The following is a 143812-nucleotide window of genomic DNA, read 5'->3' as shown; positions in this document are numbered from 1 at the left end:
AATGTCACTTTCCAACCTGGCTTACAGCCAGGGGACTATAGCACACACTCCTTCCGCATAGGCGCAGCAACCGAGGCAGCAAGGGCCGGCTTCTCGAACGAGGAGATACAGCGGATAGGGCGTTGGAAATCAGACTGTTTCTTCCGCTATATTAGGCCAGATCTAATTTAACCCCCCGAGCGGACAGAGTTCCCCCCGCGCGCCCCTCCCCGAGCGGACAGAGTTCCCCCCGCGCGCCCTCCCGAGCGGACAGAGTTCCCCCCGCGCGCCCCTCCCGAGCGGACAGAGTTCCCCCCGCGCGCCCCTCCCGAGCGGACAGAGTTCCCCCCGCGCGCCCTCCCGAGCGGGACAGAGTTCCCCCCGCGCGCCCTCCCGAGCGGACAGAGTTCCCCCCCGCGCGCCCTCCCGAGCGGACAGAGTTCCCCCCGCGCGCCCCTCCCGAGCGGACAGAGTTCCCCCCGCGCGCCCTCCCGAGCGGACAGAGTTCCCCCCCGCGCGCCCTCCCGAGAGGACAGAGTTCCCCCCGCGCGCCCTCCCGAGCGGACAGAGTTCCCCCGCGCGCCCTCCCGAGCGGACAGAGTTCCCCCCGCGCGCCCCTCCCGAGCGGACAGAGTTCCCCCCGCGCGCCCTCCCGAGCGGACAGAGTTCCCCCCGCGCGCCCTCCCGCGCGGACAGAGTTCCCCCCGCGCGCCCTCCCGAGCGGACAGAGTTCCCCCCGCGCGCCCTCTCCGAGCGGACAGAGTTCCCCCCCGCGCGCCCTCCCGAGCGGACAGAGTTCCCCCCGCGCGCCCTCCGAGCGGACAGAGTTCCCCCCGCGCGCCCTCCCGAGCGGACAGAGTTCCCCCCGCGCGCCCTCCCGAGCGGACAGAGTTCCCCCACGCGCGCCCTCCCCGAGCGGACAGAGTTCCCCCCGCGCGCCCTCCCGAAGCGGACAGAGTTCCCCCCGCGCGCCCTCCCGAGCGGACAGAGTTCCCCCCGCGCGCCCCTCCCGAGCGGGACAGAGTTCCCCCCGCGCGCCCTCCCGAGCGACAGAGTTCCCCCCGCGCGGCCCTCCCGAGCGGGACAGAGTTCCCCCCGCGCGCCCTCCCGAGCGGACAGAGTTCCCCCCGCGCGCCCTCCCGAGCGGACAGAGTTCCCCCGCGCGCCCTCCCGATCGGACAGAGTTCCCCCCCGCCCGCCCTCCCGAGCGGACAGAGTTCCCCCCCGCGCGCCCTCCCGAGCGGACAGAGTTCCCCCCCGCCCGCCCTCCCCGAGCGGACAGAGTTCCCCCGCGCGCCCTCCCGAGGGGGCAGATTTCCCCCGCGCGCCCTCCCGAGGGGGCAGATTTCCCCCCGCGCGCGCCCTCCCAAGGGGGCAGAGTTCCCCCCGCGCGCTTTTTCAAGGGGGCATAGTTCCCCCTGTGCACCCTCCCAAGGGGCAGATGTCCCCCCTGCATGCCCTCCCAAGGGGGCAGAGTTACCCCCGTGCGCCTTCCTAATGGGGGCAGAGTTCCCCATGGGGACAGAGTTCCCCCGCGCGCTGCTCCCTCCCGAAGGGACAGAGTTCCCCCCGCCGCCCTCCCAAGGGGGCAGAGTTTCCCCCCGCCCGCCCTCCCAAGGGGGCAGAGTTCCCCCCGCGCGCCCTCCAGAGGGGGCAGATTTCCCCCTGCGTGCCCTCCCAAGGGGGCAGAGTTCCCCCGCGCGCTTCTTTCAAGGGGGCATAGTTCCCCCTGTGCACCCTCCCAAGGGGGCAGATGTCCCCCTGCATGCCCTCCCATAGGGGGCAGAGTTACCCCCCGTGCGCCTTCCTAATGGGGGCAGAGTTCCCCATGGGGGACAGAGTTCCCCCCCGCGCGCCCTCCCGAGGGGACAGAGTTCCCCCCCCGCGCGCCCCCCGAGGGGACAGAGTTCCCCCGCGCGCGCCCTCCCGAGGGGACAGAGTTCCCCCGCGCGCGCCCTCCCGAAGGGACAGAGTTCCCCCCGCCCGCCCTCCCAAGGGGGCAGAGTTTCCCCCGCCCGCCCTCCCAAGGGGGCAGAGTTCCCCCCACGCGCCCTCCCAAGGGGGCAGAGTTGCAACTGCGCGAGCCATCCCAAGGGGGCAGAGTTCCAACTGCGCGAGCCATCCCAAGGGGGCAGAGTTCCCCCCGCGCGCCCTCCCGAGGGGACAGAGTTACCCCCGCGCGCTTTGCCGAGGGGACAGAGTTGCCCCCGCGCGCCCTGCCGAGGGGACAGAGTTGCCCCCGCGCGCCCTGCCGAGGGGACAGAGTTGCCCCCGCGCGCCCTCTTTTGAGGACAGAGTTGCCCCCGCGCGCCCTACCGAGGGTACAGAGTTGCCCCCGCGCGCCCTTCAGAGGGGACAGAGTTTCCCCCTGCGCACCCTCCCGAGGGGACAGAGTTCCCCCCGCACGCCCTCCCGAGGGGGCAGAGTTCACCCCGCGCGCTTTCCCGAGGGGGCAGAGTTCACCCCGCCCGCCCTCCCAAGGAGTCAGAGTTCCCCCCGCCCGCCCTCCCAAGGGGGCAGAGTTCCCCCCGACCGCACTCCCAAGGGTGCAGAGTTCCCCCCGCGCACCCTCCCAAGGGGGCAGAGTTCCCCCTGCGCGAGCCCTCCCAAGGGGGCAGAGTTCCCCCCGCGTGCCCTCCAAAGGGGGCAGAGTTCCCCCGCGCGCTTTCCCAAGGGGGCAGAGTTCCCCCCGCGCGCCCTCCCAAGGGGGCAGAGTTCCCCATGGGGACAGAGTTCCCCCCACGCGCCCTCCCGAGGGGACAGAGTTGCCCCCGAGCGCCCTGCCGAGGGGACAGAGTTGCCCCCGCGCACCCTCCCGAGGGGACAGAGTTGCCCCCGCGCGCCCTCCCGAGGGGATAGAGTTGCCCCCGCGTGCCCTCCCGAGGGGACAGAGTTGCCCCTGCGCGCCCTCCCGAGGGGACAGAGTTGCCCCCGTGCGCCCTCCCGAGGGGACAGAGTTGCCCACGTGCGCCCTCCCAAGGGGACAGAGTTGCCCCCCGCGCGCCCTCCCGAGGGGACAGAATTTCCCCCGCGCGCCCTCCCGAGGGGAGAGTTGCCCCCGCGCGCCCTACCGAGGGTACAGAGTTGCCCCCGCGCGCCCTTCAGAGGGGACAGAGTTTCCCCCTGCGCACCCTCCCGAGGGGACAGAGTTGCCCCCCGCCCGCCCTCCCAAAGGGGCAGAGTTCCCCCCGCACGCCCTCCCGAGGGGGCAGAGTTCACCCCGCGCGCCCCTTCCGAGGGGGCAGAGTTCACCCCGCCCGCCCTCCCAAGGGGACAGAGTTCCCCCCGACCGCCCTCCCAAGGGTGCAGAGTTCTCCCGCGCGCCCTCCCAAGGGCGCAGAGTTCCCCCTGCGCGAGCCCTCCCAAGGGGGCAGAGTTCCCCCCGCGTGCCCTCCAAAGGGGGCAGAGTTCCTCCCGCGCGCCCTCCCAAGGGGGCAGATTTCCCCCGCGCGCCCTCCCAAGGGGGCAGAGTTCCTCCCGCGCGCCCTCCCGAGGGGGCAGAGTTCCCCCTGCCCGCCCTCCCAAGGGGACAGAGTTCCCCCCCGCGCGCCCTCCCGAGGGGACAAAGTTCCCCCCCGCGCGCCCCCCGAGGGGACAGAGTTCCCCTTCGCGCGCCCCCCGAGGGGACAGTGTTCCCCCCGCGCGCCCTCCCAAGGGGGCAGAGTTCCCCCCGCGCGCCCTACCAAGGGGGCAAAGTTCTCCCCCGCACGCCCTCCCAAGGAGGCAGAGTTCCCCCGCGCGCTTTCCCAAGGGGGCACAGTTCCCACCCGCGCGCCCTCCCACGGAGGCAGAGTTCCCAATGGGGACAGATTTGCCCCCGAGCGCCCTCTCAAGGGGGCAGAGTTCCCCCGCGTGCTTTCCCAAGGGGGCAGAGTTCCCCCCGCGCGCCCTCCCAAGGGGGCAGAGTTCCCCAGGGGGACAGAGTTCCCCCCACGCGCCCTGCCGAGGGGACAAAGTTGCCCCCGCGCGCCCTCCCGAGGGGACAGAGTTGCGCCCGCGCGCCCTCCCGAGGGGACAGAGTTGCCCCCGCGCGCCCTCTCGAGGGTACAGAGTTGCCCCCGTGCGCCCTTCAGAGGGGACAGAATTTCCCCCTGCGCACCCTCCCAAGGGGACAGAGTTCCCCCCCACGCGCCCCCCCCGAGGGGACAGAGTTCCCCTTCGCGCGCCCCCCCTAGGGGACAGAGTTGCCCTCGCGCGCCCTTCAGAGGGGACAGAATTTCCCCCTGCGCGCCCTCCCGAGGGGACAGAGTTCCCCCTGCGTGCCCTCCCGAGGGGACAGAGTTCCCCCCGCGCCCCCTCCCAAGGGGGCAGAGTGCGCCCCCAAGGGGACAGAGTTCCCATTCGCGCGCCCCCCCGAGGGGACAGAGTTCCCCCCCGCACGCCCCCCCGAGGGGACAGAGTTCCTCCGCGCGCGCCCTCCCGAGGGGACAGAGTTCCCCCCCCGAGCGCCCTCCCGAGGGGACAGAGTTCCCCCCCCCCACGCGCCATCACGAGGGGACAGAGTTCCCCCCCGCGCGCCCCCCCTAGGGGACAGAGTTTCCCCCGCGTGCCCTTCAGAGGGGACAGAGTTTCCCCCTGCGCGCCCTCCCGAGGGGACAGAGTACCCCCCGCGTGCCCTCCCGAGGGGACAGAGTTCCCCCCGCGCCCCCTCCCAAGGGGGCAGAGTTCCCCCCGCCCCGCCCTCCCAAGGGGGCAGAGTTCCCCCCGCCCGCCCTCCCAAAGGGGCAGAGTTCCCCCCGTGCACCCTTCCGAGGGGGCAGAGTTCACCCCGCCCGCCCTCCCAAGGGGGCAGAGTTCCCCCCGCCCGCCCTCCCAAGGGGGCAGAGTCCCCCCGCCCGCACTCCCAAGGGGGCAGAGTTCCCCCCCGCCCGCCCTCCCAAGGGGGCAGAGTTCCCCCCACCCGCCCTCTCAAAGGGGCAGAGTTCTCCCCGCCCGCACTCCCAAGGGGGCAGAGTTCCCCCCGCCCGCACTCCCAAGGGGGCAGAGTTCCCCCTGCGCGAGCCCTCCCAAAAGGGCAGAGTTCCCCCCGCGCGCCCTCCCAAGGGGGTTGAGTTCCTCCCGTGCGCCCTACCAAGGGGTCAGATTTCCCCCTGCGCGCCCTCCCAAGGAGGCAGAATTCCCCCCACGCGCCCTCCTAAGGGGGCAGAGTTCCCCATGGGGACAGAGTTCCCCCCCGCGCGCCCTCCCGAGGGGACGAAGTTCCCCCCCACGCGCCCCCCCGAGGGGACAGAGTTCCCCTTCGCGCGCCCCCCCTAGGGGACAGAGTTGCCCCCGCGCGCCCTTCAGAGGGGACAGAGTTTCCCCCTGCGCGCCCTCCCGAGGGGACAGAGTTCCCCCCGCGCCCCCTCCCAAGGGGGCAGAGTGCGCCCCCAAGGGGACAGAGTTCCCCTTCGCGCGCCCCCCCGAGGGGACAGAGTTCCCCCCCGCACGCCCCCCCGAGGGGACAGAGTTCCTCCGCGCGCGCCCTCCCGAGGGGACAGAGTTCCCCCCCCGAGCGCCCTCCCGAGGGGACAGAGTTCCCCTCCCACGCGCCATCACGAGGGGACAGAGTTCCCCCCCGCGCGCCCCCCCTAGGGGACAGAGTTTCCCCCGCGCGCCCTTCAGAGGGGACAGAGTTTCCCCCTGCGCGCCCTCCCGAGGGGACAGAGTTCCCCCCGCGTGCCCTCCCGAGGGGACAGAGTTCCCCCCGCGCCCCCTCCCAAGGGGGCAGAGTTCCCCCCGCCCGCCCTCCCAAGGGGGCAGAGTTCCCCCCGCCCGCCCTCCCAAAGGGGCAGAGTTCCCCCCGTGCACCCTTCCGAGGGGGCAGAGTTCACCCCGCCCGCCCTCCCAAGGGGGCAGAGTTCCCCCCGCCCGCCCTCCCAAGGGGGCAGAGTCCCCCCGCCCACCCTCCCAAGGGGGCAGAGTCCCCCCGCCCACCCTCCCAAGGGGGCAGAGTTCCCCCCGCCCGCACTCCCAAGGGGGCAGAGTTCCCCCCGCCCGCACTCCCAAGGGGGCAGAGTTCCCCCCGCCCGCACTCCCAAGGGGGCAGAGTTCCCCCCGCCCGCACTTCCAAGGGGGCAGAGTTCCCCTTGCACGAGCCCTCCCAAGGGGGCAGAGTTCCCCTGCCGCCCGCCCTCCCAAGGGGGCAGAGTTCCCCATGCGCGCCCTTTCAAGGGGGCAGAGTTCCCCCCCGCGCGCCCTCCAAAGGGGGCAGAGTTCCCTCCGCGCGCCCTCCAAAGGGGGCAGAGTTCCCTCCGCGCGCCCTCCAAAGGGGGCAGAGTTCCCCCTGCGCTCCCTCCCAAGGGGGCAGAGTTCCCACCGCGCGCCCTCTTAAGGGGCAGAGTTCCCCCCGTGCGCCCTCCCAAGGGGGCAGAGTTCCCCCAGCGCGCCCTCCCAAGGGGGCAGAGTTCCCCCCACGCGCTCTCCCAAGGGGGCAGATTTTCCCCCACGCGCCCTCCCGAGGGGACAGAGTTCCCCCCCGCGCGCCCCCCCGAGGGGACAGAGTTCCCCCCCGCGCGCCCCCCCAGGGGACAGAGTTCCTATCCGCGTGCCCCCCCGAGGGGAGAGAGTTCCCCCACGCATGCCCTGCCGAGGGGACAGAGTTCCCCCCCACGCGCCCTCCCGAGGGGACAGAGTTCCCCCCCCGCGCGCCCTTCCGAGATGACAGAGTTCCCCCCACCCGCCCTCCCAAGGGGGCAGAGTTCCCCCCGCCCGCCCTACCAAGGGGGAAGAGTTCCCCCCGCGCGCCCTCCCAAGGGGGCAGAGTTCCAACTGCGCGAGCCCTCCCAAGGGGGCAGAGTTCCAACTGCGCGAGCCCTCCCAAGGGGGCAGAGTTCCCCCCGCGCGCCTCCCCAAGGGGGCAGAGTTCCCCCCGCGCGCCCTCCCAAGGGGGCAAATTTCCCCCCGTGCGCCCTCCCAAGGGGGCAGAGTTCCCCCCGTGCGCCCTCCCAAGGGGGCAGAGTTCCCCCCCGCGCGCCCTCCCAAGGGGGGCAGAGTTCCCCCCGCGCGCCCTCCCAAGAGGGCAGAGTTCCCCCATCGCGCCCTCCGAAAAGGGCAGAGTTCCCTCAGCGCACCCTTCCAAGAGGGAAGAATTCGCTTCGCGCGCCCTCCCAAGGGGGCAGAGTTCCCCCCGCACGCCCTCCCAAGGGGGAAGAGTTCCCCCCGCGCGCCCTCCCAAGGGGGCAGAGTTCCCCCCGCGTGCCCTCCCAAGGGGGCAAAGTTCCCCCCCGCGCGCCCTCCCAAGGGGGCAGAGTTCCCCCCCCGCGCGCCCTCCCAAGGGGGCAGAGTTCCCCCGCGCGCCCTCCCAAGGGGGCAGAGTTCCCCCGCGCGCCCTCCCAAGGGGGCAGAGTTCCCCCGCGCGCCCTCCCAAGGGGGCAGAGTTCCCCCCGCGCGCCCTCCCAAGGGGGCAGAGTTCCCCCCGCGCGCCCTCCCAAGGGGGCAGAGTTCCCACCGCGCGCTCTCCCAAGGGGGCAGAGTTCCCCCCTCCCGCCCTTTCAAGGGAGAAGAGTTCCCCCCGCCCGCCCTCCCAAGGGGGCAGAGTTCCCCTCGCGCGCCCTCCTAAGGGGGCAGAGTTCCCCCCACGCGCCCTCCCAAGGGGGCAGAGTTCCCCCCGCGTGAGCCCTCCCAAGGGGGCAGAGTTCCCCCCACCCGCCCTCCCAAGGGGGCAGAGTTCCCCCCGCGCGCCCTCCCAAGGGGGCAGAGTTCCCCCGCGCGACCTTTCAAGGGGGCAGAGTTCCCCCCGCGCGCTCTCCCAAGGTGGCAGAGTTTCCCCCGCGCGCCCTCCCAAGGTGGCAGAGTTCCCCCCGCGCGCCCTCCCAAGGGGGCAGAGTTCCCCCCGCGCGCCCTCCCAAGGGGGCAGAGTTCCCCCGCGCGCTTTCCCAAGGGGGCAGATTTCCCCCCGCGTGCCCTCCTAAGGGGGCAGAGTTCCCCCTGTGCACCCTCCCAAGAGGGCAGAGTTCCCCCCGCGCGCCCTCCCAAGGGGGCAGAGTTCACCCCGCGCGCCCTCCCAAGGGGGCAGAGTTCTCCCCGCGCGCCCTCCCAAGGGGGCAGAGTTCCACCCGCGCGCCCTCCCAAAGGGGCAGAGTTCCCCCCGCGCGCTCTCCCAAGGGGGCAGAGTTCCCCCCGCGCGCCCTCCCAAAGGGGCAGCGTTCCCCCCGCGCGCTCTCCCAAGGGGGCAGAGTTCCCCATGGGGACAGAGTTCCCCCCGCGCGCTCTCCCGAGGGGACAGAGTTTCCCCCCGCGCGCCCTCTCGAGGGGACAGAGTTCCCCCCGCGCGCCCTCTCGAGGGGGCAGAGTTCCCCCCGCGTCCCCTCCCAAGGGGGCAGAGTTCCCCCCGCGCCCCCTCCCAAGGGGGCAGAGTTCCCTCTGCGCGACCTCTCAGGGGGACAGAGTTCCCCCTGCGTGACCTCCAAGGGGGACAGAGTTCCCCCTGCGCAACCTCCAAGGGGGACAGCGTTCCCCCTGTGCGACCTCCAAGGGGGACAGAGTTCCCCCTGCGCGACCTCCAAGGGGGATAGAGTTCCCCCTGCGCGACCTCCAAGGGGGACAGAGTTCCCCCTGCGCGACCTCCAAGGGGGACAGAGTGCCCCCTGGGCGATTTCCAAGGGGGACAGAGTTCCCCCTGCGCGACCTCCAAGGGGGACAGAGTTCCCCCTGCGCGCTCTCCCAGGGGGACAGAGTTCCCCCTGCGCGCTCTCCCAGGGGGACAGAGTTTCCTCTACGCGCTCTCCCAGGGGGACAGAGTTCCCCCTGCGCGCTCTCCCAGGGGGACAGAGTTCCCCCTGCGCGCTCTCCCAGGGGGACAGAGTTCCCCCTGCGCGCTCTCCCAGGGGGACAGAGTTCCCCCTTCGCGCTCTCCCAGGGGGACAGAGTTCCCCCTTCGCGCTCTCCCAGGGGGACAGAGTTCCCCCTGCGCGCCCTTTCAGGGGGACAGAGTTCCCCTCGCGCGCCTTCCCTCGGGGACAGAGTTCCCCCCGCGCGCCCTTCCTCGGGGACAGAGTTCCCCCCGCACGCCCTCCCTCGGGGACAGAGTTCCCCCCGCACGCCCTCCCTCGGGGACAGAGTTCCCCCCGCGCGCCCTCCCTCGGGGACAGAGTTCCACCCGCGCGCCCTCCCTCGGGGACAGAGTTCCCCTTGCGCGCCCTCCCAAGGGGACAGAGTTCCACCCGCGCGCCCTCCCCAAGGGGACAGAGTTCACCACCGGCTGCATGGATATAAGAAAGCAGTCATAGTGTAATCCCTGCAGTCTACTACTGGCAGCCGGCGGGAATCCGCGCACATGTCAGCTGGTTAGAACAACTGACGTGTGCCTCGCAGGCATGAGGGGACAATATGGGCACATTACTACAAGAGGACAATATGGGAACATTACTACAAGGGGACAATATGGGCACATTACTACAATGGAACAATATAGGCACATGACTACAAGGGGACAATATGGGAACATTACTACAAGAGGATAATATGGGCACATTACTACAAGGGGACAATATGGACACATTACTACAAAGGGACAATATGGGCACATTACTGCAAGAGAACAATATGGGCACATTACTACAAGGGATCAATATGGACACATTACTACAATAGGACAATATGGGCACATTACCACAGGATGGGGACATTACTAAAAGATGAGGACCAGGATGGAAATATTACTACAAAATGTTAGCCAAAATTACTATATGGTGGTAATTTTAAAACTATATTACTTACAAGAAGTGGATAAAATGTAAAACAAAATTCAAAATAAACGATTTTTTCCCATTAAAAATACTTTTTTATATATAAACTGAAATAAAAAAGTGTGCAATTGTTATAATAAATGAGCAAAAAATGTTCAAAAAACTTGATCCAAAGGTTTATAGAATAAAATATGCAATCACTAAAAATGTCACTGGGTCCAGCAAAGAATGCTGCCCCGCAAATATTTTTTTCTATCTATATGCGACTCTTATATTCAGCCAAGTTTGAGACCCCTGTGCTAACCTATTAGGCCCCTGTGCAGATAAACTGCATTAATGGTATGTGCGCCCCTAGAGTGAAGCGACACAATGTGAGGCCTTCCAAACTGACGCAGCCTTTTTTGGATGTTGATTTTTTTCCACTTAGTCTAGTGAAACTTCTCATTTATCAAAGCTTTGTGATTTAAAAAAAACCCTCTCCTAGTTATCCATAGAAACCAGTCAGGATTAATAAAAGCTGAGGCCTGACTGGTTGCTATCGGTAACAAGAACAGTTTTATTACTGTTATATAATCTCCATAACTTCTCACCTTTCTCGCCCACCAGGCCGATGTGACGGGGTCCTAGGTCTCTGGAAGATTTGCTGTATTTGCTCGTCCTCCATTTACATCTGGTGAGTCTTGTCATTGTTCGGTGAAGGTGCGCTAAGAAGCAGTTATCCTTTCTTTTTTCTTGTCTTTACCCTCCTTTCAGTGTCCATATTCTGCATTCAGTTTCTCTCTCCATGCTTTCCTTCTCATCCTTTGGTTTCCAAATCCTTTGTCTTCTTTGCTTTCCCACTGTGAGCGCTCACATGCATCTCCTCTCTCCTGCAGTGAGTGCACAGCACCTTAGCTGTGCGCGTGTGCTGCTACATTCTGGAATGGCGGCATTGTGATGTCATAATGCTGCCACATTCTCGCACCCGCCATTGTGATGTAATTGCTATGTCAATAAGTCTAGCTCCCAGCCATCATGGATCCTGATGGACTGTCCTGATTTTGAATGAATTATCTTGGTAGATAAAGACATTCTGCCACCATATGATATGTATTTAATGCTGCAGATATCTTAAAAATAAAACTTTTTACAATTTAAATGTATTAATTATGCAAGTTCCAAATAAAATGCAAAGCTTCACCGTGTAAGCATTAATCTTCAGACCGAGTTCTTATAGTAAAGGATTCCAGCCTAAAACCGTGACCACCGGCTACATGGATATAAGAAAGATAAAGTGAATCCCATGGATAAATTAAAATCCTTCAGCTTTTTTAACTAAATACATAATATAAAACCTCCATGATGGCAGAGGTAAGTCACTCAACGTTATACGCTCTTAGTCACATAGTTTGGAAATTGCATCATGGGACATTTGTGTAACCCCGTAACAACTGCGGGCAGTAATTTAAATCCTAATCAGTCATAGTGTAATCCCCGCCGTCTACTACTGGCAGCCGGCGGGAATCCGCGCACATGTCAGCTGATTTGAACAACTGACGTGTGCCTCGCAGGCATAAGGGGACAATATGGCCACATTACTACAGGAGGACAATATGGGCACATTACTTCAAGGGGACAATATGGGCACATTACTACAAGGGGACAATATGGGAACAGTACTACAAGGGGACAATATGGGAACAGTACTACAAGGGGATAATATGGGCACATAACTACAAGGGAACAATATGGACACATGACTACAAGGGGACAATATGGGAACATTACTACAAGAGGAAATTTCGGCACATTACTACAAGGGGACAATATGGCCACATTACTACAAGAGGACAATATGGCCACATTACTACAAGAGGACAATATGGGCACATTACTTCAAGGGGACATTATGGGCACATTACTACAAGGGAACAACATGGATACATTACTACAAGGGGACAATATGAGCACATTACTACAAGAGGACAATATGGGCACATTACTACAAGGGAACAATATAGGCACATTACTACAAGGGGACAATATGGGCACATTACTACAAGGGGACAATATGGGCACATTACTGCAAGGGAACAATATGGGCACATTACTACAAGGGATCAATATGGACACATTACCACAGGATGGGGACATTACTAAAACATGAGGACCAAGATGGAAATATTACTACAAAATGTTAGCCAAAATTACTATATGGTGGTAATTTTAAAACTATATTACTTACAAGAAGTGGATAAAATGTTAAAAAAAATCAAAATAAAAGATTTTTTTCCCATTAAAAATATTTTTTTATATATTACTGAAATAAAAAAAGTGCGCAATTGTTATAATAAATGAACAAAAAATGTTCAAAACACGGGATCCAAAGGTTTATAGAATAAAACATGCAATCACTAAAAATGTCATTGGGTCCAGAAAAGAATGCAGCCCTGCAAATATTTTTTTCTATCTATATGCGACTCTTATATTCAGCCAAGTTTTCGTCCCCAGTGCTAACCTATTAGGCCCCTGTGCAGATAAACTGCATTATTGGTATGTGCGCCCCTAGAGTGAAGCGACACAATGTGAGGCCTTCCAAACTGACGCAGCCTTTTTTGGATGTTGATTTTTTTTCCACTTAGTCTAGTGAAACTTCTCATTTATCAAAGCTTTGTGATTTAAAAAAAACCCCTCTCCTAGTTATCCATAGAAACCAGTCAGGATTAATAAACGCTGAGGCTTGACTGGTTGCTATCGGTAACAAGATCAGTTTTATTACTGTTATATAATCTCCATAACTTCTCACCTTTCTCGCCCACCAGGCCGACGTGACGGGGTCCTGGGTCTCTGGAAGATTTGCTGTAATTGCTCGTCCTCATTTACATCTGGTGAGTCTTGTCATTGCTCTGTGAAGGTGCGCTAAGAAGCAGTTATCCTTTCTTTTTTCTTGTCTTTACCCTCCTTTCAGTGTCCATATTCTGCATTCAGTTTCTCTCTCCATGCTTTCCTTCTCATCCTTTGGTTTCCAAATCCTTTGCTTTCCCCACTGTGCGCGCTCACATGCATCTCCTCTCTCCTGCAGTGAGTGCCCAGCACCTTAGCTGTGCGCCTGTGCTGCCACATTCTGGAATGGCGGCATTGTGATGTCATAATGCTGCCACATTCTCGCACCCGCCATTGTGATGTAATTGCTATGTCAATAAGTCTAGCTCCCAGCCATCATGGATCCTGCTGGACTGTCCTGATTTTGAATGAATTATCTTGGTAGATAAAGACATTCTGCCACCATATGATATGTATTTAATGCTGCAGATATCTTAAAAATAAAACTTTTTACAATTTAAATGTATTAATTATGCAAGTTCCAAATAAAATGCAAAGCTTCACCGTGTAAGCATTAATCTTCAGACCGAGTTCTTATAGTAAAGGATTCCAGCCTAAAGCCGTGACCACCGGCTACATGGATATAAGAAAGATAAAGTGAATGCCATGGATAAATTAAAATCCTTCAGCTTTTTTAACTAAATACATAATATAAAACCTCCATGATGGCAGAGGTAAGTCACTCAACGTTATACGCTCTTAGTCACATAGTTTGGAAATTGCATCATGGGACATTTGTGTAACCCCGTAACAACTGCGGGCAGTAATTTAAATCCTAATCAGTCATAGTGTAATCCCCGCCGTCTACTACTGGCAGCCGGCGGGAATCCGCGCACATGTCAGCTGATTTGAACAACTGACGTGTGCCTCGCAGGCATAAGGGGACAATATGGCCACATTACTACAGGAGGACAATATGGGCACATTACTTCAAGGGGACAATATGGGCACATTACTACAAGGGGACAATATGGGAACAGTACTACAAGGGGACAATATGGGCACATTACTACTAGGGGATAATATGGGCACATAACTACAAGGGAACAATATGGACACATGACTACAAGGGGACAATATGGGAACATTACTACAAGGGGACTATATGGCCACATTACTACAAGAGGACAATATGGGCACATTACTTCAAGGGGACATTATGGGCACATTACTACAAGGGAACAACATGGGTACATTACTACAAGGGGACAATATGAGCACATTACTACAAGAGGACAATATGGGCCCATTACTACAAGGGAACAATATAGGCACATGACTACAAGGGGACAATATGGGCACATTACTGCAAGGGAACAATATGGGCACATTACTACAAGGGATCAATATGGACACATTACCACAGGATGGGGACATTACTAAAAGATGAGGACCAAGATGGAAATATTACTACAAAATGTTAGCCAAAATTACTATATGGTGGTAATTTTAAAACTATATTACTTACAAGGAGTGGATAAAATGTTAAAAAAATCAAAATAAAAGATTTTTTTCCCATTAAAAATATTTTTTTATATATTACTGAAATAAAAAAAGTGCGCAATTGTTATAATAAATGAACAAAAAATGTTCAAAACACGGGATCCAAAGGTTTATAGAATAAAATATGCAATCCTTAAAAATGTCATTGAGTCCAGCAAAGAATGCTGCCCCGCAAAAAATTTTTTCTATCTATATGCGACTCTTATATTCAGCCAAGTTTTCGTCCCCTGTGCTAACCTATTAGGCCCCTGTGCAGATAAACTGCATTATTGGTATGTGCGCCCCTAGAGTGAAGCGACACAATGTGAGGCCTTCCAAACTGACGCAGCCTTTTTTGGATGTTGATTTTTTTTCCACTTAGTCTAGTGAAACTTCTCATTTATCAAAGCTTTGTGATTTAAAAAAAACCCCTCTCCTAGTTATCCATAGAAACCAGTCAGGATTAATAAACGCTGAGGCTTGACTGGTTGCTATCGGTAACAAGATCAGTTTTATTACTGTTATATAATCTCCATAACTTCTCACCTTTCTCGCCCACCAGGCCGATGTGACGGGGTCCTGGGTCTCTGGAAGATTTGCTGTAATTGCTCGTCCTCATTTACATCTGGTGAGTCTTGTCATTGCTCTGTGAAGGTGCGCTAAGAAGCAGTTATCCTTTCTTTTTTCTTGTCTTTACCCTCCTTTCAGTGTCCATATTCTGCATTCAGTTTCTCTCTCCACGCTTTCCTTCTCATCCTTTGGTTTCCAAATCCTTTGTCTCCTTTGCTTTCCCCACTGTGAGCGCTCACATGCGTCTCCTCTCTCCTGCAGTGAGTGAGTGCACAGCACCTTAGCTGTGCGCCTGTGCTGCTACATTCTGGAATGGCGGCATTGTGATGTCATAATGCTGCCACATTCTACCACCCGCCATTTTGATGTAATTGCTATGTCAATAAGTCTAGCTCCCAGCCATCATGGATCCTGCTGGACTGTGCTGATTTTGAATGAAATATTTTGGTAGATAAAGACATTCTGCCATCATATGATATGCATTTAATGCTGCAGTTATTTTAAAAATAAAACTTTTTTCAATTTAAATTTATTAATTATACAAGTTCCATGTAAAATGCAAAGCTTCACCGTGTAAGCATTAATCTTCAGACCGAGTTCTTATAGTAAAGGATTTCAGCCTAAAACCGTGACCACCGGGTACATGGATATAAGAAAGATAAAGTGAATCCCATGGATAAATTAAAATCCTTCAGCTTTTTTAACTAAATGCATAATATAAAACCTCCATGATGGCAGAGATAAGTCCCTCAACGTTATACGCTCTTAGTCACAGAGTTTGGAAATTGCATCATGGGACATTTGTGTAACCCCGTAACAACCGCGGGCAGTAAATTACATCCTAATCAGTCATAGTGTAATCCCCGCCGTCTACTACTGGCAGCCGGCGGGAATCCGCGCACATGTTAGCTGATTTGAACAACTGACGTGTGCCTCGCAGGCACGAGGGGACAATATGGGCACATTACTACAAGGGGACAATATGGGCACATTACTACAAGAGGACAATATGGCCACATTACTACAAGAGGACAATATGGCCACATTACTACAAGAGGACAATATGGGCACATTACTACAAGGAAACAATATGGGCACATTACTGCAAGGGAACAATATGGGCATATTACTACAAGGGTTCAATATGGGCACCTTACTACAAGAGGACAATATGGGCCCATTACTACAAGGGAATAATATAGGCACATGACTACAAGGGGACAATATGGGAACATTACTACAAGAGGATAATATGGGCCCATTACTACAAGGGAACAATATGGGCACATTACTGCAAGGGAACAATATGGGCACATTACTAAAAGGGATCAATCTGGATACATTACTACAAGAGGACAATATGGGCACATTACCACAGGATGGGGACATTACTAAAAGATGAGGACCAGGATGGAAATATTACTACAAAATGTTAGCCAAAATTACTATATGGTGGTAATTTTAAAACTATATTACTTACAAGAAGTGGATAAAATGTAAAAAAAAAATCAAAATAAAAGATTTTTTTTCCCATTAAAAATACTTTTTTTATATATAAACTGAAATAGAAAAAGTGCGCAATTGTTATAATAAATGAGCAAAAAATGTTTAAAAACGGGATCCAAAGGTTTATAGAATAAAATATGGAATCACTAAAAATGTCATTGGGTCCAGCAAAGAATTCAGCCCCGCAAATATTTTTTTTTCTATATGAGACTCTTATATTCAGCCAAGTTTGAGACCCCTGTGCTAACCTATTAGGCCCCTGTGCAGATAAACTGCATTAATGGTATGTGCGCCCCTAGAGTGAAGCGACACAATGTGAGGCCTTCCAAACTGACGCAGCCTTTTTTGGATGTTGATTTTTTTCCACTTAGTCTAGTGAAACTTCTCATTTATCAAAGCTTTGTAATTCAAATAAAAACAAAAAAACCCTCTCCTAGTTATCCATAGAAACCAGTCAGGATTAATAAAAGCTGAGGCCTGATTGGTTGCTATCGGTAACAAGAACAGTTTTATTACTGTTATATAATCTCCATAACTTCTCACCTTTCTCGCCCACCAGGCCGATGTGATGGGGTCCTGGGTCTCTGGAAGATTTGCTGTAATTGCTCGTCCTCCATTTACATCTGCTGAGTCTTGTCATTGCTCTGTGAAGGTGCGCTAAGAAGCAGTTATCCTTTCTTTTTTCTTGTCTTTACCCTCCTTTCAGTGTCCATATTCTGCATTCAGTTTCTCTCTCCACGCTTTCCTTCTCATCCTTTGGTTTCCAAATCCTTTGTCTCCTTTGCTTTCCCCACTGTGAGCGCTCACATGCGTCTCCTCTCTCCTGCCGTGAGTGAGTGCACAGCACCTTAGCTGTGCGCCTTTGCTGCTACATTCTGGAATGGCGGCATTGTGATGTCATAATGCTGCCACATTCTCGCACCCGCCATTGTGATGTAATTGCTATGTCAATAAGTCTAGCTCCCAGCCATCATGGATCCTGCTGGACTGTGCTGATTTTGAATGAAATATCTTGGTAGATAAAGACATTCTACTACCATATGATATGTATTTAATGCTGCAGATATCTTAAAAATAAAACTTTTTACAATTTAAATGTATTAATTATGCAAGTTCCAAAAAAAATGCAAAGCTTCACCATGTTAGCATTAATCTTCAGACCGAGTTCTTATAGTAAAGGATTCCAGCCTAAAACCGTGACCACCGGCTACATGGATATAAGAAAGATAAAGTGAATCCCATGGATAAATTAAAATCTTGCAGCTTTTTTAACAAAATGGATAATATATAAACTCCATGATTGTGAAGGTAAGTAACTCAACACATTTCTGGCGTTATACGCTCTTAGTCACAGAGTTTGGAAATTGCATCTTGGGAGATTTGTTTAACCCCTTAACGACGCCGGGCAGTAAAATTACGTCCTAAGCGGTTATGGTGTAATCCCTACCAGCTACTGCCGGCAGCCGGCGGGGATCCGCGTTTCACCCGTGCCTGCTAACCCCTAAATCTTCAGTTAACCGGCTTCATCAGAGTCGCAGTGACATGATCACTGTGTGCAGTTGGTTGTCATGGTAGCACAGGGTCATGTGATAACTCCTTTAGTTAGCATTAATCACTTCCTGTTTCACTCAGCCGGCTGCTGCCAGTGACAAGAGGTGAGTGTTTCTGGTGATCACAGCTGTGTAGCTGTGATCAACAGAAATAAATGAGCAATCAGACTGCTGATCCTTATAGTCCCCTAGGGGGACTAGTAAAATAAAAAAAGTAAAAGAAAAAAGTTTTAAAAAAATATAGTAAACCTAAAAGTTCAAATCACCCCCCTTTCACCCCATTGAAAATGAAAGGGTTAAAAAAATATACACATTTGGTATCGCCGCGTTCAGAAATGCATGATCTATCAAAATATAAAATCACATTATCTGATCAGTAAATCGCGTAGTGGCAAAAAGAATCCAAATGCCAAAATTAAGTTTTTTGGTTGCCACAAATTTTGCGCAAAACGTAATAACAGGTGATCAAAACATAGCATGTGTGCAAAAATGGTACCAATAAAATGTCAGCTTTAGACACAAAAACCAAGCCATCACTGAGAGTAATAGATCCCGAAAAATGAGAACACTACGGGTCAAGGAAAATGGCGCAAAAAGTGTGCTACTTTTTTTTGGACAAACTTTTGACTTTTTTTTAACCCCTTAGATAAAAGTAAACATATTTACACTCTGCCCCCCTCCTTTTACTTAACCCCTTACTTCCTAGAGGTGTCAGGAAAGAAGTAGGTGGCTCACCGTGCCACCTAGTGGCTATTTACCAAACTACACAGTACAGACTAATACATTTAATAAACCTTCCCGTGTAGCCTTGACCCCCCCCCCCATTACAGGTGCACGATGATCCCTCATTTGCATACAAAATAAAAGTTATTTCTTAAGTCAATATTAAGCTATACTTGTCTAGTATGATATAAATAGGGAATAGGTGCTCTACATAAATGTTTAGGCAGCTTTATTGCTATTTTGGTAACGAGAGACTCCATTTAAAGGGAATCTGGCACCATAAAATTTGCTGCAGTATGATGTAGGGGCAAAGACCCTGATTTCATTTATGTATCCCATACTGGGCTGCTTGCTGCAGGTTTGATAAAATCACAGTTTTATCTGCTGCAAATCCAACAGTTCCCTGAATACTGTGCTCTGTATAACCCCACCCACACCACTGATTAGCAGATTTCTGTGTGCACTGTGCATAGGCAGAAAGCTGCCAATCAGTGGTGGCGGCAGAGTTATACAGAGATCATGAATATGGAGGACTACATGGCAGTAGATTTACCTGTCCTCTACTGATAATCTCCTGCTGATAAAATTGACTTCATTAAAACTACAGGAAGCAGCCCAGTATTTGACACCAATGGAATCAGGGTATCCCCTTCTACATTATGCTGCTCTCAGATTTCAGGGTCTAGGTGTGCACTATGGTTTGTTTTCTTTATGTTAATGTGTGACATTCTTAATGATTTTACTAGGACTTATTGACAGTGGAAAGAAATGGCAGCATACTGATGATGTCCCCCCTGAGGAGACCACTGACCTGGAGAATAAAGCCGTGTTACAAGGACTGGAGGGCACGTGAGGAGCAAGAAAAATAAAGCCAAAAAATGAGGCATCGACCAGGCACCATATAGAAAGATATAGCAAGCAATTTTTTTATTGGTGTTTGCAAAAAGCACACAAACAGACACAAAGTGTCAAAAAAGGCCTTAAACAGTGAACACATACAATTAAAAACATTTAAAAAGCACACCTATGGACCACCAGAATGTCAATGCGTAAGCAACTAAGTATAATACAGGACTGGGTAATCAAAGTATCCATTTGGACAGATAATACATAGAATACAATGATATAATCAAATGATAATATATCCGTTGGCAAATATAGACATTTACCCACATAGGAAATTTAGAGCTTAAAATAGCAATTTGATGTTACCAATGTGAATGAACTAAGTCCTCAGACCCCATAAATCAGTTTATAACCACCTCATATTCAGTAAATTAAACAAAGAACATGGCTTTGCAAATACATAGATTGATGATCACTAGGAGTCCAGAGGAACAAAAAGAAATATCTCCCCAATGTGGTTAAATACCCTAGGACATTATTCCTGGGAGAAAGAAATCCAAATCAATACTTAGTGCTCCTGGTGGTCCAAGCCCCACGCGTATCATCACGCAGTGACTTCCTCAAGGGCAAAAAATAAAGAAGTGAAAGGTTCAGTGTAAGGCGGCTATTTAAACCCATGCTAATAGAGGCCGAAAACACACTTCCGCATAAAAAACGTACGTGTCTCACGTTCCGTTTTTCATGTCCGTGTTCCGTATTTGAGGGGCGTTTCTCCGGTACGTATGGCATCCGTGTGATGGCGTATGTGAGCCGTGTGTACGTGTGGGATGTCCGTATTGTCGATGGCTGCCCCGGATGCTGACGTCTGACATGAAAGCCACAGACTGGACATTTACCAGGAAATCCTCTCACGTTACGAGAATGAAGGTGACGCCTTTCTGCATTCAATTGTGACCGGAGATGAAGCTTGTGTACACCACTACGGACCGGGGCCGAAACGTCCGTCCATGGAATATCAGCGCAAAGGCTCGCCCCAGAAAAAGACATTCAAGACCCCGTCCTCAGCCGGGAAATCCTGGCCTCAGTGTTTGGGCGCAGATGGCGTTATCCATGGGGATTTCCTACAACGCGGAGAAACAATCACTTCAGAGCGTTACATCACAACACTGCCAACTGTGAAACCACGACTAACATACACTGAGGAGCTGATCATGTGACCCCTGACTCCTCCCCTCCATGTGACATCATCACAGGTCCTGTAAGCACAGAGCAGCCATATATCTAGTGTGCGGCTCTGCAGGTGGAGGTAGGTGCAGGGTATTATATATCTAGTGTGCGGCTCTGCAGGTGGAGGTAGGTGCAGGGTATTATATATCTAGTGTGCGGCTCTGCAGGAGGAGGTAGGTGCAGGTTATTATATATCTAGTGTGCGGCTCTGCAGGTGGAGGTAGGTGCAGGGTATTATATATCTAGTGTGCGGCTCTGCAGGTGGAGGTAGGTGCAGGGTATTATATATCTAGTGTGCGGCTCTGCAGGAGGAGGTAGGTGCAGGGTATTATATATCTAGTGTGCGGCTCTGCAGGTGGAGGTAGGTGCAGGGTATTATATATCTAGTGTGCGGCTCTGCAGGTGGAGGTAGGTGCAGGTTATTATATATCTAGTGTGCGGCTCTGCAGGTGGAGGTAGGTGCAGGGTATTATATATCTAGTGTGCGGCTCTGCAGGTGGAGGTAGGTGCAGGTTATTATATATCTAGTGTGCGGCTCTGCAGGTGGAGGTAGGTGCAGGGTATTATATATCTAGTGTGCGGCTCTGCAGGTGGAGGTAGGTGCAGGGTATTATATATCTAGTGTGCGGCTCTGCAGGTGGAGGTAGGTGCAGGGTATTATATATCTAGTGTGCGGCTCTGCAGGTGGAGGTAGGTGCAGGGTATTATATATCTAGTGTGCGGCTCTGCAGGTGGAGGTAGGTGCAGGTTATTATATATCTAGTGTGCGGCTCTGCAGGTGGAGGTAGGTGCAGGGTATTATATATCTAGTGTGCGGCTCTGCAGGTGGAGGTAGGTGCAGGTTATTATATATCTAGTGTGCGGCTCTGCAGGTGGAGGTAGGTGCAGGGTATTATATATCTAGTGTGCGGCTCTGCAGGTGGAGGTAGGTGCAGGGTATTATATATCTAGTGTGCGGCTCTGCAGGTGGAGGTAGGTGCAGGGTATTATATATCTAGTGTGCGGCTCTGCAGGTGGAGGTAGGTGCAGGGTATTATATATCTAGTGTGCGGCTCTGCAGGAGGAGGTAGGTGCAGGTTATTATATATCTAGTGTGCGGCTCTGCAGGTGGAGGTAGGTGCAGGGTATTATATATCTAGTGTGCGGCTCTGCAGGAGGAGGTAGGTGCAGGTTATTATATATCTAGTGTGCGGCTCTGCAGGTGGAGGTAGGTGCAGGGTATTATATATCTAGTGTGCGGCTCTGCAGGTGGAGGTAGGTGCAGGGTATTATATATCTAGTGTGCGGCTCTGCAGGTGGAGGTAGGTGCAGGGTATTATATATCTAGTGTGCGGCTCTGCAGGTGGAGGTAGGTGCAGGGTATTATATATCTAGTGTGCGGCTCTGCAGGTGGAGGTAGGTGCAGGGTATTATATATCTAGTGTGCGGCTCTGCAGGAGGAGGTAGGTGCAGGGTATTATATATCTAGTGTGCGGCTCTGCAGGAGGAGGTAGGTGCAGGTTATTATATATCTAGTGTGCGGCTCTGCAGGAGGAGGTAGGTGCAGGGTATTATATATCTAGTGTGCGACTCTGCAGGTGGAGGTAGGTGCAGGGTATTATATATCTAGTGTGCGGCTCTGCAGGTGGAGGTAGGTGCAGGTATTATATATCTAGTGTGCGGCTCTGCAGGTGGAGGTAGGTGCAGGGTATTATATATCTAGTGTGCGGCTCTGCAGGTGGAGGTATGTGCAGGGTATTATATATCTAGTGTGCGGCTCTGCAGGAGGAGGTAGGTGCAGGGTATTATATATCTAGTGTGTGGCTCTGCAGGTGGAGGTAGGTGCAGGGTATTATATATCTAGTGTGCGGCTCTGCAGGTGGAGGTAGGTGCAGGGTATTATATATCTAGTGTGCGGCTCTGCAGGAGGAGGTAGGTGCAGGGTATTATATATCTAGTGTGCGGCTCTGCAGGAGGAGGTAGGTGCAGGTTATTATATATCTAGTGTGCGGCTCTGCAGGAGGAGGTAGGTGCAGGTTATTATATATCTAGTGTGCGGCTCTGCAGGAGGAGGTAGGTGCAGGGTATTATATATCTAGTGTGCGGCTCTGCAGGTGGAGGTAGGTGCAGGGTATTATATATCCAGTGTGCGGCTCTGCAGGTGGAGGTAGGTGCAGGGTATTATATATCTAGTGTGCGGCTCTGCAGGTGGAGGTAGGTGCAGGGTATTATATATCTAGTGTGCGGCTCTGCAGGTGGAGGTAGGTGCAGGGTATTATATATCTAGTGTACGGCTCTGCAGGTGGAGGTAGGTGCAGGGTATTATATATCTAGTGTGCGGCTCTGCAGGTGGAGGTAGGTGCAGGGTATTATATATCTAGTGTGCGGCTCTGCAGGTGGAGGTAGGTGCAGGGTATTATATATCTAGTGTGCGGCTCTGCAGGAGGAGGTAGGTGCAGGGTATTATATATCTAGTGTGCGGCTCTGCAGGTGGAGGTAGGTGCAGGGTATTATATATCTAGTGTGCGGCTCTGCAGGAGGAGGTAGGTGCAGGGTATTATATATCTAGTGTGCGGCTCTGCAGGTGGAGGTAGGTGCAGGGTATTATATATCTAGTGTGCGGCTCTGCAGGTGGAGGTAGGTGCAGGGTATTATATATCTAGTGTACGGCTCTGCAGGTGGAGGTAGGTGCAGGGTATTATATATCTAGTGTGCGGCTCTGCAGGTGGAGGTAGGTGCAGGGTATTATATATCTAGTGTGCGGCTCTGCAGGTGGAGGTAGGTGCAGGGTATTATATATCTAGTGTGCGGCTCTGCAGGTGGAGGTAGGTGCAGGGTATTATATATCTAGTGTGCGGCTCTGCAGGTGGAGGTAGGTGCAGGGTATTATATATCTAGTGTGCGGCTCTGCAGGTGGAGGTAGGTGCAGGGTATTATATATCTAGTGTGCGGCTCTGCAGGTGGAGGTAGGTGCAGGGTATTATATATCTAGTGTGCGGCTCTGCAGGTGGAGGTAGGTGCAGGGTATTGTATATCTAGTGTGCGGCTCTGCAGGTGGAGGTAGGTGCAGGGTATTATATATCTAGTGTGCGGCTCTGCAGGTGGAGGTGTGTGGAGATTCCCCATTACTGGGGCAGGGGGCATTAACCCCTTCAGCTCTGAGACTATTTGGGGCGGGGGAGGTTCCTCTCTCTGCTCCTTAGATATAATGGCGGCGGCTCTATCTGTCTCTGTCACATACGTTTTGCTGATATTCCGGCCTCTGTACTGGGAAATGTCGTCTCCATCTTGTTATATTCTCAGGGTTTTCCCTATAGAGAGATTTCTTGTATCTCCAGTAATTGTATTATTACAGCGGATTCTTTATGATGTTACATCGTCATCTTCTCCCCATTCAGGTCCCTACAATATCGGATCTTCTCAGTGGAGATCTTCTATAGAAGAGAATTCTCCTGATTGCCCCGTGAAGGATGGATATGGACAGGGACAAGATGGCGGAGAAGATATTACACCTCACCCTAGAGATCCTCTTCCGGCTTACTGGAGAGGTGAGAGATTCTGATGACGTCACATTACATCATTCTTATCTATGGGAATAACAGATGGACAGAACTGGAGAGGTGAGGACTCTGGAAATGTCTGGAGTGAGATTTATTACTGTGTCTCTCCATAACCAGGATTACACAGTAGTGAAGAAGACCTCTAGTGAGCGCTGTCAGGCCCCTGTGTCTGAGGGATGGGGAAGACCCCTAAGCCCAATCACGGGGCCTCCACCTCACCCCCCGATACATGAGGACATCAATGACCAGAAGATCCTAGAAGTCACCTACAAGATGATTGAGCTGCTGACTGGAGAGGTGACACTGCTGGGAATGCTGGGACATTATACAGTAACGCTATGAAGGGATCGGGGGTGACGGTATCATTGTATGTGTCAGGTTCCTATAAGGTGTCAGGACGTCACCGTCTATTTCTCCATGGAGGAGTGGGAGTATTTAGAAGGACACAAAGATCTGTACAAGGACGTCATGATGGCGGTTCCTCAGCCCCTCACATCACCAGGTAATAGACAGGACTAAATACACACGGCCTATAATTATCTGTATGTAAGGAATGAATTCAGTCCCTGTATGTGTCTCCTCCAGGTCTATCCAGTAAGAGGACAACACCAGAGAGATGTCCCCGTCCTCTTCTCCCACAGGACTGTAAACAAGAAGACCCCGATGTTCCTCAGGATCATCAGGTAGATGGAGAGAAGGTGCCATGAAATCCCCCTATGATGTGTAGACGGCTGTGAAGGTCTTGTGCTCAGTCTTGTTTTATCCTCCAGTATTATATGTGATATACTTGTGTAATCAATTGAAATACTATGTCCCAAGAATGAGAAAAGTATTTTAAGGCTATGTGCGCACGTTGCGTAAATACATGCAGTTACGCTGCGCTTTGTAGCGCAGCGTAACTGCATGCGTCCTGCGTCCCCTGCACAGTCTATGGAGATTGTGCAGGGGCCGTGTGCACGTGGCGTTTTAGAGCGCAGCGCTTCGGCTGCTGCCGAAGCGCTGCGTAAAAAGAAGTGACATGTCACTTCTTCCGTGCGCTTTGCCGGCAGCTCCTGCTCTGTCTATGGGAGGAGCTGCAGGCAGAGCGCATGGAATCGGCTTTTTTTTTTTTTCACTACGGACATTTCTGCAGCGATTTAAAGTGCACGTGTGCTCTTCAGATCGCTGCAGAAATTTCTGCAGTAACTGTACGCAACGTGCCCACATAGCCTAAGAGTGATACCTTTATAGGCTAACCAGAAAAATTATATTAAGCAAGCTTTCAAAGCACAGAGGCTCCTTCTTCAGGCAAATTACAAATGAATTACTGAGACTAAACACAACATTTAAATGAATGTTACAACAGGACATGGGAAAGATGATGCCTCCTAAAGATAAGCCAAGGAAATCAAATTAAGTTTTTTCTTAGAAATGATTTGATTTCCTTGGCTTATCTTTAGGAGGCATCATCTTTCCCATGTCCTGTTGTAACATTCATTTAAATGTTGTGTTTAGTCTCAGTAATTCATTTGTAATTTGCCTGAAGAAGGAGCCTCTGTGCTCTGAATGCTTGCTTAATATCATTTTTCTGGTTAGCCTATAAAGGTATCACTCCTAAAATACTTTTGTCATTCTTGGGACATAATATTTCAATTGATTTTTCTGGCTAACACGGTACCACAATATTACCCTGTATTGCACATACTCGTGTAATGAGAGCGGTGGAGATGGCAGGATTAGAGCTGATCATAGATGGGACTTCTCCATCTGCCTGTGACTTTTACAATATTTGTTTCAGGGGGAAGATCTGCCCCATATTAATACTACAGAGACATATGTGAGGGGTGATGAGCGGAGTAAAGAGGAGATTCCTACAGATAACCGCCCAGGTGAGTAGTGACCACTAAATGCAGAGAAGTCACAGATTCTTCTCAGTCACCGGCTGTGGCTGCTTTATCAGCGTTGTAGTCCGGCCATATCAATGGTCACCATTCTGCTGCTAGACCACCACATGCTCCTCCACCCAAAACTGTCCCCATTATTTTGGGCATTGGACGCCCTTCTGTTGGAGTGAGATCTGTATCAGCCGGATCTTACAGGTAGGATCCATCCTATCCTCTGAAATTAGATTTTGACCCTTAGCTGCCCAATTCTCTAATCTGCAGAGCCAAATGACAGTGTACGTAGAATGTGCAGACAACTTTGAAAATCATGGGAAGAAGAATCTAATCAGTATGGTGGACCCCTAAGAGAAAGCGGAGGGTAATGATGCTGGTGACCTCCTAGATTCTTAGTTTGGTGCCGTGTTCTCCAGGTGAATAAAGATTGATTGCTCTCAGTGGGAGAAACAAAATATTAATCTTGTAGTTGATGAAGAGACCTCAGTAGTCTGGAAAGCTTGCTTTGTAACATAATTTATTTTTATCTTTATCCGCCATTAATAAGTATCATAACTACAAGATTCTTATTGTTTCTCCCACTGAGAGCGATGAATCCATCTTCCTAGAATCTCGGCCTCTTATTGATGGATCTTCCTTCTCTCCCTTCTGATGAATGTGCTGATAGGGGCGTTGTTATCCAAAGTTGGGCACAGGGTAAAGCTGGTGTCACACTAAACGACAGCGACAACGACGTCGCTGTTACGTCACCATTTTCGGTGACGTAACAGCGACCTTGTAAGTCGCTGTTATGATCGCTGCTTAGCTGTCAAACACAGCAGAAGCAGCGATCATAAGGTCGCTGTGCTACATGTTCAGAGAGCAGGGAGCCGCGCTTAGCGCTGGCTCTTTGCTCTCCTGCAGCACACATCGGGTTAATTAACCCGATGTGTGCTGCAGCTACATGTCACAGTGCAGAGAGCAAGGAGCCGCGCACACTGCTTAGCGCTGGCTCCTTGCTCTCCTTGCTACAGTATACATCGGGTTAATTACCCGATGCGTACTGCAGCCACATGTCACAGTGCAGGAGCCGGCACTGGCAGCAAGAGCGGAGGCTGGTAACCAGCGTAAACATCGGGTAACCAGGGAAAGGTCTTCCCTTGGTTACCCGATGTTTACGCTGGTTACAGCTTACCGCAGCTGCCAGTGCCGGCTCCTGATCGCTTCATTTCGTCGCTCTCTCGCTGTCACACACAGCGATGTGTGTGTCACAGCGGGAGAGTGACGACCAAAAAATGAAGCTGGACATTCAGCAACGACCGGCGACCTCACAGCAGGGGCCAGGTCGTTGCTGGATGTCACACACAGCGACAGCGACGGGACGTCGCTGCAACGTCACAGAAAATGGTGACGTAGCAGCGACGTCGTTGTCGTCGTCGTTATGTGTGACACCAGCTTAACTGTAACATATGAGGGAGGTTAGAATTACCCCACAGTGGGTACATGGAGGCCGGGCAGCCCACCCACAGGATTTCCAAAATGTAATTAGACAAAAAAGGAAAGTAATAACACAGAAAGTCCTGATATTTTTACCTTGAAGAGCCTGAAAGATATTTTCTCTGAATTCTACAAATGTCCATTATATAAGACCTTGTACTGGAGCCGTCCATTGTGGAGTCCGAGAGGCAGAAAGTAAATGTCTAATATTTCTTCAAGAAACTCATCTGACAGAAGATATTGGCCCCTACAATAGTTTGGATTGCCGAGAGCCCCCGAGCCACATACTGTAATTACTCCAGATGTGTCCCCTCTAGTTACTAAATCACTGACGGTGAAGGCTGTCGGGGGGAGGGCGGTCATTTTAGTAGATGTGTTATTGTCTATAGTCACAGTTTTCTCTATAGTAGTTAGTACCAAAGCCGCTCTTATTTCATGGCTTTCCACTGCAGCCAGTTTTCTGCTCCTATCCAGGCCCCATTTCTCCAATCTGACATCTGTCACTTTACATGATAACACCTTTGTAATGCTGAATCTGATCCCAGTGTTTCTGAGATTGTTTTCTGTGGCGTATTCTACTTTATCTTAGCTGTAATGTGAGGTTGATTTGTTTTCCATTTATTTAAACAAAAAAAATCCTGAAATTTACCAAAAATGTAAAAGAATTAGAAGTAAAGAAACATTGTATTTGGAAGCTCTTAAAACAAATAGTGATACCGCAACATATAGTCAATAGATAGCATTTACCATATTCTGCTTTATTAGCCTAAAGTAGTATTTTGACTCCACAGGCAGTCTCTGGAAATTTGCAAGAAGTGGATGTTGTAGAGCAAGGGTATCAAATATGCGGCTCCTCAGGCTGCTTCTGGCGGCCCTCAAGCCCGTGCCCCCCTTGATGATCACGGCTGGTGCAGGGGCCGCAGCCGTCAGTGATTTATTATTATAATTATTATTTATTATTATTTATTATTATAGTGCCATTAATTCCATGGCACCTTACAAGTGAAAAAGGGTACACATAAATACTAGTACAACAGTCATTAACAGTACAAAACAGACTGGTACAGGAGGAGAGAGGACCCTGCCTGTGAGGGCTCACAGTCTATAGGGAAAGGGTGAGGGTACAATAGGTGAGGACAGAGCTGGTTACGCAGTGGTGTACTCGACTGAGGGTTATTGTGGGTTGTAGGCTTGTCGGAAGTTATGGGTCTTCAGGTTCCTCTTGAAGCTTTTCACGGTAGGAGAGAGTCTGATATACTGGCGTAGAGTATTCCAGAGTATGGTGAAGGCATGGGAGAAATCTTGTATGCAATTGTGGGAAGAGGAGATAAGAGAGGAATAGAGAAGGAGATCTTGTGAGGATCTGAGATGTCGTACAGGTATGTACCGGGAGACTAGGTGACAGATGTAAGGGGGAGACTGATTGTGGATGGCTTTGTAGGTCATGGTTAATGTTTTGAACTGGAGTCTTTGGGCAATGGGAAGCCAGTGAAGGTATTGGCAGAGTGGTGAGGCTGGGGAATAGCGAGGGGAGAGGTGGATTAATCGGGCTGCAGATTTCAGGATAGATTGGAGGGGTGCAAGAGTGTTGGAAGGGAAGCCAGAGAGCAGGAGGTTGCAGTAGTCGAGGCAGTAGATGATGAGGGCATGTACAAATGTTTTTTGCTGATTCTTGGTTAAGGAAAGCACGAATCTGGGAGATATTTCTGAGTTAAAGTCTGCATGAGGTGAAGAGGGCTTGGATGTGTGGCTTGAAGGATAGAGCAGAGTCGAGGGTTACTCCAAGTCAACGAGACTGTGAGACTGGGGAGAGTGAGCAGCCATCAACTTTGATGGACAGGCTTGGTGGAGGAGTTGAATGAGGAGGAGGAAAGACAATGAATTCTGTTTTGTCCATGTTAAGCTTTCGGAATCGTGCAGAGAAGAAGGATGAAATAGCAGACAGACATTGTGGGATTATGGTTAGAAAAGAGGTTATGTCAGGTTCAGAAAGGTAGATCTGCGTATCCTCGGCATAGAGATGATACTGAAAGCCGTGGGACTCTATGAGCTGTCCCAGGCCGAAGTTGTAGATGGAGGACAGCAGGGGTCCAAGAACAGAACAGAACCTTGGGGGACACCAATGGATAGAGGGTGGGATGAGGTGGTGGTGTGAGAATGAGAGACGCTGAAAGTTCGATCAGTTAGGTATGAAGAGATCCAAGATAGGGCCAAGTCTGTGATGCCCAAAGAGGAGAGAATCTGTAAAAGGAGGGAGAGGTCTACTGTGTCGAAGGCAGAGGACAGGTCCAGGAGTAGGAGGACAGAGTAGTGTTACTTGGCTTTGGCAGTTAGTAGGTCATTAGTGAAGATAGTTAGGGCAGTTTCAGTGGAGTGATGCGGTCAGAAGCCAGATTGTAGCTGGTCAAAGACGGAGCAGGAGGAGAGGCCTGAGGACAGTTCAAGATGGATATGCTGTGCCAGTAGTTTTGAGGCATAGGGGAGAAGGGATATGGGGCGGTAGCTAGACACGGAGGATGGGTCAGGAGAGAGCTTTTTGATGATGGGTGTAATCGAAGCATGTTTAAAGGGAACCTGTCATCAGAAATTTCGCCCAAAAGCTAAAAGATTCCCCCTCTGCAGCTCCTGGGCTGCATTCTAGGAAGGTCCCTGTTATTATTGTGCCCCATGTGAGACCAAAATAAAGCCTTTATAAAGTTCTACCTTTTTGTATGCAGCTTCTGTAAATCTGTCATGGGGGCGGGCTCTCTGCCGTCCGTTATTTTGCCCCCTGGTCCTGTACGCCGCCCCCATCGCTCCTTTCCATATCTGATGCACCACCCACTGCTCCAGCCATCCCCACGCATGCCCAGTGCCAGTCTCACAGGACTGAGCAGTGTGACCGCTGGTGACGTGTGCGCAGGCAAGTGATTATGGACGGGACTGTGACTGTTATCAGCAAGTACCCGGCCATAATCTCGTGAGCGCGCAAACCTCTCCAGCATTCACACTGAGCTCAGTGTAGATGCTAGACTGTATGGGCTGCTTCCAGGGATGACGTCCCTTTGTCATGTGATAGGGGCGTGTTCGAAATACTATCACATGACAAAGGGACGTCATCCCTGGAAGCAGCCCATACAGTCTAGCATCTACACTGAGCTCAGTGTGAATGCTGGAGAGGTTTGCGCGCTCACGAGATTATGGCCGGGTACTTGCTGATAACAGTCACAGTCCCGTCCATAATCACTTGCCTGCGCACATGTCACCAGCGTTCACACTGCTCAGTCCTGTGAGACTGGCACTGGGCATGCGTGGGGATGGCTGGAGCAGTGGGTGGTGCATCAGATATGGAAAGGAGCGATGGGGGCGGCGTACAGGACCAGGGGGCAAAATAACGGACGGCAGAGAGCCCGCCCCCGTGACAGATTTACAGAAGCTGCATACAAAAAGGTAGAACTTTATAAAGGCTTTATTTTGGTCTCACATGGGGCACAATAATAACAGGGACCTTCCTAGAATGCAGCCCAGGAGCTGCAGAGGGGGAATCTTTTAGCTTTTGGGCGAAATTTCTGATGACAGGTTCCCTTTAAAGCATGAAGGGAATACACCAGTTGATAGTGATAGGTTGAAGAGATGGTTTAGGGCTGGGATGAGGACTGTGGTGATGTTGGGATTGAGGTGCGATGGGAGCGGGTAAAGTGAATAGGTGGTTAGATGTGATCTTGAGAGTAGAGTGGAAAGATCATCTTCTGTCATGGGGGAGAAGCTGGATTTGGAGGAAGAGGGCTGAGTAGCTATGAAAGGGGCTGTAGGGATTGTGGGCCAAAGCTTGCTCTAATGTTGTCAATCTTCTGCTTGAAGAAAGAGGCAAAGTCTTCAGCTGAGATGAGAGGAGAGGGAGGTGGTGCTGGGGGACGGAGGAGAGAATTGAAAGTGTTGAATAGCTGTTTAGGGTTGTGAGATAGAGAGGATATGAGGGATGAGAAGTAGGTTTGTTTTGCAGCAGTGAGTGCAGACTTGAAAGTGGTGATGGACTCTTTATATGCAGTGAAGTGCTCAGTGGAATAAGACGTCTTCAATTTGCGCTCAGCAATTCTTGAAGCCCGTCTCAGTTCTTTAGTCTGGCTCATGTGCCAAGGTTGCCTGTTGATTGTGCGAGTTTTGGTGTGTGTGAGGGGGACAGCCGATTCAAGAGCTGCAGAGATTGTAGTGTTACATGACGCAGATGCTGCAGCCTCTTTATATAAGGAAGCAATGTCTGCGAGAGGGAAAAGGCACTGAGAAAAGGAGTGTAAATCAAGATGATTGAGATTTCTGCGAGGGTGTGACTGTTTGTGGAGGGAGGGTTGTGTATTTGGAGAAGAGAGGGAAGAGAATGTGAGTAGGTTATCGTCAGACAGGGGGAGTGGTTAGTTAGAGAGGTTAGATGGGGAACAGAGGCGAGTGAAGATGAGGTCCAGCGTGTGGCCATCTTTGTGAGTAGCTACAGAGGAGCATTGGGTGAGGCCGAAGGAGGAAGTGAGTCTTAGAAGTTTAGAGACAGCTGAGTGAGAGGTGTCGGTGGAAATGTTGAAATCACCCATGATGATGGTGGGAATGTCGGTGAAAAGGAAATGTAGTAGCCAGGTGGTGAAGTGGTCAAAAAAGGGGGTGGCTGGCCCTGGAGGACGATAAATGACAGCCAGTTGGAGGTTGGAAGGGGAGTAGATGCGGACGGAGTGCACCTCAAAAGAGGGGAGAGTAGCAGAGAATGGCAGTGGAATTAATGTAAAGGAGCATTTGTCAGACAGGAGCAATAAAACTGCTCCATTATGCTTCTTACTGGGGCAGGGGGTGTGAGACAGATGGAGACCACCATAAGAAAGTGCAGCAGGAGAGGCTGCGTCAGAGGGGGTAGCCAGGTTTCTGTGATGCTGAGGAAGTAAAGTTTATTAGTGATGAAAAGATCATGGATGTCGGAAAGTTTGTTGCAGACAGAGCGAGTGTTCCATTGAGCTCCTGTTAGAGGGACTGGGGGAGCGGGGGCTGGGTGAATGGGTATGAGGTTAGAAGGGTTGTGAAAATATGTCATAGACCGTGGATGAGGGTTCGAAGAGACAATGGGGATGTGCTGAGGAGGACCAGGATTAGGAGAGATATCACCAGTAGTGAGGAGAAGCAGAGAGAGTGTTAGTAGGTGGGAGCAGGAGAGGCCATGAGGAGGCCATGAGGTGGTCGTGTGTGTCTGGTGACACAGGGTGTAATGTGGAGGAAAAGATCTGAGGAGGAGGTGAGGTGGGTGGGGAGGATGGAGGGAGAGATGACCAGGTCATTACTGAGTGTAGAGATCAGAGGCGTAAGGAAAATATGAAGTGTTATAGGGGTGAAAGTGAAGAGAAACACAAACATTGTTTCTAGAGACTTTGTCCCTGATGAAGCCTATTGGCGATACACGTGGGGCGTATCCCAGGGTCTCCACCTTTTGGAGTTGTTACTGTTAGATGGGTTCACCATTGGTTAGTATACACCTTGGCTAGGGCTACCTTAACTGTTTAGCTATCTCTCTCACAGTTGAGATGTACTTTGATTACTATTGTAAGAGAACTAATCTAATTGCCTGGTATAATATATAAGATGGTGACCCATACGCCAGTGTTGTCACATATATTTATTGGGGTACTGTGACTTATGTTACTGCACAATTGTCTAATTCTAGTGTGTAGTTTGCACATCATTGTGATTTGTGGAGATACCCTGGTGTGGGTTTTATGGTTTTTAATGTGTTTTAATTCCTTTCTCGCCTTTTCATTGGGGGACACAGACAGTGGATATAATGGTGTCTCCAGGGGAGGCGTGACACTAGATTGAAAAAATGTTATCTCCTCCTCCCACAGCATATACCCTAGCTAGATAGGAAACTAGCTCAGTTTTTTCTAGTGTTAGCAGGGAGGCTGACCTGTCTGGCCTGAGCCCCAGGCCAGCTTATTTTTATTTATTTATTTATTTATTTTTCATTTTGTTCCTATTTTGGATTATGGGGCAATACCAGGGTGCCTTGCTACTCCCGTTTCCCCCATGTACGGGCAGAGGAAACCTGGCGTGCATAAGCCGTCAGTCTTCCCTCGCGCCCAAGTGGTCGGGTCTGCGTACCCCTCCAGGCTCCAGCCGAGGACCTGCTTCAGCCTTGAGCCGAAGATGCGTCCCTGAGATCCCCGCATCCATCACCGACGCGTCTTCAGACGGAGCCAGGAGCAGGTAGGGAGATGACGAGTCATCTGTCCCCTGCATCCAAACCACCGCCTGGAAAGGCGCCGGTGGGCCGATGCAGACCGTGATCCCGGGGAGCATCATTAATTTAGCCCCCGGCTTCAGCCTGCATTCTAGCAACGCCCTCTCTCACTGCTCTGGAAGCCGCTCCCTCACTCAGGACCAGCTCCTTTCCAATTGGCAGTCACGCTTAGTCCCAGCCCTGGGACCAATCAGCCTCCGGGGGCCGTCTCTCTCCTCCAGGCTGCCAGGAACACTGGACGCCATTTTCCACATGGGGAGCAGACACGGGTGAGATCGCCTCCTTGGCTCTGCACTTCTGCAGCACTATATACCGCTCTGCTCAGCGGTATATCGCTGTCTCTCTAGCGGTGTGCGCCTGCTGGCTAGCGGTGTATATCAGCTACTAGCGGTATATACTGGCTCTGCCTGCAGGTATATGCCGACTGTTTGACAGTATATGCCATTTTGCTATCGGTATATACCGGCTCTACATAGCAGTCACTTTATAATACTGCTAGTGGCTCCTCACTCATAGTAACAGCGGCATATCCCTATATGGGGCTGTAGGACTCTGTTGCTGACATGTGTACCCACAAGGGTGATAAAGCTTCCCAGGCATCCTCTACGGACCTGTACTATACTTGTACCACCTGTGGACGCTCGTTTTCTAATGGCCGAAGCTATCCACTATGCCGGGGCTGCGATGCCCCTACTACCGTGTCACAACAGACCCAGTTGCCGGACCAGGACGCCGCGCAGATTTTGGATTCTGCCCCGGCCACTGGCCATGCAGCACCCCCGTCTGATGACGTTCTTCCTGCATGGGCTCTTCTAAAGTCTAAAAGGATAGATGACCTTGTCACTCAGATATCCCAAACCTCAGGCAGCCTTCCCCCGGCTCAGCTCCTTTAGAGGAGCCCGCCTGCTTCGTCTGGTCCTTCTTCCCCAGAACGTAAAAAGGCTGCTTCCAAGATGCGCCATTGCGACCTCCTACGCCTCTTCCGACTCGGACGATGGTCAGTCTGACCCGGGCTCTGTGACTTTTAGTAGTCACGACTCCCAAGACTCTGACTCTGATTCAGATGTCCCTTCCGAGTCTAGGCATATAGAAAACACACTAATTTCGGCTGTCAATCACTCTTTGTCGATTTCTGATCAGCCTACGGACCCGACTTCTCAGTCGGCAATCAAGCGGGCCAAGAAGCCTCCTAAGTCCTTTGCCCAGGATCCGGTTTTTCGTCAAATCGTGTCTAAACGGTGGCATCACCCTGATAGAAGGTTTAATAAAAAACCTTTCACTTCATTCGCTTATCCTTTTCCATCTGAAATGGTTAAGACCTGGTCAGTACCCCCCGTTGTGGACCCGCCAGTATCCAGGCTGGCTAAACACACGGTTATGTCCGTTTCAGACAGCGCGTCTCTCAAGGACTCGTCCAACCGCGAAGTTGATGCGGCAGTCAAGTCTATTTTCCAGGCTTCAGGCTCCTCTCTTCGTCCCCTGACCTTTTTGCCTTGACATGGGTCGCGAGAGCTATGGGTGTGTGGAGTAAGAACCTACGCAGGATGCTACGCTCTTGTAATATTCCTCCGGAGGCTTTTGAGATCCTTGATTTGATCTCCCTAGCCTTTAATTATTTTCTTCACGGCTCCCTAGATGCAGCTAGTTTGTCAGCCCTAACGGCAGCCAATGCTGTTTTTGCCCGCAGAATCCTGTGGCTAAAGATATGGAACGCGGACAGTGCCTCCAAGAAATCTCTGTCCACACTCCCCTTCCATGGTCTTCGCCTGTTTGGAGAATCCCTGGACAAACTCATATCTGAGACGACGGGTGGAAAAAGTACCATTCTACCACAAAAGCGGCATGTATCCAGGAATTTTAAAAAATCTTCTTGGCGCAGGCAGTTTTTTCGGCCAGTCTCCCAAAAACTTTCAGTACAAAGATCGTCCCAACGCTCAGATCGAGGATCCGGCCCCTCAAGGGGCTCTTCTTGGTGTTCCCACTCCAAACAACCTAAACCTAAGGGACCTCGCCCTGCACAGGCCCCCTCAGCATGACGCCAGGTATCCCTCAGATCCGACTCCTGTTGGAGGGCGGCTTCTACATTTTCGGGATATCTGGCTAGATCACACTCAAGATGCTTGGGTTTGAGAAATCGTCACCTCAGGTTCCAAGATCGATTTCCATTCCCTGCCGGCCAGCAGGTTTCTGCGTTCTCGTCTCCCAAAGTCTGAAACGCAAAGCCAGGCCTTATTTCAGGCCATAGCCTCGTTACAAAAAGCAAACGTTATCATTCCAGTGCCACTGGAACAGCGCGGCAAAGGTTTCTATTCAAACCTTTTTGTCGTTCCCAAATAAGATGGCTCTGTCCGCCCTATCTTGGATCTGAAAAGACTGAACAGATCCGTACGCATTCGGACATTCCGAATGGAGTCATTGAGAGCAGTACTAGCCGCCATGGAACCGGAAGAATTCCTAGCCTCCATAGATGTTCAAGATGCTTATTTACACATTCCCATATGTGTATCCCATCAACGGTTCCTTCGTTTTGCCGTAGGACACCGTCATTACCAATTCAGGGCCCTCCCCTTTGGACTGGCCACTGCGCCTCGGGTCTTCACAAAGGTCATGGTGGCTGTCATGTCCATTTTGCACCCCAGAGGCGTTCTGGTCGTTCCCTTTTTGGACGACCTACTCGTCAAGGGGAGCTCTCCTCAAGTTTGCTCAGAAAGCGTGCAGATATGCTTAGACACGCTGTCAAGGCTAGGGTGGCTTATCAACTTCAACAAGTCATCCCTCATTCCTCATCAGCGCATCACCTTTTTAGGTATGCTGATAGACACGGCTCAGTCCTGGGTTTTTCTTCCAGAAGACAAGAGGTCTTCCCTCATCCGGGCCGCCCAATCCCTCCGCTCCCGCCGTCACACATCCCTCCGGAATGGGATGAGAGTGTTAGACAAGATGGTGGCAGTCATGGAAGCCGTGTCCTTTGCCCAATTCCATCTGCGCCCTCTACAACTGGATCTTTTCTCCTTCTGGGACAAGAATCCAACTTCTCTAGACCGGTCAGTCCGCTTATCTCGGACTGCGCTCCACTCCCTCGTCTGGTGGACTCAAGTCTCATCCCTATCTCAAGGGAAGTAGTCACGACAGATGCCAGCCTCATAGGCTGGGGAGCGGTGTTTCTCCACCACACTGTTCACGGACGCTGGTCTCCCTCCGAACGCTCCCTTCACATCAACGTTCTAGAGATCAGAGCCACATTTTTTGCCCTTCAGAACTTTCAGCCCTTGCTATTGGGTCTCCCTGTTCGGATCCAGTCAGACAATGCCACGGCTGTGGCTTACATCAACCGTCAAGGAGGAACTCGCAGCAGGACAGCGATGAAAGAAGTATCCAGGATTCTTCTTTGGGCAGAGATGCACATTCCCATTATTTCAGCTGTCCATATTCCGGGAGTAGACAACTGGGCCGCAGACTTTCTCAGCAGACAGGGTCTAGCGGCAGGGGAATGGTCCCTCCACGACGAAGTGTTCCATCAGATCACTCTTCGTTGGGGACTCCCAGATGTGGACCTCATGGCATCTCGGATGAACGCCAAGGTACACCCCTTCATATCCCGGTCGAGAGACCCGCTAGCGCTCGGCTCCGATGCTGTAGTCTTCCCGTGGTTGCAGTTTCGCCTGCCCTACATCTTCCCTCCGTTTCTTCTCATTCCGAGAGTAATCAAGAAAATCAAGGCGGAGGGAATTCCCGTGATCCTCGTGACCCCGGACTGGCCCAGGAGAGCCTGGTACCCAGAGCTTCTCCAACTTCTCAGCGACTCTCCCTGGCATCTCCCCAACCGCCCGGATCTTCTGTCGCAAGGTCCAATATTCCACCAGAACACAGCACAGCTGCATTTGACGGCGTGGTGCTTGAATCCTTGATTCTAGCCAAGTCAGGTCTTTCTTCTAAGGTAGTTCATACCATGCTTAAAGCTCGGAAGCCTTCCTCCGCCAGTATCTATCACAGGACCTGGAAGACCTATCTTTCCTGGTGGGACCGTCATCACCGGTCGCCCCCTTGGTTTTTCAATCCCTGATGTGCTTGCATTTCTGCAAGACGGTCTGGACTCTGGACTAGCCCTCAGTACCCTTAAAGGTCAAGTTTCTGCCTTGTCAATTTTTTTCCAGAAGCAGCTGGCTTCTCGCCCTCAGGTCCGTACATTTCTTCAAGGGGTAGCGCATTTGGTCCCTCCTTATCGCCACCCCTTAGATCCCTGGGATCTGAATCTGGTTCTCGGAGCTCTTCAGCTTCCTCCTTTCGAACCTTTAAGAGAAATCTCTCTTCAACGTCTCTCTTGGAAGGTTGCCTTTTTAGTCGCCATTACCTTTATCAGACGAGTATCCGAACTGGTGGCCCTTTCCTGTCGCTCACCTTACCTGATATTCCATCACGATAAGGTGGTCCTTCGGCCTTCCCCCACCTTTCTTCCGAAGGTCGTATCTTCTTTCCACTTGAACGAAGACATTGTGTTGCCGTCATTCTGTCCGGCCCCGGTCCACTCCTTTGAAAAAGCCCTTCACACTAGATCTTGTTAGGGCTCTGCGGATCTACATCTCCAAAACAGCGCCGTTGCGCAAGTCCAATGCCCTCTTCGTCCTCTCAGAAGTACACAAAAAGGGCAACCAGGCTTCTAAATCCACGATTTCTTGATGGATCAGGACTGCCATCTGTGAGGCATACAAAGCACGAGGTTCTGTTCCCCCTCAATCTGTGCAGGCCCACTCTACGCGAGCAGTGGGTGCTTCCTGGGCTATCCGCCATCAGGCTTCGGCGGCCCAACTTTGCAGGGCCGCTACCTGGTCCAGTGTGCACACGTTTACAAAATTCTACAGCGTGCATACGCATGCCTCCGCGGATGCTGCTCTTGGAAGACAAGTCCTTCAGGCGGCAGTGGCCCATTTATAAGTGGCCACTGCTCGTTTTTTTTGACAGTGTTGGTATGTGTTCACTGCAGTTGCAGTTGTTAGTCAGCTCTTAGTCTGATGTTATACACTGTTAATAGTTCAGTTCCCACCCAGGGACTGCTTTGGGACGTCCCACTGTCTGTGTCCCCCAATGAAAAGACGAGAAAGGAAATGACATTTTTGTGTACTCACCTTAAAATGTCTTTCTTGGAGCCTTTCATTGGGGAACACAGCTCCTGCCCTTGTTTTTTCGTTGTTCTTCTCCTACTGCTTTTTCACCAAACTGAGCTAGTTTCCTGCCTAGCTAGGGTATATGCTGTGGGAGGAGGAGCTAACACTTTTTCAATCTAGTGTCGCGCCTCCCCTGGAGACACCATACTACCCACTGTCTGTATCCCCCAATGAAAGGCTCCAAGAAAGACATTTTACGGTGAGTACACAAAAATGAAATTTTTTTGCAATTCAATAAAAATCTTATTTATTAACATACATGTTGGGTGTGCTTCCTGGATTATGCAGTATCTTTTTCTTCTATATTCAATTCATTGCATCATACTTATATGGTGCAGACTTGTATTGATGCAGACTAAAATCTCATGCAGACTTCATAGGAACAATTTATACACCTACAAGTGCAATCAGCTGTGAAGGGATCGGTCGTCACTTATCTAGATCACTCACATCAAAGCTGAGCCCAGATGTGGGGATACCATAGCCAGAGATAACAAGGGGATCATAAAGAAAGTTGGGAGAGGGTGATGGAGGGGTCAGTTGGAAGCAGAAGATTGATACAAGAAGCAGAGAGAAGGAAGATCAGATCATGGGAAAGTAGGGTGGCTGTGGGAAGATAGACATGATGATTAGATGATGGTAGAAAACTGATGATAGATAACCAAGTGCATCATAATAATAATTCAGGTCTAATTCATTGCATCATACTTATATGGTGCATACGTGTATTGGTGTAAATGTTGTAGAGCGGTTACTACCAGTGTTGTTGGAAACAGAGGCCTACGCCTGCCACTGGCCACTAATGCATGTCTTGATTTAAAAATACAGCCTGTGTGTTGCATGGACCTTACCTCCCTGGTGTTTTAAAGCCCTATGGGGAGGGGGAAATTGATGGTATTTTACCGCTGTGTTCCTGGAAGGAGCAATATTTGAATTTTGGAACAGAAATTTGGCTTAAATAGATTGCAGGCACCATGTTGCATTTGACAGGCCTCTAAGGTACCTAAACAGCAGAAACCCCCACAAGTTACCCCATTTTGGAAACTAGACCCTTTAAGGATTTTATCTAGGGGTATATTGAGCATTTTGAACCCACAGGTATTTCGCAGAATTTGATATTGGGCAGTCATATTGAAAATTTTCTTTATTTTTTTTTTCACAAAAATAAAGCTTTAGCATCAAATTTCTCACTTTTTCAATAGGTAACACCAAAAAGTGGACCCCACAGTTTATTACCCACGTTCTTATGAGCACAGTGATTCCCCACATGTCTGTTTGGACAAATGGAAGGGCTCGGAATAGAAGGAACAAAATTTGAATATTGGAAAGTAAATTTGTCTAAAAAGGATTGTGGGCACTATGTAGCATTTGTAGGGCCCCTAAGATACCTAAACAGCAGAAACCCCCCACAAGTTACTCCATTTTGGAAAATAGACACCTCAAGGAATTTATCTAGATAATTGGTGAGCACTTTGAACCCCCGGAGGCTTCACAGAATTTTATAACATTGATCCGTGAAAATAAAAAAAAATACATTTTTACGACAAAATTGTTACTTGTTACGAAAACACTCTGCATCCAAAACGCTGCAAACCCTGATCATGGGCACATAACTTAAAAAGCTAGGATGGATTGATGTATAGATAGATGTCAAAAACATATATAATGTCTCATATTGTAGTATATTCTAAGCTGGCACCTTTTAGTGACTTTCATGTGGCACTAAAGGTTGTTTAGCCTTGTTTTAGCCCAAAAAAAAAACCGGGTAAAGCAGAAGGCTGCAGATCATAGCTGGAAGCTTCATCTCGGCTGGTAATCCAAAATGGAGGTCTCCCCACGCAGTTTTTTTTTTTTTAAATTAACCATGGTGTCCCCCCCCCATATTGGATTACCAGCCAAATTAAAGCGGACAGCTGTGGTCTGGTATTCTCAGGGTGGGAAGGCCCATATTTTTGGCCCTTCCCAGCCTAAAAATAGCAGGCCGATGCCGCCACAGAAGTGGTGCATCCATTAGATGCGCCAGTCTTGGCGCTTTGTCCCGGCTCTTCCCATTGCCCTGGTGCGGTGGCACATGGGGTTGGGGTTAATGATGTCATGGTGTCTATCAGATACCTGTCATCACTATCCTAGTCTGTGAGAATAATTAAAAAAAAATAAAGACAAAAAAAAAAATAATTTGAAAAAACAGTCCCCAACACATTCCCTCTTTCACCAAATTATTGGAAAGAAAAAATAAATTTGGTCCACCATAATTCATTTTGGAGGTCCCACGACGACTCTGGACCTTCCAGAATATGGGGGGCACGCTCAGAGAACGTATCCCCCTTTTTCTGGCAGTGCAGACTCTCCATGTGAGGAGTGTGGATGCAGTGATACTGCACTTACACTACATGGGTCCACAGCATGTGTGAGCTGTAGTAAGCTCAGTGTCACTGCTAGCAGGGAGGCGGCTGAGAGCCGCTCTGCGCATGCAGCCAACATCTTTTGAAAAGGAGGAGGAGGGATCGTGGGGGATCGTCGCTGCAGGAGGTAACGGGAGACCAGGGATTGATAGGGGATGATGTGGCAGGACCTGGGGAGAACTTTGATGTCGCATCTAACATGTCAGATATGACAGAACTCAGAGGATGAGGATGAGCCCAGCGTGTGCGCCTGACATTTTAGATGATTGGGTGGGGGCGTGGGACCAGGAGGGGCACTTTGTCGACATCGGGGGACCGAGGGACGATATTTATCTCCCATCTGACATGTTTGATCATGCCAAGTGGGAGAGAAACCATTTTTTTAAGGGCCTCAATCGTGATCTCCAGGGTCTCGGCTACCCCTGGCAGCTGAAACCCAGAGATTTTCCGACGCTATACACTTATTTTTTTTTTTTAAAATGGCGGATCAGAATAAGTACCCTTTTCTGCCACCGTTTTAATCCGTAAGGCTCATAAAAGCGTTAAAGATCTGTGAAAATATTTTTTCCTTGTTCAGATATTGAAGTAATTTTTGTGTCTTTTCTCGTGATTTTCTCGGCTTCATTTTCATGTTCTTGTCGTCGTCTTTATTGTCTTTGCTTTTATGACGTGGCTGAAGTTGGTTTCTTCAGCAATTTTTTTGTTATTTGTTTTTAACGATTTTTAGCAACAAAAATAAAAAATGACAACAATATAATCCACTCCAGTGCGGAGCCCGGATGTGAATACACTGAAAAGCACCAACAAAAATGATAAAACTGGCACAAAAATGGGCATGAAAGTGGCAGCGAAGAGCGTTATGGAAAGGGTTAAATGGCCTTGGGTCACTGATCTATATAGATAAAACCATAATAATTTGAGAATAGACTGAAATCAGAGAACAATAGCGGTTTTCCCTTTATGATTACAAATTAATGCCAGAAATCCATTTACATCAGCCGGAAGAGAACTTTACAGAACACCAGTTACTTATTCACATCTGGGTGAATTTGCTATTTGCTCACTTTGGTGCCAGTTCTGATGCCCAGGACCCATTTTGGCCCGGCTGGAGTGACCTGAGTTTGATGCGAGACATCACTATGTATGTAATATTGGTGTGAAATCAATGGCCCAAAGTCATTTAACCCCTTACAAACACCAGTTACTTATTTAAATCTGGGAAATTTGGCTATTTGCTCACCTTGCTGCCAGTTCTGATGCCCAGAACCCATTTGGGCCGGGCTGGAGTGACCTGAGTTTGATGCGAGACATCAGTATGTAATGGTGGTGTGAGATCAGTCGCCAAAGTCATTTAACCCTTTCATAAATGCCTTTTGATGCCATTTTGATGCTCATTTTGTGCCGGTTTTATACTTTGGTTTTTTTTTTTTTTTGCTGCTTTTAAGTGTATTCACATCTGGGCTCTGCACTCTATTGTACTTTATTATTGTGGATTTTTTTTGTGTTTGTTGTTAATCTGTAAAAAAAAACAGAAAAATAATCCAAAAAAGGAACCAACTTTAGCATTGTGTTTTTATTGCTGATGTAGAGCGATACCGGTGGGGAAAAAAGGAAATAAATGTCTGTTTTTACCACATATATATCCCTCCAGTGACTGACTGCAGCTGAGCATTAGAAGTCAGTGCCGAGAGCACGGTGACTAAAACCGCATCGGTGCCACCCCTATGACTGAAAGCTGGACATTGTTATAATACAAGTGGCGTTGTCTATTGGCCATGAGTGCCCTGACACAAGGAATGCGACACTTGTAGCCCATGCCCTGGATACGTCTGTGTGTGGTGGGTCTTGAAGCACTGACTCCAGCAGCAATCTACTCCTTGTGAATCTCCCCCAAATTTTTGAATGGGCTTTTCTTAACAATCCTATCAAGGCTGCGGTTATCCCGGTTGCTTGTGCACCTTTTTCTACCACACTTTTTCCTTCCACTCAACTTTCCATTAATATGCTTGTATACAGCTCTCTGTGAACAGCCAGTGTCTTTAGCATTGATCTTTTGTGGCTTACCCTCCTTGTGGAGTATGTCAATGACTGCCTTCTGGACATCTGTCAAGTCAGCAGTCTTCCCCATGATTGTGTAGCCTACTGAATCAGACTAAGGGACCATTTTAAACTCTTAGGAAGCCTTTGTAGGTGTTTTGTGGCAATTATTCTAATTTTGTGAGATAATGACTTTTGGGTTTTCATTGGCTGTAAGCCATAATCATCAACATTGACAGAAATAAACACGTGAAATAGATCACAATGTGTGTAATGACTCTATATAATATATAGGAATAGATCCCTCTATGTGTAATGACTCTATATAATATATGCGTTTCCCTTTTTGTAATGAATTACTGAACTTAACTCTTTGATGATATTCTAATTTATTGAGATGCACCTATATATGTTTATAATCACCTGTAAATATTTCTTAGCTATTTTGTAACAATTGCTATTTTGTATATATGGCTGTTTTTTTACCTAATAGAGATTTGGATTGACAGTGGTATTTTTCTATATTTCACACATTCGGAAAGGGGTGTCAGTTCCGTATTTAAGAGTTTGTGTTTTTTTTTCATATTACGTCTAGCGATGTGCGAGTGTAATTGTTACTATTCGCTACTCGCATGAATAGTATAGTATTCGGGATACTTGTCATGTGCATGTTTATGTATTCGCCTCGCTATCTTTGTATGTCCCGCCCAGCCAGTTTGGTACCTGATTTGCAGTTACTAAAAATGCTGGGCTTCTTAACCAATCACAGTAATTCTGCAGCCATCTTGGTTGTGGCATAACTGTGATTGGCTGGCTGCGCAGCATCATAGGGTCTATGAAAGCCCTTCTGTCGCCATTTTTGCGCACATTGCATCAAGAGCCAGTGTTGTATGAGTATAGGGATAGAGTAAGCAGTGTCTAGGGAGAGTGTAGGCCTATTAATAACACACAAAGCCCTTTTCAGGGCTACCTGCCTTGTCTATAAAAGTGTCAGTGTAGCGAATGGTGGGACAGATTTTCGCGCAGGGACAGAGTTTAAAGGAGTGTGTCACTCCATAGTACCGTCCATAATACAATAGCTCTTTTAAAAGCTGAAACCACTGAATAAGGTCACAACAGGGAGAGAGAGATTGTGGATTAGGTAGGGAATCAAGACCTATTTACACAATATTTAGGTGTTCACAGCCTGACTTGTGGCGTCCACATAAGCTACATTAACACATTGTTAGTGGCCTTTGCAAATACAAAGCAGTACTCTACCATTTAATGCTGCCTGATAGACTAAACACATTGCTCCTATTTGCACAATATTTAGGGGGTCACAGCCTGACTTGTGGTGTCCACATCAGCCACATTAATACGTAGAGGGCTTGTCAAATACAAAGCAGTACTAGCATTTTGTGCTGCCTGATACACTAAATGCACGTCTCATTATATGCCTTGGAGGTGCTGGCCTGCCCAGCTGCTAGTGTGATGTCAGCGTGTTTCCAGCTGGGCCAGAAGTGGCCCTGTAACATATGTTTGGAAGGGGCTGCTCTTACTTACAAATTTGGGTGGTCCCTTCCTCATTGATATTCAGTTAGTGGAATACATTTTCCATAGCAGTTTACAATCCGCCCATTGTAGTGCTGGGCTTTACCCTCCTCCTCCATGTCATTTTGCAGTCCTCAATTCAAGTTTTCAAAGGGCCATCAGTTGTTCATCAATAGTAATTGTAAATTGCTATTAAATATGTTTCCCCTATCTCAGTTACAATGAGGGACAAGCCATGACAAGGGTCTCCAATGACAAATATTAGTTTGGTAGGAATACTGTTCTGGTTTGTCCATTGCACAATATGCATTGTTTAAAAAAATTAGCCCTATGGCCTGAGTCATGGTTGACGTAGGGAGTCACCATCACAAGGGTCTCCAATGACAAACAGTTGTTAAGCTGGAGTAGGTGTACTGTCCTGGTTTGTCCACCATTGCACAATGTACATAGTGTTTACAAAAATTAGCCCTATGGGCTGAGTCATGGTTGATGCAGGAAGGAAATGGCTTTATATGAGAAGTGGTGGACGTTAACAGCAGTAGTCACAATCAACATTTTGGGATATTTAGTTTGGGTTGCTCTTATCTGGAGAGTTTACAAACTGTGGAGAAATCCAGTTCTTGTTGAATTAATCAGAGTAAGTCTATCTGCATTTTCTATGGAGAGGCGTGAGCGCCTATCAGTGATGATTGCCCCAGCAGAACTGAAAACACGCTCTGACGTCACACTAGCGGTCAGGCAGGCCAGCACCTCCAAGGTGTATAAGGAGAGGCCAGGCCAGCACCTCCAAGGTGTATAAGGAGAGGTCAGGCCAAGTGTTCAGCTTGGACACCCAATAATTAAAGGGAACTGAAGCATCAGAAAGGATGCAGGTATGGTCACTTAAGTACCCCATGACCATGTTGTGCTTCTCCTCCTTGGCATTGTTACAGGCACAGATAACCCTTGCTGATGTCCTGGTTTATTGAAAATGGCCCAGTTTGTGCACATTTTTCCCCCACTTCTGTTGGACCTGGTGTTGGTGTCTCTCCCCATTAATCTTTGGTGTTTGAAAAAGCCGGTAAGGGTACTTTCACACTTGCGTTTATTTCCTTCCGTTACAATCCGCCCTTTTGGAAAACAGCGGAATCCGTTAACGGATTCCGCTGTTTCCCATAGACTTGTATGGGTGACGGATTGTACCAAAAGGACCTGCGTTGCTTCCGCTGGGCGACGCTCCGTTGCTTCCGCCCAGCGGGAGGAATGCAGCATGTAACGTTATTTTGAGCAGCGGAATCCTCTGGATTCCACTACGCATGCTCCTTTTTTTTTTTTTCTTTTTTTTTTTAAATCAAACTTTATTTTGGCTCGCGGTGGCCGAACGTTCAGCTGAGCGCCCGGCCGTCGGCAAGCGACAGCGCTCAGCTGAGCGACCGGCCACCGGCATGCCCGGCCGCCGGCAAGTCACAGCGCTCAGCTGAGCGCCCGCTCGCCGGCATGCCCGGGCGCCAGCAAGTGACAGCGCTCAGCTGAGCGCCCGCCCGCTGGCATGCCCGCCCGCCGGCATACCCGGCCGCCGGCAAGTGACAGCGCTCAGCTGATCACCCGGCGGCCGGCTGCAGGGAGCGCTCAGCTGATCACCCGGCGGCCGGCTGCAGGGAGCGATCAGCTGATCACCCGGCGGCCGGCTGCAGGGAGCGATCAGCTGATCGGCCGGCTGCAGGGAGCGATCAGCTGATCACCCGGCGGCCGGCTGCAGGGAGCGATCAGCTGATCACCCGGCGGCCGGCTGCAGGGAGCGATCAGCTGATCACCCGGCGGCCGGCTACTGGGAGCGATCAGCTGATCGGCCGGCTGCAGGGAGCGATCAGCTGATCACCCGGCGGCCGGCTGCAGGGAGCGATCAGCTGATCACCCGGCGGCCGGCTGCAGGGAGCGATCAGCTGATCACCCGGCGGCCGGCTACTGGGAGCGATCAGCTGATCGTTTACAATAGTCTGCCGCTGGTAAAACTGTAAAAAAAAAAAATAAATAAAATAAAAACGAATTGCGTTGTTTTGCTGCATCCGTTGCATCCGTTGTGCCACTATATGCAACACATCCGTTGCATCCGTTACACAACGCAATGCAACGGATACCGTTCAACGCAAGTGTGATGTCTGAGGGTGATGTTTTCAGCAACTGACCTACAATGACCCTCTTGAAAGCTTCCATTGTGCAACCCTTTGGTGACTCCAAATTTCTCCTTGTACCTTGGGTCCAGAATGGTGGCCAACCAGTATAGGTTGTAGGATTAAATGTGTATCATGCGTGGGTCTTGCGACAAACGCTTACACATCAACTGTGCCATGTGGGCCAAGTTGCAAACAGGCAAAGATTCTGTGTCCCAACCAGGAGGAACAATACCCATCCTCTCTTCACGTTGACTCACCTCCTCCTCTCCAGCCCATCCATGCTAGACAGACATGAAGCTGGGGTTGAGAGTTCCCTGAGTAGCATTGGGAGTCACCTCGGTAGCACAGAAAAACAAGTCCCCTCCCTCCTCCTCATCATCATCATCACCCACATTGCCTCAGAAAATTGGCAGGGCTGGCTAGTATCACCCATTGGGAAATCTGGCTCCATAGCCACATGCTGGGCACTCAAAGCTTCCTATCTGAGATAATGCAGTGATTGTGTCGCGGGCGGCAGGGCGCTGCTCGGCTACTCTGACGCTCGGGTCCGGCGTTGCTGCTGCTGCTCGGTGGCTCGAGCGGTGGGCCGGATCCGGGGACTCGAGCGGCGCTCCTAGCCCGTGAGTGAAAAGGGGAAGATTGTTTGAGGATTGAGTCCGTGACGCCACCCACGGTTTGTGGTGAAGGTGGACACCACCGCTGCTGGTGATGGGGATCCCGAGAGCGTTGTTAGGGAGCAGCTGGGATGTTGTTTTCCCCCTCCGTGGGTAGGGGCTGGTGGTCCCGGGGCCCGGTGAGGTGACGGGGAGGCAGGGTTGGCGAGGTGCAGGGTCGCTGGGACAGCGCGGCGCGGTGCAAGATGGCACTGGTGTACTCACTCAGCAATATAAATTCACAAGAGTCTCCGGTAAACCAAACGGCTGGATGGACGGTTCCCGCAGCCGGCTGCAGTGTCTCTCCCCAGACAGGTGATGGTCGCTGTATTTCCCGTTTGTAGTTTGCTTTTGACTCCAATGGCTTCCCAACGGTGGTCCGCTCCCCGGCGTATAGGTGCCGTAGGAGCCCGATTTGTCCGCAGGCGCTAGCCCTTGGGTTTCTAGCCTATGGCGGTGGCTGTATACCCTCACGGTGAGGACGTTTGCCTTCAAACGGGACTTGGTTGTTAGGGAACCCCTGGGGTTCCTGTCACACTTGGATTTGACAATTAACGGCGGCTCCAAGCCTGGTCGGGGTCCGATGGCCCTGCCTGTGCGTGCTTAGTTTCACTCCGTTCCCCGCTCCGGTACCGGCGGGCCGACGCCCGACCCCCGGTCCTTTCGGCTCTGCGGAGCTCCGCTAACTCCTGCAGATGGCCACAACCATCTGCCAACCTTGCTGTCCGTTTCCGGGCTCCGACCCAGACACCAGTCATGCTCCTCTCACTTTCACTGTCTAAACTGCACTGACTCTGTTTCCCGCCTGGCTCCACCCCACCTGGTGTGGACATCAGCCCCTGGAGGGAGGCAACAAGGGTTTTGTGTCTGACTAATGTTTCTGTCCGGGGGGAGTGGGGGTGTGAATGTTATTCATGTGGCTACCTGGCTTGTCCAGGGCGCCACAATTGTTTCAACAGACACAGCAGCGGAATGGTTACGCAGATAATAGCCTGATAACCGCTCATGAACTTAGTGCTGTACTCAAAGTTCTCGAGAACCTCACAAATGTCAGTGATCCACACACACTCAACAGTTATGTGTGGTGGCTGACTGTCAGTCTGATGGGCATGTTGAAGCTGGTATTAAGCTAATGCCCTCTGCTGCTCACTAATCATCGCCAACATATGATATGTAGAGTTCCACCATGTGGGCAGGTCACACATGAGTCGGTGACATGGCAAATTCAAGCGCTTTTGCAGCGCTGTAAAACCAGCAGCAGTGGTAGAGGAATGGCGGAAATTGGTACTAATACAGCACACCTTCCCAAGTGAATATGAGCTTACAAGTTGCATGTAATTCTCATACTCATAACTCATACTCCAGCTAACTTTTTGTTTTTTACCTTCTCAAGTAAGTATAGCAAGTCAGAGTATGTTTTGAGAAATTTCTGAACAACTAGGTTCAGCACGTAAGTCATGCATGGCACGTGTACCAGCTTGCCGACCTTTAAAGCCGCCACCAGATTACGTCCAATATCACAGATGACCAGACCAGGTTGGAGGTGCTGCAGGGAAAGCTACTGATCGGTTTGTTCTTTTACACCTTGCTACAGCTCTGCTGCAGTGTGTGGTTTCTGACATAAACAGATCTGCTGCAGCAGAGTGTGTTGCCACTTTGCCGATGCGTTGCTGCACAGCTCCCTGCTTGGCAGTGATGGGGAGGGTAATTCAGTAGAGGATCAGGAGGAGGAGGAGGGGAGACAGAAAGTGGCATATGATGAGGCGCAAATCCAGATAGAAGTTGAGCCCGCTATTCTTGGCATGGGTAGGTTGCGTGATGTTAACGATTTGCGACTTTGTCCCAGCCTCCACCAGGTGCACCCACTGTGCTGTGACAGATATGTATCGTGCCTGTCCACAACAACTTGTCCACGTGTCTGTTGTTAGGTGGACCTTCTCAGTTATGGTGTTGGTCAGAGCACAGATGAGATTGTTTAATACATGCTTGTATAACGCGGGGACGGCACACAGGCAAAATAGTGGCGGCTGGAAACACTGTATCATGGGGCAGCCACAGCCTAGAGATCATGGAAACACTGTGTTCCCACAAACCTAAACGGCAACATCTCCATAGCTAGCAATTTGGCAATGTGCAAGTTTAGGTTTTGTGCCTGTGGGTGCGTGGCTGTGTATTTACGCTTTCTTTCCAAGTTCTTAGGCATGGACAACTGGACACTTCGCTGGGAGAAGGAAGTGGATGTGGTTGATGTTTGCTGGGTCTGTGCAATCACAGCTTTTGGGCAGGATGCATGAGAGCCTGTTTCCTGGACAGCAGATTGTGAAGGACGTAGCACAGGTGACATGGCAGTGGTTTGACCCGCAGACACAAATTTGGTACCCTGGTGTTCTGCCCTCCTACTGTCTGTCTGCAGGTTCCAACATCTTGTCTGCTCTATATTTGAAACTTAACCTTTCCAAAACTGAACTACTTATATTCCCTCCATCTTCTAACCTTCCTAAACCTGACATCTCCCTCTCTGTGTGTGGTACCACGATAACTCGTAGGCAGCAGGTTCGCTGTCTGGGGGTTATGCTCGACACCAATCTCTCCTTCACCTCCTGTATACAATCTCTTGCCCGCTCCTCTTGCTTGCACCTCAAGAACATCTCTAAAATCAGCCTATTTCTTACAATGGAAACTACAAAAACCCTACCTGTGGCCCTGATCCACTCCTGCCTTGACTACTGCAATTCTCTATTAATTGGTCTTCCCCTAACTAGACTCTCTCCTCTACAGTCCATCCTTCATGCGGCAGCCAGGGTCACCTATCTGGCTATCCGTTACGCGGATGCTTCTGCTCAGTGCCAGTCATTGCATTGGCTGCCTATATATCACAGGATCCAATTCAAATTGTTTGTTCTCACCCACAAAGTTCTCCATAGTGCTGCACCCCCCTACATCTCCACCCTCATCTCTGTCTATCACCCTATCCATTCTCTACACTGTGCAAACGACGCTCGACTAACATCCACACTAAGCCAAACCTCCCACTCCTGGATCCAAGACTTCTCTCGAGCTGCACCAATCCTCTGGAATGCTCTGACCCAAGAAACCAGGACGAACCACAATTTACTCAGCTTCAGACGTTCCCTAAAACACAGCTCTTTAGGGTGGCCTATCACACTCCCTAATCAAATTAAATTCAGTCCATCCACAACTTCTCACAACATAATTTTCCATCAAACTCCACCACACCCAAAAGCATCTCAAAGATTGACTGACTGGTTCAGGCAGCCTTTATCTATCCGCCATATCTTTTTGAGATAGCTGGATTGTCATTGGAAATGAGCACCTGTACCTTGTCCCCCCACCACCTCATTGTAGATGTAAGCTCTCATGAGCGGGGTTGTCTTTTTTGCTATAATTATCGTATTTTCTGGGGTGCTTGGCTGCCATGTGGTTCCACATACTGGTGGTGCTCAGGTTGCGTTTGACCTGCGGTCTGCTCAACTTAGTATGACAGATGCTACAGATTACAAATTTTTTTTTCTCTGAAGGACTTTCAGAAAAAACGTCCAACAAAACAAAATAATCACTGAACTCTGGGAGACCAGCCAGAGAAAACACTGCCGGCAGCCAGCGAGGGCGCTCAAGACAGTGAAATCCTAAGTACATTGCCCCCTGGGAAATATGCAAATCAAAAAGGTCTGTGGAGCCTCTGTTAGGAGTCTCAACACAGAAACCAGCCAGATATCCCTCCGGGAAGGGCCTAGCCAAGGGGTGACTCTTTTTAGGAGACCACCATAACCACCATATTAAGTGGCCCTTTTAGTCAATATCCAACTTTTTGACAAGTTTAAAGATATGACAAGGGAAATGCCAAGGCCAGGTATCCGGACCTTTTTGATTTGCATATTTCCCAGGGGGCAGTGTACCTAGGATTTCATTGTCTTGAGCGCCCTCGCTGGCTGCCGGCAGTGTTTTCTCTGGCTGGTCTCCCCGAGATCAGTGATTGTTTTGTTTTGTTTTGTTGGTCTACTAGGCATTGCTCCCACCCAGCCAGAATCCTACTCCACACTGATGAGGGGCAATACCCCGAAACAGCTGTCTGTGGATGGATACCTGGCCTTGGTATTTCCCTTGTGATATCTTTAAACTTGTCAAAAAGTTGGATATTGACTAAAAGGGCCACTTAATATGGTGGTTATGGTGGTCTCCTAAAAAGAGTCACCCCTTGGCTGGGCCCTTCCCAGAGGGATATCTGGCTGGTTTCTGTGTTGAGACTCCTAACAGAGGCTCCACGGACCTTTTTGATTATAAAAAACGTCCAGACAACGGCTGAACGCCCCCTTTCCCTGACTTGGACCACAGTGGGGGTGCTCTTCGGAACAGTTGACCCAGTTCTCACTCTGGGCAAACCACTACCCTTGGTGCCTGTGTTGGTGCTACATATCCATCTTCCTCTGTGTTGCTGTGCTGACTATGAATGTCAACGAAACAGGTCAGATCAGTGGACTCATCATGGACCACCTCGTCTTCCATCTCATCCTCTTTCCCAGTTGAGATTGTAAGCTGCTTTAATGGCAGCTGTGTCTCACCATCATCAGTCTCCACCTCTGGAGACAGTAAATCAGGTTCCTCAAAGTGGCTTTCTTCTGGCCGTAGGTTCTCAAATACTCAACTCGCACCACCTCCTCTCATCCCTCTTCAGTGCTGAACGGTGAGGGGCCAGAGCCAACCAAAGGATACATACAAAACAGATCCTTACAGTGGCCAAGCTTGGGGTCATATGTCTCCTGTGACTGATGATGGGGGGAGGAAGAAGGACTAGGTTGAGGATTGGATGGACCAGCCTTCTGTGTATTCACAGTAGACTGTGTGGTCGTGGAAAATTTGTTTCTGCTTGAGAAATGTGAAGAGGCCTTATTGTCTGCCATCCAAGATAGAATCTGCTCTTGCTCTTTTGGTTTACAGACACGTTTACATTCCAGAGAGAGAGGGGAGCCAGCACGATCTGAAATTGGCATGCATCATATAAAAAGTGAAAATTCACAGATTTATTCCAACTGTACTACAATAAAAAAATGAGATTTTTAGCAAATAATTGATCAATTTTTTGAGCCACCCCTGCCAACGTCACGGCAAATCTCAATAGGGGGGTCCTACTCTACATTCTGTATTTCATGTGCCATACGGCCTCCTAGATAAAGTTAAAAGCAGAACCATAATAGAGCACACATACCTGTAACCTGTATATAACCGCTTCTATGTTGCAAAAAAGGCACTTGTGGATAGAGACCAGCCCAGGTCCCAGCATGTGGAGCAAGCTCTGCACCATACCAGGACTATATCAGAACTGATCCTCCCAGTGCCAAACAGCAACCATTGATAAAGGCGGACCAGATCCAAGATGGTGCTTAATTAGCATTGCCTGTGGAAAGGGGTGAGGTAACTGAATCTGAACAGCTACCAACAGGAGGAATACAAAGCAAACCAAAATCAGGCGTGCATGGCATGGTGGTGACCGGCCACCAGAATTTGTAGCATAACTACGACCAAACAGAGAGAGAGGGGAGCCAGCACGATCTGAAATTGGCATGCATCATATAAAAAGTGAAAATTCACAGATTTATTCAAACTGTACTACAATAAAAAAATGAGATTTTTAGCAAATAATTGATCAATTTTTTGAGCCACCCCTGCCAACGTCACGGCAAATCTCAATAGGGGGGTCCTACTCTACATTCTGTATTTCATGTGCCATGCGGCCTCCTAGATAAAGTTAAAAGCAGAACCATAATAGAGCACACATACCTGTAACCTGTATATAACCGCTTCTATGTTGCAAAAAAGGCACTTGTGGATAGAGACCAGCCCAGGTCCCAGCATGTGGAGCAAGCTCTGCACCATACCAGGACTATATCAGAACTGATCCTCCCAGTGCCAAACAGCAACCATTGATAAAGGCGGACCAGATCCAAGATGGTGCTTAATTAGCATTGCCTGTGGAAAGGGGTGAGGTAACTGAATCTGAACAGCTACCAACAGGAGGAATACAAAGATTTGCCGTGACGTTGGCAGGGGTGGCTCAAAAAATTGATCAATTATTTGCTAAAAATCTCATTTTTTTATTATAGTACAGTTGGAATAAATTTGTGAATTTTCACTTTTTATATGATGCATGCCAATTTCAGATCGTGCTGGTTATCTTTTTTTCTACGTTTACATTCCAGACTGGGAAATTTGAGGAGGAGGGTAAAGCCCAATGCTACAATGGGCGCATTGTAAACTGCTATGGAATATGTATTCCACTATCTGAGTCTCATTGAGGGAGGCACCGCCCAAATGTATAAGTAAGAGCAGTCCCTCCAAAATGTACGTTACTGGGCCACCTCAGGGCCCTCACCAAACTCAGGTTTCTTGACACCTGCAGACCCTCTGAAAATCTGAATTTAGTGCTACAGAATGACATGGAGGAGGAGGAGGAGGAGAGTAAAGCCCAACGATTAGGGATAATCGAATATCAAAATATCCGCTTCGGCGAATATCCGACGAATAGGTCGCCGCTATTTGAGTATTCGTGAATATTCGACGCCCAATGTAAGTCTATGGGAAGCCTGAATAATTTCATGTTGGACCTAACGGTGACCTGTAGTGACTGAGGAAAAGGCTGAAATGGATGGGAAAAAGCAAAAACAGTATGGGCACAGCCTGTAGAAGGTTGGAAATAATCTGGAATCATGCCTGGTCTCTATCTGTCTCTATCTGTCTCTATCTGTCCTCATTCATGTTTCCTTTTGTCATGCTTTACACTGCAGCTCTGCTCATTCACGTTCCCTTTTGCAATGCTTTACACTGCAGCTCTGCTCATTCATGTTTCCTTTTGTCATGCTTTAAACTGCATGTGCGTTTCAAAAAGCATCCAAAACGATACGTTTTGGATGCATTTTGAATGCATTTTAGATGCATTTTTGACAGTGCGGTCCCACTCAGCTCTGCTACATCCCCATAGAGCATGGCTGGCTGCGCGATCAGAATAAACTCGAATGAACGTCACCCGACTTCATTGTCATTGCACGGCTCTGTCTGATTTGTGATCACAGGTGAAGGACTCACCGGTGACCGCAAATCACCTGAGTGACTGAAGTGAGCCGCGCGATCAGCGGTGCCGTCACTCAGGTTACCCGCGGCAAGCTCGAGTCCTCTTCCTGAGAGTGGTGGCCGCGGGTAACCTGAGTGACATCATCGCTGATAGCATCGCGGCTCACTTCAGTTGCTCTGTGGAGCTCACGGTGAGCTGCGGTGTTCTACGGCTACTCCTGTCATCTTCATGTAGCAGAGCTGGATGCGTCGTGGGACCTCGTGTGAATTACGTCGGACCTGGAGGGGTATTAGGGGATTTTAATAAAGTGGTGATAGAGGGTGTGTTTTTTTTCGGCTTTTATTCCAAATAAAGGATTTTTTGGGTGTATGTGTTTTATTTTCTTTAAAGGGGTTATTCGGCTTATTTTGACTTTATTTTTATTATTACCCTATTGGGCTACATTGGGGCAGGTAAGTAGATAGTGACCACTTACTTACCCTGCTGTTAGCCCCTCTCCCCTGGCTCAGAGCGGTCATGTGACCGCTCTTGCCGCGATTTTGCTGCTTCCGGTCATTTCATGTCAACATGGGCAGGACCATGTTGACATACAAATCTGTGAACAGTTTGTTGCCACCCTACTGGGCGGCTACAGTGCGTGAGTCCCCCGCCCCCTTCCCTGCACCCTCCCACATATTCCTCCGCACCCCGTACTCTCCCCGCCCACGGTGTCACCGCCAGCACCGGGCCCCTGCTCAGGATAGCAGGAGTGCCTGTGCAGTCTGTGTCCCGCTCCAGCCCCGCGGCTGCCTTCATTGCAGTATCATCAGCTTCTCAGACTGCATTGCAGGCAGCCGCGGGGATTACTAGCGCTGCTGTCAGGAGGTTAGATGAGATCATTACCTGCTGTGACTATCTTAGTTTCACTCCTGACGTCAGCGCTGTCACTGCCTTCTATGCCCGCTGCGTTCTCACGTCAGTAGCGGTGACGTCACGGGTGATACCGCTGAGAACGCGGTGGGCATAGAAGGGAGTGACAGTGCTGACGTCAGGATTGCAGGAGATCGTCACAGCAGGTAATGATCTCATCTAACCTCCTGACAGCAGCGCTCGTCATCCCCTGCAGTAACCTGGGCTGACCTATTGATGTTAGCTCAGGTCACTGCTCAGCTCTCCCAGCCAATGGGGAACATTCTGTTCTTCATTGACTGGGACATTGACTATGGTATGGATCGTCGTGGGACCCCCTTATTGGATTACGCTGGACCCGGATTTGTTTTTCTTTTCAATAAATTGGTGAAAGAGGGAATGTTTTGGGGAGTGTTTTTTCAAATAAAACATTTTTGTTGTCTATTTTTTTTTTATTACTGACTGGGTTCGTGATGTCGGGTATCTGATAGACGCGTGACATCATTTTATTTAAAATAACAGTGTGGGGTGCGCTCTGTTTTGGATTACCAGCCAAGGTCAAGCTGCCAGCTGTGGTCTGCAGGCTGCCGCTGTCTGCTTTACCTTAGCTGGCTACAAAAGATAGGGAGACCTCATGTCGGGTTTTTTTTTAAATTAATTATTTATTTTTTGGCTAAATACAATGCTAAGCACCCTTTAGCGCCACATGAAAGTCACTAAAGGGTGCCAGCTTAGCCTATGCAAGGGGGTAGGACATTATATATGTCTTTTTCATCTATAATCTATCTATCTATCTATCCCTCTGTTCATTCATTCATTCATTCATTCATTCATTCATCCCTCTATCTCTCTGTCTCTATATCTATCCATCTCTAGATCTACTCATCTATTTATCTTTCTTGCTGCTTCCGTTTTTTGCAGTCTGCAAAAAAAACCGGAAGGCACACGGATGACACAAGGATGCATCCGTGAAAAAAACTGACCTTTTTGCGGACCGCAAAAACGAAACGGTCATGTGAATGTAGCCTACATGTGTTCCCTATGGGAGTAGGGGTCGGTACACAACGATGGTGGGGGGGTCAGTACAGAGCGTCGTGTGTGTGTGTGTGTGTGTGTGTGTGTGTGTGTGGGCGGGGAGGATTTCAGAGCCTGATGTGGTGTGGGGTGCAGAGCCCAATGTGGTGGGGGGTGCAGAGCCCGATGTGGGGCTGTTATTTCCAATGCTAGAGTGATAACAGGTCAGGTGCTGGGGCAGAATACTGATAGGAAATTTGTGTGCAGAGGGCGGGCAGGGGGAGGGGCTGGACACTGAGGTCGGCCGGTGCCAGCTCTGACTGGGAGGTTTGGCACAGGAAGAGGTCAGTTTGCTGGAGCTGAATGGAAACCAAGAGCTGCAGAGAATAAAGTCATAATTCAAGAGGAACAAAAGCTAGAAAACAAAAAATAACAATGAAGGGGTGTTTTATATGACAATACAGCACAGATAAACTCAAAATTTTTTGGTAAGCTAATGTTGGACAACTCCTTTAACTTGTAGGTTAATCATGGGGGTGTCTCAGATGCCTGCCATGATTAACCTAGGACTTAATGGTAGCTATGGGCTGCCATTAACTCCTTATTACCCTGATTGCTACCGCACCAGGGCAATTAGTGATGAGCCAGGTAGAGTCCCAGGACTGTCGCATCTATTGGATGTGGCAATTCCGGGCGGCTGTTGGCTGATATTTTTAGGCTGGTGGGCTCCGCATAACGTGGGGCTCCCCATCCTGAGAATTCAGCCATGTGGCTTTACCTTGCCTGGTATCAAAATTAAGGGGGACCGCACGCCGGTTTTTTTTTTAATTATTTATTTATTTTACTGCACTACATAGACCCGCCCACCGGCGGCTGTGATTGGTTGCAGTGAGACAGCTCTCACTCAATGTGGGATCTCGTCGGAATGCAACCAATCGTAGGCGCTGGTGGGCGGGGGAAGCAGTGAATACGAGATGGAATAATGAGCGGCAGTTTCAAAAGCTGGAGAAGACGCCGGAGCAGTGTGACAGCCGTGCAGAGCCGTACTGGTGATCGGTGAGTATGAGACGGGTGGAGAGGGAGAGACAGACAGAGACCGACGGACAGACAGAGAGAGCCCTATATCTGGTTCTGCATTCACAGATTTGCGATTTGGCGATTTATGGAGCTGCTAGCAGTTACTAGACACAGTCTTCAGCCCTTACAAGGACTATTTATTAGTTGGATCTAAGAATGCTCTCCTGCACTCAATACAGTCTATCTACACCGCTTTCCCTATGACTGCGTGTTAACAAAATGGCCGCTGGCGTATATAGCCCCCAAGACGCTGTGCGGCTGAGCCAATCACAGTAGCACCACAACAAAGATGGCTGCGGCATTACTGTGAGGGAAAATAACATCAGATGTGTTCATTGGCTGGAAAACAGGCACCAGGAAGTCAGAAATTAAAATGAAAGTATCGGAGCGGATGTTGTTTTATTCGTCGGATACCGAATGTCGCGAATAGCCTGTTATTTGTCGCATACCGAATAGTGGCGAATACATTCGCTCATCTCTACCAACGATACAATGGGCGCATTGTAAACGGTTATGAAGGATTTTTTTTGGTTGTTTTTTTTTTTTCTTTAAATGATTTGGTTTTTAATTTTGCCATAAAATCTACTGGAAATTAAGTAAAAATTCAAAGTGCGGTGAAATGGTGGTAAAAAAAAAAATACATTTTTTTTTTATTATTTTTACGCCATTGACGATGTGCTGGAAGTGAGCGGTCAGCGTGATTCTCCAGGTCAGTGTGATTACGGCAATATCAGACTCCCACATTTCTTATTAAATCAGTGGTGACTAGAGATGAGCGGACCCGTGGACGTTCGGCTTCTGCTGGTCCAGCTGAACATTTGTATAGATCGGTTCTGGACTTGGACTTGACCTGACCTTTATTTGAAGTCACTGATTGGCAGTTCGGGTCTCCGCCCACATGCAGCCATAAACAGATCACTAACAGGGGAGGGCGGGTTTATTCAGTTTTATTTCTTGGTGCACAATACATCTGATCACACGAGAGCGGTTTCCATACGTAAAGCCCCCGAACTCCAAACCTTAACGTTACTATTTTGGAAAAGTCTGAGTTTGTACCTAACACCGAACTTCAAGTTCACTCATCTCTAGTAGTGAATAAAAATCAGACTTTTTTGTAAAAAAAACCCCAAAACATTAAAAAATAGGTTTGTGTCTCCATTTTCCGACAACGGAGTTGAGTGAGGACTTGTTTTTTGCTTGATGAACTGACGTTTTCATTGATACCATGTTAGATGCAATACTTTTATGGGTCGGTTTTGCTACTTCATTTCATGTTGACATTTTTTTTTCCTACCCAAATGATATCTTCCCTCCATTATTATCTCCATTAATTTTAAATATCGGCTCATCTCCTTCCCATTCAGGTCCTTATAATATCAGATCCTTTCAGTGGTTTTATTCTGTTTTCAGAAAATTTCCTGTCCAGGATGGATATGGCCAGGGACACGATGGCGGAGAGGATATTACACCTCACCCTAGAGATCCTCTTCCGGCTTACTGGAGAGGTGAGAGATTCTGATGACGTCACATTACATCATTCTTATCTATGGGAATAACAGATGGACAGAACTGGAGAGGTGAGGACTCTGGAAATGTCTGGAGTGAGATTTATTACTGTGTCTCTCCATAACCAGGATTACACAGTAGTGAAGAAGACCTCTAGTGAGCGCTGTCAGGCCCCTGTGTCTGAGGGATGGGGAAGACCCCTGAGCCCAATCACGGGGCCTCCACCTCACCCCCCGATACATGAGGACATCAATGACCAGAAGATCCTAGAACTCATTTACAAGATGATTGAGCTGCTGACTGGAGAGGTGACACTGCTGGGAATGCTGGGACATTATACAGTAACGCTATGAAGGGATCGGGGGTGACGGTATCATTGTATGTGTCAGGTTCCTATAAGGTGTCAGGACGTCACCGTCTATTTCTCCATGGAGGAGTGGGAGTATTTAGAAGGACACACAGATCTGTACAAGGACGTCATGATGGAGGCTCCCCAGCCCCTCACATCACCAGGTAATAGACAGGACTAAATACACACGGCCTATAATTCTCTGTATGTAAGGAATGAATTCAGTCCCTGTATGTGTCTCCTCCAGTTCTATCCAGTAAGAGGACAACACCAGAGAGATGTCCCCGTCCTCTTCTCCCACAGGACTGTAAACAAGAAGACCCCGATGTTCCTCAGGATGTGTCTCCTCCAGCTTTATCGTGTAAGAAATATCTATTCATTTTCTTTCTGCACTAATTTTGTGTTTACATCTTTAGGCTTTCTGCTCTGTCTTTCCTTCAGTTTGTTTCTAGTGCCTTTTCTATGTTGTTATGATGGCAACTCAAAGACCTGCAGAGGGTTCATAAATACCCTGTTTCCCTGAAAATTAAACATAGTCCAAAAAAGGCAGAAAGGAGCCGGGGCAGAGCCATGGGCGTAGTGACCCATGACTCACCTTTGCAGGGCAACAAGGGGTTAATTGTAATGTTATAGAAAGAGCGGGCTTTCTGCGGGGGTCAGGAGTTTAAGGGCTTGATTTATAGGGCCAGGGGAGGGAATAAGGGGGGGGGCTGTATATATATATATATATATATATATATATATGTCCAGGGAGAGAGGGGGGGCACCACTTCGGCCCGAGGTACCTATAGAGGAAGGTCCCCGTGTGGCGCCCCTGAGGCTTCCGTCGCCACAGAGTCATTGCACCGCAGCCAGAGGTGTGATGTCCCATCCTGGGTAAGGAAAGGAGTAAACGCCGGTTCACAGGCAAATCTGCACTACACCCATTGTAAAGGTACCGTCACACATAACGAGATCGCTAGCGAGATCGCAGCTGAGTCACGGTTTCCGTGACGCAGTAGCGATCCCGTTAGCGATCTCGTTATGTGTGACACCTACCAGCGATCAGGCCCCTGCTGTGAGATCTCTTTGCAGTCGTTGCAGAATGGTCCAGGCCATTTTCTTCAAAGGCGATGTCCTGCTGGGCAGGACACATCGCTGTGTTTGACACTGTGTGACAGGGTCACAGTGACTGCTGAGATCGTTATACAGGTCGCTACTGCGACCTGTATTGTTCCTGCATCGCTGGTAAGATCTGACTGTGTGACATCTCACCTGCGACCTCCCAGCGACTTACCTGCGATCCCCATCAGGTCGCATCGTTTTCGGGATCGCTGGTAAGTCGTTGTGTGTGACTGGGCCTTTAGGCACACACAGGGACCGGGGATAGTGGCAGCTACCCTCCCATGCTGCATGCTGGGAGGGGCTGTAAGACCCATCCCTTCTCCCATAGGTTGGAGCTTAGCAACAGGGAGGTGGGAGGAGCCAACAGCTAGTGTTAGAGTAGAAGCAGGAATCAGTTAGTTTCAGTTTACCTCAGGGATAGTGATGGGAAATCTAGTTCATTTTGGTGATTAGTTCACCATGAACTAGTTCACTGAAAAGATTAGTTCAAAAGATTAGCTCATTTAGTTCATCTAGTTCAGTATTTCTCTCCACCCTATCCTGTGAGGAGCTGATAGGAAATGCATCATGTGACCTGTGAACTAAATGAACTAAATGAACTATATAAACTGCTGAACTAAATGTTCTACTGAGAATGAATCAGGACGGCCTAGTTCAGTCTGATGCATCTCACTGAGCCCAGCAGCGCCCCCTGTGGTAGTGTAGAGTACTGACCCATAGTGAACGTGTATGAGGGAGCTGAGGAGCAGTTCAGCAGCCACCATTTTGAGAACAGAACAGGAGCCAGTGGTAAAGATTTTAGCAAGACTGATCTTCTAGACTACAGGAGGCTGATCCTCTACAGGAGGGTGATCCTCTACAGGAGGGTGATCCTATCACACAGACAGGTGAGGGGCATGAACCACACACACAAACTCTCTCTCATACACACATATGAGCTGTGTCCGTCTACTGTGCAATTTCAGTTTTTATTAATATTATTATTACTAGTTGTATTTGATGTGTGGTCTAGTGTTTTACTACCTCCTTTTCCAGCATCAGGGGCTATAAAGAGCCAGTGTGGGAGCAGGAGCCTCCTGGAGCTGTAGAGGATCACTCTCTGTCTCCTCACACTGCTGTTTAGTTCAGTATTTCTCTCCACCCTGTCCTATGAGCTGACAGGAAATGCATCATGTGACCTGTGAACTATATGAGCTGCTGAACTAAATGTTCTATTGAGAATGAATCAGGACAGCCTAGTTCAATCTGATGCATCTCACTGAGCCCAGCAGCGCCCCCTGTGGTAGTGTAGAGTACTGACTCATAATGAATGTGTATGAGGGAGCCCAGCAGCGCCCCCTGTGGTAGTGTAGAGTACTGACTCATAATGAATGTGGATGAGGGAGCTGAGGAGCAGTTCAGCATTCACCATTTTGAGAACAGAACAGGAGCCAGTGGTAAAGATTTTAGCAAGACTGATCTTCTAGACTACAGGAGGCCGATCCTATACAGGAGGCTGATCCTCTACAGGAGGCTGATCCTCTACAGGAGGGTGATCCTATCACACAGACGGGTGAGGGGCATCAACCACACACAAACTCTCTCTCTCATACACACATATGAGCTGTGTCTGTCTACTGTGCAATTTCAGTTTTTATTAATATTATTATTACTATTATATTTGTATTTGATGTGTGCTAGTGTTTTACTACCTTCAAGTGTGAGAGCAGGAGCCTCCTGGAGCTGTATGAGGATCACTCTCTGTCTCCTCCCACTGCTGTTTAGTTCATAATGAACTAATCTCTGTCAGGATGGTGACTAGATGAACTAGTTCACTCTGAAGATTAGTTTATTTTGAACTACTCACTCACGAACTACCCATCACTACTCAGGGAGGGAGAGAGTGAAGACTGAGAGGAGAAGGAGGTAGTTACCTCAAGAAAAGTCTGAAGAGAGCGGAGTTCCTGGTGAAGACCCTGGGACCCAGCTAGGTCCAGGTGACACCAAGCAGAACAGAGAGGATTCCAGGGCCACAGACAGCTTTCATGCTCGTGGTCTGTTCCACAAAGTCATCAGGTGGAGGGATCAGGCCGCATACAGGGAACGGTCCCTAGAAGCTGGAGGAAGCGAAGTCAGTTCCAAAGGCAAACACCGAGGTCCAGGGTGGCTGCGAGCGCCCAGGGCTACAGCCCACTGCAGAACCTCTGGGAAGAGGGTGAAGTTCCAGCTAAGAAAGCCCTCCTTTTCCGGAGGCTGTAGTGGAGGCCGAGCCAGGTTCATCCAGCAAAGGCAAGGCCTAGAAGACGACCGAGAGAGGAGACACGATAGAAGGGTGCACCGGCTTTTGCCCCCAGGTCTACCCAGGATCGGCGGAGGTCCCTGACAATGGGTCCCAGCAGTCCAGAGGCACCAGTGTGCTACAACCCAGAAACTGTGAGTAAACAACCTGAAACTGCACCCTTGGTGTTGCCTCTGTTATTTCGCATGCACTACATAGACTTCCATCACTGCATAGACTTCCATCACTGCATAGACTTCCATCAGCACCAACAGTTTCCCCGGGGCACCGCGCCACCTGTGGGGAGCAGGACCATCCAAGCTGCCATTCCACCAGCCCCGGAGGCCCCATACAGCAGCGGCGGCTTAATAGCCACAAATCACAGGTGGCGTCATGAATATTATAAACTTTAATCACCCCCAAAGTATCCGCCATATTAATTGACCCCCCCAGGGTCACGGAGTCGGGCCCCGCCACCACTGACGACCCCCGGACTAGTCTGGCCCAGCACCGGGTGTCCCATAGCCCTGGGGTGGGCGAGTCACCCGTGTCACGTCACTCGATTCCCCCCCCCGACCTGATGGCGACGTTGGCAGAGATCCTGGAGCAGCTTCGGGCTGCTGCTGGCGGCGAGGATGGAGCGGCAGTCAGGACAGCGATCTGGGAGATCCTGGGAGCTTCAGAAGCTGCTGCCGACGCTGAGCCCCCCTCCGCTCCGGAGCGCGCGCAGGGCGAGGGCACCGGAGCGGTTCTCACCTGATGTGGCTTCTGGTCCTCAGCGGCGCCATAGGAGCCCCTCCAAAGACCCTCCTCGCAGAAAGACTACAGCGGTGTCTGCACGCAGGAGCAGGCGGGGGAGGAATCCTTCTCGGCGGCTAGGACCTGTGGAGGTGGGCGGTCCCTCCAGGGATCATGTGACCAGCTCAGCTGCCTCTACTGCTCAGGGCTACGACAAGATGGTGGCGGTCCTTCCTGGCGATGCTCCAGTCGGGGGGACTGCTAGACAGCGTGGAGATGTGAGTGCTGCAGGGCCCCCGGGGTCTGAAGTCCGAAGGATGTCTGATCCAGGAACCTCGTCTGCGATGCCAGGGCAGGAGGTCAGCGCGTGCCGTGTCGGAGTCGTCTGACAGGTGTGTGGCGCTGCAGCGGAGGATGTCATCACCGGCAGGGAGGTCGCGGTCCAGGCACGCGTCACCTTCAGGGAGGAGGAGACGGTCGTCGTCAGAGAGGTCAGCGCCGCGTTGAAATTCGCCAGCATGGCAGGGGCCCTGGGAGAAGGTCTTTTTCGCGGTCAAGGTCGTGTTCCAGGAGGAGGTCGCCTTCATGGACACGGGCGGCATCGGGGGCGAGCCAGCCTGCATCTCATCATCCAGTCTGCTCCTTGGTCGTCCGACCAGGTTCGAGCATGGCAGGCTCCCAGGTTCCCCCTGGTCGAGCTGCTGAAGACGCTTTCGTGCGGGGCCATTCCAGAGGGGATCGTCATCTGGAGTCAGGATTTTCGGCTGGTGGGTCTCATGTACCGACGCAACTTGGTGAGTATGCCTCTATGTTTTGTACGTCCTCACCTAGTTTAGTTTCCCCGGGGGCTTGCGGTGGCCAGGCGCAGGGCATGGGGGGTTTCGGGGTGGCAGGGCCGAGCGAGGCGGGTGTTGAGATCGGTAGCCTCAGCGACGTGTTGAAGGGTGTGCGTGATTTGTTGGAGCTGATGAATAGGTCGAGTCGGGGGGCGGTCGGGTCTCCCGTCCCTGCGTGGGTACCGAGTTCTGGGGTGGCAGCATCGGCTGTTGTTGTTCGGCCGACGGAGAGTGAGGTCGCTGCTGGGGATGGCGTGGCGGCTCCCGGGCAGACGGACACGGATAACGAAGGGGACAGGATTATTTTGGATGATAGGGCCAGAGGGGAAGTGTACGTTTGCTTTGAGGGCCCTCTTGGGGGGGGGATTTAAAGACGAAGTGAAGGAAAAGATTTGGAAGGATGAGTACGTGGAGATCTTTTCCCTCCTCCCTCTGGAGAAGTTTAATTTAGATAAGAAAAAGAAGGATGATTGCAAGAAGGAGGAGGAAGAAAAGCGGAAGTGGCGGCTGATCCCTCAAACGTTTGCTAACTGGTTGCAGGCTTTTGCGATCCTAGCTAGCATTATTGGTGAAAAGGCGCCGGATAATTGTTGTGGGCTATTCTGCTATATGGATGCTATAGCGGAAGCTCATAGGATTTATGGCAGGCAGACTTGGTTGCGGTATGATGAACAATTTAGGCAGCGGAAAGCTGTGCGGCCCAGTATACGATGGGATCAGAAGGATATCTGGTTATGGTTAAAAGTTATGGCACCGGCTCGTTATGGTCAGCCCTTTCACAGGGGGGCCAAGTCGGCCGGCCAACATACTGTTGGGGGAGCGGGGACCAGGCAGGTAGTGTTGGAGCAAAGGCAGGGGTGTGCTGGCAGTTTAACGACAGCCAGTGCAAGTTTGGAAGCTCCTGCAAGTTTAAGCATCAGTGTTCCGGTTGTGGAGGTTCCTCCCACGGAGCGGCTCGTTGCTTTAAGAAGGGAAGGCCCAAGGCAGAGGGAGATTCTGGAAAAGGGGGGGAGCCCGGTGAGGCTTCACGAGATGGCCTCTTATCTAAATAGATACCCTAAGCGGGACAAGGCAGTGTTATTGGAAGACGGTTTTCGTGTTGGTTTCAGGATCCCCCCACCCCCCTTCATCATGTTGTTCCTTTTCAGTTAAAGAATTTGTTGTCAGCAAGGCGCCACCCAGAGGTTATGACTAAAAAGCTACTTGGGGAGGTTGCTTGTGGTCGGATGGCGGGTCCGTTTTCATCCCCCCCCATTCTGAATCTGGTCGTATCACCATTGGGGTCATCCCAAAGAAGGAGCTGAACAAATTCTGGCTCATTCAGCATTTGTTGTTCCCCAAGGGTTAATTGGTGAATGATGGTATTGACCCGGAACTCTGTTCTGTGGTGTATACCTCGTTTGACGCAGCCATCAGATGGGTTCGGAGATGTGGTAGGGGAGCATTGCTAGCAAAAACTAATATCGAATCGGCATTCCGTTTGCTGCCGGTGCACCCTGAGAGCATGCATCTGTTGGGTTGTTTTCTTCAGCGCTCTATTGGGAGACCCAGACGATTGGGGTATAGCTACTGCCCTCCGGAGGCCACACAAAGCACTACACTAAAAAGTGCAAGGCCCCTCCCCTTCTGGCTATACCCCCCCGTGGTATCACGGGTTCTCCAGTTTTCAAGCTTTGTGCGAAGGAGGTCAGACATCCACGCATAGCTCCACAGATTTTAGTCAGCAGTAGCTGCTGACTATTTCGGATGGAAGAAAAGAGGGCCCATATAGGGCCCCCAGCATGCTCCCTTCTCACCCGTGGATGGTGTTGTAAGGTTGAGGTACCTATTGCTGGTACAGGGGCTGGAGCCCCACATGCTGTTTTCCTTCCACATCCCCTTGTAGGGCTCTGTGGAAGTGGGATCCTGCCGGCCTCTAAGCTCTGACGCCGGGCTCCATCCACAGACCCATAGCACCTGATGGATACGGAGCAGGAGTACAATCAGGGACATGGCCCTGCATCATACAGGTACTCTGTGTCCCCGGCAGGCACAGACACACTCCGGGCTGGCTGGGTGTTGTAGTGCGCCGGGGACCGTAACGTTGGAGTTAGTGTTCCTACAGTTTACTGGGGGACTTTGTGTTGTGGGAACGCAGCGCCGACCCCCACTGGACCGGGCGGCGCTGCTGTGACTTGTGGTGCGCCGGGGACACGCCGACCGCGTTTTTACGGCGGCGGCGTTTATAAATCCAGTCCCCGGCTTTTGCGGCCTAGCTCCGCTTCGTTCCCGCCCCCACCCTGTCAATCAGGGTAGGGGAGAGACGCTGTTTCGCAGCAGCGACGAGGGCTGGAGCCTGATTTACATGCTCCAGCCCTCTCACTAGGCACAGAGGGAAGCAGGCTTCCCGCTCTTAGCCAGGAACGCCCAGGGCCCGCCCCCCCTCCTCTCCCAGGACGCCGGCAGGGCTGTGTACAGCCATTACATGCAGTCTGGCTAGAGGAAGGACGCAAGGCTCTGGGAGACCTGGACTAGGGGGCTTTTGGAGACCACACACCCGCTCTTAAGCGGGCGGTAAGCGGCTTTTCAGCTGGCCCCTCTAGTGCCTCAGTGTGTATTGGTGTACTGTGTCACCAGATATATATATTTATTTATTTCTTGCACTGTGAGGTCGCTTCCTGGCTGGATACCCCAGATCGCTCTGAGGAGGCAGCAACATGTCATCCACAAAACGCAAGGCTGCCAAGGCTAGGGCTGTGTACACTGCGTGTGCTGCATGTGGGGCTGCTCTACCAGCAGGTTCCAAAGACCCCCATTGTGTGCAATGCTCAGATCCGGTGCTGCTTCGCCAGCCGGAGTCCGGAGAGGTAGTGACCCAGGCTGAGACGCTTGTAAGTCCTGCCCCGGTGTCAGGGACAGACTTTGCAGTTTTTGCTGATGGAATGTCTGTGACTATGGCAAAGATCCTTGAAACTTTGCAATCCATGACTGGGGCTCAGTCTATGGACACGGCGAGGTCTCTGTCCTCTAATCCCCCTCAGTTGGAATTAGTCCAGACTGCAAGGGGGTCCCCGGCTTCCCAGGCTGAGTATTATGACTCAGATGATAGCCCCAGCCACCCTAAGCGAGCTCGCTGGGAAAGACCCTCAACGTCATCACACTGCTCAGGGTCTCAGCGCAATCAGTCGCCCTGTGATGCGTCTGAAGAGAGTGATCAGGAGTCTTATCCTGGAACCCCTCTCAATCTGGATACCCCGGATGGGGACGCCATGGTAAACGATCTTATCTCAGCCATCAATAGACTGTTGGATATTTCTCCCCCAGCTCCTTCTGCAGAGGAGGCAGCAGCAGAGCAGGAGAAGTTTCGTTTCCTCTATCCCAAGCGTAAATTGAGTGCTTTCTTGGATCACTCTGACTTCAGAGAATCAATCCAGAAACACGACGCTCATCCAGAAAGGCGTTTCTCTAAACGTTCTAAGGATACACGTTTTCCTTTCCCCCCTGATGTGGTCAAGCGCTGGACCCAGTGTCCAAAAGTAGACCCCCCGATTTCCAAACTTGCAGCTAGATCCATAGTTGCAGTGGAGGATGGCGCTTCACTTAAGGATGCCAATGACAGACAGATGGACCTTTGGTTAAAATCTGTCTATGAAGCTATCGGCGCGTCGTTTGCTCCAGCATTCGCAGCCGTATGGGCGCTCCAAGCTATTTCAGCTGGTTTAGCAAAAGTGGATGCTATCATACATCCAGCGGTGCCGCAAGTGGCGTCCCTTACCTCGCAGATGTCTGCGTTTGCATCTTACGCTATCAATGCGGTCCTAGAATCTACCAGCCGCACCTCAATGGCGTCCGCCAATTCGGTAGTTTTGCGCAGAGCCTTGTGGTTAAAGGACTGGAAAGCAGATGCTGGTTCCAAAAAATGTTTAACCAGCTTGCCTTTATCTAGAGATAGACTGTTTGGCGAGCCATTGGCTGACATCATTAAACAGTCCAAGGGTAAAGACTCTTCCTTACCCCAGCCCAGATCAAGCAAACCTCAGCAGAAAAAATGGCAGCAGAGGTTTCAGTCCTTTCGAGGTTCGGGCAAGACACAATTCTCCTCGTCCAAAGGGACTCAGAGGACGCAAAGAGTCTCAGATTCCTGGCGGGCTCACGCACGCCCCAAGAAAGCAAATGGAGGAACCGCTTCCAAAGCGGCTACCTCATGACTTCCAGCCCCCCCCCTCCGCATCTCCGGTTGGGGGCAGGCTCTCCCGCTTTTCCGACATTTGGACGTCACAGGTCAAAGACCGGTGGGTGACAAACATTTTGTCTCGCGGGTACAGAATCGAGTTCAGTTCTCGTCCTCCAGCTCGGTTCTTCAGAACCTCCCCACATCCAGACCGAGCAGATGCCCTGCTGCAGGCGGTGGACTCCCTAAGAGCGGAAGGAGTAGTGGTTCCTGTACCGCCTCAGGAACAAGGGCGAGGGTTTTACTCCAATCTCTTTGTGGTCCCAAAAAAGGACGGCTCGTTCCGTCCTGTTCTGGATCTAAAGCTGCTCAACAAACATGTGCACGCCAGACGGTTCCGGATGGAAACCCTCCGCTCTGTCGTTGCCTCAATGTCTCAAGGAGACTTCCTTGCCTCAATAGACATCAAAGATGCTTATCTCCACGTGCCAATTGCTACAGAACATCAACGTTTTCTACGTTTTGTGATAGGAAACGACCATCTTCAGTTCGTAGCTCTGCCATTCGGTCTGGCGACAGCCCCCCGGGTCTTCACCAAGGTCATGGCGGCGGTGGTAGCAGTCTTGCACTCTCAGGGACACTCGGTGATCCCTTACCTAGACGATCTACTTGTCAAGGCACCCTCTCAAGAGGCATGCCAACTCAGTCTACATGCTACGCTGGAGACTCTACAGACGTTCGGATGGATCATCAACTTTCCAAAGTCGAATCTGTCACCGTCACAGTCGCTAACGTATCTTGGCATGGAGTTTCATACTCGAGCAGCGAGAGTGAAGCTTCCGCTGAACAAGCAGCGGTCCCTACAGACAGGGGTGCAATCCCTCCTTCAAGGCCAGTCGCACCCCTTACGGCGCCTCATGCACTTCCTCGGGAAGATGGTGGCAGCCATGGAAGCAGTTCCCTTTGCGCAGTTTCATCTGCGCCCACTTCAATGGGACATTCTCCGCCAATGGGACGGGAAGTCAACGTCCCTGGACAGGAAAGTCTCTCTTTCCCAGACGGCCAAGGACTCTCTACAATGGTGGCTCCTTCCCACCTCATTGTCTCAGGGAAGATCCTTCCTGCCCCCATCCTGGGCAGTGGTCACGACAGATGCGAGTCTGTCAGGGTGGGGAGCAGTGTTTCTCCACCACAGGGCCCAGGGGACGTGGACTCCGCAGGAGTCCACCCTTCAGATCAATGTTCTGGAAATCAGGGCAGTGTATCTTGCCCTACTGGCCTTCCAACAGTGGCTGGAAGGAAAGCAGATCCGAATCCAGTCGGACAACTCCACAGCGGTGGCATACATCAACCACCAAGGAGGGACGCGCAGTCGGCAAGCATTCCAAGAAGTCCGGCGCATTCTAATGTGGGTGGAGGACACAGCATCCACCATATCCGCGGTTCACATCCCAGGCGTAGAAAATTGGGAAGCAGACTTCCTCAGTCGCCAGGGCATGGACGCAGGGGAGTGGTCCCTTCACCCGGACGTGTTTCAGGAAATCTGTCGCCGATGGGGAGTGCCGGACGTCGACCTAATGGCGTCCCGGCACAACAACAAGGTCCCGGCATTCATGGCGAGGTCGCGCGATCAAAGAGCTCTGGCGGCAGACGCATTAGTTCAAGATTGGTCGCAGTTCCGGCTCCCATACGTCTTCCCACCTCTGGCACTCTTGCCCAGAGTGTTACGCAAGATCAGATCCGATTGCAGCCGCGTCATACTCGTCGCCCCAGACTGGCCGAGGAGATCGTGGTATCCGGATCTGTGGCATCTCACGGTCGGTCGACCGTGGTCACTGCCAGACCGACCAGACTTACTGTCCCAAGGGCCGTTTTTCCATCAGAATTCTGCGGCCCTGAACCTGACTGTGTGGCCATTGAGTCCTGGATCCTAGCGTCCGCAGGATTATCTCAAGGAGTCGTAGCCACAATGAGACAAGCTAGGAAGTCTACGTCTGCTAAGATCTACCACAGAACGTGGAAGATTTTCTTATCCTGGTGCTCTGCACAGAGAGTATCCCCTTGGCCATTTGCATTGCCCACCTTTCTTTCCTTCCTGCAATCGGGGTTGGAAAAGGGCTTGTCGCTCAGCTCCCTTAAAGGGCAAGTCTCGGCACTATCCGTGTTTTTTCAGAAGCGTCTAGCACGTCTTCCTAAGGTGCGCACGTTCCTGCAGGGGGTCTGTCATATTGTGCCCCCGTACAGGCGGCCGTTAGATCCATGGGATCTGAACAGGGTACTAGTTGCTCTCCAGAAGCCGCCTTTCGAGCCTCTGAAGGAAGTTTCCTTTTCTCGCCTGTCACAGAAAGTGGCGTTTCTTGTTGCGATCACATCGCTTCGGCGAGTGTCGGAGCTGGCAGCTCTGTCATCCAAGGCTCCCTTCCTGGTGTTCCACCAGGACAAGGTAGTGCTGCGCCCCATTCCGGAGTTTCTCCCTAAGGTCGTATCCTCGTTTCATCTTAATCAGGATATATCCTTGCCTTCCTTTTGTCCTCATCCGGTTCACCGGTATGAAAAGGACTTACGTTTGCTAGATCTGGTGAGAGCACTCAGAATCTACATTTCCCGCACGGCGCCCATGCGCCGTTCCGATGCACTTTTTGTCCTTGTCGCTGGTCCGCGCAAGGGGTTGCAGGCTTCTAAAGCCACCCTGGCTCGATGGATCAAAGAACCAATTCTAGAGGCCTACCGTTCTGCGGGGCTTCCGGTTCCTTCAGGGCTAAAAGCCCACTCAACCAGAGCCGTGGGTGCGTCCTGGGCATTACGACACCAGGCTTCGGCTCAACAAGTGTGCCAGGCAGCTACCTGGTCGAGTCTGCACACTTTCACCAAGCATTATCAGGTGCATACCTATGCTTCGGCGGATGCCAGCTTAGGTAGAAGAGTCCTGCAGGCGGCAGTGACACCCCCGTAGGGGAGGGCTGTTTTGCAGCTCTAACATGAGGTATCTCTTTACCCACCCAGGGACAGCTTTTGGACGTCCCAATCGTCTGGGTCTCCCAATAGAGCGCTGAAGAAGAAGGGAATTTTGTTACTTACCGTAAATTCCTTTTCTTCTAGCTCTTATTGGGAGACCCAGCACCCGCCCTGTTGTCCTTCGGGATTTTTTTGTTGTTTGCGGGTACACATGTTGTTCATGTTGAACGGTTTTTCAGTTCTCCGACGTTATTCGGAGTCAATTTGTTTAAACCAGTTATTGGCTTCCTCCTTCTTGCTTTGGCACTAAAACTGGAGAACCCGTGATACCACGGGGGGTATAGCCAGAAGGGGAGGGGCCTTGCACTTTTTAGTGTAGTGCTTTGTGTGGCCTCCGGAGGGCAGTAGCTATACCCCAATCGTCTGGGTCTTCCAATAAGAGCTAGAAGAAAAGGAATTTACGGTAAGTAACAAAATTCCCTTCTTTGGGACGGATCCTATTTTGTTAATCGTTGTTTGCCGATGGGTTGTTCCATTTCTTGCGCTTATTTTGACGCATTCAGTTCTTTTTTAGAATGGGCAGTGTGTGACGTGGCACAGCTCTCGTCAATGATTCACTATCTCGACGATTTTTTGTTCATTGGCCCTGCTGAGTCGGCAGTTTGTCAGACGTTGTTGAGGACTATGCAATGGTTGTCTGGCCGGTTCTAGGTCCCCTTGGCTCAGGATAAGACAGAAGGCTCGTGTACTTGTCTCAATTTTTTGTGTATCGCGATTGATACCGTGTTGGAGTGCAGGCTGCCAGAGGAAAAAATCTCAGCTTTACGGGCAGAGGTGAGTTCAGCTGTTCGCCTTAAAAAAATACAGTCGAGGGACCTTCAGTCTCTGTTGGGCAAGCTGAATTTTACTTGTCGTATTATGCCCATTGGCCTGGGTTTTTCCACAAAGGTTGGCGTCGGCGACATCCGGGGTGCGTTCCCCAAGGATTACATAAGGCTGACCAAGGACCTTAGGGAGGATTTGGCAGTCTGAGGAAGTTTTTTTAGAAAAGTACAATGGCCGGTCGCTAATGATTGCGGAAGTCGTAGATGATTTTGATTGTGAGCTTTTCACCGACACAGCAGGTGGTACAGGCTTCTGAGCTTACTTCGGAGGTAGTTGGTGTGTGGGAGAGTGGCCAAAGGCATGGCATGAAGCAGGGTTTACGCGGAATTTAACGTTGTTGGAGCTTTTTCCAATTATGGTGGCAGTGTCTGTCTGGGGAGAGCATTTTAGCAACTAAAAATCAGTTTTCACTGCGATAACATGTCAGTTGTCATGGTAATTAACAACTTGTCGGGTGCATCTCCTCCGGTTGTCCGCTTGTTGCGGTACTTTGTGTTGCGGTGCCTTTGCCTTAATGCGTGGGTTGTGACGGTGCATGTACCGGGGGTTGAAATCTCCATTGCTGATTCTCTTTCTCGCTTGCAGTGGGATCATTTTTGGAGCCTCGCGCCGGCGGAGCTCTTGGAGTTGGTGTTCGAGAGGCGAGCTCGCTGATCAGAGCGTCACTGGCTGCTGGTACGTGGGCTGCATATGAAGCAGCTTGGAGAGAATGGACGAATTGGAGGCAGGAATTTGGGGCAGGGGAGTCTGCGGAGGATTCTGTAGGTGCCTTACTTTGTTGGTTGTGTAGGATGGCTTTGGATCAGTGGTCTTTTCAAGGGTTAATTGGTATATGGCGGGGGTCGCGTTTGGTTGGAAATTACGGGGGGTTGTGGACATACCAAAGAATTTTCTGGTTCGGCAAGCGGTGAGGGGCTTGAGGAAGGGGCTTCATAGACTGGACAGTCGGAGGCCAGTGTCATTCCAGCTGCTGGAAGAGCTGGGTGTTCAGTTGGAGCGAGTGTGTGTTTCATATTTTGAAATGGTTCTGTTTCGATTGGTATTTTCATGGGCTTTCTTCGGAGCTATGAGCATAGGCGAATTGGTGTCCCCAGCGTCATCCTGGGAGGGGGGTGTTTTGGGAGAGGACACAGTCGATTTAGGGGACTCTGTAGAATTTTGGATCCGGTGGTCTAAGACGGATCAATTTGGCCGTGGGAGAAGGGTCACTTTATGGGCTTTGGCGGGGTCCTTGAGGTGCCCAGCATCTTATTTTAAACGGTATTTAGAATTAGGGGTTGACCGCCTGGGCCCGTTGTTGAAGCATCAGGATGGATCGTTTTTGTCCAGCTACCAGTGTGCCGCACCCGTGCCAGCAGCCGGCGCTGCTCGGATCCGGACCTTCTGTGGGTGGCTCGAGGGTCTCTGGACCCGGGGGTCCTGCGGTCACTTCAATCAAAAAGGGGTTTATGGATTGGGGACGTAAATGTACGGCCGGAGCTGTGTTAAGTTCGTGACGCCACCCACGGTATGTGGTGAGCTGGGGCACCACCGCTGCTGTGTCAGGGCACCCGGGGGAGATGTTGTGCAGAATCTGTTAACCCCTCCGTGGGTAGGGACGATGGCCCTGGGACCCGGTGGGTGTAGTGCAGGGGAGAATGGCAACCGCCGAGGGTGCTGGTGTACTCCCAGTTAGGAATGAACACACGAGTCTCTGTTAAACCAAGGTGGTGGTGGCCGGTGCCGCGGCCGGATGCATCCAGGGTCCCGCACCCAGCTAGTGGTCTCAGTCCTTTTCCTGCAGTGTTTCTCAAGGTGATTGACTTCCCCATATGGAACGTGGAGTCCGCTCCCGGCTGGATGTGGCCTAAGGAGCCGTGCCCGCAGACGCTGGCCCGTGGGATCTATGGGCCCTGGCGGTGGCCGCCTATCCCTTCTCGGTGGGCTGTTGTCTTCTATGAGGGACTTTGGGTTTGACAGAGCCTCTAGTCCTGGCCTCAATCGGTTAATTAACCAACTCCAGTTGGTTCTGGCTGTTGGCGTCAGGGTCCGAGTACCCCCCTTTGTGCTACGGTTTCCGGGTCAGTTCCCCGTGCCTGTACCGGCGGGCTACGACCCTGGCCCGGTACGTCTCGGTTCCACCGAACCGTCTTCCCGTTTCCTGGTGACAGAGACCACCGTCTGCCTCCTAACCAATGGCCCCATAGCTCCTACCATGGTGCCGTTCAACTTCACCTCCTGTGCTGGAGCTGCACACAGCCCCAGCACACCTCCTCTCCACTTGAACTCTCCTGACAACTCTCTTGACAACTCTGACTTTTTCCCGCCCTGGGCTGTCTAGACCCCTGGGTGGGCGTGCACCAACCACCTGGCCACGCCCACTGTTGTGTCTATCTATCCCTAAGGGGGTGACTAGGTTGTAGTGGTTGGCTGTATGTTACCTAATGCGAGAATGGTGTAATGCAGGGGCCTATTTGTGACTACCTGGATTCTCTAGGGTGTCACACCAGTTTGTGGCGTTTTTTCGGAAATTCCTGGAGAGGTTGGGGTTGCAGGCGGACAAGTTTTCAGCCCATTCGTTTCGCATTGGAGCAGCGACTGAGGCTGACAGGTGGGGGCTCCCGATGGAGACAGTGAAGAGGATAGGCAGATGGGAGTCGAGGCGGTTCAGACTGTACGTCCGCCCCCATTTATTGTGGAAGTCGGGGCGTGTTTTGATCTGGCGGGGTATTTTAAAAATAAAAAAAAAACAAACAAACCCCTGTGATGTTGTTTTTAAGTTAATGGTAGCTATTGGCGTGTGTCAGATTTTCGGCTGTTATATTCCCCCCCTTTTTTGTTTTGTTTCCTTCTATAGGTGGTACGCCCCTGGTCTGGATTTTCGGCCATTCATTTGTTTATTGGGGGGCACTGAGAGCTGATGTGCGGCGCAATGGTTGGCAGTTGGGTTGTTCCAGAGGCGAGGTAATCATTCGTTGGATCGGGGTGCGGGACATGCGATGGCGGCAAGTGTTGGTGGATTTTCACCGGTTCGCCCGATTAGATCGCCCCCCCGGACGTGCTGGTGTTGCACGTCGGGGGAAATGATTTAGGGGCCCGCCCCTGTCGAGAGTTGATATGGGATATCCGGTACGACCTGCTCCGCCTTTGGTCAATCTGCCCTACCCTCAGGGTGGTTTGGTCGGATATTGTTTCCATAAAGGTGTGGCGGGGGGCTCGGTCCCTGGAGAGGATCGACAAGACCAGGATAAATGTCAACAGGGGGGTTGGAAATTTTGTGTCCAGGAATGGAGAAGTTGTAGTTCGACAAAGGGACTTGGAGTCGGGGGAGGGGAATTTTTGGCGATCAGATTGTGTGCACCTGACTGCCGTGGGTATTGGTCTGTGGGCCTTGAGCATACAAGGAGTAGAGCGGGCACTGGTTTTGGTGGGGTAACTCACATTATGAGGTGTCAGGTAATGCTCATGGTGGCGGTGGCAAGGGGGGTTCTTGGAGTCGGTGGAAATGTCGGGGTGGGGGGTGGTACATTAGATAGATGGGGAACCACCCCTCTTGTTTATTCTGGTATGGTAATTGCCTGGCGGACTTGGGGGGCTCTCCAGGGGTGGGGTCTCCTGAGAGTCGGTTAGGGACACGGTTTTCTGGCAAAAGGTGGTGCCCCCGTGCTTGTGGTCGCAGCTGGGGGCAAATATGCTGGATGGTTTGGTAACAATACTTGGTGTCCGCCAGGTTTTGGGGCTCCAAGAACCGCCCTTGCATTGGAAAATGGCTATTTTATAAAGGGTTATTTTATTTGTTATAATGTTTGTTAATAAACCAGGCTGATTTGGCCAATTTATCCAAATAATGGCGTTGCGTGTTTATTAACGGGTGAAAAAGGGGGGTTTTGTTTGGGATTCTGATGAGCCAATGAAGGAAACCTCTGCAGTAGGGCAGTCATAACACTTAGCACAATTTTATGGGATTTTTGAAGAATGCTTGAAATATAAGCCCTACTCCATAAATAAGCTCTAGTTACAGTCAGGGCCAGCGTTGGGAGGAGTCAAACTGCGCAAATTCTCAAGACCCCACTCTCTTAAAGACCCCATCAGTTGTATTCTGAGGTTGATTGTTTAAGGACCTTTGATGGCTTCAAAGTCATGTGACATGATGTAACCAAAGGTATCTTAATTGCAGGAGTCTAAAAGAACTGAACAGAGGACAGGCTGGCTTGCTGAACTGGCATTAGGGGAAAGGGAGAGCAAACTGGGCAATTGCACAGGGCCCCCTTTCTCCCAGGGGCCCCAGTGTTTATATACCAATTATAGGACTGCTTAAGGACCATTTTGACATCACGTCATGTGACCAAAGGTCTCAATTGGAGGAGTCTAAAGCTGAAGAGGAGGCAGGCTGGTGTGTGTGTGTGTGTGTGTGTGTGTGTGTGTGTGTGTTTGTTCACGACAATTTTAACCAGCTTTGCCAAAATGGGCAGAGCTTGGCCAGAAGAAGGGTGTGATGCCACCTCTTCTCTAATTCATAACAAACTGCGATGTTCCCTATGCCAGAAATCTCACTCCAGTCCCTGACGTCATTTTTCAGTGTACATCACCGGTCTTGATGAGTTTGAACCCTAATGTTTATCTGTACAGGCTGCAAGACCCTGCTACCTGCTTTGGTTACAAAGCCTAAGGATGGGTCATCAGCGTTACAGTCCCAGACAACCCACTTGAATTTTCAGCATCTGTCTTTATTTTATTTTCGTCTTTGAAAAAAACCTCTTTGAAATTGTCTATGTTGTGGATCAATGTTTCAAGGAGATGTTTGCAGGTTTTGCCAACTGACATGGCAGCGTCAGGATCTGTTGAAATGATAGACTCTGGTACTTTGCATGTAAATTTCTCTGCTGTCTGTGAGCAGCGCAGGGAGACGCAGGCATCAAACCAAGGCTTGGGCAGGCTAGTAAGAGTGATTCTCTGCTGGGCTGCTTGTTAACGTCTGTGATCACATGCTGTAGAGGAAAAAGTATTGTTTGCTCCCGTTCTGTATGTGCTGGCTGGACTATTTCATTAATGCCAGCTATAGTTTACCTATACTGATCTGGCGAGGTGTTGTGATCCAGACTTATGGGTGTTTTTTGTGCATTATTACTGTGAGCTGTGGTGGTGTTAACCCGTGTTGTCATTTTTGTTGCTGCCTTCCTGCTCTTGCTTTTCTCCTTAGCCTCTCACTGTTTTTTTTTGTGAGTCTGCAATGTGTCCCGTCAGTCTTAATCTGTGTTTCCATCATATTCCTGTCCCTTTCTTCCCCAGGGGAATCACAGATTAGATCTAGTCAGGAGACTAGTAATGCACGAGACTCCGGCATCTCCATCTTCAGGGGTAATCCAGAGGTTAAGAATAGCTTAGGGTCCCCTAGTGTGAGGGACAGTATAGGAGCACCCTGTCCCTCATTATCCTGCAGTCACATTGTGACAATCAATCAGATTATTTACTGTAGCACATTCCAGAGAACTGGTGCTAGGAATGGGAGAGCCAAACTAACAAAGATGTAACTCCTTAAGGCCGCTTTACACACAACGATATCACTAGTGATCTTGTTAGCGATGTGACACACCAAGATCATTGTCGATTTGCCGAGATCGCTCATAGGTCATTTTGTAGCGGTCACACGTACCCATCTCACAAATGATGCTACATCGTTCAGCGAGATATTGTTTGACCAAGGCGGTCATGTGGATGTTGTTCGTCGTTGGCAGGGTGTCAAACGTAGCAATATGTCTGCTGCGTTCCAAACGACGAACAATATTTTGAAACTGAACGTCGTGTCAACGATCAACGATTTTCGCTATTTTTAAGATCGTTCGGAGTCAGATGTAGGTGTCACACAAAATAACGTCGTTAACGACGACGGAAGTGCGTCATGAAAACCGTGACCCCGACGACATACCGTCAGATAAATCGTAGCGTGTAAAGGGGCCTTTAGATCTCGATATTGGACAACAGATTCAGAATAATTTTTTCCCTAATTTAATTTCTGATGTTATGGTTTAAAAAAATAAATGTACTTTCAAGATAATATCATTAAAAATTAATAACTTTGTGCTTATTTTTAGCAGATGACTGTAATGGGAGTTCAGATGGATCTCTAATATCTTCCGAATTTATAACAGATGGTGAAAGTATCCCACATGATACATATGAAGAGCATACTGTTGTCCCAGATATAAATCCAGTCCTTCCTCGGAAAGCTCTATCATCTGAGTTTTTCAAACAAGCCCAAAATTCCCATTTATCACAGAATTGTAAGCAGAATAGAAGTTACAGAAGGAATATGGAATATGAAATGGATGAAACGGTTCCTACAAGGGAGAAGCCATTTTCATGTTTAAAATGTGAGAAATGTTTTATTCAGAAATCATATCTTGTTAAACATCAAAAAATTCACACAGGTGACAAGCCATTTTCATGTTCAGAGTGTGAGAAATGTTTTATTTGGAAATCAGAACTTGTTGAGCATCAAAGATGTCACACAGGAGAGAAGCCATTTTCATGTTTAGAGTGTGGGAAATGTTTTATTAAAAAATCACTCCTTGTTAGACATCATAAAATTCACACAGGGGACAAGCCATTTTCATGTTCAAAATGTGGACAATGTTTTTCTAATAAATCAAATCTTTTTAGACATCATAAAATTCACACAGGGGAGAAGCCATTTTCATGTTCAGAATGTGGGAAATGTTTTATTGCGAAATCAGATCTTGTTGTGCATCAAAGATCACACACAGGAGAGAAGCCTTTTTCATGTTCAGAATGTGGAAAATATTTTATCCAGAAATCATATCTTGTTAGGCATCAAAGATCTCACACAGGGGAGAAGCCATTTTCATGTTCAGAATGTGGGAAATGTTTTATTCAGAAATCAGTTCTTGTTGTGCATCAAAGATCTCACACAGGGGAGAAGCCATTTTCATGTTCAGAATGTGGGAAATGTTTTATTCAGAAATCAGATCTTGTTGTGCATCAAAGATCACACACAGGAGAGAACCCATTTTCATGTTCAGAATGTGGAAAATATTTTATCCAGAAATCATATCTTGTTAGGCATCAAAGATCTCACACAGGGGAGAAGCCATTTTCATGTTCAGAATGTGGGAAATGTTTTATTCAGAGGTCACATCTTGTTAGACATCATAAAATTCACACAGGGGAGAAGCGATTTTCATGTTCAGAATGTGGGAAATGTTTTATTCAGAAATCAGTTCTTGTTGTGCATCAAAGATCTCACACAGGGGAGAAGCCATTTTCATGTTCAGAATGTGGGAAATGTTTTATTGAGAAATCAGATCTTGTTGTGCATCAAAGATCTCACACAGGGAAGAAGCCATTTTCATGTTCAGAATGTGGGAAATGTTTTACTAGTAAATCAGGTCTTGTTAAACATGTGAAGAAGCCGCACAGGGAAGGAACCTTTTTCATGTTGTGAATAATTGAAATGTTTAACTGGTAAATCAAGTCTTGCCGACCATCAGAAAACCAACAGAGCGGAGCAGCCATTCTTGCTTTCAGAATTTGCCAAATGTTTTTAAGACTAATCAGATCCTGTTGTCCGATGAGTCACACAGGAGAAGCCATCATGATGTACTATAATTCAAAGGGTTTTATAAAAATATTGGCTACAATTGCTCAAGGAAGAATTTGTGAGGAAAAGAACCATTTTATTTCTTTTTAAACTTATTGTATTTTTTGGACCATAAGACATACCTAGGTTTTGAAGGAATAATATAGGGGAAAAGATTGACACAAAAAATGTGGTCATCACGCACTGTTATGGGGGGGGGATCTGCTGCTGACACTGTTACTGGGATAAAATCCCCCAATTCTGTACTGATGTCACCCATCCTGGGCCCCTTACAGGTACTGTTGATGTGTCTCCCATCCTTGTGTATACTGTATATCCATCCTGGTATATATATTGCCCATCTTTATCCCATCCTGGTATATATGATTCTTGTCATAGTATATATGTCCCCATTCTTGTATATATATAGCCCTCATCATGGGTCCATGCCAGTATATATTTCTTCAGCGCTCTATTGGGAGACCCAGACGATTGGGGTATAGCTACTGCCCTCTGGAGGCCACACAAAGCACTACACTAAAAGTGCAAGGCCCCTCCCCCTCTGGCTATACCCCCCCGTGGTATCACGGGTACTCCAGTTTTAGCTTTGTGTGCGAAGGAGGTCAGACATTCCATGCATAGCTCCACAGATTTTAGTCAGCAGTAGCTGCTGACTATTTCGGATGGAAGAAAAGAGGACACATATAGTGTCCCCAGCATGCTCCCTTCTCACCCCTGGATGGTGTTGTAAGGTTGAGGTACCTATTGCTGGTACAGGGCTGGAGCCTGACATGCTGTTTTCCTTCCACATCCCCTTGGGGGCTCTGTGGAAGTGGGATCCTGCCGGCCTCAAAGCTCTGACGCCGGGCTCCATCCACAGACCCATTAGAACCTGATGGATACGGAGCAGGAGTACCATCAGGGACCGGGCCCTGCATCATACAGGTACTCTGTGTCCCCGGCAGGCACAGACACACTCCGGGCTGGCTGGGTGTTGTAGTGCGCCGGGGACCGTACACTGAGCTGGTGTTCCTACAGTTTACTGGGGGACTTTGTGTTCTGGGAACGCAGCGCCGACCCTCACTGGACCGGGCGGCGCTGCTGTGACTTGTGGTGCGCCGGGGATACGCCGACCGCGCTTTTACGGCGGCGGCGTTTATAACTCTAGTCCCCGGCTTTTGGGCCTAGGACGCCGGCAGCTCCGATCGTTCCCGCCCCCACCCTGTCAATCAGGGTAGGGGAGAGACGCTGTTTCACGGCAGCGAGGAGGGCTGGAGCCTGATTTACATGCTCCAGCCCTCTCACTAGGCACAGAGGGAAGCAGGCTTCCCGCTCTTGGTCAGGAACGCCCAGGGCCCGCCCCCCTTCTTCTCTCAGGACGCCGGCAGCCATTACATGCATGTCTGGCTGGAGGAAGGACGCAGGCTCTGGGAGACCTGGACTAGGGGGCTTTGGAAGTCCACACACCCGCTCTTAAGCGGGCGGTAAGCGGCTTTTCAGCTGGCCCCTCTAGTGCCTCAGTGTATGTTAGTGTATTGTGTCACTGGACATAGATATTTATTGATTTCTTGCACTGTGAGGTCGCTTCCTGGCTGAATACCCCAGATCGCTCTGAGGAGGCAGCAACATGTCATCCACAAGACGCAAGGCTGCCAAGGCTAGGGCTGTGTGCACTGCGTGTGCTGCATGTGGGGCTGCTCTACCAGCAGGCTCCAAGGACCCCCATTGTGTGCAATGCTCAGATCCGGTGCTGCTTCGCCAGCCGGAGTCAGGAGAGATAGTGACCCAGGCTGAGACGCCTGTAAGTCCTGCCCCGGTGTCGGGGACAGACTTTGCAGTTTTTGCGGTTAATATGTCTGTGACTATGGCAAAAATCCTGGAAACTTTGCAATCCATGCCTGGGGCTCAGTCTATGGACACGGCGAGGTCTATGTCCTCTAATCCTCCGCAGTTGGATTTAATCCAGACTGCAAGGGGGTCCCCGGCTTCTCAGGATGAGTATAATGACTCAGATGATTGCCCCAGCCACCCCAAGCGGGCTCGCTGGGAAAGACCCTCAACGTCATCACACTGCTCAGGGTCTCAGCGCAATCAGTCTCCCTGTGATGTGTCTGAAGAGAGTGATCAGGAGTCTAATCCTGGAACCCCTCTCAATCTGGATACCCCGGATGGGGACGCCATGGTAAACGATCTTATCTCAGCCATCAATAGGCTGTTAGATATTTCTCCCCCAGCCCCTTCAGCAGAAGAGGCAGCGGCAGAGCAGGAGAAATTTCGTTTCCTCTATCCCAAGCGTAAATTAAGTGCTCTGTTGGATCACTCTGACTTCAGAGAATCAATCCAGAAACACGACGCTCATCCAGAAAAGCGTTTCTGTAAACGTTCTAAGGATACACGTTATCCTTTCCCCCCTGATGTGGTCAAGCGCTGGACCCAGTGTCCAAAGGTGGACCCCCCGATTTCCAAGCTTGCAGCTAGATCCATAGTTGCAGTGGAGGATGGCGCTTCACTTAAGGATGCCAATGACAGACAGATGGACCTTTGGTTAAAATCTGTCTATGAAGCTATCGGCGCGTCGTTTGCTCCAGCATTCGCAGCCGTATGGGCACTCCAAGCTATTTCAGCTGGTTTAGCAAAAGTGGATGCTATCTTACATCCAGCGGTGCCGCAAGTGGCGTCCCTTACCTCGCAGATGTCCGCGTTTGCGTCTTACGCTATCAATGCGGTCCTAGAATCTACCAGCCGCACCTCAATGGCGTCTGCCAATTCGGTAGTTTTGCGCAGAGCATTGTGGTTAAAGGACTGGAAAGCAGATGCTGGTTCCAAAAAATGTTTAACCAGCTTGCCTTTATCTAGAGATAGACTGTTTGGCGAGCCATTGGCTGACATCATTAAACAGTCCAAGGGTAAAGACTCCTCTTTACCCCAGCCCAGATCAAGCAAACCTCAGCAGAGAAAGTGGCAACAGAAGTTTCAGTCCTTTCGAGGTTCGGCCAAAACACAATTCTCCTCGTCCAAAGGGACTCAGAGGACGCAAAGAAACTCAGATTCCTGGCGGGCTCACTCACGCCCCAAGAAAGCAAATGGAGGAACCGCTTCCAAAGCGGCTACCTCATGACTTCCAGTCCCCTCCCTCCGCATCTCCGGTCGGGGGCAGGCTCTCCCGCTTTTACGACACTTGGATGTCACAGGTCAAAGACCGGTGGGTGACAGACATTTTGTCGCGCGGGTACAGAATCGAGTTCAGTTCTCGTCCTCCAGCTCGGTTCTTCAGAACCTCCCCACATCCAGACCGTGTAGATGTCCTGCGGCAGGCGGTGGACTCCCTAAGAGCGGAAGGAGTAGTGGTTCCTGTACCGTCTCAGGAACAAGGGAGAGGGTTTTACTCCAATCTCTTTGTGGTGCCAAAAAAGGACGGCTCGTTCCGTCCTGTTCTGGACCTAAAACTGCTCAACAAACATGTGCACGCCAGACGGTTCCGGATGGAAACCCTCCGTTCTGTCATTGCCTCAATGTCTCAAGGAGACTTCCTTGCCTCAATAGACATCAAAGATGCTTATCTCCACGTGCCAATTGCTACAGAACATCAACGTTTTCTACGTTTTGTGATAGGAGACGACCATCTTCAGTTCGCAGCTCTGCCATTCGGTCTGGCGACAGCCCCCCGGATCTTCACCAAGGTCATGGCGGCGGTGGTAGCAGTCTTGCACTCTCAGGGACACTCGGTGATCCCTTACCTAGACGATCTACTTGTCAAGGCACCCTCTCAAGAGGCATGCCAACTCAGTCTACAGGCTACGCTGGAGACTCTCCAGACTTTTGGATGGATCATCAACTTTCCAAAGTCAAATCTGTCACCGACACAGTCACTAACGTATCTTGGCATGGAGTTCCATACTCGAGCAGCGAGAGTGAAGCTTCCGCTAAACAAGCAGCGGTCCCTACAGACAGGGGTGCAATCTCTCCTTCAGGGCCAGTCGCACCCCTTACGGCGCCTCATGCACTTCCTAGGGAAGATGGTGGCAGCCATGGAAGCAGTTCCCTTTGCGCAGTTTCATCTGCGTCCACTTCAATGGGACATTCTCCGCCAATGGGACGGGAAGACGACTTCCCTAGACAGGAAAGTCTCTCTTTCCCAGACGGCCAAGGACTCTCTACAATGGTGGCTCCTTCCCACCTCATTGTCTCAGGGAAGATCCTTCCTGCCCCCATCCTGGGCAGTGGTCACGACAGATGCGAGTCTGTCGGGGTGGGGAGCAGTGTTTCTACACCACAGGGCTCAGGGGACGTGGACTCCGCAAGAGTCCACCCTTCAGATCAATGTTCTGGAAATCAGGGCAGTGTATCTTGCCCTACTAGCCTTTCAACAGTGGCTGGAAGGAAAGCAGATCCGAATCCAGTCGGACAACTCCACAGCGGTGGCATACATCAACCACCAAGGAGGGACGCGCAGCCGGCAAGCCTTTCAGGAAGTCCGGCGCATTCTGAATTGGGTGGAGGACACAGCATCCACCATCTCCGCGGTTCACATCCCAGGCGTAGAAAACTGGGAAGCAGACTTCCTCAGTCGCCAGGGTATGGACGCAGGGGAATGGTCCCTTCACCCGGACGTGTTTCAGGAAATCTGTCGCCGCTGGGGGGTGCCGGACGTCGACCTAATGGCGTCTCGGCACAACAACAAGGTCCCGGCATTCATGGCGCGGTCGCGCGATCAAAGAGCTCTGGCGGCAGACGCCTTGGTGCAAGATTGGTCGCAGTTCCGCCTCCCATATGTATTCCCGCCTCTGGCACTCTTGCCCAGAGTACTACGCAAGATCAGATCCGATTGCAGCCGCATCATACTCGTCGCCCCAGACTGGCCGAGGAGATCGTGGTATCCGGATCTGTGGCATCTCACGGTCGGCCGACCGTGGTCACTTCCAGACCGTCCAGACCTGCTGTCTCAAGGGCCGTTTTTCCATCAGAATTCTGCGGCCCTGAACCTGACTGTGTGGCCATTGAGTCCTGGATCCTATCGTCAACAGGCTTATCCCAGGGAGTGGTAGCCACAATGAGACAAGCTAGGAAGTCAACTTCTGCTAAGATCTACCACAGAACGTGGAAGATTTTCTTAACCTGGTGCTCTGCTCAGGGAGTGTCTCCCTGGCCATTTGCATTGCCCACTTTTCTGTCTTTCCTGCAATCAGGGTTGGAAAAGGGCTTGTCGCTCAGCTCCCTTAAAGGGCAAGTCTCGGCACTATCCGTGTTTTTTCAGAAGCGTCTAGCACGTCTTCCTAAGGTGCGCACGTTCCTGCAGGGGGTCTGTCATATTGTGCCCCCGTACAAGCGGCCGTTGGATCCATGGGATCTGAACAGAGTACTAGTGGCTCTCCAGAAACCGCCTTTCGAGCCTCTCAAAGAAGTTTCTTTTTCTCGCCTGTCACAGAAAGTGGCGTTTCTTGTTGCGATCACATCGCTTCGGCGAGTGTCTGAGCTGGCAGCTCTGTCATCCAAGGCTCCCTTCTTGGTGTTCCACCAGGACAAGGTAGTGCTGCGCCCCATTCCGGAGTTTCTCCCTAAGGTCGTATCCTCGTTTCATCTTAATCAGGATATATCCTTGCCTTCCTTTTATCCTCATCCGGTTCACCGGTATGAAAAGGACTTGCGTTTGCTAGATCTGGTGAGAGCACTCAGGATCTACATTTCCCGCACGGCGCCCATGCGCCGTTCCGATGCACTTTTTGTCCTTGTCGCCGGTCCGCGCAAGGGGTTGCAGGCTTCTAAAGCCACCTTGGCTCGATGGATCAAAGAACCAATTATAGAGGCCTACCGTTCTGCTGGGCTTCCGGTTCCTTCAGGGCTAAAAGCCCACTCAACCAGAGCCGTGGGTGCGTCCTGGGCATTACGGCACCAGGCTTCGGCTCAACAGGTGTGTCAGGCAGCTACCTGGTCGAGTCTGCACACTTTCACCAAGCATTATCAGGTGCATACCTATGCTTCGGCGGATGCCAGCTTAGGTAGAAGAGTCCTGCAGGCGGCAGTGACATCCCCGTAGGGGGGGGCTGTTTTGCAGCTCTAACATGAGGTATTTCTTTACCCACCCAGGGACAGCTTTTGGACGTCCCAATCGTCTGGGTCTCCCAATAGAGCGCTGAAGAAGAAGGGAATTTTGTTACTTACCGTAAATTCCTTTTCTTCTAGCTCTTATTGGGAGACCCAGCACCCGCCCTGTTGTCCTTCGGGATTGTTTTTGCTGTTTGCGGGTACACATGTTGTTCATGTTGAACGGTTTTTCAGTTCTCCGATGTTACTCGGAGTTAATTTGTTTAAACCAGTTGTTGGCTTCCTCCTTCTTGCTTTGGCACTAAAACTGGAGTACCCGTGATACCACGGGGGGGTATAGCCAGAGGGGGAGGGGCCTTGCACTTTTAGTGTAGTGCTTTGTGTGGCCTCCAGAGGGCAGTAGCTATACCCCAATCGTCTGGGTCTCCCAATAAGAGCTAGAAGAAAAGGAATTTACGGTAAGTAACAAAATTCCCTTCTTCCCCATCACACTGCACACATAATAAAAGAAATGATTATACTCCCCATCCCTCTGCTCTTCCGGTGCACGGTGTTCTCTTCTGATGCTGGCAAGTGACTTCACCATGTAAGTATCTAACAGCCATCTTGGGAAGACTTGAGCAAACTACCGTATTTTTCGCTTTATAAGACGCACTTTTCCTCCCAAAAATTTGGGAGGAAAATAGGGGTGCGTCTTATAATCCGAATATAGCGGTACCTAGGGGTCCTGTCTGTGCGGCGATCGGGCGGCCGGGTGCCTGTGGCTGCGTGCAAGCGGCTGGGTACCTGTGCTCGCGTGCGGTGGCAGCCGGGTACCCGTGGCTGCGGGCGGGCGGCGGCCGGGTGCTGTGTGCGGCCGGCGGCCGGGTGCTGTGCAGTCGGGTGCTGTGTGCGGGCGGCGGCCGGGTGCTGTGTGGGGCCGGGTGCCGTGTGCAGCCGGCGGGCGGGTGCCGTGTGCGGGCGGGTGCCGTGTGCGGGCGGCGGCCGGGTGCGGTGTGCGGCCGGGTGCCCGTGCGGGCGGCAGACGGCTGCCGCCCTCACACAGGCACCCGGCTGCTGCACGCGAGCACAGGTACCCGGCCGCTTTCACGCAAGGTGGGCGGGCAGCCTGCTGGCTGCCACTCTGTGCGTGCGGGTAGGGCGGCTGTGCAGCAAGTTAACCAGTTTGTCTGCGGTCCCAGTTTCAAATAATGGTGCCGCGAGCGGGCGCGTGCGCAGATGGAGCTCTTGGATGAGAGCTCTATCTGCTCATGCGCCGCTCCAGGCGCCATCATTTGAACCGGGACCGCGGACACTCACTGCAGCGGCCTGCTGCACGACTCACCCGCCGCTGCTACTGCTGCCGCCACCACGGACCCCGCGGCTCCTGCCACCACGGGCCCCGCGGCTCCTGACGCCGCGCTCCTGCCACCACGGACGCCACGGCTCTTGCCACCACGGATGCCGCTGCCACTGACCCGCCGAGCCTGCCAGCACAACCTCTGCCTCCTGTGACCCCCGCTTCACCAGCACTGCTGCCCCCCTCCGGTAAGAGAACACCGGAGTATAAGACGGACCCCATTTTTCTTTTTTTTTACCTTTTTTATGTCTAAGTTTGGGGTGCGTCTTATAATCCGGTGCGTCTTATAAAGCGAAAAATACGGTAACTTTGCAGCTAATGAGATGCACTGGCTAGAGTTCTCCCCCCAGAGAGGAGATAGAGATGACAACAGTGTAATTAGCAGGTATAAGAAAAGGTCCAAAAAAGGTTAAATCGAATAGAAGAATACAATTGCGTCAGTTGATAGATGGTGATGTGTCGTCATGAATAGCAGGTGTATTGAATTGATAAAGAAATTAAGTTGTCAATAGAGTTGTCAGTGTGTGAAGAGTTATGTGAAGTAGAGGCGCCTTCAGGGATCAGAAATGTCAGCAATGACGACATGGCTGAACTAGTGAAAAGTATCATGGATGCCCATAGGAATACAATAAGTTTTTACCGCAATGCTCGTAAATAATGTCATGATGTATCATTATATTCTTTGTTCTCCAACGTATACGCCTTTCTCTGCAGTATGAGCTTTCCTTTGTCTAACATGTATAAGAGCCCCACATGCCTTTCGGGGTACACTTCTTCTTCATCTGTTGCTAATTCTGCTGTTCTGCCAGACACCTTTGTGTGTCATCCTGCCGCATAACCTGTCTTATCTGCTCTTTTACTATCTGAGAATAAACTTCAGTCTTTGCTTGGAACGGATTGTCTACAACGTCTTCTTAGCTCTGAAGGTCTACGGACATTTTCTTTCTGTAAACTGCCAGAATATTCACTGCTCCCCACAGCTGGGATTATGGGTTTGGGGAGCAGTGAATTTTCAATGTCTAATAGTAGACACACGTGATCGCCCAGTCATAGCAGTAAGCGGGCGGCTTAGTAATCATGTGTACCCGATATTAAAGAGAATGAATATTCGCTGCTCCCCATGCTAATAATACCGCCTATTATTTGGCGCTGGCTTCATTGCCTAGAGGTGGGCAGGATTATGGCGTGGTGAGCAGTGAATATTTTTAGCTGGCACACTGTTAGCCTTTTTGAGAGCCTTTAGGAACATTTGTGAAAGGTTTTGATACTGGATTATATTTAAATCACTAATCTCAGGTTTCCCACTGCTTTATTTACTAAAAAGTGCAGTCCCAGATTGGAGATAGGAACTCTGAAGTATATCACATTGTATATAATTACATTTTCAAATCTTGTTATTTTCTTAATAAATGCTTGTAAATATATATTCTTCCTGCCTAGCTTTCTCTATTGTCTAGATGTGATGATTTTGCCTCAGAACCTCTGGAGTTTGCACAGACCTGTAGACATTTCACACCAAAATAGTGAGGGGCGAATTGAATCACACTATGTATCTTAGATATGTGGAAGTTGTTAAGACGCTCTGTTCCCAAATTATCAAAGCTTTTATGCCAAAAAAACTGTCACAAACATTTGGAAAGTTGTGCCAAGATTTGGCATTTTCACTCTAAAATTGGCAGAGCTTAGGTGGGACGGGGGCGTGACAGCACAGCTCCTTTAATTCATGTGGAACTGTGGCATTCCCTATGCCAGAAATCATACTCCAGTCCCTGAAGGGAGTAATATTTCAAGCATGGCACATGCCGCTGAGCACCACGTGTACCCGAACACAGCGATGCTAGATCGAGTGGTTCGGATACATAATGAACCCGATCTCCGAATTCAAACACTAATTTTTTTTTATTTTTTTTTTTTACAAAGTCTGTATTTGATACAAACATCAAACTTTACTACTCAGGTTCACTTATCTCTGCCCACAAAGCTTTATTACAGTTTGGATTCTGGGTGTAGAAGAGACTAGAATTAAAAGGGCTCTATCTCTTTATGAAAAGCAAGAAACATTTATGATGCAATGTACAACAGATTCAGCTCACCGTAATGATCAGTCTCAACCACCTTCTGGAGCCTGGACAAGGTGCTGCCGCACCTCAGGCAAAATCCATATGAAAGAAATCCAGCTTCACAGAAAGGCGTGTCAATTCTTTTTCTTTTTTTATTTTCCTTTGGCACAAGTATAACAGCACATAGCAGTCAAGGTGATAACATGACTGACGTCAACGACGTTTTTCAAGTGACACCGCACTCTTAATCAGGATGATTAAGAGTGCGGTGTCACTTGAAACGCGTCGTTGACATCGGTCATGTTATCACCTTGACTGCTATGTGCTGTTATACTTGTGTCAAAGGAAAAGAAAAAAAGAAAAAGAATTTACACGCCTTTCTGTGAAGCTGGATTTCTTTCATAAACATTTATGATACCTATGCTGGGGTTTTGTGAATTTAATAGGTTTCTGTCACTACGTGTTTACCACTTACAGTTAAGTCCAGAAACATTTGGCCAGTGACACAAATTTTGGCATTTTACCAAAACATTTTCAATAGACAGTTATGTAATCAATATCTGTTCTTAAGTGCATATTCTCAGCTTTAATTTGAGGGTATTCACATCCTAATTGGAGTCAGGTTTTAGGAATTACAGCCCATAAACATGTAGCTATCTGTTTATAAAGAGACAAAAAAATAACTGGACAATTATCTCAAAAGGTCTTTAATAGTCTACATGGGATATTTCCTCATTAATCCACTATCAATTAAGCAGATAAAAGGTCTGGAGCTGATTCCAGCTGTGACATTTGCATTTGGAAGCTGTTGTTGTGAACTCACAACATGCAGTCAAAAGGAGTCCTCAATGGAGGAAAAGCAGACCATCATTGGGATGAAAAAATGAGATCTAGCGGTAACGTTAGGGATGGCCAAATCAACAATTTGGTAAATTCTGAAAAAAACATGAGCATACTTGAGAGTATGGGAACTCAAAGAGGTCTGGATGTCCAGACATGACAATAGAGATGGATGATTACAAAATCCTTTCCTTAGTGAAGGAAAATTCCTACACAACATACACCCAAGTGAAAAAACATTCTCAAAAAAGTAGATGTTTCAGTATCTAATAGTACCACAAAAAGAAGATGTCCTGAGTGCAAATACAAAGGATTCACTACAAGGAGCAAACCATTAATCAGCCTTAAAAATAGAAAGGCCAGCTTAGACTTTTTCAAAAAGCATCTAAAGAAGCCGCCTCAGTTCTGGAAAAGTTCTATGGACAGATGAGACTAACATCAACCTGTACTAGAATGATGGGAAGAAGGCTTGGAACGGCTCATGATCCAAAGCACACCATATCTATTGTAAATCATGGTGGAGGCAGTGTGATGGCCGGGCATGCAGGGCTAACCATGGCCCTGGGTCACTATTGTTTATTGATGATGTGACTGAAGATAGAAGGAGACGGATGAATTCTGAAGTGCACAGGGCAAGTCTGAGTCTTTCTGCTCAGGTTCAACTAAATGCAGCAAAATTGATTGGATGGTGATTCACAGAACAGATGGACAATGACCCAAATATACTGTAAAAGCAACACAGGAGCTTTTTAAGGCAAAGAAGTGGAATATTCTGCAATGGCCGAGTCAATCACCAGATGTGAACCCCATTGAGCTGCATTGCACAAGCGTAATACAAAACTTAAGGCAAAAAGAAACACAAACAAGCAACAACTGAAGTCACTACAGTAAGGGCGGCAAAATATCACAAAGGAGGAAACCCAACGTTTGGGGATGTCCATGGCATCCAGACTTCAGGCCGTCATTGCCTGCAAAGGATTCTCTATGAAGAATTAAAAATGAACATTTTTTTTATGGTAAATAAATTTCTGCAAGTACTTTTGAGTCTCTGAAATGAGGAGGCTTTGGAGAAAAATGACTGCAATTCCTAAATGTTTCAAAGGATATTTTTATTCCAACCCTTTAATTAAACCTGAAAGTCTCCACTTCAATTGCATTTCAGTTCTTTCATTTTAACACTAGAAGTCCCAGAAAGTTCGAGCTTCCCCTGAAGTCCCGAAAGAGGGTCAAATGACAAATATAATATAATGAATAGAACTAACTAGAAACTAAATAGCTAAACTCAATGGAAAACAACAACCTCCTGTGGTGCGACAGTAATGGCCTTAATTACAGAACAAAAGACGGTGATTATAGGATGTTAGCTAAAATCCTTCAGGTCATTTGACCCGTCTCTGGGTTCCAAAGGTAGAAATGTTAAATGACCCCTCTCTGGGACTTCTAGTGTTAAACCAAAAATAGCAGCTGCAGAGCTGAAGACACGGAGATTCGATCACTGTCCAGATATATCTGGACCTAACTGTAATTAAAAATCTGATTTATATAAAGACAGGGACTCTGATTCCAATGATGTGTCACTTACTGAACTGCTTGCTGTAGTTTTGATAAAATCACAGTACTATTGCTAGCGGATTATCACTAGAGAACTAGTAAACCTGCTGCTATGTTTCCTCCATCTCCATTAGCTCTGTATAACCCCATCCCCACCTGATTGGCAGCTTTTTGTCTATGCTCATTGTACACAGCTGTCAATCAGTGGTGTGGGAGAGTTTATGCACAGAGCAGCATTTCAAGAACTGGTAGATCTTAAGCAGATAAAACTGATGTTTATCAAAACTTCAGGAAGCAGCCAAGTAAGTGACACATCGCTGGAATCAGGGTCTCTGCTGATACAGGTCGATTAGACACACGTTACAGGTAGCTTTGTTCTACTTAATCTATAAACCACATCCCGAAGCCATACACTATTAATTGTTATACATTTAACCTGAAAAGTAGGCAGTGTTTACAAAAGACATTACAAAAGGGAACAAAACAATACAGCATATCCAATTACATAAAATAAAAGGAAATATTACACCCACATACTTCCCCTCTGGTGACTCATAGCAGGGCTGAACTTCAGATAACTATAGACTGTATCTAAGGGGTACTTTGCACGCTGCGACATCACTACTGCGATATCGTCGGGGTCAAATCGAAAGTGACGCACATCCGGCGCTGGTAACGACATCGCAACGTGCAAAGCCTAGATGCACCGATAAACGATCGCAAAAGCGTCGAAAATCGGTGATCTGTGTAGCGTCGGTCATTTTCGTAATGTCGCACCAATAGGAGCTACGATGTTGTTCCTCGTTCCTGCGGCAGCACACACCGCTGAGTGTAAAGCCGCAGGAGCTAAGGAACATCTCCTTAGGGCCGTTTCACATTTGCGCTATTTTGACGAAAACGGGTTCTGTCACACATACAGTACAGTTCATTTATTTACAGTGGAAGCGCGATATCATGTTGACACAAGCGGGTACTGCATGAAACACACAAGACGCATTGTATCTCGCTTCAAATGTAAATAAATGAACTGTACTACATTAGTGACGGATTCCGTTTGCGTCAAAACAACACAAGTGTGAAACTAGCCTTACCTGCCTCCACCGGCTATGCGGAAGGAAGGAAAGAGGTGGGCGGGATGTTTACGTCCCGCTCATCTCTGCCCCTCCACTTCTATTGGCCACCTGCCGTGTTACGTCGCTGTGACGCCGCACGACCCGCCCCCTTATGATGGAGGCGGGTCGCCGGCCAGAGCGATGTCGCAGGGCAGGTAAGTGCTTGTGAAGCTGCCGTACCGATAATGTTCGCTACGGCAACTATCACAAGATATCGCATGTGCGATGGGGGCAGGTACTATCGCGCTCGGCATCGCTATCATCGGCATGCGATGTCGCAGTGTGCGAAGTACCCCTAAGTCTTAGAAAATGATGAGATTCCAAGGCAGGAGATATTACCGTCATCTTTCCTATCACAATTTTATCTGTTCATAGATGGAAGACATTGCATAGATATTTTCATCTCTCTGGCCAATATCCATTTGGCCGGACCCCGGCCATCACCCAATGTTGCAGAATGATGCTTTGCGTTCTCCACTTTATCACAAATTTGAAAATATTACTTTCCTATCTATTATAGTTCGGCTACTTTCACACTTCGTTTTTTTGCATCAGTCACAATCCGTTGCCTTGAGAAAATACAGTATCCTGCAAAATAGTTTGCAGGATTCATTTTTTCTCCCATAGATTTGTATTAACGACAGATTGTGACTGATGGCCTTGCGTTGTATCCGCTGCGCGACGGATCAGTTGTGGAATGACTGACTGTCGGGTGGAAGGAACTGACACTGTTCATTTTTTGGAGCATCAAAATAAAGCACTGCACAGGATTCCATCGCAATCCGTAAAGAGGTATAATGGTTGTCTATGGTGCTGGATTCCGCTGTAATCCGTCGCACAATGGAATCCAGTGCTGGATTCTGTCCTTTTCTACTGAGCATGCCCAGCATGTCTGGCACTCCCATTGGGCTGTCCCAAAAACAAATGGATCATGACGAATCCATCGTAAAACAGTTGCAAAACGGATGAAACGGACGCGACGGATCAGTTTTTTCACAGGATTCCAGTGAATGGAATTCTGTGAAATAACTCATCCGTTTCGTCCGCTGACAGCTAAAAATGACGGATCCATCATTCAGTCGCAACAACAGACCTTTTGGATATGAAAAGACTGAAGTGTGAAAGTAGCCTTCAACTTCTGCTCTTATCTCTACCGGTCATAAATCTGTCCTTTTCTGCATTCTTCTGCATTCAAACTGAGATTGGCCTCACATCTGCTAGAGGATTCTTTTTACTTACCTGTTTCCAAAAGAGGGGGTCAGCTTCATAGGGGTGTCGTTGAGTCTTTATGGATTTTATAACTTCTATACGACACATGACTTCATATTGATGTTTTTCCAAAATCAAGCTTTTAACTCCTTGAAAGGCAAGGTCATATTTTGGACACTTTCCTCAACTTGGTGCTTGAAGCTTTCATTAAAATAAGAAATATTACACTCCCATCTACACAAACTAACTTTAATGAAAAAGAAAATATTGCCCTAAAATCATAATACAATGATTCAGATATAGTAACTATCAGCCGACAAGGGGGATGGAATAGTCATCCAAAAAATGGATGACTATATAAGGAAGCTCAGAATATTCCCCCCAACCCCATACACTAAGGGATTACAACTATGAAGCCTTTTTCTACATTTAAAACAAAATATGCTCTCCTCATAACAAAAGCTTTTGAGAAAGGAATCCTAAAGAGAAGCAACCACCATCCAACATATTGTATAATGATTTAGAAGAGACATCAGCTGGATTGATTGCAATCTACGGTAAGTAGTATTAAGGCCGCTTTACATGCAACGACATCGCTAACGTGATGTCGTTGGGGTCACGGAATTCGTGACGCACATCCGGCCTCGTTAGCGACGTTGCGTTTGAAACGCACGAACGACCGTTAAGGAGCAATTTTTCTTACCTTATCATTGATCGTTGACACGCTGTCCAGTTCCCAAATATCGTTGCTGTAGCAGGACGCAGGTTGTTCCTCATTCCTGCGGCAGCACACATCGCTATGTGTGATACGGCAGGAATGAGGAACAACCTCGTACCTACGGCTGCCCACAATGAGGAAGGAAGGAGATGGGCAGGATGTTTGTTCCGTTCATCTCCGCCCCTCCACTTCTGTTGGGCGGCCGCTTAGTGACGTCGCTGTGACGCCGAACAAACCGCCCCCCTTAGAAAGGAGGCGGTTCACCGGCAACAGCGACGTCGCTAGGCAGGTAAGTCCGTGTGACGGGTGTAAGCGAGGTTGTGCGCCACGGGCAGCAATTTGCCCATGACGCACAACCGACGGGGGGCGGGTATGCACGCTAGCAATATCGATATCGCTGCGTGTAAAGCGGTCTTTAGTTTCCAAAATGTCATATTTTAATTTTTCATATAAAGAGGCATCCACTAGCACTATACATCCCGCCTTGTCTGACTTACGTATAACCAAATAGTTGTTATTTTTTAGTTCACAATCGGCATTAAATTTATTTTTTCGTTAAATTATATACTTTATTTTAATTGGAGGAGACATAACAGTGCAGAGCCAATTGGTCCTTTTCTATCATATTCTGGAACATGTGTAATGATGATACGTGAGATGTTACTGGATAATAATGAGGGTTTGAGACCTTTTGTTTTACGTCATGATCCCCCACCAATTATTCCAAATTACGATCCTCATCCATTTAGTTTGGCATTACAATGGCCTTCTGTTCAGAGAAGGAGAATCCTTCCAATTCATTGCATGTTGTAAATTTATTACTAGAGTAATTATAACCTGAAACATTTCTATCCTCAGGAAAAAAAATGCCACTGACAAAATTTAAGCCCCTGTCCAAGACTTCAATCTGCTCAACCGATAAGACAGTGGGTGTCAAAATCAAAACATTATGTCACGCCAGAACGTTCAGACACTCAGCGTGCAGTGTAACATAAGGGTAACAATGGAAATGGTAAAAAGGAAGGCCCTGACGATAGGGAGAGGGGACACCACCTGCAACTCACCTGAGTTTGTACCCTATGGTCCCAAATGTCTCTATACGGGTCCTTCCCCCCATCGTCATAACATACCTAGGCACTAATTCGCCCTGGGTAGTGAGAAGGCTGGCAGGAGCAGTAGTCTCACCACTGCAATATTATAACACAAGGTAAAGGAGACAGGGAAAATAGACACAAAAAGGAAAAACACTTCAAGTTCTTCCAATGCAGATAAACACCACAGCAACAATAGTAACAACTCCTCAGCTTCTTCCAAAGAGGTCAGCATGGAATGTTTGATCAGTGTTGGACAAAAATAAAATACGTTTTTAGTATAGATTATTACTTATGTTGTGCTCTGATCTGGAAGAACATGGATTTTTAGCACTTTGGGAACTTAGAAAACTTCACAGAATGGATTAATAAAGATATAACTTGATTGCTGCCCATTATTTAGAGGAATGTAATATGTACATTGTGTAATGTTCAGCAAAGATTTGGGTAACAGAAGAATGACTTTCACTATCTGCAATTATTATTTTACTTGATAAAAATAAATTGTATTCTCTGATAAAGGGGATAATGGATCAATAGAATAATTAATCAATAGATGTAAGGATAAGAAAAATTGAGAGTTGTCACAATTTTATGGATCGTTGTTGGAAATTTGGCTGACAAAATACACTTGTTACACGCCTGTCCCGTGTCTGGGATCTGCTCCTTCCCCCGGTCTGTTAAACGTTCTTGTGCCCCATGTTGGGCTTTGTAAGTAGCCGGACACGCTCCATGTGCTGAGCTTAACTGGCCTATATAAGGCTACCAAGATACACACCTGTGTCCTGGTATTAAGACTATTAGCTTGTGTGTGCACAGCGACCTGTCTGCAGCCTCCAGAACATCTCCAGACTATCTGTGGCCTCCAGCACCTCAGTTACCAATCTGCCTGTGGCTTCCAGTATGTCTGCACCTGTCTGAGGTCTCCAGACTATCTGTGGCCTCCAGCACCTCAGCTACTAATCTGCCTGTGGATTCCAGTATGTCTGCACCTGTCTGAGGTCTCCAGGACGTTTGCGGCTTCCAGTACCTCAGCTACCAATCTGCCTGTGGCTTCCAGTATGTCTGTAACCTGTACCACATTCAAGTTAGTCAGCAGTTAGACTTTAGCTATTAGATTTTTATTCTTCTATGATGCACCAACGTACTGAATCGTACATAAGTTTAATTTGAAAAGAGGTACCCTGGACCACAAGTACTCAAAATGAACATCTTAATGTCCTGAATAATATGTGCCAAACAATAATCAACTAAATGTATAGTTATTCACGTAAATCTGTGTTACATAATGCTATACGCGCATAATCAAACGTACTCAATCGTACCTACCGTAAGTTTAATTTGAAAAGAGGTACCTGGACCACAAGTATCAAAATGAACGTTGGGAAACTCAAACCTGTTATTTCAACGATGGGTATAGACTCAACCATTGAGACATACTAAAGTCTCTTATCTGCTTTTTAAAAATCTTAATGTGACTATGGCTGCTCTTCGTACATCAAAACATTCCTAAGCCGGCAGCCTACAAATTTTACACGCATTAAAATTATCCTCTATATTTAAAATGCATGAATGTTGTACTTTTCACAATGATACAACTCACTTTAGTGGCATTTTATAGATATTACAAGGATTGTAACAACTAAAATGTATGTCTAATTATCATAGTTTACTAAAACCATACTACTAAATCACCAGCCTTGATCAGGTACATAAAACTTAAAGGGGTGGTTCACCCATTTTTTTTATTTTCTGTATGAGCTCTACTTACCTTTCTAGGCGTCTTCTCCATTGGCTTCTGTTTCCAGTTCTGGCACTGAGCGGCGCTATCCTGCACGCTCAGTGCCAGTCACATGACCCCCTGGAGCTGTGGCCGCCGGCATCCTCTGACGTCCCGGCATTTCCGGGCTCTCAAACAAGACGGGTACGTCACAGGATGCCGGCGCCACTCAGATTGAGTGACAGGGCTGTGGGCGGTGACTACCGCACGTCACAGCCCAGCATCGAGGGGAGGATCCGGAGGAAGTCAGTGTGGAGCCGGCGTCCTGCAGAGAGGCTGAGACACGGGGCGCCAGGGTGCAGTACAGGGGGGGTCTTTAGCTGAATCCCCCCCTGCACGTAAGTATGTGATCACACTCTCCACCCGCCCGCTCTGCTGCGATGTCAGGAGAGCGGCCGGTGTCGGGCAGTGTGATCATCTGCTCCTCCCAGCAGCAAGGCACTGACAGGCATGTCACCGCTGTGCTCTGCCATCTGTCCTGCTGCATGGGACCAACTGTCTGCACTCTGTCACCTGCACCACAAGTCACAGAGTGGAGACAGTTGGTGACAGAGCACCTCTGCCCCCCCCCCTGTTCTTTCCCCACTCTCTTCTCTCCCCCCACTCTTCTCCCCCTCCCCTCTTCCCCCTCTTCTCTGCCCCCCTCTTATCCCTCTCTCCCCTCTTATCCCTCTCTCCCCTCCCCTCTCTTTTCCCTCGCTCTCTTCCCCCCTCGCTCTCTTTTCCTCCCCCCTGCGCTCTCTTTTCCTCCCCCCTCGCTCTTTTTTCCTCACCCCTCGCTCTTTTTTCCTCACCCCTCGCTCTCTTTTCCTCCCCCCTCGCTCTCTTTTCCTCCCCCCTGCGCTCTCTTTTCCTCCCCCCTGCGCTCTCTTTTCCTCCCCCCTGCGCTCTCCTCTTTTCCTCACCCCTCGCTCTCTTTTCCTCCCCCCTCGCTCTCTTTTCCTCCCCCCTCGCTCTCTTTTCCTCCCCCCTCGCTCTCTTTTCCTCCCCCCTCGCTCTTTTCCTCCCCCCTGCGCTCTCTTTTCCTCCCCCCTGCGCTCTCTTTTCCTCCCCCCTGCGCTCTCTTTTCCTCCCCCCTGCGCTCTCTTTTCCTCCCCCCTGCGCTCTCTTTTCCTCCCCCCTCGCTCTCTTTTCCTCCCCCCTCGCTCTCTTTTCCTCCCCCCTCGCTCTCTTTTCCCCCCCCTCGCTCTCTTTTCCCCCCCCGCTCGCTCTTTTCCCCCCCCCGCTCGCTCTCTTTCCCCCCTGCGCTCTCTTTTCCTCCCCCTGCGCTCTCTTGTCCTCCCCCTGCGCTCTCTTTTCCTCCCCCATGCGCTCTCTTTTCCTCCCCCTGCGCTCTCTTTTCCTCCCCCCTGCGCTCTCTTTTCCTCCCGCGCTCTCTTTTTTTCCTCCCCCCTCGCTCTCTTTTCCTCCCCCCTCGCTCTCTTTTCCTCCCCCCTCGCTCTCTTTTCCTCCCCCGCTCGCTCTCTTTTCCTCCCCCGCTCGCTCTCTTCCCCCCCCCGCTCGCTCTCTTCTCCCCCCCCGCTCGCTCTCTTCTCCCCCCCCGCTCGCTCTCTTTCCCCCCCCGCTCGCTCTCTTTTCCCCCCCCGCTCGCTCTCTTTTCCCCCCCCGCTCGCTCTCTTTTCCTCCCCCCCCTCGCTCGCTCTCTTTTCCCTCGCTCTCTCCTGGCATGGTCAGTACAGAAATCTCTCCATCGTGGAGGGGTGAGAGGGAGTAATAAACATGGAGTCCCTACTGTGTCTGTGTATTTATTTCTAATAAAGTATTTTTCTCTGTGTGGTCTTTTTTTTTTTAACCCTTTATTGGAGATTCTTAATGGCCAGGTCAACCTTGGCCTGACATTTAGAATCTCGGGCTTTATACCAGCGGGTAAAACATAGCTGGTATTAACCCCTTATTACCCAGCGTGCCACCTGCCACCAGGGCCACTGGAAGAGTTGGATACAGCGCCAGAAGATGGCGCTTCTATAAAAGCGCCATTTTCTGGGGCGGCTGTGGACTGCAATTCGCAGCGGGGGGCCCAGAAAGTTTGGGCACCCTTCACTGCGGATTCCAATCCCCAGCTGCCTAGTTGTACCTGGCTGGACTCAAAAATTCGGCGAAGCCCATGTCATTTTTTTTTTTTAATTATTTCATGAAATTCATGAAATAAAAAAAAAAAAAGGGCTTCTCTATATTTTTGGTTCCCAGCCGGGTACAACTAGGCAGCTGGGGGTTGGGGGCAGCCCGTAGCTGCCTGCTGTACCTGGCTAGCATACAAAAATATGGCGAAGCCCACGTCATTTTCTTAAAAACGTTTTCAGGGAAAAACCTTTATAAAAAAAAAAAAAATGCTTCCCTGCATTTCTATTGCCAGTGAAAGTAACACCAAGCAGCGGGGGCTAGCAGCCAGTAGCTGCTTTGGTTACCCTTAGCAACAGAAAATGCAGCGGGAGCCCACAAACAATGTGATTTTTTTTTTTTTTATTTTTAATTAATTTTTTTTTAAAAAAAACGGCATGGGCTTCGCCCATCGAGCACCAGAGCATTTTACTGCTCAATTCATCCCAAGTAATCAGATGACTCCAGTGTCGGCCGATTACTTGTTCTGTGTCCCCCTGCATCCATCGCAGCGTGTACGGGCTGTGAGGTCAGCGGAGTGGAGACAGTGACATGCTCTGCTCTGACACATAGTGTGCTGCATGTCACTATCTTTCTCCACTCTGGCACTTGTAGTGCAGGTGACCGGATGCTGCATGTCACGTTTTTGCCGCGATTTGGTGCCTTTTTTGCTGCGTTTTTGCTCACTGCGTTTTTAATCAGTGCACAATGCCATTAAAGATTGTTGATGAAAAAAATAAAAAAGGTCTGATGTCATTTCCTTATTCAAAATGTTCATTGTATGCAGGAGAGCAGACAGCAGCTGCAGAACTACAAGGCTCAGCATCCTCCATCCAGGACTGTATGCAGTTTTTTACCCAAAAAGAAAAAAAAAATCACGTGGGCTTCGCCATATTTTTGTATGCTAGCCGGGTACAGCAGGCAGGTACGGGCTGCCCCCAACCCCCAGCTGCCTATTTGTACCCGGCTGGGAACCAAAAATATAGAGAAGCCCTTTTTTTTTTTTAATTATTTCATGAATTTCATGAAATAATTTAAAAAAAAAATGACGTGAGCTTCGCCTAATTTTGGTGTCCAGCCGGGTACAACTAGGCAGCTGGGGATTGGAATCCACAGTGAAGGGTGCCCATGCTTTCTGGGCACCCCCACTGCGAATTGCAGTCCGCAGCCACCCCAGAAAATGGCGCTTTCATAGAAGCGCCATCTTCTGGCGCTGTATCCAACTCTTCCAGCTGCCCTGATGCCGGGTGGCTAGCCGGGTAATAATGGAGTTAGGACTAGCTGTATATTATCAGCTAGCCCTAAGCCCGAAATTCATGGTGTCACGCCAATATTAGACATGGCCACCATGAATTTCTAGTAATGATAAGAAAAAAAAAAAAACACAACACACAGAAAAATATTTTTATTAGAAATAAAACACAACAAAATTAGTGACTCCATCTTTATTGAAATAAACCCCCCTCCGCAGTAATCCTGGGTCAGGGTCCCGCGCCGTCCAATCCGGATCCAATATCATCTGATCGGTTTGCTGGAAGGAAGGCAAAGCGATCAGATGATGTGTCAGGTTCCAGGATGTGAATCATATGATACATCAGCTGATTGTATAAAAGCCGATTATACAATCAGCAGATGCATCAGTGCAAAAAAAAAATAAAATAAAATAAATACTCACGTCTGTGCTGATGACCGGCAGCTCCTGGAGCGGAGTCTGATCCTGGCTCATCACTGCAGGAGCTGCCGGTCATCAGCTGATGAAGTCCCCTGACGGCAGGATCAGCTGATAGCCGGCCGGGCAAGAAAAAGTCGGCGAGACTACGATCAGCTGATGCGTCAGGTGACTGCATCAGGTGATCCACGGCCAGGTCCTGCAAGCTTCGTGCATGCACCGGGGAGACTGCACACAGCCAGAGCGGCGGGACCGAGACAGGGGCTGGAAGCAGGCATGACACCAGGACCCTGCAGACAGGTGAGTATGACATACACACACACATACACACTCACATACACACTCACTCACACACTGTATATACGCACACACACACTGTATATACACACTCACACACACTGTATATACGCACACACACACTGTATATACACACTCACACACACACTGTATATACGCACGCACACACACACTGTATATACACACTCACACACTTTCTTCCCCTGGCTGTGCAGAGCTGCTGTATCTGTGATTGATCTCAGTGCATCCACTGGGAAGAGGCAGGGAGGAGGGTTTGGGTGGGAGCAGAGTGGGTGTATTAGACACAATGGGTGTGTTAGATAAGCCAGACACCGCCCTAGAGCCACAAAGAATTCTGGGACTTGTAGGAACTGAACACAGGAAGTCAGAGGAGAGATTAACCCCATCAGAGCTGGAGCCAGCAATGACCGTGTGCTGCTAGTGCACAATGAAAGGTAATTTTGCTGAAAAAACATAATAGATGTGTTGAGGGGCACATATTAGCAAGATTTATCAGAAAAAAAAAAATCAGTTTTGGTAACTGGACAACTTCTTTAATAATCCACATATTTTTAAATTATTGTAAGTTACATGACATACCACATTTTTCGGACTATAAGACGCACCGGACCAAAAGATGCACCCTGGTTTTAGAGGAGGAAAATAGGAAAATGAAATTTTAAGAAAGAAATGTGGTCATGACCCATTGTTATGGGGCGAGGATCTGCTGCTGACACTGTTATGGGTGTAATGTCCCCAAATTCTCTACTAAGGTGCCGCATCCTGGTAATGATCCTCCTGCCTTGTATATGATCCCCATGCTTGTATACATACAGTTAGGTCCAGAAATATTTGGACAGTGACACAAGTTTTGTTATTTTAGCTGTTTACAAAAACATGTTCAGAAATACAATTATATATATAATATGGGCTGAAAGTGCACACTCCCAGCTGCAATATGAGAGTTTTCACATCCAAATCGGAGAAAGGGTTTAGGAATCATAGCTCTGTAATGCATAGCCTCCTCTTTTTAAAGGGACCAAAAGTAATTGGACAAGGGACTCTAAGGGCTGCAATTAACTCTGAAGGCGTCTCCCTCATTTACCTGTAATCAATGAAGTAGTTAAAAGGTCTGGGGTTGATTTCAGGTGTGTGGTTTTGCATTTGGAAGCTGTTGCTGTGACCAGACAACATGCGGTCTAAGGAACTCTCAATTGAGGTGAAGCAGAACATCCTGAGGCTGAAAAAAAAGAAAAAATCCATCAGAGAGATAGCAGACATGCTTGGAGTAGCAAAATCAACAGTCGGGTACATTCTGAGAAAAAAGGAATTGACTGGTGAGCTTGGGAACTCAAAAAGGCCTGGGCGTCCACGGATGACAACAGTGGTGGATGATCGCCGCATACTTTCTTTGGTGAAGAAGAACCCGTTCACAACATCAACTGAAGTCCAGAACACTCTCAGTGAAGTAGGTGTATCTGTCTCTAAGTCAACAGTAAAGAGAAGACTCCATGAAAGTAAATACAAAGGGTTCACATCTAGATGCAAACCATTCATCAATTCCAAAAATAGACAGGCCAGAGTTAAATTTGCTGAAAAACACCTCATGAAGCCAGCTCAGTTCTGGAAAAGTATTCTATGGACAGATGAGACAAAGATCAACCTGTACCAGAATGATGGGAAGAAAAAAGTTTGGAGAAGAAAGGGAACGGCACATGATCCAAGGCACACCACATCCTCTGTAAAACATGGTGGAGGCAACGTGATGGCATGGGCATGCATGGCTTTCAATGGCACTGGGTCACTTGTGTTTATTGATGACATAACAGCAGACGAGTAGCCGGATGAATTCTGAAGTGTACCGGGATATACTTTCAGCCCAGATTCAGCCAAATGCCGCAAAGTTGATCGGACGGCGCTTCATAGTACAGATGGACAATGACCCCAAGCATACAGCCAAAGCTACCCAGGAGTTCATGAGTGCAAAAAAGTGGAGCCTTCTGCAATGGCCAAGTCAATCACCAGATCTTAACCCAATTGAGCATGCATTTCACTTGCTCAAATCCAGACTTAAGACGGAAAGACCCACAAACAAGCAAGACCTGAAGGCTGAGGCTGTAAAGGCCTGGCAAAGCATTAAGAAGGAGGAAACCCAGCGTTTGGTGATGTCCATGGGTTCCAGACTTAAGGCAGTGATTGCCTCCAAAGGATTCGCAACAAAATATTGAAAATAAAAATATTTTGTTTGGGTTTGGTTTATTTGTCCAATTACTTTTGACCTCCTAAAATGTGGAGTGTTTGTAAAGAAATGTGTACAATTCCTACAATTTCTATCAGATATTTTTGTTCAAACCTTCAAATTAAACGTTACAATCTGCACTTGAATTCTGTTGTAGAGATTTCATTTCAAATCCAATGTGGTGGCATGCAGAGCCCAACTCGCGAAAATTGTGTCACTGTCCAAATATTTCTGGACCTAACTGTATGTCCCTCATCCTCGTATAGCCCCATCCTGCTTTATACTGCCATCCTGGTATGTGCTCCCATCCTGCTAAATACCCCTTTCTGGCATCATCCTGCTATATATCTCCATCCTGGTGTATGGCCGCATCCTGCTATATACCCCCATCCTGGCATATGGCCACATCCTGCTCATAATATACCCCATCCTGGTGTATGGCTGCATCCTGCTATATACCCTCATCCTACTATATATCCCATCCTGCTATATACCCTCATCCATCCTGCTATATACCCCCATCCTGCTATATGGCCTGCATCCTGTGGCAAACAAAAAATAAACATTCATACTCGCCTTTCCTCACTTCCTGCAGCATCGCTCGTCTCCCTGTCTGTGCCAGCAGCAGTGCCGCTTACCTGTGTGGAGCCGGCCATGCTCCCTGCAGCATCGCTTGTCCTTCTGTCTGTGCCGGCTGCTACTGTGTGTGTACTGTGGACACATGAGCACAGCGATGACATCATCGCTGTGAGCACCGCTAGTCTCCAAACACAGCCGAGGCTGGCAGACAGGAGGACGGGCGATGCTGCAGGGATCGTGGCGAGTATACTGATTCATTACACCCTGCGCTGATGATGATGCGCGGGGAGCAGTAAATACAGCCGCACATGATCACTCCAGGCTGTAGTTGCCAGGGGTGATATATAGGACGACCTGCTCCACCGCAGCACCCTCATTCCCCGCAGCCATACCCTACATTCAGACTATAGGACACACACCCCACTTACCCCCAACATTTGGGAGGAAAAAAGTGTGTCTTATAGTCCGAAAAATACAGTAATAAGCATTTATAATATGAAAACTTTCTAATATTATTATCAATTGATTAATTTAATTTCACACAATTTGTGCCTATAAGGCCCGCAACACACATCCGTGCCTCCGGTACGTGTTTGGTACGTTTTTGCATGTACCGGAGATACGTTGACCAATATTACCCTATGGGTGATGGCACACACGCGTAAAATCACACGGAACGTGTGTCCATGTGGTAAGTACTTGTGTGCGTTTTCCTGCACGGATGACATGTCCGTTTTTAGTGGTCAGAACGCAGGCACGGACCCGCTAAATTCAATGGGTCCGTGCCTGCACTTGTGTGCGTTTTTAAACGAACGATGTCTGTTTTTTGTTTTGTTTTTTGTTAAATATCAGTATACTTACCTTTTTTTTCTACTGTTCTCAGTCTTCATCTCTTTGGCGCTCGGTCTTATATCTTCCCCTATTGTATACTCACCGATCCCCGATCATCAGCGCGGCGAAGAACAGCTATTCCAAAGATACACGGCTTCAATTAATTTGAAAATGCTGGCCGCTCATTATTCAATCTACTATTCCCTGCTTCCCCCGCCCATAGGCGCCTATGATTGGTTGCAGTTAGACACGCCCACACGCTGAGTGACAGCTGTCTCACTGCAACCAATCACAGCCGCCGGTGGGCGTGTATATACTGTGCAGTAAAATAATTAAAAAAAAACGACGTGCGGTCCACCCCAATTTTGATACCAGCCAGGGTAGAGCCATACGGCTGAAGGCTGGTATTCTCAGGATGGGGAGCGCCACGTTATGGGGAGCCTCGCAGCCTAACAATATCAGTCAGCAGCCGCCCAGAATTGCTGCATCCATTTGATGCGATAGTTCTGGATCTCTACCCGGCTCTTCCCGATTTGCCCTGGTGCGTTGGCAATCGGGGTAATAAGGAGTTAATGGCAGCAGCCCATAGCTGCCACTAAGTCCTAGATTAATCATTGCAGGCGTCTATGAGACACCCCCAATGATTAACCTGTAATTTAAAGTTAATAAAAACACACAACGAAAAATCCTATTTTTGCAATAAAAAACACTAAAAAATACCCTCGTTCACCACTTTATTAAGCCCAAATTAATTATTGGCCCAAAAACCCATCCATGTCCAGCGTAATCCACGGAGGTCCCGCATCGCTTCCAGCTCTGCTACATGAAGGTGACAGGAGCTGCAGAAGAACACCGCCGCTCCTGTCCGCTCCACACAGCAAGTGAGGTGAGTAGCGCGATAAGCGCTGATGTCACTCAGGTAACTCGCTTCCACCGCTGGATCCTCCAACTGTGACAGCAAGTCGCCTGAGTGACAGCGATAAAGTCACAGGTGAGTTGCGTTCTCGGGGGAGGACTCCAGCTGGCCACGGGTAGCCTGAGTGACAGCAGCGCTAATCGCGCTGCTCACTTCAGTCACTCAGGGGATTAGCGGTCACCGGTGAGTCCTTCATGGGTGACCGCTAATCAGTACGCGACACCCAGACAGAGCCGCGGTATGACAATGAAGTCAGGTGAAGTTCACCCAAGTTCATTCTCATTGCGCAACTCTGTCTGCTGTCAGCCGATATGTATCAACGACATTGAGCATCACACACGGATCATTTCACACGGACATTACAAGTAAGCATACACAGCCATTCCACATGCACACACGGCTAGCATACGCCATCACACGGATGTCATACGTACGGGAGAAACGCCCCTGAAAACCGGAACACGGACCCGAAAAACGGGATGTGAGACACGTACGTTTTTTTATGCGGAAGTGTGTTTTTGGCCTAATACATAGCGTATGAATATCCATTTGAAGCACTACTTCCTTGCACAACAGATGTAAACAAGATCTGAACAAAAACATGTGGGGGACATTTTTAGTGACCACCACTGATTACCATAACCCCTATATAGGACTAGAGGGGAAATAAATCCCTAGTAGAGACTCAATAAGCATCATAAACCAAAGAAACGAGTCATTAACACTACCTTAATGCAGAAGGTGAACAAATTTTATTAATCAATTGCATAAAATACACACAAATTAAAAACGATTCAAGGAGTGCTGGCGGAGATACAAAAAGAGAAGCATTCACCCCACTAGCTGAATATGTGTAGAAAACACATACCAAGGCTGGGAATAAGAGTGTCTACAGCAATACTATTCAAATTGTCTCTCCAGTAAAGGAGACAAACTCTAGCACAGCGCCATCTATTGGAAGTAGCGATACTACAAAGAGTTTTCCTCTCTAAAATGAATGCTCCGTGGTTTGTAAGTAGAGACACAAAAATACAAAAAGGTGCCAAATATAAATTAATGCTAGGCACTAAGATCAAGTGCCTCATACATAGCGTAAAATACTAAAAAATGATGATAAAGGGGGGAGAAGATGAAACTCACCCCAGGCACCAGAATAACGTAACCAAACAAATGATGCACAACAAGAGGATTAATTAGGACACATACCCATAATAGCCAAGTCAGCAAATGAGGGGTGCTGCTCCACAGACCCCAAAGCGTTTCGCGAGGGCTTCTTCAATGGGGGTCACAAAGGCAAAGTGTAATTCCCAGGGTATAAATACCCACCAAACAGCTGTTCCAAATCAAGCGGTAGCGACGCAAGTAACGGCGCATGCGCGGTCAGCTAGAACGAGTCGACCGGAAGCTGCGTCAGCACTCCATTGTCCGGGTCCGGGAGGGAAAACCCCTTCCGACGTCATGACCGGCCCGTCACTGAATGGAGGTGTCGGTAGCATGTGCGCGGCGTCATCCACGATTGGACACAGATCCCACAGGAACCATCTTGGGAAGGTCGCATCAACCCTGGATGCAGACCGTCACCATGATGGGAAGGTCAATCAGGGAGCATAGATATCATCAGCCAAAGCTCAATAGAAATAACATCAGTACAGACACATATACAAATATGAAAAGACATAATAAGTCATTACATATAACGAACCAAGAAAAGGACAAAATATATATACAGGTAAAAATTATACAAATAGACACTAGGTTCAGAAAGCAGGCCGATGTTTATCCATAGTCCCATAGAAAAGGTTGTTGTTTTCATAGTCCATAGAATCAGGAATATATAAATAAGGGGGGTAGCGTGGAAAAAAGTCCATTGGTAAATAGCCACAGCACTAAAAGGATTAAAAAAAACAGGAAAAAACACAAATTAAAAATGTGGAAAAGAAGAACACATATCACTAATAAAGATGAATCAACAAAAAGGTGCCCTGGTGTTAACACTAGATATAGGATTCCTTTATGAGAAGGGAAAAGGGGGAAGGGGAAAAGGAGGGAGACCCGGGGGAGAGGAGGGGGGGGGGAGAGAGAGAAGGGGGAACAGGAGTTATATATATATAACACAGCTTCCTCCTTCCTGTGCAAATGTATTTGCGTCTTTCAGACGTAAATACATTTGAACAGCGCGCCGGGACTGTGCTCCGCCCCGGACGTGCAGCAACGTGATGAGATCAGCACCTTGCTGACGTCATCACAGTGCTGCGGGCGTCTGCACACAGGAGACATCAGGAAGCGGTAAGCGCTCCATGGAGGAGCCGAAGAGACAGGTTTAATTAATGGGGATGAGTGAGGAGAAGCTGAGGACAAATAATGGGGAACATTTGTGAAGGAACACAGCTTTGTGACAGGCAGAGGGGGAGCGCTGTTTTCCGAGGGAGGGGGGAGGCAGGAGTGTGTAGTGATGGGGAAGTGTAATTTGTGTGTGTAGGGGGTGATGGGGGGTGCATTGTATTGTGTGTGGGGAGGGGTAATGGGGGGTGCATTGTATTGTGTGTGTGTGTGTAGTGGGTGATGGGGTGTAATGTATTGTGTGGAGGGAGGGGTAATGGAGCGTGCATTGTATTTGTGTGTGTTTGGGTAATGGGGGTGAATTGTACTGTGTGTGGAGGTGTAATGGGGGTGCATTGTGTGTGTGTGTGGGTGATGGGAGTGCATTGTATTGTATGTGTGTGTGTGAGGAGGGGTAATGGGGGTGCATTGTATTGTGTGTGTGTAATGGTGGTGCATTGTATTGTGTGTGGGGGGAGGGGTAATGGGGGTGCATTGTATTGTGTGCGTGTGTAATGGGGGTGCATTGTACTGTGTGTGTGCGCGTGTGTGTGGGGAGGGGTAATGGTGGTGCATTGTATTGTGTGTGTGTGTGTATGTATAATGGGGGTGCATTGTACTGTGTGTGTGTGTAATGGGGGTGCATTGCACTGTGTGTGTGTGTGTGTGTGTGTGTGTGTGTGTGTGTGTGTGTGTGGGGAGGAGTAATGGGGGTGCTTTGTATTGTGTGTGTGTATGTAATGGGGGTGCATTGTACTGTGTGTGTGTGTGGTGAGAGGTAAAGGGGGTGCATTGTATTGTGTGTGTGTGTGTGTGTGTGTGTGTGTGTGTGTGTAATGGGGGTACATTGTACTGTGTGTGTGGAGGGGTAATGGGGGTGCATTGTATGTGTGTGTGTGTGTGTGGGGGGGGGGGAGGGGTAATGGGGGTGCATTGTATTATGTGTGTGTGTGTGGGGGGGGGGCGAGGAGTCATTAATCGAGGACTAATTAGTGTGATATCAGGGATATTAGTCCTGGTATGTCCGCGCAGGTACAATCCCCTAGAGTGACTGCAGAGCTTGTAGAGTGATTAGGACACAGGTATGTGGCGGAACAATCCACAAATCAGGGAAGCAAAGAGCAGAAAATACATCAAGGTCTGCTAAACACTGCAAAAATGTGTCACATAGTGCCATACAGTACTCACATAGTGCCATAAAGTACTCACATAATGCAATACAGTGCTCCCATAGTGCCAAACACTGTCACATTATGCCATACAGTGCTCACATAGTGCCATACAGTACTCACATAATGCCATAGTGTCACATAATGGCATACAATACTCACATAATGCCATACAGTAGTCACATAATGCAATACAGTGCTCCCATAGTGCCATACACTGTCACATTATGCCATACAGTGCTCACATAGTGCCATACAGTACTCACATAATGCCATAGTGTCACATAATGGCATACAATACTCACATAATGCCATACAGTACTCACATAATGCCATACAGTGCTCACATAGCGCCATACAGTGTCACATAGTGCCATACAGTACTCACATATACAAGTGCAGAAATATATTACACATTCACCACTCGAAAAGTGGGCCTGTGTACCCCCAAATGCCAGGACTGAATTTTAGTCCCAGTCCGGCCCTGCTCAGGTCTCATGCGCACATTGCGTCCTGGCCAGTGCAGAAATAAATGCACCCTCTGGCAGACGTGACGCTGTGTGTTGACAAAAAGAATGCATCCAAAACGCATGTATTTTGGATGTATTTTGCATGGATTTTACATGCCTTTTGAATGCATTTTTGTCAGTGCGATCCCCCAGCTCTGCTACATGCCCGCTGACAGCAGACACAGACAGAGCCGGGCAATGAGAATGAGCTCGGATGAACTTCACCCGACTTCATTGTCATCCCGCGGCTCTGTCTCTGTGTGCTGTCATGAACTCAGATGAACCTCCGACATCAGTGCCAGGACACAGGAGTCCGCAGCAGTGACGTCAGAGCTTCACCCGATTTCACTGACATAGCGCGTCTCTCTCTCTCTGTGTCGCAGCCTGATTTGCGGTCACACGTGAAGGACTCACCTGTGATCGCAAATCCCAAGTGACTGCAGTGAGCCGCGCGATCAGCTGTGCTTTCACTCAGGTTACCCGCGGCCACAAATGCAGTCTTCCACCTGAGAGCGGTGGCCGCGAGTAACCTGAGTGACAGCACAGCTGATCGCGCGACTCACTTCAGTTGCTGCATGGCGCTCACAGGAGCCACTCCTGTCAGCTTCCGATGTAGCAGAGCTGAAAGCGTCGTGGGACCTTGCGTGGATTACGTCGGACCTGGAGGTGTTTTTAAGGGGTTAATGAAGTGGTGAAAGAGGGTGTTTTTTTGTCTATCATTGCAAATAAAGGATTTGTTGGATGTGTGTGTTTATTTTCTTTAACTTACAGATTAATCATGGAAGGTATCTCGGGGAGACGCCTGCCATGATTAACCTAGGACTTAGTGGCAGCTATTGGCTGCTGCCATTAACACCTTATTACCCCATTTGCCACCGCACCAGGGTAATTCGGGATGAGTCGGGTAGAGTCCCGGGACTGTCGCATCTAATGGATGCGGCAATTCCGGGCGGCTGCTGGCTGATATTGTTAGGCTGGGGGGCTCCCAATAACGTAGGGCTCCCAATCCAGATAATACCAGCCTTCAGCCGTGTGGCTTTACCCTGGCTGGTATCCAAATTGGGGGGGACCGCACGTCGTTTTTTTTTTATTTATTTTTTTTACTGCTCGATATAGACACGTCCACCGGCAGCTGTGATTGGTTGCAGTGAGACAGCTATCACTCAGCGTGGGGGCATGTCTGACTGCAACCAATCATAGGTGCTGGTGGGTGGGGGAAGCAGGGAATATGAGATGGATTAATGAGTGGCCAGCATTTTCAAAAAGGGAGAAGCCACCACAGTGTTAATACTGTGCATCACCACGCCGGTGATCGTGGAGTATGAGAGAGGGGGTGGGAGGGAGAGACCGACATGGACAGAGAGAGAGATAGAGGCAGAGAGAAACCGAAAGACCTGCGTTTATTATGTTAAAAAAACATGCGGATCGCAACAAAAATGCAGTGCAAACGAACTGCTTAGTATTTTGGCAGTGTTTTTCTACAACTCATTGATTTCAATGGGTGTAGAACGCTGCCAAAACAGACAAAAGAAGTGACATGCTGCTTTTCTAAACGCAGAGATTTTGTCAAATTTTTGACAATCAAAACGCTGCGTTTCAAAAAGCATTGTGTGCACGGATTTTACATGATTCTCATAGACTTTGCTGGGGAAGCAGAACGCATGCACTTTGACAATGTGACACTGCTGCTCAAAACGCTGCAGAAACGCAAAAAAATAAGCAACGTGTGCATGAGCCCTCACTGTCAAAAGGTTTTTATGCCAAAATCTAATCTGTGACACGTCCCAATCAGTTTCACCCCATTGCTTTTAGTCTTTCCATGTGCAAATGAGAATAGGGCTGACCCCTCTACAGTGTAACAGCCCTTCAGATATTTGTAGATGGCTATTAAGTTTCCTCTCTGGTTTTTTTTTGCAAGCTAAACATTCCCAAATCCTGTAACCGTTCCTCATAGGACATGGTTTGTAGACCTTCACCATTCTGGTCGCTCTTCTCTGAACTTGCTCCAATTTGTTGAGGTCTTTTTTAAGACGTGGTGCTCAGAATTGCAGATGAGGTCTGACCAAAGAGTAGAGGATGATAATTGCTTCATTTGATCTGGACTCTGTGCTTCTGTTAATACATCCCACAATTGTGCTTGTCTTTTTTTGCTGCTGCATCACACTGTTGACTCATGTTCAGTCTGTCATGTATTAGTATACTATTAGTAGTACTAGATTTCAAAGTGTTGACATTAATTTTTTTCACATAGGCTAAGTGATGTGGAAGACTACAAAGTAAGCTCGTAGGTTGCATGTGTGACGCCCTGGACTAGCCAGGTAGTCACAGGCATGACACCGCCCACACCCCCTCCCCTAGACAGGTCCATCCGTCAAACTGTGGACTACCGTTGGGAAACCATCATAGTCAAGTCAGTTAAAAGGTGCAGGGAAAGACAGCCGCCACCACCTGTCCGGGGAGAACACAGAAGCAGCAGCCGGCTGCGGGACCCGTCCATCCAGCCGTTTGGTTTACCGAGGACTTTGTGCATTTTTGTATCTGAGTGAGTACAACTGTGCCATCCGGCGCCGCGCCGCGCCTGCGACCCTGCACCCCAGCCATCCAGACTCCCCGCATCACAACCGGGCCCCGGGATCACCAACCCCTACCCACGGAGGGGACAACACCCTAGCTGCTCCCTACCATCGCTCCCGGGATCCCCGTCACCAGCAGCGGTGGTGCCACCATCACCACGACCCGTGGGTGGCGTCACGAACAATGTTCCCCAAACAAACCACCCCTTTTCACTCACGGGCAAGAAGCGCTGCTCGAGTCCCCAGGTCCGGCCCACCGCTCGAGCCACCGAGCAGCAGCAGAGAGAAGCCCCGGACTCGCGCGTAGCGAGCGCGGCCCCTCCGCCCGCGACAACTTGGCGTCACGAACAGGATAGAACCAGTCTACCTACCGGTAGAAGTGCGCCTTGCATTCCCCGGCGGTGGCGTCCGGCCGAAAAATTCGAAGTTCCGCCATCTTTTGGCGTGAAGATTTCCCGCTCGAGCGTCTTCCCTGAGCAGTGAATGCGCGAAAGTGAAGTCCTGCCCCTGAAGCCGGAAGTGCGCAGAAGAACCAAGGGGGACGGATGGAGAGATGGCGGCGTCCTCGGGTTGGAGCGCAGGAGCGCCCGCCACCGGAGCGTCGAGGCTCTGGAGAAACAGAGGAGGAGTAGCTTTTGAAGACCGGGACCGCTGCTTGGCTGGAGAGGGAGCTGGGCCGGTTTTGCCTGAAGGTGAGGGCGCAGAGCCTGCAGCAGCTGCTAGATTGGAAGGCGGAGGTACGCAGAATCGTTGCCGTGGTGTGGCCCCGTGAGCAAGGGGCCGCTTCGGCCGTGCCGCGTCGCGATTAAGCCACACAAGCTCCTGAACCAGCCTTGATTGAGTGGGAGCCGGGGTCCGGTGCCGCAGCGGGAGGTCCAGAGAGGGTGCAGCTGATGGAGGAAGAGGTCCCGAGCACGCTACCCCCGCCATCGTTTCCAGTGGCTATCCGTGGCTCCGGAATGAGTTGCATATGGAAGGAGAACCCAATGTATCGTCCGGTACCCGACCGGGCCGACCCCCCGCGGTGGTAGCCGCCCTGAAAGCATGGAGTTTTCACCGAAAAGAAAAAAAGTTGTCCCCGTTGATACCCTCAGCATGTTGATTGTTCCGGTTATGAATGACTGAATGCTAATCACCGAGTTGTAACCTGATTGCCGTCAGTTTTCAAAAAGAACCGTTGTTCCCAGTTAAATTAAGCCCCCACCGCATGAGGAACTGCTCATGGACAAAGCCGAGAACTTGCAAGCCAGCCACGGACTTGTGGCCTTGTAAATAAGTTTTGTGGGCTGGGAACCGTTGCCGCCTCCGGAGAGGCAGGTTGGAGGAAGGACCCGCAGAGTCCGGTCACCACCAGGACCGGTGACCATCCTCCGGGGGTCAGGGGTCCTCCTTGACGTGGGGTCCCCTGAAATAGCAGCTGGGTGCGAGACACCGTACCCGTTCTCGCTCGGGTGACCTGGACCTGGACTGGGGTAAAAGGGGTGCTGCCCACTTCTTAGGGGCAGCATCAAGGTTTAGGTTGCTTGGGTGGGAGAGCGGAAGACCATCCGTTGTTAATAAAAATGTTTTTATATGTTTTATATGTTAGCAACGTTTAAGAATAGCCTCCCGTCAGGGAAGATAAAAGAATGCATATTGTTTACCTGTTAATGTTTATATCTTTTGCAGTTTGAAAAATAAAACCGGTGATGGACGGGCAGCCCGCGGACAGTCTGCATTTCACCAAGGGAGAATGTGACGCCCTTGACTAGCCAGGTAGTCACAGGCATGACACCGCTCACACCCCTTCCCCTAGACAGGTCCATCCGTCAAACTTAAAAATCCTTGTTGCCTCCTCCAGGGGCTGATGTCCAAACCAGGTGGGGTGGAACCAGGCGGTTGGCCCCACGGACCGAGGAGTTCACAGTCCAGAAGGTGGGGGAAAAACGAGCAGATAGTGTCAGAGAGTCGAGGAGAGAGGAGTGAAGTGAGGAGCCCAGGGTGGGCAGGAGAGAACTAAAGTGGAGAGGAGTAGAACTGCTGGTGTCTGGGACGGAGCCCAGGCACCGTGAGCAAGGTCGGCAGACGGTGGTGGCCGTCTGCAGGAGTAGGTGCAGGTCGGTGAAACCGAAGGACCGGAGAGCGGCAGTGACCCGCCGGTACCGAGCCGGGAAGCAGAACCTGTATCAGCACAAGAGGGCAGGGCCATCGGACCCCGACCAGGCTAGAAGCCGCCGGCAAAGGTCAAATCCGAGTGTGACCGGAACCCCCGAGGTTCCCTAACTACCAAGTCCCGTCAGAAGGCAACCGCCGAACCCGTCCGGATAGAGAGCCACCGCTAAGGGCTAGAGATCCAAAGGGCCAGCGCCTGCGGGCAACGAGAGCTCCCTTGGGCCAATACACCAGGGAGTGGACTACCGTTGGGAAACCATCATAGTCAAGTCAGTTAAAAGGTGCAGGGAAAGACAGCCGCCACCACCTGTCTGGAGAGAACACAGAAGCAGCAGCCGGCTGCGGGACCCGTCCATCCAGCCGTTTGGTTTACCAAGGACTTTGTGCATTTTTGTATCTGAGTGAGTACAACTGTGCCATCCGGCACCGCGCCGTCCTTACGACCCTGCACCCCAGCCATCCAGCCTCCCCGCATCACAACCGGGTCCCGGGATCACCAACCCCTACCCACGGAGGGGACAACACCCTAGCTGCTCCCTACCATCGCTCCTGGGATCCCCGTCACCAGCAGCGGTGGTGCCACCATCACCACGACCCGTGGGTGGCGTCACGAACAATCTTCCCCAAACAAACAAACCACCCCTTTTCACTCACGGGCGAGGAGCGCTGCTCGAGTCCCCGGGTCCGGCCCACCGCTCGAGCCACCGAGCAGCAGCAGAGAGAAGCCCCCGGACCCGCGCGTAGCGAGCGCGGCCCCTCCGCCCGCGACACATGTACAGCAGCTGACGCAGTGTCAGCCCGCCTGTGGAAATGCGAGTTTGCTCTGCAGTAGAACACAGCAGCCCGTGCCTACGATCAGGGTTCGGGGTGCTACCAACTTTTGCTTTTTTCACCATGTGGAGAACAGTTGGGCCAGAGCAACAGAAATTGACATGTTGCAGCTCAGAAAGCCACACCATATATCAATTTAAGGAGCAGAGAAAAGAAGCTCAGTGGGCAGGAGATTTCTATAAATCCATCCACTGTGCTTGTACTGAAAAATGGAAAAACACGCTACTTCCAAAACGTTGCAAACACTGACTGTGCACATACCCTTACAGTCCCAAACCAGATTGAGCATGGTCTTTGCTGCTGTCATGTTCTATGCTGTTTGGCTGTGACATCACTTCAACATTGCTGCAGCCAATCACAGATCTCCGTGGCTCATCCGATGTAGCTAGAACAAGTTGCTAAGGTCAGTGATTGGCTACAAGAGATGGTACTAAAGTTTCTTGTTGTGTTACACATGGGATCAAAGGGGAAAAAAAGAGTGATTCAGGACAAGACCTTTAGTTGCAGGGCGCCCTTTGCAGATATTTTTTTTCTTTCAACTCACTATTACAAACTTTGCTATGGAAGGTTTATTCCATTTAAAGTGGTTATTTTATGAAATAAATCTATTCACAATTTTGTACAAGCTGCCATAATCATCATCTAGGTCAAATGTGTCTGACCGCAGCTTGTAAGTAATGTATTCCATGTAAGGCTGCTTTGACACATCCGGTTTGAGCAGTACGGCTCAATCCGGCTGTGAAGCCTATGCAACGGATGCGGTGAAAACACCGCATCCTTTGCATAAGTTTTTTACATGCGGCCGGTCCGGTTTTTGCCGCTTGCGGCATGCTACTGAGCATGCGCAGTGGCAAAAACCGCATGCGGCGGCCGGATGCGGTTTTTGCCGCATCGCGCCGCATCCGGCATCCATAGGGATGCATTGGGAAAAGCGCCGTATCGGTCGGATGCGGCGCGATGCGGTTTTTTTTGCTGGAGCAAAAAACGTACCAGGGAACGTTCCATCCGGCCGCCGCATCGGCTAAATCTGCCGCATGCGGCAAAAACCGGACCGCACGCAAGCCCATGCGGCACAATGCGGCACTAATTAAAGTCTATGCAGGAAAAACGCAACCGGCAGCAAAAAAAAACGGTTGCGGTTTTCCTGCAAAGTGCCGGATTGTGCCGCATTGCAAAAGCCGGATGTGTGAAAGCAGCCTAATAGGGCGGTCGTTCTATGCTTCATAACTTCTGTCAGGGCCATCAATCAGTGAGTAACGTTATACCAGGTAATAAAATGAAGAGCTAAGGCTGTGGTGCGGTCAGAGGCCGTTCTCATACCTCCTGTCCGTCTGCCACACATTACACACCGGCCAGGTAATATAATGAAGAGCTAAGGATGTGGTGCGGTCAGAGGCCGTTCTCATACCTCCTGTCCGTCTGCCACACATTACACACCGGCCAGGTAATACAATGAAGAGCTAAGGATGTGGTGCGGTGAGAGGCCGTTCTCATACCTCCTGTCCATCTGCCACACATTACACACCGGCCAGGTAATACAATGAAGAGGTAAGGATGTGGTGCGGTCAGAGGCCGTTCTCATACCTCCTGTCCGTCTGCCACACATTACACACCGGCCAGGTAATACAATGAAGAGCTAAGGATGTGGTGCGGTCAGAGGCTGTTCTCACACCTCCTGTCCATCTGCCACACATTACACACCGGCCAGGTAATACAATGAAGAGCTAAGGATGTGGTCCGATCAGAGGCCGTTCTCACACCTCCTGTCCGTCTGCCATACATTACACACCGGCCAGGTAATACAATGAAGAGCTAAGGATGTGGTGCGGTCAGAGGCCGTTCTCATACCTCCTGTCCGTCTGCCATACATTACACACTGGCCATGTAATACAATGAAGAGCTAAGGATGTGGTGCGGTCAGAGGCCGTTCTCTACCTCCTGTCCGTCTGCCACACATTACACACTGGCCATGTAATACAATGAAGAGCTAAGGATGTGGTGCGGTCAGAGGCCGTTCTCATACCTCCTGTCCGTCTGCCATACATTACACACCGGCCAGGTAATACAATGAAGAGCTAAGGATGTGGTCCGGTCAGAGGCCGTTCTCATACCTCCTGTCCGTCTGCCACACATTACACACTGGCCATGTAATACAATGAAGAGCTAAGGATGTGGTGCGGTCAGAGGCCGTTCTCACACCTCCTGTCTGTCTGCCACACATTACACACCGGCCAGGTAATACAATGAAGAGCTAAGGATGTGGTCCGATGAGAGGCCGTTCTCACACCTCCTGTCCATCTGCCACACATTACACACCAGCCAGGTAATACAATGAAGAGCTAAGGTTGTGGTGCGGTCAGAGGCCGTTCTCACACCTCCTGTCCATCTGCCACACATTACACACCGGCCAGGTAATACAATGAAGAGCTAAGGATGTGGTGCGGTCAGAGGCCGTTCTCATACCTCCTGTCCGTCTGCCACACATTACACACCGGCCAGGTAATACAATGAAGAGCTAAGGATGTGGTCCGGTCAGAGGCCGTTCTCATACCTCCTGTCCGTCTGCCACACATTACACACTGGCCATGTAATACAATGAAGAGCTAAGGATGTGGTGCGGTCAGAGTCCGTTCTCATACCTCCTGTCTGTCTGCCACACATTACACACCGGCCAGGTAATACAATGAAGAGCTAAGGATGTGGTGCGGTCAGAGGCCGTTCTCATACCTCCTGTCCATCTGCCACACATTACACACCGGCCAGGTAATATAATAAAGAGCTAAGGCTGTGGTGCGGTCAGAGGCCGTTCTCATACCTCCTGTCCGTCTGCCGCACATTACACACCGGCCAGGTAATACAATGAAGAGCTAAGGATGTGGTGCGGTCACAGGCCGTTCTCATACCTCCTGTCCATCTGCCACACATTACACACCGGCCAGGTAATACAATGAAGAGCTAAGGATGTGGTGCGGTCAGAGGCCGTTCTCATACCTCCTGTCCATCTGCCACACATTACACACCGGCCAGGTAATACAATGAAGAGCTAAGGATGTGGTGCGGTCAGAGGCCGTTCTCACACCTCCTATATACGGATAAGGCTGCACATCAAACTTAGATAATAGTATAATGCCTCAAGCATATGGACAAATATTGGAATATACAATGAAAAATGCTACTTGCTAATTTGAACATGTGAATAATGAATTGCATACCTGCCATGAATATTAGGAAAAAGGAGATATTTAGCAATCGCATTGATCAATGTAACTGAGCCCCAAGGCCTCGTCAAGGCATATCTCTATATTGGGGTCCCTAGCTCTGTGACCCTAACTGTGTGTCATCTCATTGCAATTAAAAACTGCTATGGGTGGAGAGGGGTAACTAAGGACTTTCTTATATAGGAGATGGAAAAAACATGGCCGAAAGGGGCGGAGCTGTGTTCACATTCAGAAAAAAACTACATATAACTGAATAGGATAACTGAAGTGAGCACTAATATATATATTATGAGTGCAAGCCAAAAATTACATACTATATAAGGATAAGGCTGCACATCAAACTTAGATAATAGTATAATGCCTCAAGCATATGGACAAATATTGGAATATACAATGAAAAATGCTACTTGCTAATTTGAACATGTGAATAATGAATTGCATACCTGCCATGAATATTAGGAAAAAGGAGATATTTAGCAATCGCATTGATCAATGTAACTGAGCCCCAAGGCCTCGTCAAGGCATATCTCTATATTGGGGTCCCTAGCTCTGTGACCCTAACTGTGTGTCATCTCATTGCAATTAAAAACTGCTATGGGTGGAGAGGGGTAACTAAGGACTTTCTTATATAGGAGATGGAAAAAACATGGCCGAAAGGGGCGGAGCTGTGTTCACATTCAGAAAAAAACTACATATAACTGAATAGGATAACTGAAGTGAGCACTAATATATATATTATGAGTGCAAGCCAAAAATTACATACTATATACGGATAAGGCTGCACATCAAACTTAGATAATGGTATAATGCCTCAAGCATATGGACAAATATTGGAATATACAATGAAAAATGCTACTTGCTAATTTGAACATGTGAATAATGAATTGCATACCTGCCATGAATATTACACACAGTTAGGGTCACAGAGCTAGGGACCCCAATATAGAGATATGCCTTGACGAGGCCTTGGGGCTCAGTTACATTGATCAATGCGATTGCTAAATATCTCCTTTTTCCTAATATTCATGGCAGGTATGCAATTCATTATTCACATGTTCAAATTAGCAAGTAGCATTTTTCATTGTATATTCCAATATTTGTCCATATGCTTGAGGCATTATACTATTATCTAAGTTTGATGTGCAGCCTTATCCGTATATAGTATGTAATTTTTGGCTTGCACTCATAATATATATATTAGTGCTCACTTCAGTTATCCTATTCAGTTATATGTAGTTTTTTTCTGAATGTGAACACAGCTCCGCCCCTTTCGGCCATGTTTTTTCCATCTCCTATATAAGAAAGTCCTTAGTTACCCCTCTCCACCCATAGCAGTTTTTAATTGCAATGAGATGACACACAGTTAGGGTCACAGAGCTAGGGACCCCAATATAGAGATATGCCTTGACGAGGCCTTGGGGCTCAGTTACATTGATCAATGCGATTGCTAAATATCTCCTTTTTCCTAATATTCATGGCAGGTATGCAATTCATTATTCACATGTTCAAATTAGCAAGTAGCATTTTTCATTGTATATTCCAATATTTGTCCATATGCTTGAGGCATTATACTATTATCTAAGTTTGATGTGCAGCCTTATCCGTATATAGTATGTAATTTTTGGCTTGCACTCATAATATATATATTAGTGCTCACTTCAGTTATCCTATTCAGTTCTCACACCTCCTGTCCGTCTACCACATATTACACACCGGCCAGGTAATACTATGAAGAGCTAAGGATGTGGTGCGGTCAGAGGCCGTTCTCACACCTCCTGTCCGTCTGCCACACATTACACACCGGCCAGGTAATATAATGAAGAGCTAAGGATGTGGTGCGGTCAGAGACCGTTTTCATACCTCCTGTCCGTCTGCCACACATTACACACCGGCCAGGTAATACAATGAAGAGCTAAGGATGTGGTGCGGTCAGAGGCCGTTCTCACACCTCCTGTCCGTCTGCCACACATTACACATCGGACAGGTAATAAAATGAAGAGCTAAGGATGTGGTGCGGTCAAAGGCCGGTCTCACACCTCCTGTCCGTCTGCCACACATTACACACCGGACACGTAATAAAATGAAGAGCTAAGGATGTGGTGCGGTCAGAGGCCGGTCTCATACCTCCTGTCCGTCTGCCACACATTACATACCGGCCAGGTAATACAATGAGGAGCTAAGGATGTGGTGCAGTCAGGGGCCGGTCTCATACCTCCTGTCCGTCTGCCATACATTACACACCGGCCAGGTAATATTATAAAGAGCTAAGGCTGTGGTGCGGTCAGAGGCCGTTCTCATACCTCCTGTCCGTCTGCTGCACATTACACACCGGCCAGGTAATAAAATGAAGAGCTAAGGATGTGGTGCGGTCAGAGGCCGTTCTCACACCTCCTGTCCGTCTACCACACATTACACACCGGCCAGGTAATATAATGAAGAGCTAAGGATGTGGTGTGGTCAGAGGCCGTTCTCACACCTCCTGTCCGTCTGCCACACATTACACACCGGCCAGGTAATACAATGAAGAGCTAAGGATGTGGTGCGGTCAGAGGCCGTTCTCATACCTCCTGTCCGTCTGCCACACATTACACACCGGCCAGGTAATACAATGAAGAGCTAAGGATGTGGTGCGGTCAGAGGCCGTTCTCATACCTCCTGTCCATCTGCCACACATTACACACCGGCCAGGTAATACTATGAAGAGCTAAGGATGTGGTGCGGTCAGAGGCCGTTCTCACACCTCCTGTCCGTCTGCCACACATTACACACCAGCCAGGTAATAAAATGAAGAGCTAAGGATGTGGTGCGGTCAGAGGCCGTTCTCACACCTCCTGTCCGTCTGCCACACATTACACACCGGACAGGTAATAAAATGAAGAGCTAAGGATGTGGTGCGGTCAGAGGCCGGTCTCATACCTCCTGTCCGTCTGCCACACATTACACACCGGCCAGGTAATAAAATGAAGAGCTAAGGATGTGGTGCGGTCAGAGGCCGTTCTCATACCTCCTGTCCGTCTGCCACACATTACACACTGGCCATGTAATACTATGAAGAGCTAAGGATGTGGTGCGGTCAGAGGCCGTTCTCATACCTCCTGTCCGTCTGCCACACATTACACACCGGCCAGGTAATACAATGAAGAGCTAAGGATGTGGTCCGATCAGAGGCCGTTCTCACACCTCCTGTCCGTCTGCCACACATTACACACCGGCCAGGCAATACAATGAAGAGCTAAGGATGTGGTGCGGTCAGAGGCCGTTCTCATACCTCCTGTCCTTCTGCCACACATTACACACCGGCCAGGTAATACAATGAAGAGCTAAGGATGTGGTGCGGAAGAGGCCGTTCTCATACCTCCTGTCCGTCTGCCACACATTACACACCGGCCAGGCAATACAATGAAGAGCTAAGGATGTGGTGCGGTCAGAGGCCGTTCTCATACCTCCTGTCCGTCTGCCACACATTACACACCGGCCAGGTAATATTATAAAGAGCTAAGGCTGTGGTGCGGTCAGAGACCGTTCTCATACCTCCTGTCCGTCTGCCACACATTACACACCGGCCAGGTAATACAATGAAGAGCTAAGGATGTGGTACGGTCAGAGGCCATTCTCATACCTCCTGTCCATCTGCCACACATTACGGTCGCGGGCGGAGGAGGGGACGCCGCTCTCTCCCTCTGCTCGGGTCCGGCTGCCGCTGCTGCTGCGGCCTCTGCTGCTCGGTGGCTCGAGCGATGTGCCGGATCTCGGGGACTCGAGCGACGCTCCTCGCCCGTGAGTGAAAAGGGGTTTGGTTTGGGGGATTTATTGTCCGTGACGCCACCCACGGTTGTGGTGATTGTGTGGACACCACCGCTGCTCTGTGTGGGGATCCCGGGAGTGATGGTATGGAGCAGCTAGATGTTGGCCCTCCCCTCCGTGGGTAGGGGGTTTAGTGGTCCCGGGGCCCGATGATGGAGAGTTAGTATGGTTGACAGGCGGGTTATGGGGCCTGTTGAGGTGCAGGGGCAGCGCTGTGCCGCACGGCACGGAGGTACTCACTCAGCCCAAGGATGATGACACAGTTCACGGTAAACAAGCGGCTGGTTGGACGGCTCCCTCGGACGGCTGCGGTGTTGATGTTCCCTGCAAGTTAGCGGTGACTGTCTCTTTCCTGCACCTAAATACGGTTGTTGGTAGCGATGGATTCCCACCGGTAACCCGCTCCCCAGCTTGGATATGAGCCGGAGGAGCCCCTCTTTTGCCCGCAGGCGCTGGCCCTGAGAAACTGGTGCCCTGGCGGTGGCGGTGTCTCTCCAATATGGTTGGACGGTTGCCTTCAATCGGGACTTTGGCTGTTGGGAGACCCAGGAGGTCCCCTTCACTGACGGATTTGGCAAATTCACGACGACTCCTAGCCTTGCCGGGATCCGAAAGGCCCCTGCCTATGGTGCTGGCTTCTCTTCGTATACCGCTCCGGTACCGCCGGGCCACCACCCGTCCACGGTCCATTCGGCAACCTCCGATCAGCCTCTCCTGCAAACGGTCACCCCCGTGTGCCAACCTTGCTGTCTCAGTCCGGGGCACACACCCGGACCAACTTCAGGCTCTAACTGTCACTTTCTCTTCCACCTTAACTCCTCTCTCTTGCTCCTCTACCACTTCACTTCAACTCTAAACTTCATCTCTCTACTGCACTGCACTGCACTGCACTCCCCTCCTGGTTTTCCCGCCTCCAGGACTGTGAACTCCTCGGTGGGCGGAGCCAACCGCCTGGCCCACCCCCTGGTGTGGACATCAGCCCCTGGAGGAAGACAACAAGGATTTTGTGTTCTGACCTTGGTGTTCCTGCAGGGAATGTGGGGTGTGTGGTGGTATCATGACCTGTGACCCCTGGCTTGCCCAGGGCGTCACATTACACACCGGCCAGGTAATATAATGAAGAGCTAAGGCTGTGGTGCGGTAGAGGCCGTTCTCACACCTCCTGTCCGTCTGCCACACATTACACACCGGCCAGGTAATAACATGAAGAGGTAAGGCTGTGGTGCGGTAGAGGCCGTTCTCACACCTCCTGTCCGTCTGCCACACATTACACACCGGCCAGGTAATAACATGAAGAGGTAAGGCTGTGGTGCGGTAGAGGCCGTTCTCACACCTCCTGTCCGTCTGCCACACATTACACACCGGACAGGTAATACAATGAAGAGCTAAGGCTGTGGTGTGGTCAGAGGCCGTTCTCATACCTCCTGTCCATCTGCCACACATTACACACCGGCCAGGTAATATAATGAAGAGCTAAGGATGTGGTGCAGTCAGAGGCCGTTCTCATACCTCCTGTCCATCTGCCTCACATTACACACCGGCCAGGTAATATAATGAAGAGCTAAGGATGTGGTGCGGTCAGAGGCCGTTCTCACACCTCCTGTCCATCTGCCACACATTACACACCGGCCAGGTAATATAATGAAGAGCTAAGGATGTGGTGCGGTCAGAGGCCGTTCTCACACCTCCTGTCCATCTGCCACACATTACACACCGGCCAGGTAATATAATGAAGAGCTAAGGTTGTGGTGCGGTCAGAGGCCGTTCTCATACCTCCTGTCCATCTGCCACACATTACACACCGGCCAGGTAATATAATGAAGAGCTAAGGATGTGGTGCGGTCAGAGGCCGTTCTCACACCTCCTGTCCGTCTGCCACACATTACACACCGGCCAGGTAATATAATGAAGAGCTGAGGATGTGGTGCGGTCAGAGGCCGGTCTCACACCTCCTGTCCATCTGCCACACATTACACACTGGCCACTGTCACAGGTCTGGGAAGTTGTGTAGCAGCAATTCCATCTTTTTAGGCCCTGTGAGCACACTGCGTTTTTTGCCACGTTTTTGGGTGCAGTTTGTTGCCCAAAACTGCATGCATTGCCTTCCCCAGCAAAGTCTATGAGAATTCAGACAGGCTGTGCACACGTTGTTTTTTTTTTCCTTGCAGTTTTTGTGGAAGAAAAAAAAAGCAGCAGCATGTCAATTCTGTTTGTCTTTTGTCCCTGCGTTTCGGAGGACTGGCAGATCAATCCCCCGCTGGCTCCAGGTCAGCGGGGGATTGATCCCCGATGTCTGGTCAGATGCTGGTCCCCATGTAAAGTCTATGGGGACCAGAATCCGGCACAAAGGGGTAGGAGCAAGCACTTCATACTCACCGATCACCGGCGCGGCTGTCACACTGCTCCCACGGCCTCTCATTCTTCTTCCTGGGCCGCTCATTAGGCTCATACATATTCATGGCTTCCCCTGCTCACTGGTGGCTGTGATTAGTTGCAGTCAGATGCGCCCCCACACTGACTGACAGCTGTCTGACTGCAACCAGACGCCGGTGGGTGGGTCTATATTGTACAGTAAAATAAATAACAGCGTGCAGTCCCCTCAATTTTGATACCCAGCGAAGATAAAGCCTCACAACTGGGGGCTTGTATTCTCAGACTGGGGAGGCCTATGGTTATTAGGCTGCCCCCCCCCCCCCCAGCCTAAAAATATCAGCCTGCAGCCTCCCGGATTGCCACATCATTAGATGTGACAATCCCAGCACTTTACCCAGATCATCTAGATTGCCCTGGTGTGATGGTAATCGGGGTAATAAGGAGTTAATAGCAGCCCATAGCTGCCACTAAGTCCTAGATTAGTGATGGCAGCATCTATGAGACCCCATAGAAGAGAGGAAATCCAGAAACAGCTTCATTAAAAGAAAATTTATTAAAGACAGTGAAAAAGCACGATGTGAAAAAAAGGACACCCTGTCCATCACCGCGTTTCACACAGATGACTGCTCTTACATGACAATATCAAAGTGAATGCGGCCACTTATAAAACCCACAACCTCTGAGGGGGGAACAAACAACGTCACCGAATCATCAAATCACCAAGACACAAGCAAATGACAACTCACCATGATAGAAGATTACAAGAAGCATCAATACACACATTATATAAGTACACCCCATATAATACACAGTACAGAGAATATATAAGTACACCCCATATAATACACAGCACAGAGAATATATAAGTACACCGCATATAATACACAGCACAGAGAATATATAAGTACACCCCATATAATACACAGCACAGAAAATATATCAGTACACCCCATATATATTCTCTGTGCTGTGTATTATATGGGGTGTACTTATATATTTTCTGTGCTGTGTATTATATGGGGTGTACTTATATATTCTCTGTGCTGTGTATTATAAGTACACCCCATATAATACACAGCACAGAGAATATATAAGTACACCCCATATAATACACAGCACAGAGAATATATAAGTACACCCCATATAATACACAGTGCAGAGAATGTATACACAGAGATATCCTCTTATGTCACTTGTCTGATTCTCTCCAATAGATGAAACGTTCATATTCAGTGGATGAGGAAGAATTCTCTGTGGAGCCGACATTGCCCCGAACTCTATAAAGAAAAATGACCAATAATTAATATAATGCCACAAATTCCCATAAATTGTGTATAATGAATGCGCTGATAATCACCTGCTAATAAACCCATCAGTATCAGTCACAGATCATTGTGGAATTCAGCCCTTTGGGATCTCTGGCTCCAGCTTTAATATCCAATGTTCTTCATATACAGCGACTGCTCCAATCCCCTCCTCCTGGATCTATCCCCCCGCTCCATGCCTCTAACGGGAAAAGAGGAAAGGGACCCTGGGTGCTGCTCTGCGACTTCCCCACAGACAGAGCATCGCACTCTCTACCCCCAGGCAGAGCATCGCACCCTCTCTCTCTCCCCTTCCCCCAGGCAGAGCATCGCACCCTCTTTCTCTCTCCCCCTCCCCCCAGGCAGAGCATCGCACCCTCTCTCTCTCTCCCCCTCCCAACAGGCAGAGCATCGCACCCTCTCTCTCTCTCTCTCCCCTTCCCCCCAGGCAGAGCATCGCACCCTCTTTCTCTCTCCCTCCCCCCAGGCAGAGCATCGCACCCTCTTTCTCTCTCCCTCCCCCCAGGCAGAGCATCGCACCCTCTTTCTCTCTCCCTCCCCCCAGGCAGAGCATCGCACCCTCTCTCACTCTCCCCCTCCCCCCAGGCAGAGCATCGCACCCCCTCTCTCTCCCCTTCCCCCCAGGCAGAGCATCGCACCCCCTCTCTCTCCCCTTCCCCCCAGGCAGAGCATCGCACCCCCTCTCTCTCCCCTTCCCCCCAGGCAGAGCATCGCACCCCCTCTCTCTCCCCTTCCCCCCAGGCAGAGCATCGCACCCTCTCTCTCTCTCCCCTTCCCCCCAGGCAGAGCATCGCACCCCCTCTCTCCCCCTTCCCCCCAGGCAGAGCATCGCACCCTCTCTCGCTCTCCCCCTCCCCCCAGGCAGAGCATCGCACCCCCTCTCTCTCCCCTTCCCCCCAGGCAGAGCATCGCACCCTCTCTCGCTCTCCCCCTCCCCCCAGGCAGAGCATCGCACCCCCTCTCTCTCCCCTTCCCCCCAGGCAGAGCATCGCACCCCCTCTCTCTCCCCTTCCCCCCAGGCAGAGCATCGCACCCTCTCGCTCTCCCCTTCCCCCCAGGCAGAGCATCGCACCCCCTCTCTCTCCCCTTCCCCCCAGGCAGAGCATCGCACCCTCTCTCTCTCTCCCCTTCCCCCCAGGCAGAGCATCGCACCCTCTCTCTCTCTCCCCTTCCCCCCAGGCAGAGCATCGCACCCTCTCTCTCTCTCCCCTTCCCCCCAGGCAGAGCATCGCACCCTCTCTCTCCCCCTTCCCTCAGGCAGAGCATCGCACCCTCTCTCTCCCCCTTCCCTCAGGCAGAGCATCGCACCCTCTCTCTCCCTCCCCCCAGGCAGAGCATCGCACCCTCTCTCTCTCCCTCCCCCCAGGCAGAGCATCGCACCCTCTCTCTCTCCCTCCCCCCAGGCAGAGCATCGCACCCTCTCTCTCCCCCTTCCCCCAGGCAGAGCATCGCACCCTCTCTCTCCCTCCCCCCAGGCAGAGCATCGCACCCTCTCTCTCTCTCACCCCCTTCCCACAGGCAGAGCATCGCACCCTCTCTCTCTCACCCCCTTCCCACAGGCAGAGCATCGCACCCTCTCTCTCTCCCCCCCTTCCCACAGGCAGAGCATCGCACCCTCTCTCTCTCCCCCCCTTCCCACAGGCAGAGCATCGCACCCTCTCTCTCTCCCCCCCTTCCCACAGGCAGAGCATCGCACCCTCTCTCTCTCCCCCCCTTCCCACAGGCAGAGCATCGCACCCTCTCTCTCTCCCCCCCTTCCCACAGGCAGAGCATCGCACCCTCTCTCTCTCCCCCCCTTCCCACAGGCAGAGCATCGCACCCTCTCTCTCTCCCCCCCTTCCCACAGGCAGAGCATCGCACCCTCTCTCTCCCCCCCTTCCCACAGGCAGAGCATCGCACCCTCTCTCTCTCCCCCCCTTCCCACAGGCAGAGCATCGCACCCTCTCTCTCTCACCCCCTTCCCACAGGCAGAGCATCGCACCTTCTCTCTCTCACCCCCTTCCCACAGGCAGAGCATCGCACCCTCTCTCTCTCACCCCCTTCCCACAGGCAGAGCATCGCACCTTCTCTCTCTCTCCCCCTTCCCACAGGCAGAGCATCGCACCCTCTCTCTCCCCCCCTTCCCACAGGCAGAGCATCGCACCCTCTCTCTCCCCCCCTTCCCACAGGCAGAGCATCGCACCCTCTCTCTCTCACCCCCTTCCCACAGGCAGAGCATCGCACCCTCTCTCTCTCCCCCCCTTCCCACAGGCAGAGCATCGCACCCTCTCTCTCTCCCCCCCTTCCCACAGGCAGAGCATCGCACCCTCTCTCTCTCCCCCCCTTCCCACAGGCAGAGCATCGCACCCTCTCTCTCTCCCCCCCTTCCCACAGGCAGAGCATCGCACCCTCTCTCTCTCCCCCCCTTCCCACAGGCAGAGCATCGCACCCTCTCTCTCCCCCCCTTCCCACAGGCAGAGCATCGCACCCTCTCTCTCTCCCCCCCCTTCCCACAGGCAGAGCATCGCACCCTCTCTCTCTCACCCCCTTCCCACAGGCAGAGCATCGCACCCCCTGCTGCACACTATTGCACCCAGAGACAGTGACCTACAATCTCTTTTATTTCCCCCTGAGGTTCATATGTGATAATCTCCATCAGATATTACCTCCTGTTATATCACACACCCAGGGCTGGAAACAGCAGAAGCAGGGAAGAGGGGAAACATCCTGCTGCTTGTACAGCAACTGCGCACTGACTGCCGGGAACTACAGGCTCCTCCCACACAAGAGGCCGGTCACATGGGTGTGACGTCAGCAGAGGTCCTTCTGGCCACTGGGAACTAGCCTCTACCATATATCTAGTGTGCGGCTCTGCAGGTGGAGGTAGGTGCAGGGTATTATATATCTGTGTGCGGCTCTGCAGGTGGAGGTAGGTGCAGGGTATTATATATCTAGTGTGCGGCTCTGCAGGTGGAGGTAAGTGCAGGGTATTATATATCTAGTGTGCGGCTCTGCAGGTGGAGGTAGGTGCAGGGTATTATATATCTAGTGTGCGGCTCTGCAGGTGGAGGTAGGTGCAGGGTATTATATATCTAGTGTGCGGCTCTGCAGGTGGAGGTAGGTGCAGGGTATTATATATCTAGTGTGCGGCTCTGCAGGTGGAGGTAGGTGCAGGGTATTATATATCTAGTGTGCGGCTCTGCAGGAGGAGGTAGGTGCAGGGTATTATATATCTAGTGTGCGGCTCTGCAGGAGGAGGTAGGTGCAGGGTATTATATATCTAGTGTGCGGCTCTGCAGGTGGAGGTAGGTGCAGGGTATTATATATCTAGTGTGCGGCTCTGCAGGTGGAGGTAGGTGCAGGGTATTATATATCTAGTGTGCGGCTCTGCAGGTGGAGGTAGGTGCAGGGTATTATATATCTAGTGTGCGGCTCTGCAGGTGGAGGTAGGTGCAGGGTATTATATATCTAGTGTGCGGCTCTGCAGGTGGAGGTAGGTGCAGGGTATTATATATCTAGTGTGCGGCTCTGCAGGTGGAGGTAGGTGCAGGGTATTATATATCTAGTGTGCGGCTCTGCAGGTGGAGGTAGGTGCAGGGTATTATATATCTAGTGTGCGGCTCTGCAGGTGGAGGTAGGTGCAGGGTATTATATATCTAGTGTGCGGCTCTGCAGGTGGAGGTAGGTGCAGGGTATTATATATCTAGTGTGCGGCTCTGCAGGTGGAGGTAGGTGCAGGGTATTATATATCTAGTGTGCGGCTCTGCAGGTGGAGGTAGGTGCAGGGTATTATATATCTAGTGTGCGGCTCTGCAGGTGGAGGTAGGTGCAGGGTATTATATATCTAGTGTGCGGCTCTGCAGGTGGAGGTAGGTGCAGGGTATTATATATCTAGTGTGCGGCTCTGCAGGAGGAGGTAGGTGCAGGGTATTATATATCTAGTGTGCGGCTCTGCAGGTGGAGGTAGGTGCAGGGTATTATATATCTAGTGTGCGGCTCTGCAGGTGGAGGTAGGTGCAGGGTATTATATATCTAGTGTGCGGCTCTGCAGGTGGAGGTAGGTGCAGGGTATTATATATCTAGTGTGCGGCTCTGCAGGTGGAGGTAGGTGCAGGGTATTATATATCTAGTGTGCGGCTCTGCAGGTGGAGGTAGGTGCAGGGTATTATATATCTAGTGTGCGGCTCTGCAGGAGGAGGTAGGTGCAGGGTGTTATATATCTAGTGTGCGGCTCTGCAGGAGGAGGTAGGTGCAGGGTGTTATATATCTAGTGTGCGGCTCTGCAGGAGGAGGTAGGTGCAGGGTGTTATATATCTAGTGTGCGGCTCTGCAGGTGGAGGTAGGTGCAGGGTGTTATATATCTAGTGTGCGGCTCTGCAGGTGGAGGTAGGTGCAGGGTGTTATATATCTAGTGTGCGGCTCTGCAGGTGGAGGTAGGTGCAGGGTGTTATATATCTAGTGTGCGGCTCTGCAGGTGGAGGTAGGTGCAGGGTATTATATATCTAGTGTGCGGCTCTGCAGGTGGAGATAGGTGCAGGGTATTATATATCTAGTGTGCGGCTCTGCAGGTGGAGGTAGGTGCAGGGTATTATATATCTAGTGTGCGGCTCTGCAGGAGGAGGTAGGTGCAGGGTATTATATATCTAGTGTGCGGCTCTGCAGGAGGAGGTAGGTGCAGGGTATTATATATCTAGTGTGCGGCTCTGCAGGTGGAGGTAGGTGCAGGGTATTATATATCTAGTGTGCGGCTCTGCAGGTGGAGGTAGGTGCAGGGTATTATATATCTAGTGTGCGGCTCTGCAGGTGGAGGTAGGTGCAGGGTATTATATATCTAGTGTGCGGCTCTGCAGGTGGAGATAGGTGCAGGGTATTATATATCTAGTGTGCGGCTCTGCAGGAGGAGGTAGGTGCAGGGTATTATATATCTAGTGTGCGGCTCTGCAGGTGGAGGTAGGTGCAGGGTATTATATATCTAGTGTGCGGCTCTGCAGGTGGAGGTAGGTGCAGGGTATTATATATCTAGTGTGCGGCTCTGCAGGTGGAGGTAGGTGCAGGGTATTATATATCTAGTGTGCGGCTCTGCAGGTGGAGGTAGGTGCAGGGTATTATATATCTAGTGTGCGGCTCTGCAGGTGGAGGTAGGTGCAGGGTATTATATATCTAGTGTGCGGCTCTGCAGGTGGAGGTAGGTGCAGGGTATTATATATCTAGTGTGCGGCTCTGCAGGTGGAGGTAGGTGCAGGGTATTATATATCTAGTGTGCGGCTCTGCAGGTGGAGGTAGGTGCAGGGTATTATATATCTAGTGTGCGGCTCTGCAGGAGGAGGTAGGTGCAGGGTATTATATATCTAGTGTGCGGCTCTGCAGGTGGAGGTAGGTGCAGGGTATTATATATCTAGTGTGCGGCTCTGCAGGTGGAGGTAGGTGCAGGGTATTATATATCTAGTGTGCGGCTCTGCAGGTGGAGGTAGGTGCAGGGTATTATATATCTAGTGTGCGGCTCTGCAGGAGGAGGTAGGTGCAGGGTATTATATATCTAGTGTGCGGCTCTGCAGGAGGAGGTAGGTGCAGGGTATTATATATCTAGTGTGCGGCTCTGCAGGTGGAGGTAGGTGCAGGGTATTATATATCTAGTGTGCGGCTCTGCAGGTGGAGGTAGGTGCAGGGTATTATATATCTAGTGTGCGGCTCTGCAGGTGGAGGTAGGTGCAGGGTATTATATATCTAGTGTGCGGCTCTGCAGGTGGAGGTAGGTGCAGGGTATTATATATCTAGTGTGCGGCTCTGCAGGTGGAGGTAGGTGCAGGGTATTATATATCTAGTGTGCGGCTCTGCAGGTGGAGGTAGGTGCAGGGTATTATATATCTAGTGTGCGGCTCTGCAGGTGGAGGTAGGTGCAGGGTATTATATATCTAGTGTGCGGCTCTGCAGGTGGAGGTAGGTGCAGGGTATTATATATCTAGTGTGCGGCTCTGCAGGAGGAGGTAGGTGCAGGGTATTATATATCTAGTGTGCGGCTCTGCAGGTGGAGGTAGGTGCAGGGTATTATATATCTAGTGTGCGGCTCTGCAGGTGGAGGCAGGTGCAGGGTATTATATATCTAGTGTGCGGCTCTGCAGGTGGAGGTAGGTGCAGGGTATTATATATCTAGTGTGCGGCTCTGCAGGTGGGTGTTTCTCCATGTGTATGGGCACATGTTGTATATAGGGGGTATATGGAGATCAGGTATATAGGAGGCTGTGTGGGGCTCACAGAGTTTACAGAAACTATCTTGGGTAATAAAGTATATGAGGCTATATGGTGCACAGGCTGTATATAGAGGTGTGTATGGGGGCACAGGCTGTATATAGAGGTGTGTATGGGGGCACAGGCTGTATATAGAGGTGTGTATGGGGGCACAGGCTGTATATAGAGGTGTGTATGGGGGCACAGGCTGTATATAGAGGTGTGTATGGGGGCACAGGCTGTATATAGAGGTGTGTATGGGGGCACAGGCTGTATATAGAGGTGTGTATGGGGGCACAGGCTGTATATAGAGGTGTGTATGGGGGCACAGGCTGTATATAGAGGTGTGTATGGGGGCACAGGCTGTATATAGAGGTGTGTATGAGGGCACAGGCTGTATATAGAGGTCTGTATGGGGGCACAGGCTGTATATAGAGGTGTGTATGGGGGCACAGGCTGTATATAGAGGTGTGTATGGGGGCACAGGCTGTATATAGAGGTGTGTATGGGGGCACAGGCTGTATATAGAGGTGTGTATGGGGGCACAGGCTGTATATAGAGGTGTGTATGGGGGCACAGGCTGTATATAGAGGTGTGTATGGGGGCACAGGCTGTATATAGAGGTGTGTATGGGGGCACAGGCTGTATATAGAGGTGTGTATGGGGGCACAGGCTGTATATAGAGGTGTGTATGGGGGCACAGGCTGTATATAGAGGTGTGTATGGGGGCACAGGCTGTATATAGAGGTGTGTATGGGGGCACAGGCTGTATATAGAGGTGTGTATGGGGGCACAGGCTGTATATAGAGGTCTGTATGGGGGCACAGGCTGTATATAGAGGTCTGTATGGGGGCACAGGCTGTATATAGAGGTGTGTATGGGGGCACAGGCTGTATATAGAGGTGTGTATGGGGGCACAGGCTGTATATAGAGGTGTGTATGGGGGCACAGGCTGTATATAGAGGTGTGTATGGGGGCACAGGCTGTATATAGAGGTGTGTATGGGGGCACAGGCTGTATATAGAGGTGTGTATGGGGGCACAGGCTGTATATAGAGGTGTGTATGGGGGCACAGGCTGTATATAGAGGTGTGTATGGGGGCACAGGCTGTATATAGAGGTGTGTATGGGGGCACAGGCTGTATATAGAGGTCTGTATGGGGGCACAGGCTGTATATAGAGGTCTGTATGGGGGCACAGGCTGTATATAGAGGTCTGTATGGGGGCACAGGCTGTATATAGAGGTCTGTATGGGGGCACAGGCTGTATAGAGGTCTGTATAGGGGCACAGGCTGTATATAGGAGGCTTCCAAGTTTTGGCTATAAGTAAAGACTTTTTTTCTGGCCCCTCTTCCATAAAGGCCGGCTCTATGGAGTGTACGGCTTATTGTGGTCGTATGGACAGATACTCCGGTCTCTGCTTGGGAACTCTATAGCTCCTTCAGGGTCACCTTTGGTCTCTGCGCTGCCTCTGATTAATGCCCTCCTTGTCTGGGCTGAGAGGTTTGGTGGGCGGCCCTGTCTTGGCAGGTTTATTGTGGAACCATGTTCTTTCTATTTGATGATAAGAACCCAACCCTGACTTGTTCTTCTCACCACTTTGTCTCTGACTTGTTTGGAGATCTCCTTGGTCTTCGTGGTGTTGGTTTGGAGATCTCCTTGATCTTCGTGGTGTTGGTTTGGAGATCTCCTTGATCTTCGTGGTGTTGGTTTGGAGATCTCCTTGATCTTCGTGGTGTTGGTTTGGAGATCTCCTTGATCTTCGTGGTGTTGGTTTGGAGATCTCCTTGATCTTCGTGGTGTTGGTTTGGAGATCTCCTTGATCTTCGTGGTGTTGGTTTGGAGATCTCCTTGATCTTCGTGGTGTTGGTTTGGAGATCTCCTTGATCTTCGTGGTGTTGGTTTGGAGATCTCCTTGATCTTCGTGGTGTTGGTTTGGAGATCTCCTTGGTCTTCGTGGTGTTGGTTTGGAGATCTCCTTGGTCTTCGTGGTGTTGGTTTGGAGATCTCCTTGGTCTTCGTGGTGTTGGTTTGGAGATCTCCTTGGTCTTCGTGGTGTTGGTTTGGAGATCGCCTTGGTCTTCGTGGTGTTGGTTTGGAGATCGCCTTGGTCTTCGTGGTGTTGGTTTGGAGATCGCCTTGGTCTTCGTGGTGTTGGTTTGGAGATCGCCTTGGTCTTCGTGGTGTTGGTTTGGAGATCGCCTTGGTCTTCGTGGTGTTGGTTTGGAGATCGCCTTGGTCTTCGTGGTGTTGGTTTGGAGATCGCCTTGGTCTTCGTGGTGTTGTTTGGTTAGTGGTGCCTCTTGATTAATGATGTTGCAGTCTCTGTGGTCTTTCAGAGGAGGTGTGTATATACTGACAAACCCCAGGACACATAGATTGCACAGACGGCGCTGACGGCTTCTCTCCCGACTCCCCCATATACCAACACTCCAGCTTTCCTGTGGTCACTATGAGAGAGACTCCTCCAGACTCCTAAAGCAGAGGATTATCTCCAGGAAGAAGAAACAGATCAGTCTCTGAAATTCAGCATGCCGGATCCTTCTCTGCCCTGACGTCATCTGTCGGGAGACTCCATATATATTCTACAGCGACCAATCTCCTCCACTATCAGAAGCCGCCGCTGAATTCAGTCTGATGTATTTGAGGCCTAACAGCTTATTGGACGCAGCCTCTGGCAGAGATTAATAGACTTTGTACATTGCAGACTCAAAAACCATCATTAGGCCTCTAATTACCATGGCAACTAAACAGATCACCATGATCAAAAATGAGTGGAGACAGGGGAGCAACGAGAATCTGCTTAATTTTCTAGACTTTTTCATGTAATATACAGAAGCCTAAGGGGAAAATGCCCCCTACAAAACATAACATGGGTTAGAAAAAAAAAAAGAAAAATGCCTAAAGTAAACCCCCGTCCATGTAGACATTTTCCTCTTTAGTGGTGGTGATGGGGTCATTGACTGACTCCGGACAAATCTGTTTATAGAGACACAGAAGAGGATGAAGATCTCGTCCTCATCATGAAGCCATTATTTCTCCTCTCACGTGTAATGAATTTCTCCTGCAGTTTTGCTGATGCTGATTCCAGTGTCGGTAAATGAGAGGAGAATTAGAGATATGGAAGATGAGTCTATGAGGAACGTATTCAGCTGCCGACTCCGAGGAGGAAACTGCTTGTTGTGTGTGTGTGGCCTGAATATATAGGATTTATTAGTAGATAGAAAAAACTGACTTGTTATGATCTGGAACCATGGAAGACCACAATAAATCATTGGTAAAAGGTGACAAGAGCATTGGCAACTAATCCGGCCGCCATCCCCTTACTAACCATCAACACTAGAAGTAGCCGAGGGGTGAACTAACATCCTGTGCACCGCGAACCCAGCCGGAGAAGCTAGCTATCCTAAAGGAAGGAAAGATGAATAACTCTCTGTCTCAGAAAATAGATAAAGAATAGCAATCCCCCCACATTCAAAGACTGCGGTGATATAGGAAAACACAATACACAGATGATAGGATTAGCAAAAGGTGAGGCCCTACTGACTAAATAGGACATGACAGGAAAGGGACTGATGGTGGCCAGAGAAAATTCCTGCAAAAATCCAAATACCTAATAGTACAAAAAAGCCCTCAGATCACTAGATCTGAACTCCATCCTATACCAGGCTCTCTTGTCATACCAATGAATATAAAGCAGGAATCATTACAAATTTAAGAAGAAGCAAACACATGGACTTACAGGAGCAATAGTCCAAACATAGCTGTAGGGAGCTTCCCAGCTAAGCAACTGAGAGGGAAGATCCATGCATGCAAATAAACTGACAACAACCACAGCAAATGACAAACTCAGGTAACAGCCAAAAGAACCAAACAACAAATAAAGAGCAAAGCACTTATCTGAGGTAGATGTGGTCTGGAGCAGGATGAAGCAGGCTGGTGAACAAGGAACAACTGACATCCGGCGTAGCCTGCTATCAGATCAGGGTTTAAATAGGCAGAGAGTTAGCAATGGAAACGCCCATAGCTCAACACACCTGGTCTCTGACCAAACCATTCCTGGCCACAAGAGGGAGCCTCACAGCAGCCAAAGCATAACTGACATTCACAACACTGACTACTGTAAAATACTAACAATAGTAACACATAATGATCCCCCCATTACTCCTGTGCCCCCGCTGCTGGGGTCCCCACCAGTCTCTGGATTTCCTGACAGTTTAGTCACTGATAACAAACGTGATCTCTGCCGTCAATCAGTGGCTGAAGCATTGACCAAAATAACCAGTGATTGGGAGCGGAGGAGACGTCTAAAGCCTGCTTTACACGTTTCAATTTATTGTGCGATCGCACCCGACACCATCGTTTGTGCGGCACGGCCGTGTCGCACAATATTGTAACCCCCGTCACACGTACTTACCTTCCAAACAACCTCGCTGTGGGCGGCGAACATCCACTTCCTGAAGGGGGAGGGACGTTTGGCATCACAGCGACGTCACACAGCGGCCGGCCAATCGAAGCGGAGGGGCGGAGATGAGCGAGACGTAAACATCCCGCCCACCTCTTTTCTTCCACATTGCCGGCGGCCGCAGGTAAGCTGCAGTTCATCGTTCGCAGGGTGTCACACGGAGCGATGTGTGCTGCCTCGGGAACATTGAACAACAGGACGTTCGATTTTTAGAAAATGAGCGACGTGTCAACAATGAACGAGAAGGTGAGTATTTCTGCTCGTTCATAGCTGTTACACGCTACGATATCACTAACGATGCCGGATGTGTGTCACTTACGACGTGACCCCGCCGACATCTCGTTAGATATATTGTAGCGTCTAAAGCCCGCTTTAGTCAGCAATTCAATTTATGTTCCAGTCCATACGAGACAAGAGCGAACGTTCTGAATCCTCATATGTTTCCCCTTATTCTCTCCAGTAATTTGTATTATTACAGCGGATTCTCTATGATGTTACATCGTCATCTTCTCCCCATTCAGGTCCCTACAATATCGGATCCTCTCAGTGGAGATCTTCTATAGAAGAGAATTCTCCTGATTGCCCCGTGAAGGATGGATATGGACAGGGACAAGATGGCGGAGAGGATATTACACCTCACCCTAGAGATCCTCTTCCGGCTTACTGGAGAGGTGAGAGATTCTGATGACGTCACATTACACCATTCTTATCTATGGGGATAACAGATGGACAGAACTGGAGAGGTGAGGACTCTGGAAATATCTGGAGTGAGATTTATTACTGTGTCTCTCCATAACCAGGATTACACAGTAGTGAAGAAGACCTCTAGTGAGCGCTGTCAGGCCCCTGTGTCTGAGGGATGGGGAAGACCCCTGAGCCCAATCACGGGGCCTCCACCTCACCCCCCGATACATGAGGACATCAATGACCAGAAGATCCTAGAACTCACCTAAAAGATGATTGAGCTGCTGACTGGAGAGGTGACACTGCTGGGAATGCTGGGACATTATACAGTAACGCTATGAAGGGATTGGGGGTGACGGTATCATTGTATGTGTCAGGTTCCTATAAGGTGTCAGGACGTCACCGTCTATTTCTCCATGGAGGAGTGGCAGTATTTAGAAGGACACAAAGATCTGTACAAGGACGTCATGATGGAGGTTCCCCAGCCCCTCACATCACCAGGTAATAGACAGGACTAAATACACACGGCCTATAATTATCTGTATGTAAGGAATGAATTCAGTCCCTGTATGTGTCTCCTCCAGGTCTATCCAGTAAGAGGACAACACCAGAGAGATGTCCCCATCCTCTTCTCCCACAGGACTGTAAACAAGAATACCCCGATGCTCCTCCGGATGTGTTTCCTCCAGCTCTATCCAGTAAGAGATATCTACTCATGTACTTTCTGCACTAATTTTGTGTTTATATTTTTAGGTGTTTTGCTGTTTTTCTTCCGCTATTTGTTTCTAGTGTCTTCTCTATGTCATTATGAAGACAACTCAAAGACCTGCAGAGGGTTCATAATTACTGTGTTCTCCAGTAAATCAGCTCTACTCCAAAATTAAGCCCTAGTTACAGTCATGGCCAGCTTTGGGAGGAGTCAAATTGAGCAATTTCTCAGGAACCCCACTCTCTTATGGACTCCATCAGTTGTATTCTAAGGTTAATTGTTTAAGAAACTTTGATGACTTCAAAGTCGTGTGTGTGTGTGTGTGTGTGTGTGTGTGGTCACGCCAGTTTTAACCAGCTTTACCAAAATTGGCAATTCCCTTTGCCAGAAATCTCACTCCCAGTCCCTGGTGTCATTTTTCAGTGTCCATTGCTGGTCTTGATGAATTGGAGCCCAAATGTTTATCTGCACAGACCACAAGACCCTGCTACCTGCTTTGGTTACGAAGCCTTTGGATAGACCATCAACGTCATAGTCCATGACATCCCCGTTAAATTTCCAGCATCTGTCCGTCACTATTTTATTTTCGTCTTGGAATTGTCCATGTTGTGGACCAATGTCACAGAGATGTTTGTAGGTTATTCAACTGTCAAGGCGGTGTCAGGATCTGTGGAAAATACACTCTGCCTGCTAACTTCACTGATGTCCGTGAGCAGTGCAGGGAGACACAGGCATCAAACCACAGACAGGCAGGCTAGCAAGAGTTAATCTCTGCTGGGTTGCTATTTAGTGTTTTTGCTCACATGCTGCGGGAAGCCAGTATCATTCTCTCCCCTCCTGTATATGCTGGTTGGACTATTCCATTGATGCCAGCTATAGTTTGCCTATACTGGTCTGGTGAGGTGTTGTGATACAGACTAACGGGTGGTTGCTGTGCATTACTGCTGTGAACTGTTGTGGTGTTAACCCTTGATGTCCTTTTGTTACTGCCTTCCTGCTCTTGCTTTTCTCCTTAGTCTCTCACTGTTTGTTTCTGTGAGTTTGCAGTGTGCCTAAGTTTTAGTTTTCCCGTCTGTCTTAATCTTTAATTCCATCATACTCTTTCACTTTCCTTCCCTGGGAAATCACAGATTAGATCTAGTCAGGAGAATAGTGAGGTTACAGTACAAGGGCATCTCCACCTTCAGAGGTAATCCAGAGATTAGGGACAGCTTAGGGTCTCCTAGCGTGAGGAACAGTATAGGAGCCCACTGTCTTTTGATATCTTCACATTGTGACAATCAGTCAGATTATTTACTGTAGCACATTCCAGAGAACTGGTGCTACTGGAGAGATATCCTGGAGACAGGGGAATGGGAGGTCTGAATTAACGAAAATGTATCTCTTAAGCCTGCTTTACACGCTGCAATGTATCTTACGATGTGTCGGCGGGGTCACGTCGTAAGTGACGCACACCCGGCATTGTAAGGTACATTGCAGTGTGTGACAGGTACGTGCGATTGCGATTGAACGGTAAAACGTTCTTCGCATACACATCGTACCTTTCTCTAGAATTGCACGTCAGATTGTTCATCGTACCCGGGGTATCACACATTGCAGTGTGTGACACCCCGGGAACGATGAACAGATCTTACCTGCGTCCTGCAGCTCCCAGCCCACAATGCAGAAGGAAGGAGGTGGGCGGAATGTTTACGTCCCGCTCAGCTCCGCCCCTCCGCTTCTATTGCCCGGCTGCCGCGTGACGTCGATGTGACGCCGAACGTCCCTCCCACTCCAGGAAGTGGACGTTCGCCGCCCACATCGAGGTCGTATGGAAGGTAAGTACGTGTGACGGGGGTTAATCGTTTGTGCGGCACGTTCAACAAATTGAACGTGCCACACATACGATGGGGGCGTGGAAAATCGCATACGATATCGCATACGAAATTGCAACGTGTAAATCAGGCTTATGATCTCAAAATTGGAAAACAGATTCAGAATGATTTTTTTTTCTCTAATTTAATTTCTGCTGTTATGGTATAAAAAAAAAATAAATGTACTTTCAAGATATCATTAAAAACTAGTAACATTGTGTTTATTTTTAGCAGATGACTGTATTGGGAGTTCAGATGGAAATCTAATACTTTCATCATCTGTTATGAATTCTGAAGATATCACACATGATACATATGAAGAGCATGCTGGTATCCTAGATATACTTCCAGTCCTTCCTCGGAAAGCTCTATCATCTGATCTTTCCAAACAAGTCCAAAATTCCAATTTATCACAGAATTTTAAGCAAAATAACAGTTACAGAAGGGATGTGGAACAAGAAACGGCTCCTACAAGGGAGAAACCATTTTTATGTTCAAAATGTGGGAAATGTTTTACCAGGAATTCAGATCTTGTTAACCATCAAAGATTTCATACAGGGGAGAAGCCATTTTCATGTTCCGAATGTAAGAAATGTTTTAGTCAGAAATCAAATCTTGTAACGCATCAAAAATATCACACTGGAAAGAAGCAGTTTTCATGTTCAGAATGTGGGAAATGTTTTATCCAGAAATCACACCTTGTTAGACATCACAAAAATCACACAGGGGAGAAGCCATTTTCATGTTCAGAGTGTGGGAAATGTTTTATTCAGAAATCAAAACTTGTTGTGCATCAAAGATTTCATACTGGGGAGAAGCCATTTTCATGTTCAGAATGTGGGGAATGTTTTATTCAGAAATCAGATCTTGTTTGTCATCAAAGATTTCACACAGGGGAGAAGCCATTTGTATGTTCAGAATGTGGGAAATGTTTTATTCAGAAATCAAATCTTGTTGTGCATCAACGATCTCACACAGGGGAAAAGCCATTTTCATGTTCAGAATGTGGGAAATGTTTTATTGAGAAAGCAAAACTTGTTGTGCATCAAAGATCTCACACAGGGGAGAAGCCATTTTCATGTTCAGAATGTGGGAAATGTTTTATTCAGAAATCAAATCTTGTTGTGCATCAAAGATCTCACACAGGGGAGAAGATGTTTTCATGCTCAGAATGTGGTAAATGTTTTACTAGGAAATCAGGTCTTGTTTACCATCAAAACAATCACACAAAATAAACACTTTTTATGTTCTAAATCTGGAAAATGTAATTCTCAGAAATCAGATCTTGTTAAACAGGTGAAGAAGCCGCACAAGGAAGGAACTTTTTTCATGTTGTGAATAATTGAAATGTTTAACTGGTAAATCAAGTCTTGCTGACATCAGAAAACTAACAGAGTGCAGCAGCCATTATTGTTTTCAGAATTTGGCAAATGTTTTTTTATCGTTAATGAGGTGATGCTGTCAGATGAATCACACGCGAGAAAGCATCATGATGTACTATAATTCAAAGTGTTTTATCCAAAAATTGGCTACAATTCCTCAAGTAAGAATTGGTGAGGGAAAGAAGCATTTTCTTTCTTTTTAAACTTATTGTATTTTTCTGACCATAAGACACACCTAGGTTTTGAAGAAGGAAAATAGGGAAAAAGATTGAAGCAAAAAATGTGGTCATGCTGCACTGATAGGGGGATCTGCTGCTGACATTGTTACGGGGGGTGCCATCCTCCAATTTCTAGCGCAATGATGACTTTCCCTTTAAATAGTGCTTTAAATAGTGCTTATCACAAATCTGTGGCTGCCTTTTTTATTTACTAATACAGTGGCGAGCCGCAGATTAGTGAATCTTCTAAATATAATCCAGTACCAAAACTTTTGGAATTGTCCCTAATGTCCCCTGAAAGGAACTTCCAGGTTGTGAGATACCACAACCCTCAGCAGTGTGAGCTCTACAAACCCAGAGAGAGCCTTTATGAACATTTGTAAAATGTTTTGATACTGGATTATATGTAGATTAGTGAATTATCTCAGGTTGCCCACTGCTTTATTTGCTAAAAAGCGCAGCCCCAGATTGGAGATAGGAATTCTGAAGTATATCACATTGTATATAATTGCATTTCCAAACTTGTTGTTTTGTTAATAAATGCTTGTAAAATATATATTCTTCCTGCCTAGATGTCTCTATTGTTTAGATGTGATGATTTTGCCTCATCTCTGGAGTAGATATTTCACACAAAAATAGTGAGGGGTTGTCACATAGGTGTCACGGTCGGCTGACACTCCATTGGCAGCAAGTGTTGGAAAATCCCAGAGATTGACAGCACGGGTTGTTATCTGAGAGTTGTCTGTTTCTGCAACAGTGAACTCTATGACCCTGAGAACCTGTCAGGTTTTCCCTCTGTTGCCAGCCTCTGACTTTCTTTATAAACCTCACCCTGGGATGCTTTGGGTGTGGTTTATAGTTGTTCCTGGCTGTGGTCTGCAGTGGTTGTCTCGTCTTGTTTTTCCAGATATTTCTGTGGTAGCTGCTCCTAGGAAAAGTATAAAAGTGAAATAAAATAATAATTTTATAGTATTCTATGCCACAGTTATTCAAAAAGGATATAGATAGGGTAAAATAGGGTAAATAGACCGAGAGGAAATTTTTTGTTCTTTATTTTTCCACCAAAAATTGTTATAGACACTCAAAAAAAAAATTAAAATCAATTGTTTGATAAAGATCAATAATTAAATGATGTGCATATAAAATATTTGTGGCAGCTACAAATAAGTGCACACAAATAAAAGCCCCGGCCGGCGGCTGATGTCTGGAATACGCAGTATGATATTACTTGTATTTCAATGGTCGCAGGAAATAAGCCTTGAATAAAAATATATTAACCCTTTCACCCCCGGGCGTTTTTCCGGGTGTTTTTTTTTCCTCTCTTCCGAGAGCCGTAACTTTATTTTTCCATCACTCTTATTCTATGAGGGCTTGTTTTTTGCGGGACGAGTTGTACTTTTAAATGAAACCATAAGTTTTACCATATAATGTACTGTGAAACAGCAAAAAAAAATTCAAGTGTGGAAAAACTGCAAAAAAGTGCGATCACACAATAGTTTTTGGGATATTTTATTCACCATGTTCACTATATGGTAAAACTGATGTGTTGCTGTGATGCCTGAGGTCGGTGCGACTTTGTAGACCCCAAACATATATAGGGTTACTTGTATCTAAGGGGTTAAAAAAATTCACAACTCTGTCCAAAAGAAGTGGTGCACGTTTGCGCCATTTTCTGAAACCCGTAGAGTTCTCATTTTTCTGGATCTATGGCTCAGTGACTGCTTATTTTTTTCCTTCTTGAGCTG

At 49.6% G+C, this 143812-nt stretch overlaps 2 protein-coding genes and 1 long non-coding RNA gene across 6 annotated transcripts; 2 read left to right on the top strand and 1 right to left on the bottom strand.

Moving 5' to 3' along the window:
- Nucleotides 1-23799: 23799 nt before the first annotated feature.
- Nucleotides 23800-142535, top strand: LOC142258925 (uncharacterized). 3 transcript variants are annotated; one of them, XM_075331483.1, is made up of 5 exons: nt 23800-23940; nt 24070-24249; nt 24331-24454; nt 138490-138603; nt 140702-142535. In XM_075331483.1, exons 1-5 carry the CDS (start codon nt 23863-23865, stop codon nt 141700-141702), a joined length of 1497 nt encoding a protein of 498 aa, XP_075187598.1. In that variant the 5' UTR covers nt 23800-23862; the 3' UTR covers nt 141703-142535. The 3 variants fall into 3 exon arrangements, with proteins under 3 accessions (XP_075187598.1, XP_075187597.1, XP_075187599.1); XM_075331482.1 differs by having other exon boundaries at nt 140699-142535; XM_075331484.1 differs by lacking the exons at nt 23800-23940; nt 24070-24249; nt 24331-24454 and adding exons at nt 137753-137892; nt 138022-138201; nt 138283-138406 and having other exon boundaries at nt 140699-142535.
- On the top strand, nt 59045-80372 carry LOC142258922 (uncharacterized). 2 transcript variants are annotated; one of them, XM_075331479.1, is made up of 4 exons: nt 59045-59369; nt 59451-59574; nt 59658-59771; nt 78410-80372. In XM_075331479.1, exons 1-4 carry the CDS (start codon nt 59115-59117, stop codon nt 79774-79776), a joined length of 1860 nt encoding a protein of 619 aa, XP_075187594.1. In that variant the 5' UTR covers nt 59045-59114; the 3' UTR covers nt 79777-80372. The 2 variants fall into 2 exon arrangements, with proteins under 2 accessions (XP_075187594.1, XP_075187593.1); XM_075331478.1 differs by having other exon boundaries at nt 78407-80372.
- On the bottom strand, nt 126286-129274 carry LOC142258929 (uncharacterized). Its single transcript, XR_012727907.1, has 3 exons — nt 129199-129274; nt 126586-126734; nt 126286-126505 (listed from the first exon to the last, which is right to left on the bottom strand). It is a non-coding gene; the product is annotated as an uncharacterized LOC142258929 (long non-coding RNA).
- Nucleotides 142536-143812: the final 1277 nt, after the last annotated feature.

Source organism: Anomaloglossus baeobatrachus (assembly GCF_048569485.1).
Source record: "Anomaloglossus baeobatrachus isolate aAnoBae1 chromosome 5 unlocalized genomic scaffold, aAnoBae1.hap1 SUPER_5_unloc_18, whole genome shotgun sequence".
Taxonomy (NCBI): Eukaryota; Metazoa; Chordata; class Amphibia; order Anura; family Aromobatidae; genus Anomaloglossus; species Anomaloglossus baeobatrachus.
This window is presented reverse-complemented; position numbering and strand designations above follow the sequence as displayed.

Excerpts from the sequence above, each read along its gene's own strand:
- LOC142258922 (XM_075331478.1), top strand. The coding sequence starts at position 59,115 with ATGGACAGAACTGGAGAGGTGAGGACTCTGGAAATGTCTGGAGTGAGA. Across the intron at positions 59,370-59,450 it reads TTGAGCTGCTGACTGGAGAG|GTTCCTATAAGGTGTCAGGA; the intron begins GTGACACTGCTG and ends TGTATGTGTCAG. Across the intron at positions 59,772-78,406 it reads GTCTCCTCCAGCTTTATCGT|CAGATGACTGTAATGGGAGT; the intron begins GTAAGAAATATC and ends GCTTATTTTTAG.
- LOC142258925 (XM_075331482.1), top strand. The coding sequence starts at position 23,863 with ATGGATATGGACAGGGACAAGATGGCGGAGAAGATATTACACCTCACC. Across the intron at positions 23,941-24,069 it reads TCTTCCGGCTTACTGGAGAG|GATTACACAGTAGTGAAGAA; the intron begins GTGAGAGATTCT and ends CTCCATAACCAG. Across the intron at positions 24,455-138,489 it reads TCAGCCCCTCACATCACCAG|GTCTATCCAGTAAGAGGACA; the intron begins GTAATAGACAGG and ends TGTCTCCTCCAG.